The sequence below is a fragment of the Haliotis asinina genome, chromosome 2, assembly GCF_037392515.1.
Source record: "Haliotis asinina isolate JCU_RB_2024 chromosome 2, JCU_Hal_asi_v2, whole genome shotgun sequence".
Classification (NCBI taxonomy): domain Eukaryota; kingdom Metazoa; phylum Mollusca; class Gastropoda; order Lepetellida; family Haliotidae; genus Haliotis; species Haliotis asinina.
Window position 1 is genome coordinate 93,800,135 of NC_090281.1, and position 144,179 is coordinate 93,944,313.

General features: G+C 39.3%; 9 protein-coding genes across 11 annotated transcripts in view; 5 read left to right on the forward strand and 4 right to left on the reverse strand.

The window, feature by feature from the left end:
• LOC137272122 (IgGFc-binding protein-like) overlaps positions 1-14,858 on the reverse strand; it is a 16,634-nt gene extending 1,776 nt beyond the window's left edge. The window contains exons 1-3 of the mRNA XM_067804479.1: positions 14,832-14,858; positions 6,832-6,865; positions 5,041-6,273 (exon numbers count right to left, since the gene is read on the reverse strand). Coding sequence (XP_067660580.1) covers positions 5,041-6,273; positions 6,832-6,865; positions 14,832-14,858 — 1,294 coding nt within the window. The remainder of the gene's footprint in view (positions 1-5,040; positions 6,274-6,831; positions 6,866-14,831) is intronic.
• A 5,810-nt stretch (positions 14,859-20,668) lies between these two features.
• On the reverse strand, positions 20,669-32,142 carry LOC137273035 (collagen alpha-2(I) chain-like). The gene is made up of 6 exons (XM_067805476.1): positions 32,042-32,142; positions 25,042-25,101; positions 22,860-23,755; positions 22,508-22,609; positions 21,958-22,080; positions 20,669-21,613 (listed from the first exon to the last, which is right to left on the reverse strand). Exons 2-6 carry the CDS (start codon positions 25,042-25,044, stop codon positions 21,415-21,417), a joined length of 1,323 nt encoding a protein of 440 aa, XP_067661577.1. The 5' UTR covers positions 25,045-25,101; positions 32,042-32,142; the 3' UTR covers positions 20,669-21,414.
• LOC137273034 (uncharacterized) lies at positions 32,105-36,797 on the forward strand. The gene is made up of 2 exons (XM_067805475.1): positions 32,105-32,202; positions 33,104-36,797. The coding sequence occupies exon 2, from the start codon at positions 33,152-33,154 to the stop codon at positions 36,794-36,796; it is 3,645 nt and encodes a 1,214-aa protein (XP_067661576.1). The 5' UTR covers positions 32,105-32,202; positions 33,104-33,151; the 3' UTR covers position 36,797.
• Positions 36,798-39,055: 2,258 nt separating this feature from the next.
• LOC137274627 (ubiquitin-conjugating enzyme E2 K-like) lies at positions 39,056-57,569 on the reverse strand. The gene is made up of 6 exons (XM_067807927.1): positions 57,404-57,569; positions 54,712-54,864; positions 52,522-52,604; positions 49,818-49,981; positions 46,757-46,821; positions 39,056-46,465 (listed from the first exon to the last, which is right to left on the reverse strand). Exons 1-6 carry the CDS (start codon positions 57,563-57,565, stop codon positions 46,385-46,387), a joined length of 708 nt encoding a protein of 235 aa, XP_067664028.1. The 5' UTR covers positions 57,566-57,569; the 3' UTR covers positions 39,056-46,384.
• Positions 57,570-59,880: 2,311 nt separating this feature from the next.
• LOC137274626 (ribose-phosphate pyrophosphokinase 1) lies at positions 59,881-87,603 on the forward strand. Of its 2 annotated transcripts, XM_067807925.1 has the most exons (8): positions 59,904-60,091; positions 63,674-63,857; positions 64,335-64,433; positions 65,556-65,680; positions 74,340-74,513; positions 74,985-75,144; positions 79,969-80,092; positions 84,030-87,603. In XM_067807925.1, exons 1-7 carry the CDS (start codon positions 59,919-59,921, stop codon positions 80,059-80,061), a joined length of 1,008 nt encoding a protein of 335 aa, XP_067664026.1. In that variant the 5' UTR covers positions 59,904-59,918; the 3' UTR covers positions 80,062-80,092; positions 84,030-87,603. The 2 variants fall into 2 exon arrangements, with proteins under 2 accessions (XP_067664027.1, XP_067664026.1); XM_067807926.1 differs by lacking the exon at positions 79,969-80,092 and having other exon boundaries at positions 59,881-60,091.
• A 486-nt stretch (positions 87,604-88,089) lies between these two features.
• LOC137274625 (integrin-linked protein kinase-like) lies at positions 88,090-108,259 on the reverse strand. 2 transcript variants are annotated; one of them, XM_067807923.1, is made up of 13 exons: positions 107,895-108,259; positions 103,224-103,389; positions 101,793-101,888; positions 101,468-101,564; positions 101,022-101,102; positions 100,733-100,818; positions 100,332-100,441; positions 99,946-100,067; positions 99,349-99,470; positions 98,833-98,895; positions 93,758-93,857; positions 93,021-93,151; positions 88,090-92,820 (listed from the first exon to the last, which is right to left on the reverse strand). In XM_067807923.1, exons 1-13 carry the CDS (start codon positions 107,981-107,983, stop codon positions 92,668-92,670), a joined length of 1,416 nt encoding a protein of 471 aa, XP_067664024.1. In that variant the 5' UTR covers positions 107,984-108,259; the 3' UTR covers positions 88,090-92,667. The 2 variants fall into 2 exon arrangements, with proteins under 2 accessions (XP_067664024.1, XP_067664025.1); XM_067807924.1 differs by lacking the exon at positions 98,833-98,895.
• Positions 108,260-108,456: 197 nt separating this feature from the next.
• Positions 108,457-117,120, forward strand: LOC137274621 (ribosomal RNA-processing protein 8-like). The gene is made up of 7 exons (XM_067807917.1): positions 108,457-108,625; positions 110,622-110,769; positions 111,210-112,657; positions 113,646-113,778; positions 113,953-114,059; positions 114,295-114,391; positions 114,914-117,120. The coding sequence occupies exons 2-7, from the start codon at positions 110,674-110,676 to the stop codon at positions 115,025-115,027; spliced, it is 1,995 nt and encodes a 664-aa protein (XP_067664018.1). The 5' UTR covers positions 108,457-108,625; positions 110,622-110,673; the 3' UTR covers positions 115,028-117,120.
• A 4,527-nt stretch (positions 117,121-121,647) lies between these two features.
• On the forward strand, positions 121,648-122,458 carry LOC137273036 (uncharacterized). Its single transcript, XM_067805477.1, has 2 exons — positions 121,648-121,711; positions 122,184-122,458. Exons 1-2 carry the CDS (start codon positions 121,648-121,650, stop codon positions 122,456-122,458), a joined length of 339 nt encoding a protein of 112 aa, XP_067661578.1.
• Positions 122,459-123,572: 1,114 nt separating this feature from the next.
• Positions 123,573-142,559, forward strand: LOC137274622 (electron transfer flavoprotein-ubiquinone oxidoreductase, mitochondrial-like). Its single transcript, XM_067807918.1, has 14 exons — positions 123,573-123,628; positions 125,485-125,598; positions 127,291-127,443; positions 127,658-127,734; positions 127,974-128,055; positions 136,099-136,217; positions 136,405-136,482; positions 136,831-137,043; positions 137,338-137,412; positions 137,716-137,859; positions 138,421-138,589; positions 139,006-139,188; positions 139,643-139,864; positions 141,143-142,559. The coding sequence occupies exons 1-14, from the start codon at positions 123,589-123,591 to the stop codon at positions 141,304-141,306; spliced, it is 1,833 nt and encodes a 610-aa protein (XP_067664019.1). The 5' UTR covers positions 123,573-123,588; the 3' UTR covers positions 141,307-142,559.
• The last annotated feature ends 1,620 nt before the right edge of the window (positions 142,560-144,179 follow it).

A 144,179-nucleotide genomic window follows, 5' to 3' on the forward strand; every position in this document is an offset into this window, starting at 1 on the left:
CGTCATAGACTTAAGATAGTCGCAGCGCTAAGATGACGTTATGCAATCGGGTCCTGGTGACAACATTGGGGGACTTGTTGCTGTAGAAGTATTGTCAGTTAGCAGCATGTTCTGCAACCAGGCCGTTGAGTCACTGGCTGGATATTACAAGGTACCACACGGAAAGGCCGTTGTGCATATTCACGGTTGAGGAACAAAGTTTAAAATGCTTTGTATGTTGGTTATCCACACAGCAATGATATAGTTATATGACGCCGGGTTTTTATAGCATGGCCAGAAATTATTGAGAATTGTAGGAATATGTTTAATAGGATTTCTAGTATAAACAACCTTCACCAGCTATCAAGGTTTCATTCAAAAGAGGCAACTCCGTTAATCCTTTTTTATTAGATTTTGAAGAGTTATCCCCCTTTTGTACCTTCTCTCAGACGACATTTTCAGTGATATTCAGTATGGATGATTCTGAGAAGAGGAAGTTGAGTATTATAACAAGGACATCAGATGACCTAAGGTGATTTCAAGTAGAACAGGCATCCCTTTGTCCACTGTTTATCGTGTTTCGAAAAATATTGCAAATGCATATGGCACTGAGCACCATGGAGACGCACGTAGGCCCAGAATAAAATATTATTTCTAATTTCTAATTTCTAAAATAAACGAAAGAGCTAAACTTAACGTTGGATATGATTGACAAAGGAACTGTGGCTGCCTGTGAGGAGACAATTAGAACTGTGCTCCATACAATGAGTTGGCAGAAAGGTCGAGAATCACCGATCACGAAACCTAAAGAAAAGGAGCGAAGATTTAACTGGTGCTCACAATGTGCTTTTCTCAGTCGAAAGTTCTGTGTGTCTGTTTCCCAATACACTGAAATTCAGGACCCCATAAACTGGAAAACTGTTGCATCAGCGCCCAAAGCACAGTCCGCAATTTAACATGTAGGGTAGCATATTTGTGTTAGGGACAACGCCCCTCTGTGTACTTGACTGGAATATGAACAGTGAGCGGTGTAGTGATATTCTCGAGGGACATTTACTTCCATCTGCTCACGCGTTCTACAGAAATCTTTGGATTTTCCAGCAGGACAGCCACCCAAAACATCGAAACAGAGCAATAACAGGCCTGATTTCGGACCAAAAATATGACATTATTAGATTGGCCAAGCTATAGCCCTGACATACATCAAATAGAAAGTGTTTGAGGACTTATGAAGGATAGTGTCAATAAGACAAATCTGACAAATATTGCTGAATTGAAAGAAGAAGTGGACCAATGATACTTGAGACAGCATGGACCACGACTTTGTAACTTCTTTGTTCAGTAGTATGCCCCGCCGCATTGAAGCCTGCATTGATGACCATGGTGACTTCACAAAATACTAACTGTGCACCTGTCTTTGAATCCGGTGAATCACATTTAATATGTGAGTAGCGAGTGAAAAAAACTAATGGATTTACAATATGTAAATTTTCAACAAATACTGGTCTATAACAGTCGAAATTGTGGTCATGACCCATCACAGAACCGGATAACAAAGCGGTGCACGAGTATCCGTGGTCTGAAGACATTGATTCCCATATAAGTAAAATACGATGATCATATAAGTAAAATACGATGATCATATAAGTGAAATACGATGATCATATAAGTAAAATACGATGATCATATAAGTAAAATACGATGATCATATAAGTAAAAGTCATTATAGACATTACCGAGATTGGTCACCAAACTGACCACTGCAACGTTCTTCTGCTCAGTGTCCAACTTGACCAAACGATCCCCGCTCGCCAAACAAGCATCCCTTGCCTTTGACCAGGGCAATGCTGTAGTATGGACCTTCACACACAAATTCGGGACACTCAGAAATTGGTAACCTTCACTGACTGGACAGGTCACAGGATCTGGAAGGACCAGCGAGGCTTTGATTCAAACACTAATGTGTGATAGTCTGATATTACACGTGGAAGTATTATAATCTGTCAAGAACGCACATCAGTTTCAGAAATTGGCCTGCTCCATCCACGATTTTGCATAGTTTGCAGTGGCATGATTGTTACAATACGGACTGTTGGGTTTCAGTCACTACAAGACAACTGGACATGCACACTTTGTTACTATCACTGGCTTTATTGCGGGTATTACATTCCCTCCTGTCATTGTGATTGCACAACAGCAGAAAGCTCAGTTCAGGTTATTTGGATTTTGATGTTTAATGGCATAACATCGTATTCCTTGTATAAAGCCACATGCAGGTTTGTAGTTTCAATATGTTCGCTCAGTTACCTATTTAAGCAGGCAATCCGAGCAATAAAATTTAAGCATGTAGTACAATAAATTATAATGATAATTAAACAGGTGATATGAACAATGATGTGAAAGAAGGGAGTATGAACAATGATATGAAAGAAGGGGTATGGACAATGATTTGACAGAAGGGGGTATGAACAATGATATGAACGTAGGCGGTATGGACAATGGTTTGACAGAAGGGTTATGAACAATGATATGAAAGAAGGGGTATGGACAATGATTTGACAGAAGGGGTATGAACAATGATATGAAAGTAGGCGGTATGAACAATGATTTGACAGGAGGGGTATGAACAATGATATGAAAGTAGGCGGTATGGACAATAATTTGAGAGCAGGGGTATGAACAATGATATGAAAGAAGGGGTTATGGACAATGATTTGACAGAAGGGGAAGGCCGAGTGGGACAACTTAGGAATGGCCTCACTTGACATACAGAAGGAAGAAAGCTACAAGGCTACATATCAGTGTAAAGATCTCGAGGAGAAGAACCCAAAAAGTTCACGTGCCAGTGTGTTCACGTACTAAAAGGCTCACTAACTGGCTCTGAAAATCTTTATCAAATATATTGAGATATCTCTATGCGTCATTTATTAGAAGCCTGTATTAAATGAGTGTCACAGCGCGAAGTGTGTGCAGGTTAGCCATTATTACTACCAGTATGTGAGGAACACATCATTTTGAAGGGTTAAGTTGATTTAAAGTCAATTAGTACAAGAGAACAGACTATTTTCGCGCGCGCAGTGACTAGCGGCTGAAACCAGGAAGGAACACACCAACTTAGTGCTGCGGGGAAGGATTATCGTTACGGTCGAAGTTGGAGAACAAGAAATGTTTCTTGTGATTACAAGCATCTTGGATCTGCAGTAATAACAATACACTGGTACCACGCCTGAATATTTGCAAACCATGCAAACCAAAAGTGTAGAATTAGAAATTCTTCTTCATTGCTATAACTTGCTCGGCTTTAAAACTGAAATGTTTTAATACGTGTGTATGGAAACATAGAAAAATATATTTATTGTGACAAACAATTTCTGTCACAGACAAAACTCAATGTCTGTTTATTGACACCCGTGTGTCTGTCTGCTTGTCTGCTTGTCTGCTAATGACAATATGCAATACACAACTTCCATCACTGATGCCATGCAATTTGAAGTGAACACATATCAGGCTATACACCATAAACTACATTGATTTATGGTCCGTGCACCTTATGTCTCTGTCACATTATGTAACTACGCAAACAGGCAGGTGCAATACCTGTAGACATGACGTATTATTATGTCTGTGGGTTGCAAACAAACCGCATCCATTTTCCCCGATGACTGGATCGGACGGAAACCGGTGCAAACTGTGAGTTTCAAGTTCTGGTTTGTACTTTGACGAACGTCAGCTTCCAGCCACGCAGCTGTTCACCATCTCAGTATTTGTTGACTGGATCGAACGCAAACGCGGACAGCATGTATTTACATTACCCAACATTTCAGTATATAATATTTATGGATAACAACTTCTTCTATTGTATATGATGAGATGTGGATGAGTGAATCATCGTGCATGGAATGTTTTCAAACAGTGTAACACTGTATTTTGTACGAATCACGAGTGACTAACATATTCTTATATTCCTAACCAACGTTTGAGAAACATTAACAGTCATATGAAAGAAGGTGGTATGAACAATGATATGAAAGAAGGGGTATGAACAATGATATGAAAGAAGGCAGTATGAATAAAGATATGAAAGCAGAAGGTATGAATAACAATATGAAAGCAGGTGAAAAAATGGTATGAAAGCAGGAGATATGAACAATGATGGGTATGAACGCACAGGAAATGAACAATGATATGAAATTAGGGGGCATGGGCAATGAGCTGAAAGCAGGTAGTATCAGCAATGGATGGTATGAAACCATGGGGTATAAGCAGTGACATGCAAACGTGCGGTATTATGAGTAATGTGAAAGAAAGCGGCATGAATAATAATATGAAAGCAGGCAGCATGAACGATGTTTTTGTATGGTCGATGATATTGAAGCAGACAATGCCTTAGCTTGTCTCTTCACGTATACGCTGGTTTAACTTCGTCCTACTGCATGCTTGGCATCTATATCCTTACATTTCATATCACACACATACTTGACTACATTCCAACGTAAAACAATAACTGGATATGTCTTTGTGTATAGACCTTCTAAATGACATTCATTTTCAACATCCAAGGCTATTCCTTGAAACGGCTAAGAACACTTATCCAAGCATCACATAGTTCGTGTTCTTTCTTTAAATGAACGAGTGAACGTATTCCAGTGACGTCCAAGTGAGAAAGCTGAATGTACATGCAACACTTGAAGTGATAGGCCAGGACACCAAGGAGAAGGACTGACAAACCCAGTAACTGTGGTGGTCATCTGTGATTCGAATCCACCTGGTTTCTGGTTAGACTAATGCTTAGCCACAGAATCCGAGTAATCTTGTGAGCAACAAATAGGCATACAAAACTGAATAGAAGCCCAAGTTAGATGGGATATTCAGAATCTGAGGAAATCTAGACTTGCCTTGCTTCATTTGGGATTTTATCATTGCAGGTAAGGCTAGGCAGTGGTAGAAAAAATAAAAATCAAGGACCAGGAGAGTTTCTGGTCTGTCCTGTGAAACCCAAATAGACTAAGCAGTCAAACTATATGGTGGTAATCTCTAAAGCAATATGTGGAACCATCTTACCTAGATTTGCTCCGGCGTAGTAGCCATGAATTGCGGGATGTGGGGAGTGAAAGTCATTGTATATAATAGTGAATGGAACACTGCTAGCCACATTTACGGTGGTTCCATTTGGCACGATACCAGTGATTTGAGACATGTTACAGCACTGGCTTGTTTCGTTAACTGTTATCATCAAGTACTGTATCGAAGCTGCAAGTTCATCGATGTGGTTGCCGGGAGCCATCAAGGTGATGTATTCAGAAACCATGGTGGATGAACTTTCGACGTAGAGATTGTAAGAAGTCAGGAAACGTTCAACTGGTACCATCGGTATCATCACAGGAATTGCTAGGGATGATACAATTGTATAAGCAGCAAGGGATGACGTCACACCTAGCATGACGACTTGTACTGGCTTATTTGTCGTCAAGCACATCAGGGAATTACGTTCAGGAACATCCAAAAAGTAGCCGGCATTTAGCAGCATCTTCGTGTTGTTCGCGAATGATACCAATGTGTCATCAGATGCTGCAACAACTCTGTACAGTGATCCTCCTGTGTAACTGGGTAACGCATAATAATCTCCATAATGGTCCACCGGTAGAAGCATTGTCTCCAGAAACGGCAACGTAGAGAACAAACTGGCGAGACCAGAAACAACTGACACTGGTGCCGAACTTGTAACCGAGGTACCGGTCAAATCATGATCGCACCTCACCCCCCATACGTCAAGTCTGTTGAGGGTGAAGGACAGCGAGAGTCCAGTGGATACTTCAGCATCCATATTGACACATTTACTCGGCCTTGGAAATTTGAAGTGGACCGTGACAATGGTGGAATTATCGTACGCTGTTATCAGGATGTATGAAGCATTTCTTCCAGCGGGGTCATGCGATACGACGAGATAGTTAGTTGATGCTGAATGTTTAGGGATTGCGGTGTATCCTTGAGACACGTTAGCGTATTTATTGGTGCATCTGACGGTTATGGCAGCACTAGCAGAGACGCTGATGCCGTTAGGCTCAATGGTCAGACTATTCCAGTGCTTCGTGTATTCAGGCAAGGTGATATTTAGTCGTTTATTGGAACCAATACGGTGTGTGGTCTCATACGCATGTCCAGGTGCTGACACTGTAACTAAAGTGTCCGTCGGTCCACTGACTGTGAAGAGTATGTATGACACAGACATGTGGGGGAATTCATCCTTTTCAGCAAACACCACAGCGAATTCTGTACCCTTGAAGTCTGCACAGTCTGAAAGATGAAATTGTGGGAGTGAATATTGTTCAATATGTGATTGTTCATGGTCTTTGCTAACATTGCCTCGATCTGAGTAAGGGGGTACTATGGCCAGTTTACTCTCAACGCTTCAGAGTACTGAGATCAAACCGTTACCTACCGATGACATGGTTTGTCGTTCATGCAATTAATATTCCAGACACAGTGACTTTAAATGGTCTGTTTGTGACATGCAATGTTCTGCACAGGACATTACAGTGACAGCTATTACTGTACGTTGATGCTTAGCTTCCATTTTCTGGTGGTACAGGGGCGGTGGAGTAGCCTAGTGGTTAAAGCGTTTTCTCGTCACGCCGAGGAACAGTTCGATTTCCCACATGGGCCCATTTCTGGTGTCCCCCGTCGTGATATAGCGGGGATAATGATAAACTCCTTTGGTACCATGCTTATCTGGGGGACGTCAGCTTACTTGTCGAGATGCCAAGTCGAATGTGCGTCTCCACGTCACGTGATCACTGAGCGGAGAGTAAAATCCATTATTGGAAAACTAATTTGAGATCGGAAATACCTTACCTGCAAGAGTGGCCAAGAGGGACACTCCTAGGACCTGAGAACAAATTTTAAAAAATTAATAATCACATTGTATCATTTCACATGTCTTGAACAAGCCACTACAATCTGTTTGCAGTGAAGACTATCGATGAATTTCGCTTTAAACATAAGAAAAAATCTCAAGGAGTGCAATTACGATTGCAAATCCTCATAATTTTACCTTACCAATTGAGCATTTAAATATCAGAATTTTGTTCAACTTAGAAGAAAGCTGTGTAACAAACGATCATGGTTTCAAATCGCTATTATGGGTTTGTATTACTAGCGGGGTATGCACATTAAATGAAATACCGAGGACAAGTAGGGTTGGTCTAGTTAGCGCTAATCACGTGCATGTGTTTCTCTGTTTCAAGTGCTACGCTTACACCCGTATACAAACCAATAATGGCGATTTCAATCTATGATCGTTTGTCAACCCTTACCATGTATCTCCAGGCCTTGGAGGCCTGGGGACAAATTTCCGCTAGTATATCTTAGAAAGGAATACAAACTTTTAGCTGAAATCTTATGTATTCCTCAAGTTCTGTGAATACCTGTTTCGAACAAGTTTTCATGAACACCTGATTGCTAATCAATGTTATGTGGTTAAAGTGAAGTTCATCGGTACCTTTTCACTGCAAACAGAACCTAAAGACAGGAATATTAGGCTCCTGCGGATATTCCATCAGCTTTGATATATCAAAGTCATGGTGTTGACACAATTGTAAGTTAAAACCTGATGTTTCTTCTCTCTGGTTTCCTCTTTACCACCATAACGTTTGTGTTTCTAACGTTTATGTATCCCTTTTATGTCCCTTCACGTCCTCTTATTTTGATTCTTAATTTTAATTCTACTCTCTTAATATCTGTGGCCTCTCATACGTAGACGCATAACTGTTGTAATTCCATCATACATTAAATTACTTTGTCAAATATCAGACATTTTATTCGGGTCATTCCTAAAGACACATTGATATGTTCTCGTTACAACACTATTGGTGTTCTACAGAGGATGATCGCAACACTTGAAGTGACAGATACTCCAGACCCAGGTCAGATGAGGAAACTAAGCTTCAATATACTAGCCATATTTTATTCACGTATATGTGACAACAACAATAACTCGACAGCGGGATAAAAAGACGGGCATTCTTAATGAAGAGCATTAGAAGACTTTCCATTACTGAAGAATACGGAGTTGTTTCATTTCCATTTCCAGTTAAACATCCATCTGTCTCAAGAATGTCAAACGATACCTGTAACGCCCATGCGCGCACTCTCACTTGTATTGACGTGCGGGAGTCGTGTAATAAGACAACATTGTTATCCACACTTCCAGTGGTACCCCGAGCAGCTGAAACTACAAGTTGGTTTGTAGGAATCAACTAAATCATATAACCATGTAGTTACCCCCATATAGACCGATCCTCATATTTGGCGGAACATGGTTGTCACCCCTGCATGCAGAATATACACAATTCAGATTAGAATATAAACATTCTCTTTTGGAAGATCACAGGTATGTATGGCGATATTATGGTAGCTCTATGTTTTCTTTTTGAATAATATATTTAGAGCTATTATAATTTCGTTATATACCTCTGATTTCTCAACACAGTATGTTTATCCCTATTCTGCCAGAACCGCGTTATTAACATTTTCAAAATAACTACATACTGTATTGGAAAATCAGAGGGATGTAACGTAATCATATACCTCTGAATGACGTTAATTAACGAATCACAATACAATATTTTCTGAAGTCACGATGGAATGTGTTGTTGTCTGACGTTATAGATAGCGGTACCAAGCAACGAATGCTTGCTGTCTTCATGCTTGTGAGGCGATGAATTCAACATCACTGTTGAACATTTGCCATTGTGTGATGGAAACTGTTGGCTCATCACCAATATCATGATGTTTAATTTAAGGGAAATTGCATGAATTGCCTTTCCTCTAAACCCAGCAGCGTACCCTTGAGTGAATGGTAAATGGATTGTTCCATTATCTTAAACGTAAAAAAGATATTTCCCATTATGCAAACAGTATTTCTTGTAGGCAAACTGGGAAGTGGGCGAATTGGGACTGTAGGCAGAATGGGAGGTAACCGACCCCAACACTCAATCTTCTTGTAGTTCTATGATCTCTCCAGGGGATCACGTCCGTTATCCTGTTTTGTCCAAGGCCAGTCGCTGTTATAGCTGGATGGACTCTAGCTTAGCCTCGGCATCATTCCCGTAACATGTCAGTAGCCTAAAATGAAGATTCTCTCGGTTCATTATCCTGGCTATCATCACAGAGGTGCTGAAGGACTAACTGTACAATGTGGTGATCTCACTGATTTTATTGGCGGCATCGATTTTATACGAGAACATTTAATTTATTTTACATGCAAATTGTAGGGTAGACGCGTCAGGGACATAGTGGCTGACTGCAATTTTTGTATGATGAACGGTAGGAGTAATGAACAAAATGATTATACATATATTTCATTCCGAGGTGGACTGACAATCTGGTGAAACTCTGAAATGCGATGTAGGAGGCGGATGATGTAAATGCTAAAGCTAGATCAGATAAGCCGGTTTTAGAAGAACGTTTTGTAGTGCTTCTTAAGCATTTTAACAAGGCCTTTCAGCAAGCTAAGCGCACGCTTGATAAAGACACAGCAAAAAGGCCTTGATAAACTTTGTACAGCTTGCAGCAAGGAATTCTGGAAACGTATAAACCGCATTGGTGTTAGCGCTGAACGACGTTAGAACATTCCGATAGACGCCATCCATGACAACAGCTCAGGTTTCACTGACAATCAGTACTGGATGAATGGAGAACTGATTTAAGCAGCTTGTTAAAAAGTGGGAAGATGGAGGAGGTAACCAACACAAAACCCAGTAACGATACAAACGACTTTGTTCTATTTAATGACAGAATAAATCATATTGAGATTCGAAAACAGCCGACTCGGCCAATACAGGAAAGGCACCATGCAGGTACCGCCGACATCCCGGCGGAGCTACTGGAATCCGACTCTGTCAGTAACACATCACATAATCCGTTTAACGTGTGTTTTAGTGCTGGACGGGTGCCTAATATATAGTCCAAGGGTATCAACGCCAGTGCCGAAGTGTTCCGATATGGACCCTCGATATATAAGCTGTGCTGCAGTGTTCTCAACAGGTGGCTACAAGTATGGACTGAAACCAACAATGTGCTCCATGACTCTCAGAATGGCTTCAGAAAAAGAGATCGACCATATGCACACACGTTTTCATCAATTTTATAAACTTTAAAACAAGTCTACGTTTGTTGGTTTCATTGAGTTTAGAAGGCTATATGATTTATTGACCAGAATTTCTACAAGTGGGGCAGGAGGTAAAATGTTAAAGACTCTACAATCGCTATTCAAAGACGTTCAGTGTTGTGTGCAAGTATGGAATCCGAGAAGGGACATTGTCGCGCTGTTGCATTGTCGCGACAATGAGACAAATAGGCGAAATGTCGCATTGTCGAGCTTAGGTTAATTTTGCCTCATTTTGCTTATATTTCAGAGGGAGACAATATCCATTCCAGGATTCCATACTGCAACTGAATGGATTGAGAAGCTCCTGGTTTGCAGTGAACCGTGAGCTAAAGTATGCCTCCTGGCTCCATTGTTATTTACTCTTTTCATTGTATGATTTGATACCCAAATTCCATAGCCTCGACCTCGGTGTAAACATAGATGATGTCAGCAGAGCAGCTTTGGCATAAGCAAACGATATTGCTCTGTTAGCGGAACGTGAAGCCGATCTGAATGTACATCTAGATGTTTTGAATGATTTGTGTGGTATTAATAAATTTCAAATAAATTCAGAAACAATCAAAGATTTCACATTTTAGTTTTGATGTGGTGTTGCTGGTCGTTATGAAAATATTTTTCTTTAAAAACAGGAATATTTCAATTGCACTAATGACGTTAAGGATAAATTACATGTCATGCTTCACTGTATTTATGTAATACTTTATGTCCAGATTTTTTAAGATAAATGTGATACTGGTAAAATGTGTTACAATTTTTAGCGATCCTTTTATATGTTCTAATACATCCAAAATCTTCTTCCTTATTCTAAAAGGTATTACAGAAAAGAACTATTATATGGTTAAAACTAGTCTTTTTATCTTTTTATGTCACTCGTAATTGTATTTTGATTGCACAGTGATTCTGTGCTCTTTTATAAATGGTTTGTATGCACAATTGTATGTATATTTTCGCACTGTAGAGAAGTAAGACATTAAAAACTGTAGTCTGTCAGCATGACATATGTAGGGTGTTACATATTCAAAGTTATTCGAGTGTATTGCAGAAAGAACATTAATTCTATGTTAAGACACTGTTAGTTTCCGTTCATAACCAACTCCACGAAGTGGCGGCAGTGTTGCATCGAGATAGATAGTTACAACATTGTGTGCACAGGTGCTTGGTAAAAATCCCCGTGAACAGAAAGAATGGAAGAGTAACTCAATAAGTTTATCATTTGTAACGATCTAACATCCATTTCCCTTGACGAGGCACCTATCGGAGGCCACGCGAAAAGGAGAAAGTAGCAATGTATCGCACTATCGTGGGGAGAAGTATTTACCTACCTTATGAAATAGGATAGAATGCATTTGTGTAATCGTTTACCCTTTACTCTGGCAACACACTGCCTTGAAACTGAAGTTGACCCTTTACTCTGGTAACACACTGCCTTCAAAATGAAGTTGTGTGTTCGTCGGACTGTAAGGCTGTTGGGTTTTCAGTTAAGTTCTCAGTCGAACTCTAATACATGGCTTGTTAATTGTCATGTTGCTACCTTTGTTGCTGAAACGACATGTTTACTGGAGCGTTGGCGTTCAATATATTTGCACTAATATTGTAGCTGTACAATAACTATCAGGTTTATTAAAAAATTGACTTTGATCCTTAAACTCATTGTTATACACATTCGGGACTAAACTACTTCATTCATCTACAGACATTTCACGGGGAGTTTAGATTTCTTTGGAATGAGGAAAAATAACAAGCTAATTAAGTTCAAAGAAGGGGAAGAAAGGAACTTAGATTCACAGACTAGAAACAACATTAATACCAAAGCAGCTTAGATTAATAAACAACGTTAAGACCAATAACGGGCCTTGAAACACTTGGGTGGTCTGCAAACTCATTAGCTAAAAACACAATCTCAATGTATGTTTGCAGATACACGTGCCCCTGCGTGTGCTTGTGAGACGTTATGATAGTCCGGACTGAGGTCGGTTATGCCTTCCTGTGCCCCGCGACATTATGTTTGTTTTAAACAAGCTCTTATCATCAATTATTATCAGAACATGAATACGGTAAGAGGAACAAAATCATTTTTCACATAAAATATAATAAACTCCACCTGGAGCTTCGTGCATATCACGTCTTTGAATGGAATTGTTAGAAGATGGGAAGTACAGTATCGACGAACTCAATGGCTAACAACTTTTATTTCGTCATGCGACCTTTCAGTACAGATTACTGCACCGTTGTCCAACAACGGTAAAATACTCTGGGTCGAAACGAAACACCAATGAGTTTGTCAATAAAGAGTATTTTTAGAAGGTTAGATAGAATGATATACACAAAGCTATTTCATCCAGGCACATCTGAATAAAGAACGAAGATATATCACTTCTTTATTCTATATGAGACGTTTCGACATTGCATAGTTGCATCCGCAAGTTCTGCGCTGATGTTCATTTCCATTCTGAATATTAAACTGTGGTGGCGTGTACAGTTGATCATACAAAAACATGGTTCGGAACTATCTATTGACTCAAGCTCATGTGTGTGTCAATTCAATAATTTCTAACATAGTTTGTTTTCAAATAAAATGGAAAGATTTCACTGATAATGCTTGAACTAATGAACGGTTGTGGTTTAACCAGTATGTAATAAATACAAATGAGTCACGTGTGCATGAATGTACGTATGTGTGTAAGTAGAAAATTGGATGCAAAAAACACATACTAAAAGAAACGAACACACAAACAAACGCGACACAACAAGACCGGTAAACACATATTTGTAAACGGTGCATTCCAACCTTCAGCTGAACCGAGTCGGTCGTGTGATCGTGGTTTTCCGGGCAGTAGCCCCGTGCAGTAAATACAGTTTACACTTTTAGGTGTCCACTTTGACACAGATTTAGCAGATATGGTTGAGAAAAATTATGCATATAAATTGTCCCCAATTACGAAAGAAATGAACACCAGGCTAGCTATTCTCCAAACGCTCTTCGCCCTACGAAGTTCTTAAGCCCATTCTTAACATATTCGCTACGACCAGAGTTAAGAATTCTTAGGGCTACGAACGTTTCGAGAATAAGGGTCCTGGTCAGCTCGATCACTTACTCCCTTTGGACGAAACGTAGTGTTGAAATCACCTCTGCTTCCTAAATTAAATCACCTATTTGCAACACTCCAAAATCCTCCAGACCATGTTTTAGATAAACTTCAAAAGCTATGTTTTAGATTTATATGGACAGGAAACCCCAAATAAAAAAGAGACAATTGCTGCCCAAAAGCTTGGATGGGTAAGAAAATTATTACAGAAATCATATGAGTGGGATTACCTTTTTCTTAGACAGATAACAGATGAAATTTAACTATGGTCTGCAGATAGTAATTATATTAAAAATGTTGTTAATCCAACCTTAACCTTAATGATGACATATTGATAGATAACAAACCTATTCTGTATAAATACTGGTATAGCAAGGGAGTTGTATTCGTATCCGACATGCTGACAGCAGAAGGGAAATTTCTATCCCTTGATGACTTTATGGATCTATACAAACTGAAACCTAATTTCCTGACCTATGAAAGGGTCAAACACGCAATTACTACTTACATGTTAAAGGCAAATATTTCACATTTCACCACCCTGAGCACTAAACCGACACACCCTTTTAGTCTAAACTAAAATTCAGTGAAAACGGTAGCAAATATATCTATGAAACACTCCTGTGCTCTAACTTCAAAACAGAATAGTATAATAAAAACTGGGACAGATTGAATCTGGTTACAATACAAAATTATTCATAATATTCTACTTACAAAACAGCTTTTGTTTAAGATCAAGTATATAGACTCTCCCATTTGTAGTTTTTCTGTAACTATAAAATTGAATCAATTACCCATCTCTTTTGGGACCGTGAAATTGTTCAAACTATCTGGAAAAACCTCCAGTCATGGCTCTTACTGTCTTGAATATTCCGTTGTATCTCACAAAACAGAATGTCTGGCTTGGGATCCAAGGGAAGAATATAACCCAATAAATGCCATAATACCTCTTGTGAAGCAAGTTATCCCAAAACACAGTAGAAATTCAACTGTACCCTTTATCAGTCATGTGGAAAGGGAGATAATCAAGCATTTTGACATTACAAAATATGTTTATTCCTCTTCTTAAGAACATTTGGGATACACAATATGATCAATTTGAAGGTTAAGGTTTTGGTGTAATCTGGAAGGGAAAAAATAATCGATCATTTTGAACACGAGTACATTTTGAACTACCTCAACGCTGAAAACATAAAATCGGTTAGTTTCACCGTATCTTCAGATTCTCTTGTATAACTGAGCTGAATCCTTTCGTTTATTTTTTCATTGAATTCAGTTCTCAACAGTAAATAAAAATGGTGTCAAAATCTAAGTCCGATGGACATAGTCGTATCGTGGTCTTTTCATAAAGTTCTTATCAGTCATGTGTGTGTGGCGTTTTTTTTTAAGATGTGGAACATCTACCCAAACCTTCAAATCAGATTGATCAGAGTTACCGGGATACAGTGGCGTTAGTTAATGTTCAGTGTGTCATATTTCCCTCCTTACTTATCAATAGTGGAAGAAATATGAATATATATAAAGAAAGACTATCCCTGCCGGTATCAAGAAATCAATGTGCCTTATCTGCCTAAAATAGAGAATATATACGTACTTACCATAACAAGAAACCTGTCCTCCGTCATTGCGAGGCCAGCCACCGTCTGATGATCAAACATTAACAAGGCACTTATGGTTTATCACTGACAACCAAAGATCCATAATCGATTGTGTTAAGCGTCTGTTTGAACCACGAAGATGTTGTCTAATGTTCCCATAAGGGTTCACTGCATCTGCTCTGAGGTTTCCACAATCACAACTCAAATCAATAAATATATTTTCGTTTTCTCTGTACTTTGTCGAACTGTGAACAAAATCAATAACAGCATGGTTTTTCGTGGCTTATTTGTTTTGGGGCTACATGAGCGAGCTATTTGTCCATCAGTTCATGAAGTGTGCCGTTCCCAAGAAACAGACGGAAACCGAGTCGATTCAAAACTAAGTACCTAATTTAACACAGAAATGGTTCAGTGAAAAACAACCGCAAAGAAAAATAATACGGTTGACAAGTGTAACATACAAATATCTGGTTTTACAAATCAATCAAATATATTGTGAAATAGTGAAAATGCAATGCACAATAGCGAATGAGTATAGTTTTACACCGCCGTTTCTAGCAATAGTTCAGTTACGGCGGGCAATACCAGAAACGGGCTTCACACATTGTACCATTTGAATCGAACCCGCGTCTTCAGCATGATGGGCGGACGCTTTCATAAAAAAATATAGACATCAAGTTGAATTGTTCGTAGAGAAAAGCAGAGATCGCTCAAACAAGCTGCCTCTCGTGGGTACGGAAACAAATTGTATTATTTACGATTGCAGTGCCAATTATTTCTTCGAAGCTTTCTGTGGGCGGTGGGGTAGCCTAGTGGTTAAAGCGTTCGCTCGTCACGCCGACGACCCGGGTTCGATTCCAAAGATGGGTACTATTTGTGAAGCCCATTTTCTTGTGTCCCCTGCCGTGATATTGCTGGAATATTGCTAAAAGCGGCATAAAACTAAACTCACCCAAAACTTCGAAGCTATCTAATTTATGGGAGAGTCAAAACAATTCAATGTTTCATCCAGTTTGAGATTAGAGATTTTGTTGCCTCGATTATTATGCTTACAGTTATGCTAGAAACTTAAAAAAAAACAATATTAGAAGAATGACCACTTATTGCACAAATATAACTAACAAACAACCACATATGCCAGGTCTAAAAACTACTTCAATTTCATACTTACAATTTATGGCTAGATTTTCTAAATTCAGCATTTGTGCCGCCTTTGTGGTAATGACACTTTGATTTAAAGTTGAAACGTAAGAATAAGCTTCATGAAAAATTCTGGTCAGAACCTTTCTCCTGATGCAATAGACCAATCATACAAACCAAAGTAGTTTACATGAAGACATAGCAGAAACTGATTGTCCTTTTCTATAGAATGACCCATTAGCATATATAATGTTATCTCAGGACAGATTGTCTGCTTAGACAGTACAATCTACAATAAACCAGAGAATGTAAGATTAAAGAGCAAATTAAACAAAAAGAGTAGTGTTATCATATGTTGACTAAAAACGTCTAGGAGAATAAAGAAGCCGTCCATCGTATGTCAACTAAACAAAAAGAGTAGTGTTATCATATGTTGACTAAAAACGTCTAGGAGAATAAAGAAGCCGTCCATCGTATGTCAACTAAACAAAAAGAGTAGTGTTATCATATGTTGACTAAAAACGTCTAGGAGAATAAAGAAGCCGTCCATCGTATGTCAACTAAACAAAAAGAGTAGTGTTATCATATGTTGACTAAAAACGTCTAGGAGAATAAAGAAGCCGCCCATCGTATGTCAACTAAACAAAAAGAGTAGTGTTATCATATGTTGACTAAAAACGTCTAGGAGAATAAAGAAGCCGTCCATCGTATGTCAACTAAACAAAAAGAGTAGTGTTATCATATGTTGACTAAAAACGTCTAGGAGAATAAAGAAGCCGTCCATCGTATGTCAACTAAACAAAAAGAGTAGTGTTATCATATGTTGACTAAAAACGTCTAGGAGAATAAAGAAGCCGTCCATCGTATGTCAACTAAACAAAAAGGGACAAGTCACTAAAACAATTTTAACCCATCATGATCATTGGGGCACGGTTATTGAAAAAGAAAAGGGTATTCATTCTCTGAGTCATTGTGGCTTTCGAGGCGATTCATTGCACCAATTTTTGTACGTGAAATGTGGCTTTAGCGGCAGTTGGCATTTTGCACTATGGCAACACTAAATGTAATGTAGGATTCAATTACATCGACGTTATTGATATAATAGAAGCTGTACTAACGATACGGGGAGTGGGGGAGGGGGGTTACACCCGCAGGCGGTGGGACGACCTTGTGGTGAAAAGTTCGTCCCACAACCACTGGCATCGATATAACGCAAGATGATAATGGCGTGCGGCATTTTATACTCTTATAACCAATGGTAAATCACCATACTATGCGGGACTAATCTAAATCTGTGTTCTGTAGGATTCTAGACCACATTTGAGACCAGAAGCATCTTCACATAGCAACCATCACGCCTCTGCTTATAAGCATTACATTCATCGCAACGAACTGTTATGAAAACTGTCATTGACAGTTCATCGAAATAAGGTAACTGCATGCCAGTTTGACAAGCAGCTACACTGCCATATAACAGTATCTGACTCCAGACTAATAATGACTCATGACACAATAACAAGCAAAATACACAGACTCTTAACTCGGTAAGAACATAGCAACACGGAAAACTGTGCTCAGTTGATCGATAACCAAGTGACTTTGTCTTTGAATCTGCTCAATCACAAGAGGAATATAAAACCACCTGATTCACCTATTGACTCTATCACAAGAGGAATATAAAACAACTTGATTCACCATTTATAGTTGGAAGTGACTTGCAGAGTTTCTGTTGTATCATGATATGGATTTTCGATATAAAATTGCTTTGTACATCTGTAATGACTGCATTACTACTTCTTCAGTTTTTGCACTTCACCACTGGTTCCTTTGAGTGATTGAACGAATTTGATTTTTTTTTAAGATTTAAATGATTGGTATGTTGTTTAACGCCGCATTCAACAATATCCCAGCTATATGGCGGCGGTCTGTAAATAATCGAGTCTGGACCAGTTAATCCAGTGACCAACAGCATGAATGTCAGTATACGCAGCTGGGATACGATGACATGTGTCCACTATGTCAGGGGGCCTGACCACCCGATCCCTTCAGTCGCTTCTTACGAGTCCTGAGTTACTGAGGACCAATTCTATCCCGGATCTTCACGGGTAAGCTTTTTGGGGAAATTGGCAATCGTCATGGATGGAGTTCAAAAGTATACACCTCTTATGCAATGTACTGCTGGATTTCAAAATATTGTGAACAATTCTCAGTTTCATTCATGGGAACTTGCACCTACCCAAAACGTTAGCGAACCGACGTTTCGACTGTCATTGCACCACTATAGGCAGAATGGTGTCCCAGCTCCTCTGCTCACTTGCTTCACAGTCAAACTGTAGCGCAAATAGGTTTGCACATAAATGACTAGTCTTTCTTTAAGTGCGCTTCGTAGACAAAGACTGGTCATTTCTGTTTTTGCTGCGCAGTCCTACTTGCGCTACAGTTTGCACGTGCTTGGATGTGTAGCCAGTTGAAGTTGATAGCTCTGTAACTTTATAGTTGTTGGTAGCATTGAAATGTTCAACTATTCAACCTTTACGCCCTTTGATATACTGCGGACGTGTTTTTTATCACAAGTCCATTTGTAGTCAGGTTTCCCGTCTGTGGCGGTTGCAGAACCTTGGACACTAATACTGAACCTGCGGTCCATGAAAAGTATGACCTTGAAAGAATTTTCAGCTCCCCATCCTAGTACTTAAATGGAGTGCAAGTTTACACCATTCAGCAATATTCTGGAAATGATATGCTGTTGCTGCACCCATGTCACAAAACTTGCAGTATCGAATGAAAATGATGATGGTTTGTTGAACAACTTTAATGTGTTGTTGACAAAAATCATAACAAACTTGGTGTGTTTTTCTAATTTACTTTGGCGTTAGTTTGAGTCATTTACGATTATTTGCTTCTGAGTTCGATTGCAAATTTACTGGGGAGATGTTGACTCAAATGGGGTGTAATTGCGATTTGAAACTATTATCGGTTGTTAAACAACTTTTCTCTTAAGTTTTTGAAATTCTAATATTTAAAAGTTCAGTTAGCAAGGTAAAATTATGAGGGGGTGCAATCTGAATTTCACTTTATTAGATTTTCTTATTTTGTTTAATGTTAAACTCGTCGGTACGCTTTCCAAACATACTATGACTGATCGACACTGCGCATGCTGGCGGCTTCTGTTTCCGCTTCTTAAAAACTCTGCCTCGGAACAGCGGGCGAGAAGGACTGTCGCTTGGTAAAGTTTTGTGTTGTGCAAAAAATGTTCTTCGAAGAAAAAATAGTTATCTGAATTAGCTAAATCAAGGTAAAAATAATTCAGATCTTAGCAACATGCATCATTAATATGAGAAATGTATTCTTTCCGTGTTACGTTTTATTCATGCTGTATATCATGGTATAGAAGACAGAGCTCCTATAGCAGGAAGGAACGTCGACAGTTTGATGCCTAGTCGCGTCACCCCAGAAGGCGATATACTAATGTACTTGTTACTGGTGTTAAGGGATTGCAGGCTTGCAGTCTTCATAATATGTGAGCGGGTATAGTTTTACACCGCTTCTAGAAATATGCCAATAATATCTTAGACGGGGACACATGAAATGGGCATCAGACATTATACAACTGGGAATTGAACCGGGGTCTTCGGTTTAACGAGCACAGCCACTAGGCTACCCCCACCGCCCCCTCCATATTGTGTATATGAGTGGGGTGTTAATGAAACTAAGGAATGCTGTCTCAGTGGGCTGTAACTGAAGTAAGGTGCTGAACTTACCACGAAACATCGAGATTGGAGAATGAGGCAGAATCGAATCTAACTACTGATGTACCATTCATTCTACAGCGCTGATAATAATACTTAAACTAGAGTTAAAAACGTTTTATATATCAGCTTACAAGAAGGGTGTCAGTCATATTGTGGGTTGTCCATCTCTGTACTTGATGTATATTACAATGTTGCTGTCTACATAAACAAAACATTGACTACTGTGAGTAAATTGTTTAATTCAGACCAGTGGGATAACTCTGTGGGAAAAGCGTTCGCTCGTTCCAGCATAGGCACAGTATTCTAAGACGATTTCTTGTGTACCTTGCATTCACTGGCATAAAAACACACTGATTTATTTTGTAAAAGATTACAATATCAGTCAGTTTTCAGTCGCTGTCTATAAATTATATAATGTATTGTTTATTCTCATAGTATATGTTCCTGCACGGTGTTCCTATATAAATGTTTATATTTGTTGGGGTTACAAATGTTTGTTAAATTCAGCGCGTGATACAGCGTGATACCAGCTAAATGCAAACTATACAATACTGCAAGTCAAATCTGTAACTAACGATATCGTCTTATACATACCATATCACAATTTTCACCTAGAAGCATGGCCTACAAGTGCACCCTGACAATATTGCCTAGAAGTGAGGGAGTAAGGTTTTACAACGCTTTGAGCACTATTCCAGCAACACCACGGCGGGGACACCAGAAATGGGCTTCACGCATAATAGCCATAAGGGGAATCGAACACGGGTCTCGGTGTGAGGAACCAATGCCTTAACCACTAGGCTAAAGACTGAGATTGACGATATGAAACTGCACAATGACTGTCCACACACCATGAAGGGATGGCCTCCAACTGGTGCAGAAAGATCAATCAATATGACAGTCCTTCGCTAAACAACTTACAAAAACATAAAAAGAACACAGAAATCCATATAAAAAGTTTATTTGCCATTCATTGAAAACAGAGTCACGTGGACAGAACATGAAAGGAACCGGCCAAGTAGAAGCTGCAGCCTCCACCTTCTAGTCACGAGATGCACGGGTCTGCGTGCATACAAATATACACTGGTATGTACATAGTGATATATGTACCTGATTCGGAAGCTCCATAGCTACCATTCTAGCGCTGTATGCAGGGTGCTGATATTGACATTGATCGCCCGAAGAACCATACATGTGGGTCCACATGATCGGTGGCGTTGGCTTCAGATGGAGGGCACACTTCATGAGAATGAACTTCAGACATTGTACCCATTGGATTCGAACCGAGATCTTCAACTTGATGAGTGAACCACCAAGATATCCCAGCGCCCCTGCACAATTAGAACACAGATACGGTGCCTGCGTATCTCATTGTTTATAATAATGTTCGCTACCAATGAAACGTGTATCAATTTGATTGTTTCGCAGTTATGACTTTATTATACCACTTTCTACCATATACCGGGCGAGCAAAACTACTTCTATTATAAACACTTCTAATATATTCTCTCTCAATCCACTACTAAACTAAAAACTGGGGTGCACCTATGTAGACGGGTATCAGTGTCCAACATATCAATGCGCCGATCTTGGAAAGTTCTGCATCATGTTGATATTCGTGATGTTTGATAGTAATATGATATGAAACTGTCATTTCAGTCGTTTAGATGCGAGAATCCTTTGGTCGGTGGCTATTTCTTGTAGCCATAGCAAGGGATGTTGCGACAGGAACAGTGGGTTGGGACGATGATCCGTTCTCTGGTAATCTGGTTCTGGACCGGGAGATTCTCGCAGAACGCCCACACCGATATGAAGTTGTAGTTCCTGATACAGGCGTTCTGTCGGTTTCCGTCGTACTGTTCCTCTTCACAGTTGTGACATTTCTCGGTTCTGTGGCAGTAAAAACACAGTTTTAATGAGTGAATCTGGTTTCAAAACATTTTCTTTCAACTGTTCTACAAAATCCAGACGAAGACACCAATAGGCTATGTCGACGCCCAAAATGTTAATTTGGTCTTACTGGTGATCTTATTCCATTCTTTTTCTAACATGTATTTCATTTTTACATAAAATTCACACTAAAATGATTGCACAAACTTTACATGCGAGGATCCGGCAGGCCCATGTTGTTAACACTGTAAGACCGTTAAGTGAGCGACAGACCCCGACCTGGCCCGAGATGAACCGGAAGTTCCCGAGAGCCCATGGAAATTGACTCGTGTAAAGATACTCACAGGCACTGTGAGAAGGTGACGTTCTCTTGCACGTTTTGGATTACCCAGCAGCGTCCACCGTATCGGCTGAAACTCCACAGACGCCGGGCGAAGGAGGGACACGTGTTAATGGAGAAGGCCACTCTGAAATCAGGATGATAATAATCATATCTATAATGTACAAACAGCTGAAAGTACAGTATGTCTAGGTAGAGTACATGCGTACTTGGAGTGAAGAACTGGTATTTATCAATATAAATATTCGACTGATACAAATGAAATTTATACTTTAATAGTCAAGCTTCATAACAAAGCATAAGACTTGGTGGAAAACAACGCGTTATTTAATGCACAGAAAGGAGTTTGGTTCCGTTGGTGTAAGATTCTAGCAGCGCTGTGCAACAAACAAGAAGTTGTTATCCATGACGTCGTGTAGTTTGTTATTCACTCAACAACTTTTAGAATGAACATCAAACAAATGTCTCACATACGATAAACACCGCTGTGATGGCACGGACTCAAAAAAAAAATTAAATATCAGTTACTGGTTACCACGTACGTATATACTTACACAGGGTCAAAGGGTTCCTCCGGTGCTCCGGGCAGGATTGTAGTCATCAGAAAACAGGTGGCCAGGTCTTGTCGAGCGGTCAACTCAGCGGTGATGTTGTTTCTGAAGCATGAAGCATATGGGCATAAAGTTGGGATTTTTGCTTGTATATTTAACGCCTTCGAGAAAATATTTTTCAACTGCCGAAAGAAAATAGTCTTTTGGGGGTTCCACGGCAAACTTTCATCCAGCTTGTGCAGCAAAACCATCTGGTCACATCCTACCACACCGATCGAATGCAAGTTATCAATTCTAACACTGACGGTTTACATTAGAAGTGTTGATTGCACGAGTTCCATATTTTGTTACTTACGTTGGGTATCCGGATGGGTTGTCGGACAAACTGAGGTTGGCGGAGAAGTCGATCTGACGGGGACAGTTGAATACTGAGAAGGACGATCCTCCGTAAGTACGGCCAATGTTAAAGTTATGACGCAGACCTGTACTTGGATGAATCGTACCAGTTTGACCGGGGTGGATGGGACCAGTTTGACCGGAGTGGATGGGACCAGTTTGACCAGGATGGATGGGACCAGTTTGACCAGGGTGGATGGGACCAGTTTGACCGGGGTGGATGGGACCAGTTTGACCGGGGTGTATTGGACCAGTTTGACCAGGGTGGATGGGACCAGTTTGACCAGGGTGGATGGGACCAGGGTGGATGGGACCAGTTTGACCAGGATGGATGGGACCAGTTTGACCGGGGTGGATGGGACCAGTTTGACCAGGATGGATGGGACCAGTTTGACCAGGATGGATGGGACCAGTTTGACCGGGGTGGATGGGACCAGTTTGACCAGGATGGATGGAACCAGTTTGACCAGGATGGATGGGACCAAATTGACCAGGATGGATGGGACCAGATTGACCGGGGTGGATTGGACCACCCTGGCTTGGAAATATTGGTGAACTATGGCCGGAATAGAATTGACCTTGTCCCGGCTGACCATAAGGAATGATGTTGTTGGTGTTGTGCTGGTTGAAGAAATAACTTGGGTGACTTTTCCCGAAAGTTGTTTCAGGAACACCCCCGAGGAAGACATGAAGGCCACTCTTGTAATATCCCTCGTTTGGGTGAAACGGACTGCTGGGGAGCTGTGGCCCCGTTGGGATGCCGGCACTGATGACACTGCCGATGACAGTGCCGTCATCTGCCCGACCCTCGGGCACGAGGGATAAGATCAGCACGAGGGTAGACACAAAAAGCACCTGCAATAATCGGAATAAACGTAGCTGTAATACTCGCTATATCGTTATACGAATATGCAATATGAAAACATAAACTATGATTCAGTGGTTGCTTTTCGTGCGTTGTTTCTTACTATAAAGAGATTTGAATTTCCTCCTCTTAATACTGCCACGGTGTTGCAGTATGGCGTTAGATGGTGAACGCTGACATGTAGTTTGAGTGATCGTAATATGCCTTAGAAAGTGAATTCTTTGTCTCTCTTGGAGTCAGTGTTTGATGGTTAATATTTCTGAAGATCATGTAAACAAATCGCATCTCAACATTCTTTTACAGAGACTTGATAAACACCTATTTCAATCGAATATTATGCATTTATACCATAAGCCATCAACAATATGGAGGTACATATTTACGTAGTTCATGTACTCCATGCAGATGCAAGTTTCATACCCAGCAGACATTATTAATTCCATCGGTAAACCAGTTTGCGCTCGAGTTACAATCTACAGCCCTTTGAAGTATACAACTTTTTCTCTGATATGCTATAGTGTTAATAGTAACATACTCGTCCCGTTAAACCAGATGTCTATTTACGGCAGTAGGGGCATATTGTGAACAAACGTCACTGAGTAAGTAGGCTTATTACACGTGTTCAATATAGGGCAGACATAAGATTTACAAAATCTCAGGAGCCATGCTACCGAAAACATTCAACGTTATGTCTAGTCTCTGTATTTTAATTAAAGCATTGGGGAATTTTTGTACTGAATTAGAAGAGGATTACAAATGAAAGAACACAACAGTAAATGCCGAGACGGTAAATTAGTACGCGTAATGAGCTATAAAGATACACTTGTTGTTTCTTTGCCGTGACTGGAATGGTAGAGGCGATGTTGTCCTTATGTTATACCATGCATGAACGTAAAAGCATAGTTAGTTCTCTCCTACCACTGTACCTCACTTTCATTATTGCAAAATATTTAAACGTGTATGCCTGCGTAATTATATTCAGCATAAATCAGTTATTGACATGAACTGAATTTCAACTAGAATCGCAGCTTCAAAATAGCTATGAATATTAATGAGGGATTTTGAAATATTTTTGAATGTGTATCGTCATAAGTTTAACTTAACGAGCAATATGTTAGCGTAGAGGAAATCAGTACCATATAAGCCTTATGGCCACTGATTCCAAATACGAAAAGCAAAATAATCATGATTGTTCGAAATTTGTGATTTGTATTATTTTAGCTTAACGGTAAAGATATGAACTAAGAATCAACATGTCAAAAAGAAAGCTACTTACCATCTTTCTGTCCCGATTCAGGAGGAGTATTTCGGATGTCTGACTTCGGCTTTATTTCACCTGTATTTATACAGAAACGCGTTGGGAATGAATTTCTATAATTGCAGTTAATCCATCAATTTCCAATGTTTACAACACATTGTTATCAGTTAACAGAACTATCTATCAACTTCTGACGAAACAAAACTGTCGGACCTACTCATTTAAGGACAGTTATTTCGACATATCAGGAGTCCAGTTACAAACACAGCGGAAGAACTCAATGCGTCTTAAAAGTCACTTCCGTAAAGATAACCGAAGTCATTGCTTTAATAGGTGCGGAATGTTCCACCGTCCTCTGCAATTAAGTCCATTAGGTCAGAGGGAGACCAGTTCAACTGCAATTAGGTGTACGAGAGGTGTAGTTCGGTGTCCCATTGCCCTCTAAATCCCTCAATTTCCCGGACGTTTATTATTGTATTGTAGGGGCCCTGCAAGGCGGTGCTCTTGCTCCAATTGTATTTAGAGTCAATGGGTATGTTTACACAATGCCCGGTTAATTATACAGTCCCTTCTAATGAGATTCTATTAACTGATATCAAGTTTGTAATTGCGACACATGAGAAACGTAGAACTAGATGGGGCTGAAGATGTGCATTTTTTCGGCTTGGAACAGAAATACTTTCAAAGGACAAATATTTTAATGAACTACGCAAAGTGAATATTTTTGTGCCAGATATACATTTCACTATATTTTCGTGTGTGTTTTTCTGGATATTTGGAACTCCAAATTGTCCAAACACAGAATAATATCCGTAAGCTTGTGGAAAGTGTAATAGATCTTTTAGCAAGACATTTATCAAAATGAATACAATATCAAATAGAATGAAATGTGGAGTGCAGTATTTTCTTACTGAAACTAGGGAGACTATATGTTGTAGATTATCCCTGCTAAAAGAACTCCCATGTTTGGAGAACACAAGAAGAAAACTGTAACCCGTCACTCAAGTGATGTCATTTCTTTATTTCACTAAACCGAGTTAAAGCATTGATAATTCGCTAATTAAGAACTGTTTAACATTCACATTGATAAAAAATATTTCTAACAGTCAGCTTGGTCTGGTTGATTGTCATGCAATTGATATCGAAATCCTGAAAAATGCTGATTCCGCGAAAAGTGAGTTTCATTTATCCCCTCACTGCGGATTTTAGTTGTTATCACACAATACACTGTAAAAGTCTTGCTGTAAAATAAACGGTAACAATGTGTGGAACAGCAACGGTAGATAAATGTTACCACAGTTGAATGATGCAATACCGTTATTGTCATCACACCTAAGGACCGCCACTAACTTTTAACTAACAGTGTGGTTAACTCGCAAACGGCGTTCATGGCTAATACTGCTTTTATGATGCCAGTTCAGCAAAGAGTGTGGCTGGACTTCCATATAAGTAAAACTACTCTCAGTGCAATTCGTTCCACTTCTCTACAGTAGAAAAGTGTAACGAATAGCACTGAGACGAAGTTTACGTAAACTGGCCAGAACCCTTCTCTTGATTCAGGGATAGTTTGTACATAAATATGAGATGTATGTAATGAGAATGCTTCTAACTATCTGTGTATTGATATATGTTTTTGTCGTTGTCATAGTAAGAAAGAAAAAGAAGCCAGAATTCCCGATCATTACAGATGTCGTTCTGCGTGATTCTGCCTCAGCCATGGTGTCACGCCACACAGAAACTTGTCAGTTTCATATAAACACATCGCATTCCTGTATTGTATCTATTTTGAATTTCCTATTTTGAGCTATGATGCTCTTTCCATGCAAATTATGTCTGAAAATCTGAGAAAATGCGAGTACAATATGAAAAATCTGCAATTATATATTTTCTTTGTTTACATTTCAAACAGGTGTTGTCTTTCGAGCACAACATTCGTTCCAACCGCTAAATATCATTCGTTTCAATTCATTGAGACACTAGAAGACAAAGACCAGTTGTAATTAGATTGTAAAATGTATTACCCTTTTAGTGATGCATTTGTCGCCGCGGAATATGACATATAACGTGATTTTCTAAACACTATCCTGGTATGGCGGAAAGTGCACCTCGCGTTTGTGTGAGTATATTTATGAAAACACAGGAACACGATTCCAGGTTTATCGGTAACGTTTCAGAATTATTAGTGACTTTATGAAAAACTGATAATTAATATGACAATTAATATGCTAGTTTGGAAAGTCAATACACCGAGTAATTATCCGATATTGATTTCACAAGTCCGTCTGGCATCTCTTCCCATAGATGGATTTTAATTATATTTTACCAATCATTTCAACAGTAGGCCTAAATTTCTTTACCATCCTTCGATTTTTTGTATTGAAGCAAACCATCTTTTAAATATGCCATATAAATTGACAAAAACTTTATAAGATAAGAATTGATGTGTAGGAAAATAAACAAAAGATTAGTATGTATCTTTTCCTGGTGTGAGTGATGTGCAGGCCTACTTCATAGTCCCTTTGATTAAATGTTATATATAAGAATATCGAAACCTTCTTGTCACACAGAACACAACAATATGTTTTGTCACATTACAAGATAATGTTTGGAATTTTTAACTTATTTCATAACAATATCTGAATGCTAATGCTATACACTGACCGGTCCACATTGGGAATAAAATGGCACAATAGTATTTCTCTGCCGAATCGCTGCACCCTTCTAGAATACACCCATCAAATGTTTTCCCGTCCTAGAAGACACTGAAAAGAACTAGCTATGTATTTTCTGCAGTCACTTGTGAATTGAACTAAACGGAGGTTTATTTCATTAATGAGATTATGTTCATCTATAAATTAGACGCAGCTTCATGTTTTCAGTAGATGCGTCTGTGGAGGCGTTCACATAATGACGATATTGCACAGTATTATTCATGAGACTCCTGTCAACAGCATGGTCTGATAATAGATCGAGTTGTTTCAGCAGTGCTCGTCCGGATGCGTATAGTAAGACTGCAGTTTGATTTACTTGCACTTGCTCGTAACATATTGAGTTTCTAGTGGCACTGAATGTATATTTCAGGTAAAAAAACCAATGGTATTAATTTAACAACATCTGTATTGTTTGATTTGACAATGTGTGGTCATACTTTACAATTTTTCACAGACCTGGTAAATAATTAACAGATGATACTGATAGCATCTTCACGACTTGGTCACATAGTGAGCGATAGGTCTTGTGAGAATTCAAAAATTCACGAAGACTGTAGCCCTCTTAGCATAACTCCTGTGTGTAACGTTTATAAAGTTTCTATCCAAGGGAAACATGCTTCTATCATTAATACTATTTTCGTGGATTCATCATATTGTATCTATAGACGTTATAGTTTCTGATTGAATCATTGATCAATCCGTCTTTTCTATCATCGGAATATTAATTGCCACACGCAGAGTTAATATCATATGTCTTGGAAATATATATAGATACATGTATACGTTCTGCTCCAATACAAAACGTTCGTAGCGCTTCGACATTGATATGATAAACTATAGATTTGGCCTCAACCATTAAGTGGATCACATTCTCATCATCGGTAGAGAAATTACGACTTCTCTTTCTCCTTTGGATGCATGAGACATCCATTTCTGATAAACCGAAAATAAATAAACAAACAAACAAACAACCCTGTTATACTTTGACGACGACGTTAGATAACGGTATGTCTAACCATGTTTTGAACAACGCATATTTAACGTTCGGGATAGCTATTAATACAGGATACTGGGATTTAACCAGCCGCTAGGAGTTAACCGGAGGTCGGGTTAACCGAGTATTGAACAATCGGGCCCTGAATGAATTCATGACATTTACGCGACGCTATTGTTTATCCACAAAGCATTGAGGGATACTCTCACCCATGCCGCGTGGGATGAAATTCAGAATTCACCGTATTTGTCACGGGATCAACCGTAACTTTACTGGTATTCTAATGGTTGCTAAACTTTCAGCGGAACAATTTACGATAAAGCATCATGGTGTAGACACCACTGGTCATCCAAGTAATGAAAAGGGGGAACTCCAGGAGTACTGACTACAACTCGTCACTACCCATCTCTTTCCGTTACCTACAAGAAGACTTGCCGGAATGACACGAGTAGTTACGAATGTGCTGACAACATAGCGCATTGAGCATTTCGACCACATTTTGAAAACAAATCTTCTCTCTAAGACACGACTTGTCCCTTCGATCGATTTTTAAAACCAAACAGTCTTCCAACTACTACTCGCCTTCCCCTAGAATCTCCTAGACAAGAGGTTTTGTCCTACAATCGGATATTCATGGGAAGAAATAGCCATGCTTTATATGATGCTTGACGTCAACCATTCGGTGTCCTCTCATTCTGCCTACATCTCATTCAGACAGCTACAGCAAGAAACAACACTAGTCATGGTCTGTTGGTCACAACTGTGTAGGCAGAATGAGAAAGTGATACATACTGCTTGACCCTACCCTACTGCTGGATGTCTTTACTTACTGACTGTTTTCTTATTTTTACCTATCAGTTAAAATCATTGAATAGACTGGTTTCTCTTTAATCCACCTTTAGTCCCTTTGTTCTTCTGGTTAATCAGTTTTCTCTATAAAGTGTCTTTATAATGTTATGACCAGACTGGTTTCTCTCTTGTCCACCTTTTATCCCTTTGTTGTGTTTCCCCTCAAACATGAAATATTCATAAAGACCCTGGCTGATGTGTGCATAGAAGATCAGTGGGCTGAGACCAGTGACGGAAGTCAATTCCTCGCGATAGACCATGGTGTCGACGACAGAATCCTAGGGTTCTCCATAGAAGACATAATGGAGACTATGCAGAGCGCTGGTACCCTATTCATAGATGGTACATTCTATTCCTGTTCCAGCCTTTGGAACCAGCTATATGCTGTTCACTGTCTCTCAGGTTCCACCATGTTCCCCCTTGCGTTTCCCTAATGCCTTATAGACAAAGAGTTACCTATATCAGGCTCTTCCAGCAATTGAAGGATGTTGTCCATACTGTAACAGGTGAAGATGTAGATCCAACTACCATCTAAACTGACTTTGAGCTTCCCGCCATTCAAGCACATGAGACTATCTTCCCCAACTCTCATCTACGAGGATGCCTGTTTCACCACAGTCAGTGTATATTGCGCAAGATCTAAACCATAGGTTTGATTCAATAGTACAGAGAGGAGCCCACCGTCCAAACTGTAGTCCGGAGAGCTGTCTGTTTGCCACTGCTCCCTCTGGATCAGGTTCAGGATGCCTGGGTGAAACCCTCGATGAAAGACCCGACATAAACCCTCATACAGGACTTCTGCGACTCCGTCAAGAATACCTGTGTGGACGACGATGCCTTCTTCCACATGTCCATGTGGAACCAACATGATAATGCACCAATAATCCCCGCACCAATAATCACTTGGAGGGCTGGCACTCTAGATCGAACAGGCCCCCTGACAAGTCACACCCAAACCTGTTCCAGTTTATCAGCACGTTGAAGGACATTGAATCAACAAACAGAAAGAAGAAAATTCAACTGGATCGTGATGGTAAATCGAATGGCAGAAAGCGAGTTTATCGTGAACTTGATTCTCGTTTGCAGAGATTAAAGGAGGCCCTTCACCAAGGTCGAAGGACAAAGCTGCAGTTTTTAGATGCCTCCGGCCATCTTTTCAAATTGAAATTGTATACTGATGATGGTGTTATCACAATTATAATAGTGATAATAGTGACAGGCAAACATGAGAAAAATGTGTTATGTCTGTTATACAAATGTCTCTCTATCGTATTTATCACGTTATCTACTATAAATACAATATGGGCAATGCCATTTCTAAATTAAGGGAGGCCTGATTTTTCTCATTCTGCCTACACTTTTATTATGTCTGAGGGCAGAATGAGACGTACGCAGAATGAAAGTAAACCAACCGTTCTGAGGATCGGGTGTGTCTAGCGTCTGATCTGCATTCACTGCATGGTTTGTCGGTAATAACAGCGATTTGAATCTATGATCGTTTGTTAAACAACCTTTTTCCTAAGGTGAATAAAATTCTGGAAATTTCATGTTCGATTGGCAAGGCAAACTTATGTGGATTCGCAATCTGAATTTCGTACTTTATTTGATTTACCTTCTTGTTTGAAGTGAAATTAGTCTGTATGTTATCACTACATGCTTGCCATATAAGACGACTATGCTTGCCATATAAGGCGACTATGCTTGTCGTAGGAGGCGACTAACGGGATCGAGTGGTCAGACTCGCTGACTTGGTTGACACATGTCATCGGTTCCCAGCTGTGCAGATCGATGCTCATGTTGTTGATCACTGGATTGTCTGGCCCAGGCTCGATTATTTACAGACCTTAACCTTACCTCCCACTCTTTAACACTACACAAAGGTTACCTAAGTCTAAGGTAACCTTAGTGAAGGGGTAAAGACTGGGAATCAAGTTTAACCTTAGCAAAGGTTGCTTTGTGAAAGGAGCCCCTGGTATTTGTGATGTATTTCGGATCACCTCGGCGACTTTCTATTCCTTATGGAGTCTCTGGTTCATCTCTCTAAAGTTGTGTGATTTTGTTTCCATAGCGATGACAACCATCATCGTAAAAACAAAATTACTTCCAACCATATCACTCTCAAAAGAGCCACTAAATTCATAAACTTGCTTCTCATACGACAATCACATATTGCTCTGTGTAACAAAACCAGACGCACGAATTATAACTTGGCTATGTCTCTGATATTCATAATGGGATACATTTCTGTTTTCAAGAATAAACTGCACTGCGGGAGACTTGACTACTTGAGTTGATTGGTTGCTCTATCGTGAAAGAAACCTTCCATTCAATAATAGACAAAAACACAGACAACGACATCGAGTATGTTAACAGAACCATCAAGTTATTGTGGCTCTTCTAAACCACGAAACAGCTTTAGAAGTGTCCGCTTCCGAGGTTTGGTGTAAACTGGTACTACGTCTACCTGTCAAGTGCGCCTGTCACGCCGTTCTGGTAAATCTCGTGCTGCACGGTGGTTTGTCAGGTGTTGAGTTGTGTCGTGCGGACTTGTACAGAAACAAGTACAATGTTGAGTTGGCGAGATCACCTCGAGTGAATTTCTGTACGTATGGTGACGCCAGAAATGTGAGTTACGTTTCCCCCAAAATTAACCTACTTGACAGTTATAAATTACCGTAGACGTGTCATTTTGCATCAGAAAAGGGAACGCCCAACCATGTACACTGGACTCACAAATAATTTAACTACCCAAAAAGAACACAACACTATAGTTACATACCACACACAGAGTTACATACTTCGATAGGTACTACACGATATGGCTGAGATACTGCCGATGTGACGATAAATATTAACTTAATTAAGATACGTACTATGTATCTTAGCTATGGGGTGGCCAAACAGTTAAAGTGTCTGCTGTGAAGCAGAAGACCAGGTTCCATTCCAAACATGGACACACCGTGTTAGTCACATTTCTGGTATGCCAATACCTGCTGTGGTAATGGATTGTTGTTTAAAGGTGCCTTAAACCATATCCACTCAAACTGTTTCTATCATGTCAGGGTCTGATCTGAGATTGAAATCCTTGATCAGTGGATCCAGGCAGTGCTAAGGGATGCAACTCTGCACAACAATTTTCTCTGCCTTAAGAACACATTTCATTTGTCATATGCCTGTCATACCCAGTTCTAATATGCACCCCAAATGGGTTTAATGATAACATCAGTCAGTCACTCACTCACATCAGTGCACAATATGCATGCAGCTGCTTGGTGGAATGTATAAAATGTTCAGTTACAACAGTATTTGTACAAAACTCACAAACCATTTGTCATTATATAGGCTAAAAGTGGCCTAAAACCCAACTCACTCACTAACATTGTTATTATGTGGTTCAGCATACATGTTGCCCCACTAATTTATTGTGGCATAATAGTTTATTCATTACACTGTTCTATTTTTTTTTAAATTATTCACATATTTTCATACCTTGTAACTGATTAGTTGGTTTTTTTCATATTTTCAGAAACTGCATTGCAAGGTGATCATAATCATAATTGCCCAAAGCTCAAAGATGGCCAGTCACTCAGCTAAGCATACTTCAGCCAGTCTGAAAAAAGCACGAAAGAATTACAGAAAGCAAATCACACTGAACAAACGAACTGTTACATGTCATAAATGCAAGGCTCATCTGAGAACAGAAAAGGCCTTCATTAAGCATATTAAGGAATGTTCAGGGTCACAGAAACCGGAGTCTGTGATTTGCCACCTTTGTGGAAAGGGTTTTCCAGACCGAGCTGGAATTGAAAAGCACCTGCAAGCTCACACTAAGACCCCATGCTGTTTCTGCACCATGTGCAAAAAAACATTTGCTGAGTTTGAAGACCTTGAATCTCATATCAGTGTCTGCAATGTGCTCAGATTAAGAAGAAAGCAAGTGAGGAAAGCGTTCATCAGAAAGCATCAAATTTTTAAAAGGTTAGAACAGATAGAAGTTCTTTCAGAAAATGAGACATCAAGTGAAATCATTGTTTCACCTAGTAAAACTGAGGATATTGTTGGACATGTACAAAATAAGGACAGTGAGAATGTGCATGGGAACAACACCATCAACATGAAACAGTTGGACAAAAACAACACCGTTGACATGAGTAATCATCAGTTGGACAAGAACAACCATCAGTTAAAAGGAAACATGACCATCAGCATGGACAAGACCAACACTGTCAGCATCAAAGACCATTTGTATGAGAACATTGACACAAATGGCCATCAGCTGGATGAAATGGAAAAGAAGCCACATGACATTGAGGGTACTGATCTAGATTTTTTGTGTGAGAATTGTGGACTTCAGTTTGATGGATGTCTAAGTTTGACAGAACACTACCAAGTTCACAGCAACCAAAAATTACCAAATCAGTATGACCACAGAAATATGGTAGAGTTTGATGACAGCCTGTTCCTAGGCAATGAAGAACTCCACAAAGTCTCTACATTGAAATCAGGGCCAGTTTCTTATGTTAATGACATAATGTATTATTTGGATGAAGGATATGATATACCTACTGTGTTAAGGAACACTACTTCACCAGGAATTGGATTGTTGCAAGGACACAGTGACCAAGGTCACATGGAGATGGGTGGACCTGAGCTGATTACAGAGAATCTATGCCCAAAGGAGGGGGCTAATTGTTTCAGGCCAGCATATGGTAAATGGCAGAAGGCATTTGAGGTGTCCGAAGTTTATGCTCTGGATTGTGCATATAATGAATATGGAGGATGGAAGTTCACAAAGATAAAGGCTGATGGCAAGCCAAAAGCCAAAACCTCTGACATGGCTGTAACTTGGAATGGTGACAATGGTTTGACATCCATTTGTGACCCAAAAACACAAGATACAATCACCTCTGACCTAAGTGCATTTCATCAAGTAATCCCCAGTTCCAGTGTGTGTGGACAGGCTTTGACCAATCCAAATATATATTGTCAAACTGTTTCAGGCAGTGGATGTGATACACTGACATTTGATCCCAAAGGATATGATCAGACCTTCCCTGATTCAAAAGAAAATGTTGCCACAATCCAGCAGCAAGAAGGCTATAATCAAACAATCCCAAGTTCTAAAGTATATGTTGCCGCTATGCCAGATTCTATATGGTATGGAAGTATTTTCATTGATCCTGCAGGATATGAAAACAACCTCTCTGATTCCAAAGAATATGGATATACAGGATATGATAATACAGTCACAGGTACCAACAAAATTGTTGACACCAACCAAGATTCTAATGGAAATGTGTCTACTTCACACAAAGGATATGACATGTTGGATACCACAGGAGATGAGAGTCGTGTCAAATATATCAACGGAATTGTTGAAACCAACCAAGATTCTAATGGGAATGTGTCTACCCAACACAACAATGGATATGACATGTTGGATATCACAGGATATGATAATCTAGCCAAAGGTATCAACGGAATTGTTGAAACCAACCAAGATTCTAATGGGAATGTGTCTACCCAACACAACAATGGATATGACATGTTGGATATCACAGGATATGATAATCTAGCCAAAGGTATCAACGGAATTGTTGAAACCAACCAAGATTCTAATGGGAATGTGTCTACCCCACACAACAAAGGATATGACATGTTGGATATCACAGGAAATGACAATCTAGCCAAAGGTACCAATGGAATTGTGGAGTCTAACCGAGATGCTAATGGAAATGTATCTGTCCAGCACAACAAAGGATATGACATGTTGGATACTAGTGAATATGACAATGTTGTCATAGGTACCAATCAAACTGTTGATATCCCAGATTCTGATGGAAATGTTGTGACATTACCAGATAACAGCGAATATGTTAATCATGATGCAGAACTGCTCATCACTTGGAACTCTGACCCATTATCTGCCAGTTCACATGGTGTCGTTAAGGGCAGTGTGAGTAGTGGATCATTTGATTCAGATACAATTAGGTTTTCAAATGATGCACTGCCCTTTGACATGTATATTAATGATTTTAAACCAGTTCAGGCATGCACCTTTGAGAATGTTTTTGAAAAGTTTGTTTCTGACAGAAATTCCAATCACTGTATTGATAGTGATGAGAGCACGGATACAATATTTGTGTGCAAGTATTGTAGAGAATGGTTTGTAACAGATCCCGACCTTAAAAACCACTTGTTGCAACACTGTGACACTGCATGTTTCAGCAGTGCTGGTGAGAAGCTTGCCGACACCAGTTTTAACAGCACTGGTATGGAACATGTTCATTCACATTTAGGCGTTACGGGTAAAAGTGTTGTTGACCCTGGTATAAATATATTGGAATCTTTAGACACAAATGTAGATACATTTCAACCCTCTCAGTTTGAAGAATTTTGGATTCATGATTCATCTACTCTGGATCTGACTGAGCAATTAGAACATCCTGCTCGGGAGAATCCAACAGAAACAGAGCAGATACAGCCAATGGATTTGCATACTCACTTGAACACAGTAGAACAGAGCATTGATGGTCAGAGTCAGCTGAAGGGTGATCAGATCTCTTATTTGGACTCCTTGCGCAACATACAAATCACGTGCCATCAATGCAGCAAAGCTTTCCCTGAGGATCACCTTTTCTGCCACCACCCATGCTTCACCAATGAAAACAAAGACTTGGATGATTGTGGGATTTGTCATCGCAAGTTTTCTTCATATGAAAGTGTTCTAACCCACATGAGAGCCCACCATGAGCTGGCAAACACCACCAACTGTGCCCAATATCCAAAGACCTATCAGAGCAAGCATGTGGTGGATCTCCACTGTGAGGTCCATACCTTGGAACACATAGAATGTCATATCTGTGGGAAGCTTGTGAACCCTGCTCAGTTGAAATACCATGTGAAGCTTCATAACAGGGATGTTGGGCAACAGAGGTCCCTGCAGTGTGTTGTGTGTGAACAGAGCCTACCAGACATGACCTCCCTCGCCTCCCATCAGTACTCCGAACATAGCATGCATGACGATTCCATCACTGATATTATATCATGCTACAGATGCCCCCACTGTAAGGAAGAGATGCAGCACAAGCCTTTGTTCATAGCTCATGTAGCGAGCCACACTGGTGTCTTCCCTTTTGAGTGTAGCTTGTGCTTGGAAGGTTTCTTCTACAAGACGTTGCTGAATATGCATTCCAATAAATACCATTCTGTCCCTTGAACCATGTTTGTTGTTATTTTGAATATTTATTACAGTGCACTCTGTCCAACTCAGACTCTTTCTCAGATTGCTATATGTACTGGACTAAACTTACATTCCCAATGTAATTCTTCTTTATTGGAAATTTCTTTGTCAGTGTAGTCTCAGACTTTTTAGTCACCTCCAAGCCGATCCAAATTACAGTGGACTGTACCTGGAAATGGAATGGAGTAAGAATATTCTTATTTGCAAATGGGTTCGTTATAGGGACTTAACTGTTCACATACAAATGTAACAAAGTTGTGAAAGAATGAAGTAATGCATGAATAAACCTTGTTCTTTTTGCATCCTGTTATGGATAAAACAATGCTTGTGAAGTTAAAGTTGGAATGAAAATCCATGAAACTGTAAACCTGAAGTGAACTAATGTAAGCTGTTGTTAAAATAGAAGATTTCTGACATTCAGGGAGGAAGAAATGTTTTTCTGAGAATTTGTCCTTACATTATATGTATATTGAACAGCAAAAGAGCTGCAGCTTCCTGAAAAAATGAAATTTCTTAAAATTAAGTGTTCATGTTTGTGTCTTCTGTTTAATAACTTGACAAAAAAACATTTACATTTCTTTTGCTGTTGGGTGTGGGTCTGTGTGTCTGTCTGTGTGTATTTGATTACTGCAAAGTCCGGTTCACAGTAGTAAAGCCAGTCTATCATGTATCTGTTGTCTTATTCAGTAAAGACTGATAAGTTACAGTTCAGTTGATGTTTGAGCTGGTTATCACTCACAGTATTCAAATCAATAATCATGGCTGAGTAACTGATCAATAATCAGTTGTAATGGTTAACTTCACTACACATCTCCTGTGGGCAATAACAGGAAACTATCTGAATTCTTTAATTTGAAACTGGTGCCACATTGCTATATTCCTCAAAAGTAATAGGCAAGCAGACAATGGACTGACATCACAAATGCAATTTAATTTCTATTGAGACACACAGGTGGGTATGTTGTTTTGAATTGCAGACTTTTTTACAAGTCAGGAAATTTCTTTTGGTCTTGTTTTAAAGACCAATAATATGAGACATCCTTTCTGAAGTTTAATTTTATGTATTTTTATGACATGAGTGAAATCGATTTCGGTCCTGTTTATGTACATTGAACAGCAAAAGAAATGCAACTGTTTTTTTAACAGAAGATATAAACATGAATGCTTACTTTTATGAGATTTCATTTCTCGTAACATGCATTTCTTTTGCTGCTCAGTATATGTTATGTCTTCTGAGTACTTCCGTATTGGAAAGGTTTTGTGGTCAGTCATAATGTCGTTGATCTTCAGCATATCAAGTTGCTTCAGTTTGAATGAGAAGCTCTGAGTGAGTAATTAATTGTTATTTATTTATATTTATGTATAACTAATACATAAAGTATATAATCCTGCAGAAGTCAGTGGCACTCCTACAAACACTGTGTTCAATCAGGAAGTGATAACATGATGGCTACCAATACAGAAATTATAAGTATGGACAGTAAACAGAGGTAGTTATGTTTCAAGCATTTAACTGCAGGCCGATTGTTTTAACATGTTTTTGCCAAGAAAGTAGTGTTATTTGAAAGTGAAAACATGTATTCAAAACTCTTTGAAAGCGTTATAGTTTTGGGTCTTGTAACCTTAATGAAACAATGTCTAGACCAGACAAGCATGACACTAAAACTGACTGCTAACGCTGATCAAGCCTATAGAAGGGACAAGGGCATAGATCATTTCATTTTGCATCTCAAGGCTCCCCACGCATGGACTATGTACACTGAATACAAATATCCTCAGAATTACAGACACTACATAAAGTTGGCTGGTATAAAGAACCCAGCCAATTTTCAATAGATTATGACACAGTAAGACATAACTACTGACACATACATTTGAAACTGGTCAAAAACTGTTAAATCCAAATCTTTCACTCTTCTGACAAGTGAATTAAAAGAAATGTGCCTCTGTTCACCCAGCAGGTGATGGGTACCTGGTAGGATGGGGTGAATGTTCACCTTATTGTTCCTTACAGGCAACTGGGGATGTATAATTCTCAAGAAAACAGTCCACACTGATCCTATGAGGAAATCCAAAATGACGTGGTCATCAACTTTGTTAAAACCAATGTATGGTGCAGGCAAACTGAAGATCAGAACATGTTTACAGAACATATTTGAGGTTCTAATCCATGGTCACAAGATCCTGTCAGCTGGCAGCAACCACATACAACAAACAATGAAATCCACAAAAGGCTGCAAAGGATCAAATTTTATTGAAAAACATATTTTGCAATATTTTACATAATGATGAAGGTTATCAGAAGCAAATAAAACATATACACTTACAGTGTATCACAAGATAAGGCTTGTGTGTCTCCCAGAAACAGTAATCAAAATATTGTCTTTATACTTAATAATTACATTCATATAACTCAGAGCTAGCAATATCCTTTGAAACACAGAATATCTACATGAAATATTTACAAGCAAGTTCTATTTCAGTTAAGTGCAGTTCAAATAACAAAATCCAACATCCATGAAACTCTTGATGCTTATTCCCCTGAAGACTTTACAAAGTCCAGAAATCTTCTACTTCTGTTTTGTGTTAAGGTCTGAAACCTTGTTTTTCTGTGTTGTGCAGGATATATTTAGGATCTTCAAACTGTTTTGTGGAGTGAGGTTTGATCCCTTAGAAGAGAAACTGATTCTTAAAGTAGGGAAAGTACCTTGAGTCTTTCACTGAGAGGTATGCTACTCAAAAGAAATTAAAGAAGAGTTGAATAGTTCATATGAAAACAGTATATCCTCTGGCTTTGGGCATTTCAACACACTGCATGGGTTTGGATTCCTTCACTTGTTTTGAGCAGTATAGACTAGAAAATTGTAAGATGATGAGTACGGTAAAACTATGTTAAACTGAATGAATGGGTACAATTTAAAATCTGTAGTGGATGATAAGCAAACAAAAACGACAGGGTATTTAGGAAATCTTGTTGGATAACATGTTTGTTAGATGTACCACATACAAGAGAAAAGACAAATTTGTCAAGACAAATATCTCACTTGACAATGAAAGCAAAAATTCTATTTATAACCTATGCTTTCTGTTTTCGTTGGCTAATATTCAGTGTGTCATAAATTAACAAGAAGTTCTCTCAGTTACACATTAAACATTTGGTGCCAGCAAAATAGCAGTATATTTTCAGATATAGATTTATCACTACAGAAAAAAAAAACACACAAGTTATCCACAGACCTGCAGAGTGATGATGTTTACCACAAACACATGATAACTTATCCCTAACTACAGATCTCAAGTGACATCTCATTTTAGCACAGCCATAAGCTCAGACATGAAGATTCACGACTGGAGTCATATGTTGCATGATCATATCCACATGATGCAAAACATAGACCCTGTGCTTTCGGCAACAGTTGCACACGCTTTTCATGTCCTCCATCTGTGGATTCAAGAATATGCCACCTGTGCCAATATAAGCCAATATGCCACCTGTGCCAATATAAGCCAATATGCCACCTGTGCCAATATAAGCCAATATGCCACGTGTGTATTTGGTTGTTCTTTCAAGCAGGCCTGGTGACAGTCATGTTTCATCATGAAGTTGCAAGAGCTGTAATTCAATACTACAACACAGTTCTGTTCTATGTTGTTTTATGAAAAGAGTTTCTGCTAAAAATGTTTCACAGAAAATGTCTGGCCATGACATAGCCAGAGGGTATAGTTAATTATGTGCTATCATTATATGCATATACATACACAATCTTGTTACCTTGGTGATATACTCCAAATAAGTAATAGGTAAATTATATTTTAACGCTACAACATACAATAGCACTATCAACTTGGAAACTGCTCAGATAAATATAAGTCAAAAATATTACAATTTAAATTTACATAAAATGAATAAGTTAAACCTACAGTTAATCAACTTGGCACGTTTGTTCCTAGCAAAACAATGTACAATATACTGACACTTAGACTGAACATCAGGTTTACAGTACCTATTTAGCACCCTGCACAATCAAATATCCCTGTGATCCAATAACAAACCTGTAACTCAATGTTGATAATGTAGGTTGCCTGAAATGAGTTTGGAATACACCGTTGTCCCCAAAACCATTTTCGAAGGAGAATCATAGTGATGACACCATTCTTAACCCTGCTGTCTGATAACCACTTACCAAGGACAATCATACAGAAAAACAAGAACAAAGGAACCTACATTGTGTATGAGGATATAAATACATGTATATATTAGTTGTATTTTCTGGAATGACTTCCAGTAGAGCTTTATGAGTAAAAATGGCCATTATGTGGGTAAATGATTTTGTGTTGGGCAATAGTCAGTGTATTTCCCATTCAAAGCATATTTGTGCTGAAAAATCAGTTCTTTTTTCAACTTGTGCTACTTTAATAATAACACTTTAGCTTAAATACTTCAGCTGAGAATTTCCTTGATTATATTACCCGCTTATACTGTTTATTCATAAGAACTTTGTGGAAGTGATATATGATATTTATAGTGTATACTGAACGGAGAGATTGAGGGAACAGACCAGTTAATCATAATCTAATTCTAACCCAAAGTGTACAGGTTTTGTATAGTGGAGGGAGTGAGTGAGTATGGTTCTAAGCCGCTTTTAGCAATATTCCAGCTATATCACTGCATGGGATACCAAAGAATAAGGGAACACTGCTGCATGGTCAGATAGCACACGTTTTCCTGCATGAGAATCAGATTTGAGTGCGTGGGTTTTTCATCTAACTTGAACAATGTTTCAGTGGTCAGAGCTTTAGGTGGAAAGAAAGCCTGAAGTGATGCAGTTCTTCAGTGTTTACCACTTTTGTGAAACCAAGGAATGGGACTCACAAATCACTGAAACATAACCAGAGTGTACCTGTGATTCAAACTCATGATCATTACTCATTGTCTGAGCCAGCCAGTAGCGGATCAGTCTCACACCTTTAGTTAGAGGGCAGTATTGTGAGTGTTCCCTAAATCCTTCATGATATAATATCAGCAATATTCCAGCAGTGAGATAGCAGGGAAACCAGTAATTAGCTTCAAACTTTGTAACCATGTACAAACTTTGGACTGTTGAAATAAGCAAGCGCTTTAAACACTAGGCTACCCCATTGCCCTGATTCTTTCATCTTGCAGCAATAAATATGCTCTGGCCATGATAGATTTGCTTCAGTCCTCTGGATAATCGGGTGTTCCTCAACTACTTTTGATATACATAACATGGCGCTGACAACCATAAATTGGCTGGTTGTTCAGTAAGTGCTTGAGTGGTTTCCAGATGTCCAATATTATATACAGGTACAAAAACACACAGTTCCACAGAATAAGCTTATCTTATCTATCTCTCTTTGTTATGTTTGATGCTACACATTTCCAGCCTTATGACAGCAGTCTGTAAATAACTGACTATGGACCAGACAAGCCAGTGATTGATATCATGGGCACAAACCAATGCAATAAGGATAATATCAGCTGCATCAACAACTCACATTGCCCCCTACTTCTCAAAAACGAAAAAACTAAATCTCATCTTTCAAGGACTAGCCATCTTGCTATTTGGGAAATATCTGAAAAATAATAAATCAAAATACACTGATGAAATGCTACTGATACCATGAAGGTAGGAAAGCAATATCAAGAACAATAATATTTGCTAAACGAGAAAAAGATGATGAGTTTTGAAATTCACAATGACCATATAAGGTAATCTGTTAGTACAACAGTAACACATGAGTTTCTATAGAAATTAATAGATTTAGATGGGATCTGGTTTTCTACCAACACCTGACTATGGAGTACTGGTGAGCTGAAACACAGAAAAACACTGCGACACCAACAAACAGCAGTTACGATTGATGTCTGCAGACTTAGTAAAGGGTCATGCTGGAAATAATCACATATCCAATGTATTTTCTCCATGCAAATTAACATAAACATCCTAAACCCATTCACACCAAAATATATTTCCCACAAGACCACACCCATACCTCTCCAACTTGGCAAAGGAAATGTCAAGCTTCATTTAGTAACTTAAGTGACATGTCTTCCTGATACGGTTCAAAATTAAGTCGTGGAGAACGACCACCTCAGCACTTGAATGATTGTAACCAGCTGAATATAACATTTGCTTATGTCAGTCATAATGGTAGGTAACTTTATGGAGCTGAACACTTGGTATTTTCTAAACACATGTATTATAGTCTTGATAAACAAAGACATTTGGAAAGAAAATGTACAGGAACCCATTAACAGGTATTCTACCTCTGAACTTGTCCTGTCCTTTACAAGATGTGTATTTCTTTTCAGTATACAACCCAGGAAAGTACTCCCAATGATCCTCATCTTATAGGTATGAAGAAATATCAGCATGTTTTGAGGTACCTGTAAAACAAACATTCTTGATGAAGTACCATCATTTCCTTCCTATATAATGTTCCCATGGTCACTAATGCATCTGAATTTCTGCAAAAAACACTTCATGTTCTGGGCTTTGGTAAGGACAATTCATTTTGTCATGTATTTCACAAGTAACTTTAAATGAATTGCATCCTGAAAAACAAACTCTGTAAACATTTAAGGAAACTTGTCAGCTTTGACATATATTCAAGTAACAGTCACTGATCAGAAATTCCCTGATTTGACGGACATTTCCTCATGTCCAATGCATTGAAAACTTCTGCAACTCTTTGCAATAATTTATGGTTCACAGATAGACAACTAGAGCTAAAAGAGATGACCAGAAATTAAGGTGAAAGGTATATTTATTTCTTACTGTTCAACTTATTAGTTTCAAATTTCAAAAGCAATAACAAATTACATTAAAAAATGACCGACCTTTTCTGCAGGAAAAACAATGTTGAAGGAGATACTTTAAACTGAATCACACCTTACAGTACTATACAGTATTATTAATTAAAAAAAACAAACTATCTGAATTTCACGCCAAATAAAAAAAATAAATTAATAAATGAAAACGTCCAAGTACTTCCAATTATTTATTTGTAAAATATTTGCATTTGTAAACCAAAAAATCTTAACAGATGGCCTTTAGGGATATGTCTTCACTGTAACAGAATATACTCATGGAAATAAAAAGAGGACACCTGAAAGTACAAATGTTCCCTTATTCTTTTTCTAGATTTCTTCACAAGCTTTGCATTGCACTGTGGGTGAAAGTCTGGAACAGGAAAAAGGAAAACTTATACTGTCATGTGTTCACTTGTTCATTTCCATCAGCATACAATTTGTTGTGACGGATTAACGTCAATTAAATTTTGATTATAAACTAAGAATCATATTGTTTAAAGATGTCTAACTTCAGTGCATCAAGAATCCATCAATAGATTTACAGTAGAGATATTTGTTCCCAGTAATATGTGCATACCTGGTAGAAAAAGTTGTAGAATATCGCATACCAAGTGTGTCAACATTGGATTTACCAGTTAAAATTAGCTTGAAGTATCATAAGGTATCATATGGAAAATGCTGATGAGTTTCGCATTTAGTTTTTTTTAGACATAACAAAACATACTTAAATCCAAACAAGCCAAGTTTCCAAGAAACAAGATCCCAAACATTTAGAATCTGAAAACTGCTGCATCCTAAAATGCATGCCCGAATGCACCATCAAGTGGGAAAACAATATTGTGAAACACCTGTACGTTAACCATACCATCAATCGACCAATACAGGTGCGGAATATGTGCAGTTGATGAACTTGGAACATCACACAATTTATGTACAAGTATTTATATGGGTCTTCTTCTGTGTTATCTCAAACCTGGCCTATTCATCAGTGCACCATTGCAACCATCCGTGTGATTAGTATACCTACATGAAGAGCTGATGAAACTCTCAGCACCATCTCAGTTACATGGCTTTTCAACTTCATACGCGAGGAGAGGCCAGAGAGATCCAAATCCCGCATACTTACCACTTGGATAAGCCTGATGGGTATTGTGCTGAAGATCATGATTAGGCCAAAGCTGGAATTACAATCCCATCTTGTCGAAGGGACATAACTATGAAAGCTTAGGCTGATACTGTTTGGTTATATAATCGGTAGAAGTAATACATGGTGGTCAGGCTTGTCTACTTAAAACTGAACCCAGTCTTCTGAAATATTAATCACAAATGTTTTGAGAGTCTAGCCATACAGAGAGATAACTCCAAGATGATGCCTCAGACACTATACCCATGTGGGATCTGAACCCTGGTAGCCAGTACCATAAGCAAGGGCAGTTGATCTTCCTAAACACTTCTTATTAGCTCATGAGGAAGACTAATTCATGTATTAGGGAATTAATAAGTTTTAATACACGAATTAGTCAATTTTCTGTACTGCTTGCCACAATATGCAGTAATATGTGATGCCATCTAAATGATGCTTTGTCCTTTTACTCTTCTTTCCTGTTCAGTTCTGCAGTTGATATAGATCTATGTGTACATACCCACTCAGCCATCATTTTATACTGATTTTTATACTGAATTTTATACTGACTGTTTAGTGCCAGAGGTCAATATTTTAAAAATGACATCCTACACTCTGAGGAACTTCTTTCCACAGAAAAAAACACTCATGAACAAGACTATGGACAAATCAACCAACTTTGATACAAATATCACTCTCTCACCGACACCTTCCAGAGGCACAAAGAGACTATATACTCCCATGATTCAATCATCAGAAATATTTGTCCAATTCCCAAACTATAGTATTCATAGTAAATCTTCAATCCATCAACACAAAATGTCAAACATGTGAAACACACAGGACATCAACAACACTTCAAGGCCTTGTAAACACTACGTCCTTCATCCCTGTGGCCATATACAGCTGCATTGCGATATGACAGTGGTGTATCTAAATATACCTCATGAGGCCTTGCATGCCCCATGTAAGTCACATGATCCCTGTATTTTGCATGAATTCTCTTCAGAAGCTACCATTGTCTGATATTGAAGATATGTAGAATATATCTATGCACGTCGTTGGTACATGGTGCTCAGGGGAAAATTTCAATATGGGTAATATAACTGTAGCTACTACTGGTCCGAACACACTACAACCAGAAATTGATTTCATTTGTTTAATCAAACATAATGACCACATTGTAAAGCAGCAATTCCCAGGTTCTGACAGACCATAGTGAATACAATGGACTGAAGTATCAACAATGACATTTAGTGTGTAACGAGGAAAAGGCATGGCCTCCTTGCATGATATGACAAATACCCTTTTCACATGTCATCTAGGCACCACCCTTATTGGTACAAGAGAAACCAACTTTAAAGCCAGCATTGAATAATCATATTTTTAAGCCAGGCATTCACTGTCTCATGAGATCTCATAACGTAGCCAATTCATTCTATAAACTTTGTTACATTCAAGGATTCCTTTTCCTGTTGGGCTATTAGCATATAATCACACTCCACTTTGAACACCAATACTCTCTAAGACCCTTCACTTTGTCCCAGTCTTTCAACCAAAGTATGTGTAATATATGCATGGTGATATAATTACTAAAAACACTGTATTAGGACTGCTGGTCTATGAGATACTCTGTCGCCCTTTCAACATCCCAGTTCCTTGTTGATAAAGCTTGTCTCGCTTCTCCCTGAAATAGGCAATGTTTACATCAGGTATATCATCACAACATACAGCATTGTTTTGCAGGAAAGGAAATTACACATAGGCAGTGATCACAAAAAAAAAATCAACCCAGTCAGATAATGATTCATAACAGAATAGTGACATCTTCCACAAGTTATTTAGATCCCGCTTTTCGTCCTCTTTTAATGCAAGATAAAAGGGACGTATTTTTCAATAAATCCCCTTGGAGTAGGGTTTCAAGTGGCAGGACATCATAATAAATGAAGTTTAATAGCAACAACTTAAAAGTACTAACCTCTGCAAATCCCATGTTGACAATCTTGATAACCTTTTTTTCTAATTCTTCTTCTCTTTTTGGTCCTGCAAAGTATAATCACACATAATACAGACCGCTCATTATCAGGTAAACAAACTTCAACACTTAATGGGGTGAAATAAAGGTAAAACACAGTGTTTATGTTCATTTCACTGAACAAGCATGTGTGTGCCTGGCTGCTGGTACTGGTTTTATGGCATTACCTTGTCACTGTTAGATACAGATACAGTGTAAGGACTGAGCAAGCCAGTCCTTTCACATACTCTATTAATTTTAGGTACTCAGTATCATCTCCTAGTTTTAATGCATGTTCAAGTGAGGAGTCCAGAAGATAAAAAATTAAAAATCCAGTGCAGATTGACAATATTTCTTAAAGGGGCACTGATGCGGAGCGAATAATAATTCTCGCCAGCGGTCTAATTACGAAACCAAGCAGCAAATTGGTCTGCACCCGCTCCCTCGACCGTGACGGACAAAGGGACTGGGCTCCTGTCCACATTAGCAGTCGGATGCCCATCATATGCCATTATTTAAAATATCTATGGTATTCTTTATCTGATTATGCCATAAAAGGCGACTCAGCTTGTCGTAAGAGGCGACTAACGGGATCGGGTGGTCAAGCTCGTTGACTTGGTTGACACATGTCATCGGTTCCCAATTGCGCAGATCGATGCTCATGTTGTTGATGACTGGATTGTCTGGTCCAGACTCGATTATTTACAGACTGCCACCATATAGCTGGAATATTGCTGAGTGCGGCGTAAAACTAAACTCACTCACTCACCCTTATCTGATTGTAACAAAATATCCCAGCAGTGTAGTTTTTTTCTGATGCTTGGATGGTAAAGTGACCGATCCAATTTGATCCTATTTCTGTGTTTTTTACTTCGATATTTACCTCGATATGTTATGTGAAAATATGATGTCTACAGGCACGTAGCAAGCCATTTGTTTCAGTCTGAGAGATTGCAAAGCTTTATATTTAGATAGTTTTGAGTGTTGGCCCTGCTGTCATAGCAAGAATCATACATAAATTTTGGTAGCTATGGTAGCTACCCTGGTTTATTATCTATGATAATAAAAACACACAGTTGATTTATTTGAATTCGTAAACTAAAAACAATGACTTTGCCATTGGTACAGAAATCTGAAAATTTTCTTTTGAAAAACAAACCTGATTACACCTATTTACCCAAGTACACAGCAAAAATGCCTGTATGTATTTCTTATGTAACGACGTTCCGTTGGTATCCTCAAAACTGTTTCAGCCCATAAGTGTTTTCAGGCTGCATGCGAAACAGAGATTACATCTTACTTGCTGAAACTCGTGTTTGATGGTGTAAACCTACACATGTTATTTGTCACCATTCTCTTGATGGTCAGTTAAAGAATTTATATCAGGTATAATTAGTGGTAACACCACTCAGGTTACTCAACAAAGCTTCCCATTTGGCATTTCTCCTGTCTGAAGTATATACTCAACATTACTAATTAAGGTCTGTAGTGGCAAATGGATTGTATGTTATGTAATATATGCATGTAGCTGATGCAAGACTTTTATCCTCTACAGCGGATTTGTCAAAAGGCAGTGTGTGTAGATGTACTAATCTGTAGTGACTACACCCTGTCGTAAAGTGCGAGAGTAAAAACAAGAATTAACCACCATTGCATTGATTGATTGCTCATTATTGGTTAACTAAATTACTTACATAATACAATAAGTTGCCAGGTGTGCTATCTTAGGTGACCAATGAGAGGTTTATCAGGTTTTCACCAATGTAAAAAGACGTGAAACGATGTGTTATTTTTGCACAAATTAGACTGTTGTAAGACTGTTATTATTGTAGACTGTTATTTACCAGCCGCAGATGAATAGAATATTTTTCTTTTATGTGGACATTGATGGATACATTCCTGAACAAGATAGTAGCCTGACATTGTTGCTATAACATTAGTCTGTTTTAAATTCATCATTTGCATTTTGTTTAATTTATAAATGCTATAATTTGTTGTATTTTTCAGCAGAATCTATATGACAGAAAACACACACTAGATCGTGTATGTGTGTGGAATAGGATCCAAACTGGCAGTCTAAACAATGTTTAAATGTTACAGTCATGTTAGAAATTAACAATAAGTATAAGCAGACCATGTGTTCTTTCATTAATTTTCAAAATCATACAAATATGACAATAAACTAATTAGGGTTATGACACAAAATATAAAGACGAACACTGGCTTCGTTATTTTCCCATCCTAATAGTTTTTTACCATTTCTACCACTTGCAGATGATTAACCTTCAAAGTGTTTCATTTGTTTTCATAATGCATTTGTAATGAAGTAAAAATGACTTCACCTTAGCTGATCTGTCTATAATTAAACTCAAAACTGCGCATACGGGCTGTGCTGCAGAGGTCACAAACCAATCACAAACTCTAGGATATCATCCGCGTACTCACAGGAGAAAACAATAACAAAAGGAACAACCAGTCCATGGAAATTGCTCCACATCAGTGCCCCTTTAAGCACTGTGGCGATAGCCACCTTGTCAAAACATCAAACTTATTCCCTTAAGCTTCAAAGCAAAGTACTCTCTGCTGTGTAACACAACAGATGTTAAGTAACTGCTTCTGGACCAGTCACAATACATTTTGCATGTAGAATTGTAAACTGTTGTTGTTATATCAATATGTTTAATGTTATTCTTGTTTTGAGTGAGAGAGATAAGGGGAAATAACACCTCCACAACACATAACTTCACTTCAATACAAAAAGCTGAAAGGGCAGATAACTCCTCATGGCATGGTGTTAATGTGTCTTTATGGGACAAGTTGAGTAAGCGCACAATATTTTCCATCATGACATGTTAATACAGAAACAGAAATCTTTGCACCAGTCCTGTGATCACTGGTCATTGTCTGTATGCCCTATACTAATGTGATCTACCATTCTTTAGCATGTTATATTTATTAAAACTCTACACATTAGTTTCTGTTGCTGAGTAATGTATTGACCAAACACAATGAAAATACACTGCACCTCCAGCATACACTGATGTCCAGTGCCTCGCTGTCCTGGCAAATATATCCGGCACTTCCTTGTATTGCTGGGCTACCACTGCATCTTGAGGATCATCTGGTTCTGCAGCTGCCAGCAGCGCTTGTAACGACAACAGTACTGTCCGTAACGTCATGGCAGCAGCCCTGAAAGTACACAAAAGTCACATTATGTTCCAAGGTATCAGGCACAAATCTATCTACCTTAACTGTTTTGAATGCTCAGAAAGTCCAGTAAAGCTACGTAATGCGCGATCTTTTTTTTTTGTGAGGGGCGATAACTCTCTTTTTGAAATGATACAAGCGACGGTCCAACAGCTCACTTCTCACGTCTGGTTCCGGACTCAAATTGCTACATGTAAAGACAGAACCCAGCAAACGCGTTGCTGGGGTCACATTGATTGAAAAAATGATTGTTTACGAAGACTAGCCAATAACTTTGATTTTTAGTTATATTTTTACAAATTTAACTGATAATTAATTATTAAAGTGCACATGCATCATCATAAAAAAAAAAGAAATACAAAATTCTACAGTGCAGCTTCAATTTAAAAGGGGAAAAGATTCTGACTTTTTTTACATATTTATGTTACAATTTGAAAATTCAATTTATTTTATCAAAACATGAAGAGAAGGCTCTAATAAATGCAATATCAGCTTTTTCTTGACTATTATAATAATCTGATTGTTGTGAAGACAAGCTGTATGTAGACACAACAATAAAATGTAAACCTTTGTTGCTTCAACACTTAACAATGCCATTTATTATACTAGAGATTGAAATTTATAATCAGTATGAATATATGTATTTCTTTTTAGTTATGCAATAAGAGACAGAATTTGGAAAGTAACCTTGAATATGTACTTATCCTAGCAGTACTACTTCTGTGTCTGAAATGTTATATTTAATAAATGAATATTTTAATATTATTCCCTCTTAGTAAAAATAAAAGAAAAAAAAAAACTTAAGAAAAAATACAAAACATTTTAATCTATTCCCAAAATTCAGGATAATTAAAATGCTGTAGAAATTTGCAATGTCTTAAGCATTATTTATCCATTTTGTGATTTAATATTTCGTGCATCACAAACAGTTAAACACATAAAAACGTAGACTTTAGTTATGCCCATGTATATCCTATTTTAAAATAGCATGGCTACATGTAGGTGATGATTGACATAATTCGTCCGTTACTGTTATCTTACAATTACGTGACCGTTGTTTCTCACTTCTCTCTCTGACTGCTAAAAATTTGTGTTGTCAAAATTCTCAATCCCATGTTGTATGACCCGATGAAATTTATGTAACATGACTTTCAGTGTTTCTCATTTCACGCACCCCATCAGCTCCTCACTGCAGTGAGTTACATGAATGTAGCCACATCGACTGTAATACTAAAGTGATTTGCGGACATATACAATGAAAATGCACCGCGGTTTTAAATGCGTGGTACTGCGACATCTAGTGCCAAACTTAAATTACCGATTGCGAAACATCAACAAACCGTCAAAACATGACGATCAGCTGATTCCACCGTCCAGCTTCGAACTGCTATTTCTCAATACATTCTAGAAATATAAGCAGTCATGACTATCCCAGGTGTTTCATAGAAAATTGGAATAAATACTTCAGGACATGATACTTGCTAGATCATCTTAAAAGGAAAAAGATATACGGTTCATGCAACAGCGGGAACGTTTCCGGTGAAGGTGAAGGTTTATACTGGTTAACTGTCTCTAAGTGCAATAGTAACACGTATGGCTCACATCACGTATACAACATGCGCTGTCAGTTTAAGGTTGGACCATCCGGATCAGCGCACCCGGCGGATTGGTGAAGGGAAGATAATTTCAAAAAGATCGCCCATTGGTTAATACAAACATATTTTGAAAGAATTTTCAAGACTAAAACTTTTTCAAAGACACACAAATAGCTGAATACACGCTTGTATCAGACTTAGTTCATTTTTATAACAACCAGTGTGAATGTTTGCTGTTGGAAAATAGCCTTGTTTGGACCTAACAATCATGTGACTGATATAAGCAATGAACCACATCATTACTGTTCACTGACACATCAGCCTGACCACACGATTAATTTACTAATCCTCTACCAGAAAGCAGGACAACCAAATCAATTATGTGAGTGGAAGTCGTTTTGTCACAAACAGCAATGTTTCAGCTGTTATATTCCAGTGGAGAACGACGTACTGGGGACCCTTCTGACAGATAGCTTACAGGCTGTTTGCTTGAGAACCTTTCTCTTGAATACAGTAAACGGTCTACAACGAACATGCTAATAATGAACATATGAATATAACAAAATATTTTGGTTATCAGTTATTAACAAATTAAAATACTGATCTCTTTGAGTTCATCATGACCATGGTTTACTGAATGACATCATATCTTTGCAGGGTATTTAGAAGTAGAATGCATAAAAATGCCAGATTTATGAATGTCAACTTGCTCGTTGTGAAACAGCACGATGTGTGATGAAGGAGATGTTGAAGGAACAAGCATAAACTCTGAAACGTTGTCTTACTCCCAATAACGAAGTTGATATCAATAAATCTTGCTTTTCTTAAACACCATATCGGTAAATATTTACACCAAAATGAGGAACTACGGATGGTGCTTACATGTTTATTGCAGCAATACATAACCTGAAGATGCTACCAACTTACCACTGATCCTTCAATATATCCAAGCATATTGCACCTGTGACTGAGCTGATGTTTGGATGCCATATCTTGGTGACAAACTTCACCTGTATGTGTAAAGAAAGCTTATCTATCATCCAGCCTTTGCTAGTTGAAAGGGTCATGGTGAAAATCACTGTTGACACTGTAAATCTGATGAAACAATAAGATAATAGTTACTTCAGTACATCTTATGTTTCACAAGTAGGAAGCAGTGCGTTAAAATTGTAAGATTTTTTTATAAAAATATGAATGTTGATATGGTTGACAATGAAGGTGAGAAAAGCAAGTTTTTGTCCTTTTCCTGACAGACTGGTCTGCTGGCTCTACTATGCAGTTTTGAACTGGTAAGTTTCCTGGTTAGACTGCATACACATTTAGTGACAATGAAACAGGAAATTCAATGCTACTGGTTGTTTGACATTGTCTGGAAATAGAAACAAATTTCCTCCTTATGTTCCATGTTTGCTGATGAACAGCTACAATCGTGTTATGAAACTACTTTGAGTGTATGTCACTTGCAGTTTTCGCAGAACTTAAACTTGTTTAATGTGTGCAAAACTTTCCTTATTTACTAGAATCATTTGTCAGCACTGCTTTTGTAACCTTCCATAAGGAAGTAACTCCATCCATCATCACGACTGGGACAACTCAACATTTACTGAAGAGCTGGTCACAAGAAATGTGATTTCTTGTTTTACCAAAGCCCTGATCAATACTGTTTACACATCAACATATGATTCTAAAGTACCTATGGCTGGGAACAGTGATAACACTGTTTTCTTCTTCTTTCATCAGATAAGCAAAGTAGAAATAGAATATATACATACTGATACCAACTGAGTTTAAGTTTAAGCTGCTTTTAGCACTATTCCATCCATATCACAGCTGGGGACACCAGAAACAGGCCTTACACTTTGTACTCTGTCGGAAATCAAACCCAGGTCCTCACCATGACGATTGGACGCTTTTATAACAACCTGGCTACCCATCTCTGCCAATACTTGTACTGTGTATCCTATGTGCATCATGAATCATATCAAAGTTAACATATGGTGGTACAGGAGAGTCATTGTGCATCATGTTACCTATATTTACTGTGTATACACTGTGATCATAATGATAAGCTTGTTGAGAACTGTGGGCCAACTTCATGGTACCAGAGATGAAGAGGGAATCAGGTACTGGGACAGTCATAACTAACGTCTGGGTCGGGAGGTAACCATGTAGGGCAAGTACCCTCAGGAAGACCTGTACCTATGTTTAGTCATCCCCTGTTTGCCATGGGAACATTGTTTCAATGAAACAAAATCACTCTGACTCCATGGCTACACTACAAGTCACCAAAGTCACCATTTCTTTCTGATCAAGCTGACTGTCTGAGCAATTGTTCTGACGTTCATATGTGTGAATAAACATCAAGTTTCAGTCAACTTCATTTGAAAAAACAGATTGATTCTCCACATGGTAAAGAAAAGATATGCACAAAAATATTGTATCACATAAAGCCAAAGGAAAAGACAACACTCAAAAGTCAGAAAAAAGATTAATGTGAAATATATACACACAAAAGGTCTCTTCCCTGCAATTAATTAATGGCACCAATTTTCAAACTTGGTCTCTGGCAACTTCATTAGTTTGTGAGGATACTAGTCAGCATTCAGACACTTCTTGATTGTACATAAAGACTAGGGCTGTAAGGATTCAGTCACATATTTGATGAATCAAACTGTAACCCTTCATGAATTCAATTCTTCATTCCTGGTCACCAGAACTGAATATTAATGAATATTTACAAGTTTTTTAAGGGAGCATGCTTTACTTGAACCATTATGTCCTTTATACAAACAGAGCCATGCAGTGATGGAGTAGGTAATAGCTTTGCAGCAGCACATGTGATGTTAGTTCACAATGACTGCACATGGTACTGTGGACTATGACTAATACATACCAAATCTGAGTGCCATCAGATCAACATCTTGAAACATCAGTTTTCTTATAAAGCAGGAAGAGTTGTTAGTATAAACGTTCAAACCTTGAGGGGTTCTTACATTTGGCTTCTGTAATATTTTTACACAGTGATTGTCAACCTCAAACATGTTTAACAAAAAAAACCATAATGACACCTGGGCCCTATGCTGAACCTTGGCCTATAAAAATTAAGAAAATACACACCTTGGGAGGGTTGAATGGATAGGTTTCTGGTACTTTGATGTCCAGTTTGAATGTGCCCCCTTCATATGGTGTGTCAGGAGGTCCTGCTATCTCGCCTCTCAGGTCATTGTACTGGTCATCAACAAGTTCCACCTTGATGTCACACTTGGCAATCTGAAGAAATACAAGTGATGCATCTTGATGACCTTTGCTGAACAACCCAAACAAGTATCAGTTAAGGTTTCTAAATACTTCTCCCAAACGATGCTTAGCAATGAAAAATGACCATCACTTTGTTACAGTCAGGTAATATCAGTTCATAATCCTCAATATCAACTTTTTTTTCCCAGCAAAAACAAAGAATTCGTGACTAAGATCAAAATTGTAATTGTCCCCATGGCAACAAGCGCATAAAACTACTACATGCAACATGATTGGTCACTCAAAGAAACGGACTAATTGGAATCTGAATCTGTCTTTCAAAATGCATCAGATAATGTAAATCACGAAATTTTTGCGTCATGATATTCTTGCGAGCAGCGACCAACAGACATTTTTACGTCACAATATTTTTGCGACTTGCCTAATTCTCAAAAAATTGCTTAGCTGGACAGTTTCAAAGCTTACTTGCATCTGAAAGTTTTATCTGAAGTAAATCCTATCACATGTTAAAGTTTGCCGCTAATCTTCAACACCATTCAGAGGAGTATGTCCGCATGTATACAATCAGTGATGTTTTCCTAAAAACAGCACATGCTGCATAGGCCCGATAAGCTCAAAACAGTTCAAAAGGATTAAATGAAATGGAATGACTCTAATAAATTGGCACTGATGAAGGACCAGTTTAGTCAGTGTCAGCAAAGCTGTTGATCTCCATTTAAGTGTCATGAAACCTGGATGGTCTTGGCCTTTCAAATTGTCTCTAGGAAATGTGTGTTGCGTGGTTGGTGCCTGTCTTGACTACTGATTGAGTGACTTTTGTTCAGGTATCCATTGTTTGACATGTGACACGCGAGTATGAGTAATGCTAGTAATTAGTCATTCTTCGCGTTGTTGTCTTTGCTTAATTCATGCATTGTCTAGATCTGTTGTTAATTATATGAACTGGTGAATAATAAAGCGAAGATAGGACAGGTTGTTTGCTGATAATTCATTGCAATCTACCAGCAAATTGCGTCATGATATTTTTGAGAGCTCAAGTCATTCGCAATTTTACAAAAATGTCATGCTCGTAAAAATTTAATGATTTACAGTATTCTCATAACACTGAATTGTAGGCTTCGCACTGTCATGTGAAATAGCTTGCAACAGAGAGAGATGTCCAGAGTTTGATACTCAAAACAGCAGCTTGCATCATCGGGGGAATGCAGATAATTTTGCTACAGCAAAACTAAGCTTGTGTTCTGTGCTTTGCTTATACTTGAGTTATAATTGAGTCGCTTAAAAAAATACTCGTAATGCATTTCAGATTTACAGTTAATGTTGTTCAAGCGAACCAACACGACTCGCCAATATTCTTAAAGTGCGCCATATGAACTTTCAATGTGTGAATGGTGCATGGCCTAGAATGAACACTGCTTACTGTCCATTAGTAAGATGAGGGGATTCTAAAATGCAAGTAGTCATGGTCATTTATTGAACATCAATAGAAACATACCACTGTATGTACTGATACATCAAAGTTCAGAAAGTTCAGAAAAGCAGTATCATCACTGTTTTAGAGCTGGCAAGGCAAGTTCATTGTCTCTGTCTATGACCTGGGTTTCTTTTACAAAGTGACGCTGGCAATCCCTACCTCAGTTGTCACCATCCCAAACAACATATTTTGGGGTATAGTGTAACTCCTGGATTCAAGATTAGTCTGATATTACAAATGCTGTAGTGACAAAATAGCACTGTGCCCAGGCAGTTTCAGCACTTGTAAACATCACAAGAACCTTACTTCCATGGCTTATTTCTGGAACAATAGTAGATTGACATCCAAAATAATTTCATTTATTAATTCAAATTTAGTAACAATGCCCCATGGCCTATGGCATTTCGCTCTTGAAAAATTGCTGATGCCCACAGAGTTCTATCGTATGAGCCTATTGTTCTGTAAATCTGTTAATATTTCCATCAGACACATTTGATGGTGCTAAAGAACACAAATACTGTCTATCACAGGATTTCAGATAGGACTTACTCTAACTACAATGTGACACTTTGTCCCATATAGACACTGAGTGTTCCCAACCCAAGGACTGAATTGAAGCTGAACTAATACTGAACAGGTCAAACAGGATGCCATGTTAAAAGTATATGGCAACTAATGAATAGCAAACCAAGGCACCACACTACTATGTAAACTTGATTTCAGGCTTAAATGCTTTTCAGTCGGTGAGTAAATCAAAAACATAACAGGAGCGTGAAATATATCTTGATTTAGGTAATTGTTACATAAGTATGTGGTGGACAATAATCTGCTCCTTGGAATCCATCCAGCTTACTATATCATCTGAAGGCATTGGTTGGTCAGTTTTCAGTAAGGAGATGGGCACATGATAACAGAGAGTGACATAGTACATTTGGTGAAGTCTGCACTATTTTGAGCGAGGAAGAATCACAATAGTACCATAACCAGAGCTGACGGAATCTGTGATTTTACGTTCGCCAACTCATGACGAGTTCTCATTTCATTTTCGGTCATTTACAACACATGAAAAATAAATACCTCATCACTTTTGATAACTTCTTTGAATTCCCTCTTTATTCTGTTAATGGCGATCGGGACGGTAGCCATTATAAAAATGGACAATAGTTTTTTGTTTGGCTTGTTTCTGAAGACAACACTGTATTCCAACTCTAAATGTAACTTCCGGTTAACCCCGAACATGCGCATACCCATGGCTACCAAAAACCTATGTCGTTACCTTTTTCCATTGACTATTAATTGTTTATGTATCATACGGGAAATTGATAAGGCATATTAATTTGTATTTTCTTTGTTTTCTTCGCGACCCGAAAGCTGAAGTGTGAAATGACTTCCCTGAAAACGAGAATATGCATTGTTACAAAAGACAAACCACAGAATATCTGAAATGTGAATCTGTTACTTACAGTTTCACAAACTGTCTCACAAACTGTCGCGTTTCTTATAATATGTACATGATGTTTTATGTTTGCGTGTAGGTTGATACAACATGCACGATAGTCGTCACCTAAAGACGCTTCACGATTCGACTGTGCCTTTCTGATAACCTTTGGAATTAGCCCTTAAGATATTCACTGGTGTCTTGTGAAGAATATAAGGTCATCATTCAATTAAACATATATGCTAAAGTTAAGAAATACGGTTTTGCTATTTCCTTCGACAGAATAAATCGACAAAAAAGGTTTAATAATTTCGTCACACGGTGTTTTGAAAGGGTGTTCGGGACTGTGCCTCAGGAAATACGGAATTTACAAGGGTCTTACAGTCTCGTACACCCTTTCAAAACACCGTGTATCTAATAATATTATGGAGGTAGCTACATGAATGGTCTCATTATCCTGAAGGGTAGTAAGTTGCTAATGATGGCATTTTCGCAGTGATGTATACTATCAAAAAAATGGATAGACGTGAAATCTGTTGCGAAAATGTGGTTGGTTTTTTTTTTGTATAACTCGTCCACAAATAGACTTCATTGGTGCAAGGAATTTTGCACCAGCTTAGAAGGAGGTAGTGTCTATACAACCAGGGAGCCTTTATAGAGGTAGTAGAGTATCCCTGATACAACCAGGTGGATAACGGAGATAACGGAGACACTGAGAGCGATGGTGACAATGTAGCACGACCCAGACATCGGGTTTCCTGGCTCTCAGACTAATCTCTGTCAGCCCGTTCCATACAGTATGACCAGGTATCCCCTGAAGTCAAGTCGATCTTGGGCTGCAGTGGTAACTCGAGGTCTGCTTGTACGGGGACGGTCATTTGTTATACCTGTATGATTGCAAAGAGCTGCAAGGCATGATATCGCATGGACCGCTTCGTCTGTATGTTGCATATGTGCAACCGGACAATCAGTGCAACATACACAGCCAACAATGTTTCTGGACTTCGTAGAGTATCAGCGCAAACCATCAGAATCGCCTACGACACGATGGGACACGACCATATACATGCAGCACCTGTTCTGAGGCATCGTCATCGTCGTGCACGTCTGCAATGGTGCTGAAACGTTCGACCGTGGACCTTAGTGCACTGGAGGAGTATCTGGTTTAGTGATGAGCCGCGGTTCTTGCTGTACATATCGCCATGATGGTAGGATGCGTGTCTACCGACGGAGAAATGACCGCTTCACTCGACACTATAGTCGTAAAGTTGATAGATACGGCGATGGAACTGTGATGTTGGCAGGCATATCCTTGAATGGGAGGACTGCTGTACGCTACCGTGATGAAATCCCCCAACGTCACCTTAATCCCAACATTGACGTCAGAAAAGAGATTTTCCTGCAAGACAACACCAGAGTGCATACTGCACGTGTTACCATGGACTATCTTACCAACAACAATGTGAATGTGCTGCCCTGACCATCCAAATCGGGTGGGGAGTTGGGGGGTGCCACAGTGCCCGCGGCTAGTAAAAATCCAGTCAGTGGACTGGCTTGTGAATTTTCATGTGCTACACATTTAACATATGCAAGATTATGACCGGATGTTCATCATATTAGCAGCTTCATGTTGAAACATGTACTATGCCAATAATATCTTATGTTCAGCAATATTTGTAGTCTCGTGCTTAGTTGTAGGGGGTTGGGGATGGTGGTTCAGGCATAGTTAACAAAGTTTGGAAACCATTTCGCACAGTGGGTACTTCTATTAGCGCAGATCGATGCTCATGCTGTTTATCACTAGGTTGTCTGGTCGACACTCGATTATATACAGACCGCCGTCATAAACTGGAACATTGCTGAGTGTGGTGTGAATCTAAACTCACGCCCTAACGTGCTGCGGCCTTAATGATCAGTGACTTTATGATCTGTTAAAACTGTCCCCGATATATAAGACCGTGCTTTGTTCCAACTTGTTTATGCTGACATTTTATTACGAAAGTAAAATTTGTTAAAGGTTCCGAGTGTCTTAAAAGGATAAAGAGCGTGCATGTGTCGATATATTGGCGTAAAGCAGTGCGTGTTTGGAATCTGATTCCATATCCTAAATCCATTCCAACTTTTCAACTGAAACTTCATCTGCCGCGAACCTTCATGCAACAAATTAGACCGCAGTCTTCGGGTCCTCTGAAGGATATAGGAAGGATGCCAAATATCAAGGTGTTTAGCGGTACCTCACACCCTGATTTGGCTCAGAAAATATGTGACAGGCTTGGCATTGAGCGTGGCAAGGTCGTCACGAAGAAATTCAGCAATGGAGAGTGTTGGTAAGCACATGGTGTTGGGCATTGTTTAGATTGAGTCTTGTCACATGTGTTTTCACAGCATATTCACTGAAATCAACACTGACCATTAACGTCATGTCATTTACCCTTGTCTTTTCACAATGTGGTTCAATGTAACACATTCTAGGTTTAAAATCAATAATTTCGTTACGTATGGAACAGATCATTGGTCAGTTCGATCAGTTCTGCTGTTGAAAAACGTTTCATTATTTGGGGCCCATTTAGGGTTTTGTTGTTAAACATGTTTGCCTTCAACTTGAAACTGTTGCAGTTGTTATGTAACGATATTTCTGCATAGTGTTCATTATAATCAGATCAAATGTTATTTCAAATGACTGGAAATGGAATGTATCTAATTTTCATCATGTTGACATAAAGTCTCATGATCATACATAAGATAAATATTTGTTTTCATATATAAGGAATATATGTATTGAAGTTGCCTCTGGCAGGAAATGAAGGTATTTTTTGATTCACTGACTTAGTAAAAGCACTTGTTTAGATCTACGAATTTAGTGAAAGCATTTGCTTAGATCTACTGATATAGTGTACTTTTACCATGGTGTAACATGTTTCCAGGGTAATAGGGCAAAAGATGATCATGGACATTATTGCGTATCAGTAGATTATCAAAACTGTAATTCCGTCAATAAATATCACCTCATCCTTTTTGAATAATTTATTGTTATGCTCTGTCGTCCGGTTATTTCCAATGCAACACTCATTTTGTGTCTTGTCCGTAAGCACGAGTGATAGAAGTGACGTACCATGTTTTCGTGATACTCGCTATTTCGCGGGGTAACGCCCTAGTATGGAAGCGCATGTGATTCAATCTTCTCCACAGAAATCAGTAAATACAACGTATCATTGGTTCAGGCATTTTGTCACTGATGAGAAATTACTGGAGTATCGTCTTTATAACAAAATTGCATACCATCAAAATGACACTGAGTGAGTCGTGTCAGCTTGCTGAACTTCTTTTTTAATTTTGTTAATTGGTTATCATCACACTTGACAATCCGTTTGAAGTCGGTAATCGGCTAACTACAAAGCACTTCCGCCTCAGGCAGTCCCGCTTGACCGAGTTAATTAGCGATGTTTCCATAGTAAATTACCTTGAAAGGCAGAGATGTCAGTCCGAAATCCGAGTTACATGAAGTCTGAATTAGTTAGCCTATATGTAATGATAACTTAGTTAACTTCTGCTGGGACGAACAATTTGGTCCGAATTATATAGAAAACTGAGTTACTTAGGGTCCGAGTAAGACAGCTTCCACTGTACCTATCAAGAGTAGTCATCTAAGACTTTATCAGTTGATGCTTGGCTCTTCAGCATATGTTGTCGATAATGGGATTTTGCTTTTTCTTTTGAACTACCTATGATCAAAAGTTATGGTTTGGCAGAGAATATTTTTATTCCAGTTACAACAGGTGAAGGGAAAGAGCTTACAGGTTACCATTACATTACCAGGATTACTGCTTCAGGGTGGCAGATAAGGGCCGTATTGTACGGATAATGATATGTGCATTATGATAGGAAAAAGCCAGCCACACCACATCAGTGTTGTACCATTTTTACAGAATCATTTACAGACACATTTATCTGAAAAAATTTTGTTTTGTCATTTATTGTCCTGTTTACACAAGATTAGCAATGTTGTGGTGTACTATGAAAAGAAACACAAGATTACTGACTCAACATTAATTCCATTCAGTGCCCTAAGTGTACTCTACATTTTTTCAAGTACTCTTCTATTGACAAAATAAGGAGTATGTACTCTTGCTGTTGAAAAGTTATCTGGAGCCCTGCTGCTTTCAATACAATGTTACAGTCTTACATAGAATGTTTAGTTAAAATCATACCTCATTTAAGAAAATTGAAACATTATACTCTTCTCCAATTACCTTCATAATCATTCAATAGATAGTTTTGAGATGTTGTAAGGGTTCCATTGCTTATTCAAAAGGTGCAAAGAGTTTGTGATAGATGCTGTATTTTTGTAAAGAAGAATCATTATAAACAATTGTTCAGCTGAATTTGAGAGGCTCTGTGTGGGGTGTTGGTGAGCCTTGCTCACATTTTATGACATTTTATGGCTTGTTGATCATGGTTCAGGCTTGATGTGATGTATGCATTTCTGCGAAGACTGGTACTGTCTGAGAAGAACAGAGGACATTTCTTTGTGGTCTGCCACCAGAGGGCTGCTACAGGGGCTGCTGATGAATAAATGAAATTCAGTTGTTGTGGAGAGAAGTTCCTGCATCACTTCACTCAGGGGATTACTAAAGTGACAATACATCTGCACTAATCAGTGATCTTCAGTGAGAACTGAAAATATAAGAATTACGAAAACCTTGAACGTATTGAGAACGTGGCAAACAAGTCTTGGGTCGATCAGTGTTGGTTTACAGCTTGACCTTCTCCCCTTCTGACATGGTTAAACATAGATTGATAACCTACTTGTCTAGGTAATAGAGCCCACATTATGTAATATTTATGTCCTCTTTAAACATGACTGGCCACACATCACTGAACACAGTAAACACAGAGAGTGATGACTTACGAAAGTTACATAATGGTTTTGATGTTGACATGAGACATGAGCATTTGGAAATTGTCATGGCTTTTAGCATTTGTATGATGTTTAAATGCCTGTCCATTGGATATGTATCAAGACTTCCTAAGTAAAAAATGATATAAAGCATGGATTGTGAAATATTTCATTCAGACATTTATTTGGGCCTTCTGAGAGCAGGAAGAGTCCAAGCTGCAGCAAGTGACTTTATTTGTGCCAAGATTAGAATCAGAAGTTACCAATTCATCTTATGTAGAATAACTTTTGCAGATCTTCAAGGGTCTTAACATCATTTTCAATACTTTTCAGTACGTTTCACATTTTCAGTTATGTGTATTTGTGTTTTTTGTATTTTGTCAGCTGATCTCACATGACCCAAAATATATTTTACCAGAGCCCTTCTGTGATTTTTGTAGTTTTTTTTTTAATCAAAAGTGATTTGTGTGTCACCGAAAAATTGGAGCAAGATAATGATTCCTTTCCCAAATTCTCTTCCAAAAGCACTTACTTTGGAAACTTGCTGAAGTACTTATAATTGTATTCACTGTTTCAAAAGAGTCAAATTTTGAATAAGCACTTTATTGTATTATCAAGCAAGTTTTAGAATTCCTTGTCTGAGAGCTTCTTGTGAATTCTCAAAATGGACCCATTTGTTCTAGATCACAACCTGTAATTTAGTGAAAGCTGTCATTTTAAACTGTCACATTATGGTTCATTCACTAACTTGTATAACTTGTAATTTTCTTTAAATAAAACTGTATTGAAGGTGACCTGATGAATAGTCATTGAACAATGTGGAATCTAATCATGATTTTTTCAAACCACTTTAAATCCATGCAAGCATTAAACTCTGGTAAACACTAGACTTACAGGTGAAATATCATCACCTTTGTCATTTACATCCAGATCTGTCCCTTCAATCGCAATCATTTGACCATGTTTTGATTTTGTCCTACTGCAAATGAGAGTGCTTTTCACCTGTCGGCAGTGTTGAGATCGGGGAGTCTGTGCGTGGAGAAGATGTGTATATCATCCAGACGGGGTGCTCCGAGGTGAACGACATGTTGATGGAGCTGCTCATCATGATCAATGCCTGCAAGATTGCATCAGCATGTCGCGTCACCGCTGTTATACCCTGCTTCCCCTATGCACGACAGGACAAGAAAGACAAGGTACTTCTAACTCGGCCTGTTACAGGTCATTGGCGTATTTGTTGAATCAAACACTAGGAATGCAAGAATTTAATTCGATACTCATAATCACATGACATTCATGATTTATTGTAAGGACTGGTTTACTTGAATTAGGACTTATTTGTCAAAGTGTAATATGCAAAATGGATGAGTATCAAGCCCGGTAGAGTGAAAGTCAACACATTACATCAAGGTGGTCAGTGGTCACTGTTGTGAAAAATAAACTGTTAACATAGTGAAAAATGGTGATTATGTTTGTTTCTTCTTCATTGACTATCATAATATCATAATACACCAGCTGCTATGTGGAAGAGCTGACCATGAGGTTGACTTTGACATCTGGACGATGAAGATGCTGCCATATATCTGTCCTTTGCTGGGTGTGTATTAAAAACAAACTGACAAACAAACATACGTAAAGGGTTCCTGCTTTATCAAGGTTGTCACATGTTCCAGAGTCGTGCTCCTATATCTGCCAAGTTGGTGGCCAATATGCTGTCTACAGCCGGCGCAGATCACATCATCACCATGGATCTTCACGCCTCACAAATTCAGGTCAGTCATTATGATATTGACGTACTTTACACGTTTCTGTCGGTTATTATTTTTCCATATTTGCGTAATATCAAGACATCATATGATGTTTTTGTATGCATATACCTTCAAATCCAGATGAGTGGAATTGCTGTTGACCATGTAGTAAGGTTGACTTACTGATGTATTTGAGGTATGCCTATAAGGGTTAGGACAAAAGATGATTGAATATTGAACAAATTATTTTTTTATCATATCAAAATATAGCACAGAAATACATTAGGTGACAGTGATAATGAAAACAAATAGTATAGAAATATGAATACATTTCAATACTAGTGCTTTGAAATACAAAATACATGTACCTCTTAAAATCTGTGAACAAAATTCATCAACAAACGACGGATATACATAGCACCATCTTGAACCTTTTTGAAATGAAAAAGGTGAACTCTCTTCTGGAAAAGGTCTGACATTAATGTTTATTTGTGTTAATTACTCTTAGGTTTATCCACCTTTAGCATCTTCATCATCAGACGAGTCGTTGTTGTGACAGGTCCTGGGACTTAGCAATGACTTGAGCTTCTATATAAAGTAACTGATTTAATTTCATGTGTTAATTCTTACATTTCTGTAAAATCACTAATCTGCTATTTTAACTCGCCCATTAATGGCGAACGGTGTAAGCTGTGCTGGTTTGTTGATGGGATCCATTATCTACTCCAGTTAACTGCTCGTTGACTGACTTCGGCTTATGTATACAGGGTGGCTGTTGTTTGAAGGACCTAAATTTCCTTCTCGAGTCATCATGTGTATTTATGAATTCGTGTAACTGGAAATCAAATGATGACAACTATGACAGGGAATGGAGTTATGCATATATTCAGAAAACCAGCATTCGACTCATCAGGATTTGACTGTATGTTCAAATATGTTGCAGTTGTTATTGTCACACAAGTTTTTGCCAGTAAATGGAAACATTCTTAAATCCTGCAGTCAAAATTTTGCATTATCTGTCATTTATTTGGAGCATCAAAAATGGCTGTTGATCACTTTGATATTTCTTATATTTATAGTCACATTTGCCAACAGTCAGACTCAATTTTACATCTCCTGATTACATGTTTCCACATCTTGTGGCAGGGTTTCTTTGACATTCCTGTCGACAACCTCTATGCAGAACCGGCCGTCTTAAAGTGGATTCGTGACAACATCACTGACTGGAGGAATTGCTGCATTGTCTCCCCAGATGCTGGTGGTGCCAAGAGGTCAGTTTCAAACGTCCAAAACACTTTTCCATTGGTGTTTTGAAAAAATAAGTACTTCAAAACTGTATTTTTCCTTATCCTTACTCATGCTAATTGCTTATCTCCTCTTCCCTGGCGAAGGTAGTAGAATGCCTGAAATCCATTGAGGTTCCCTTCTAAAAATAAGCAGACATAAAATACACTCACCCATGTGTAGCCTCCCCTTTCCCGCGCATTGGCCATGTGACTGGCCATGCTCTTCACTCTCTCCTGATCGCCCGACGAGGGCAGCTGGAGTTACCTGGAGTCTCCACTACGGTGATAAGTTTTTCAATTATTTCGGTCCTTTAACTATTGTACTTTAACAACTGTTGTATGCGGTATTTGGTTTATGCATATGTATCACAATTGGTTATTCGTGATTATTGTGCTTTGATACAGCACATATTTTGTCAACCAAGACTTTGTCACAGTTGATGAAATCATGTTTACAGTGTAAATTACGGCTGTCAGCAGTTGACCTGCTTTTAGTTTCGACAGCGTGTAAGCCCTTATGTTCTTCCACTATTTGCTGTGAATTTTACAGAAATGTATCTATTTCAGAATTTATTGTATAAATTGATTCTTTTCGCAGGTGTGCGAGGGACAGGCAATGTCGACTTTCATTAGTCATGTCTAATCGGATGATTTAGCTTCTGTAACCGTTTTTGATTTCATTCCAGTTACCAGTCAGGCGTGTCCCCAGGGTCCAGTGAGTTGTCCCCTACACCACAGAAGAGGACTTCATTTGGAGCGAGGCCGTCACAGCCTAAGAAGCCTAGATCACCATCATCATCGAAGACAAACTTGTCTGCAACGAAGAAGTTTGACAAAAAAGTTCTGTGGGGGCGAGTTCGTCCCTCTACAGCAATGACATATCTACAGTCTTCTACTACGTAGACAGTTGCTCCTAGATCGGCCACGACTACATCATCACTGCTCAGGATCGTCAGACAATGCAGACTTAGTCAGCAATCATCCTCGGTCATCACAGCAGACATCTCTATGAGTCAGCCATGACTGCACTCAACACAGCCATTTGACACAGACACCTACATGCAATATGAGCTTGGAGGTCATTTTGAAGAACAATGAAGACTACAGTCTTCAACTACGTTGACTGCTGCTCCGTGTGAGCAGTCAACTAGATCTGCACTCACTACAGAGGATGAAGAGGAGGCGTATGCACACATGCTCAGGAATATCGTCACCATCGTCCTTATCATCCACCTACGTCAAGTGAGTGCACCCGCTTGGGTGAGTGCACTCACAGGTCAACTCGTCAATGCAGAGGATCTTCATCAGTCTCCCCAGCTCCAGTCTGGAGAGAGAGATCCACCTATGTTGAGTGAGTGCACTTGCAGGAGTGAGGATTCGTGCTTGTGAGTGCATTTGCACCAGTGAGGAGTCACGCTCGCGTGAGTGCACTTGCACCAGTGAGGATTCCCACTCGCGTGAGTGCACTGGCGGGTTCACTCGTCAATGCAGAAGGTCTTCGTCACTCTTCCCAGTTCATCGAAGGCGCTATCATCAATCATCACCCCCTTTAGCCGGGGATCTTAGAGGAGGGATCGTCAACACAGGATGAATGTTTCACACTCATGGAGGGATGAAGATAGACATTACCAAGTGTCATCATCGGAGGCAGCCCTATTTTCCGACTCTGAAGTTACATCATGGATCACAAATGGATTTGACTTAGCTTCACCATCCAAGGACTCTAATGAAGCTAATACTTACACGATGAAGGATGATGACATTGATACACTTACGTTCCCTCCAGTACCTCTGATATCTACGATTCCTGAGATATTATCTACGGCGTTTAAGTCAACAACCAAGTTTCCACAACATCATGTACAGTCATTCAACGTTCGTCGCTTCCCTCTTCATCATATAGAGCCCTTCGTCAGAGCACCAGACATCTATGAAGCTTATAAAATCATCAGTCCCGCCTGCATCAAATCTTACAAGGTAAACGACAAGAGACTTGCTCAGCTCGACACAACTACGACTCACACTTTTTTGAGATTAGAGCCATCAACGAGACTCTCATCGCAAAGTTCAGCAAACCTGCCAATGAGGAAAAGAGAATGATCCTGTCAGCATTCGTCACTCAGATGAGGGATCAGCAGTTCATGTCGAAACACCTCGCCTCAACTAGTGTGGGTTTGAATCTACTTCGTTGACAAGATTAATTAGGTTGCAAGCATGGTCACCCAAGACTCCAGAGACGTCATGATGATCAAGTCCATCGACACCTTGACAACGGTGCTCAAGCAGACAAGTGAGCGTTACACTAACAAGTCCAAGTTCTCCGGAGTCCAGAGAGAGGAGGTAAACATTGAAGATTAGGCTTTGAACAACTGGAGTTTTCTACCTTCAGCCGTTCCCATACAACCGTCTCAAGTGGAAGAGGATCTTCTTCGAGACTATTACAAGATACCACTGCAAACTACACCTTCGATCGCAAGAGATGACGGTATTATTTTCGGGGAAAGAATTCCGAAACATCTACCTTGAAGACAGTCTGTCTACATCAGCTTCAAGCAGCGGAAGTTTTTTCACGCGCTTTACTCATCTAGACATGTGCTCGGCAAACAGCACGGTTACGGACAAGCCTGAGTGTTAGAAAGGTTATCACCGTTTGAACAAGATTTCACAATGATCAGTTGACTGCTACACCGGTGATGTCACGTCTGCAACCTGATTGGTCCCCGAGAGACAACGCCATGCCGCTGATGTCATGTCTTCAATATGATTGGTCCCCGAGAGACAACGCCCTGCCCAGAATGTGATGTTATTGTCCCAGTGTCAGGAAGTCGTCTATGTTAAACTTTCACACTTGCAACGATGGAAAGATGTCGATTACACACTAGATCAGCAGTCTACAGCGTCATTTGATTCTTCAGACAGCATAGAGATCTTCTAACAGCAGATCCAGCATTGCCTATCAGGAGATCTGCAGCAGTGAATGACAGTTTCTGATTGGACAGGCAGCCAGCTATAAATAGACTTCCTTTGCGTGTCAACTCACTCATAATGAGCAGGGTTGAAGATCTGAAGACGAAAAATGACGTATCCTCATGGCATAGAAGCTTCACTATCAGACTACTAACTCAGGTCGAATGACTTATGATTCTAAATTCCTTGGGATTGGATTCATCACTGCGTTGAAATACATTGCTGTCCCAGAGGTTTGGGGGGTCAAAGGTCAAGCCGATGTTAGAACAAGTTCTACTCTCTCCGTTACCACTACAACAGTGACGATGTCTACTCGGTCTGCTCACGTCAGCTCAGGACATGACCAGACAAAGGCCCCTACAGCTACGTCTATGACAGCAATTCCCGAGTCACGGTTTCAAGTCATGACTGGTTTATGATGCTGGACATCTGAGATAATACCCGCTTTGGTGGACTTGCCAGTCGAAGGCCTGCGGAAAAACTTATAAGTTACAGTCGGCATTCAACAACCATCTCTTGGTAGACACATCTCTCGAAGGATGGGGTGCCCATCTAAACAACGAGGTTGCAGCAGGAATCTGAAAGAAGGAAGATTGCTCTTCCCATCAACCAGTTGGAGATGAAAGTAGTGATACATGTTATCCATCACTGGTCTACAACACTGAGAGACAAGCTACTGATGATCCACACAAACAACTCACCAATGGCTTTCTACATAAACAAGCAAGGGTCAATGAGATCGAATTTTCTACTAAACCTAATATTTCAACTTTTCGACATGGTCGACAGTCTGATTCCAAATAAAAGCATGTCACATACCAAGAGTCTGCAACATCATGGCAGACATCTTAACTTGTCCTTTTTGTCCATCACCAACAGAGTGGATGCTGTTTCAATTCTGTAAGCAATTAGCATGAGTCAGGATAAGGAAAAATTGATATTTTACACTTATCCTGACTCATGACAAAAGCCCTCCCAGTTGCCCTGCACAGGCATACTGAATTTCTATATTCGCATTTCAGGCGATATACAAGGAGAGAGTGAAGAGCATGGCAGATCAAATGACCAATGCGCAGGAAAGGGGAGGCTGAGTGTATTTTACGTCCGCTTATTTTTAGAAGGGAGCTTCAAGGGATTTCACTACCTTCGCTAGGGAAGAGGAGATAAGTAATTAGAATGAGTCAGGATAAGTATAAAATATCAATTTTATTCAGAAAATTACATAATTTACGAAACAGACAGTGATGTCACTGTGGAGAAAACAGACATGGGAACTATGTTCATTATCCATGCTAAAATGTTCTCCCCTCCAACTGCCTGTACTAATGTCAATTCAAACAATAAAATTGTGATCAATAATCAGCTTAAAGAATCTCATGTACAGTCCGTTTGATTCCATTTGAGACCGATGAATCACTCATTAACGCAAAATCTAATGATTGCAACAAAACCAAATTTTGCACGTGTGAAATTGACACGTGTGATTTGCTCGGCAAACCATACTTTCGTGATTGCAGTACCTGAAACAAGGAGATTATCACACAACGCTAAGTCAGTTATTTGCAAAATATTTAATTTTTTTAAAAATGAAGGTGAAAGGGATAGGCCTCAATATGCTTTGGTTAAGTATCGTTTATGAACTGCACGTGCTGTTGCAATGACGGAAGGGAAGTTAAAAACTATCTTGAAAAACTACCAATTCAACCTGCACGGACACAACTGAGAGAACCATCTCAAAAGCCACACGATGTGAGAAAGTCGATTCATTTGAACAGCAGCTGGTTAGAAAAGCCATTAAGTCTCTATATAAACAAAATATCAGAAAAAGCATATGGAGACAAATCATTCTTTGGTCATTTCAAAATATCAGTTATGGAAGTTGCTTTACAAATTTGGTTTCTGTTACAAAAAGTAGGCTCAGAAAATAGATGTGCACTGTGCGAGAGGTCTGATATTGTTCGACTAAGAAACCAGTACTTATGCCCAATTCGAAAGAAACATACAGAGGGTTACGAGCCTGTATATATGGATGAAACATTGGTAAGTGCTTCCCATACCACAGGGACACAGTGGTTCGCTAGCTCCTCTTCAGAGTCTTGTGCCAGAAAATTACCACTTGGCAAGGGAGAGCAACTGATTGTGTTCCATGCTGGTTGCAAGAGTTGGGGATTCCTACCTAGCTACTCCCTAGTCTTCAAGGCAAATTCTAAAGACAACCGAGACTATCATACCGAAATGAACGGGATGGTTTTATTAGAATGGGTACAAAATCAATTGGTACCAGCACTGTCCCCCAAAAGTCTGATTGTCATTGATAACGCTCCATATCCTGGCGTTCGAGCACCTAATACCAGAGACCATATAACATTATATGGTCTCTGCTAATACAAAGACCCCAACATCTAACAGTAAGAAGGGGGGCATGATAGAATGGTTGCAAAACAAAGCAATGTTGTATCCAGAAAAAGCAACCAAACCTGTTCTGTATGACATCATAAAGTCAAATAAAACCACACCTGTCTTTAAGGTTGATGAGTACCTTACATAACATGGTCTGTCAGTTTTGTGATTGCCACCCTATCATTGCGATGTAAACCCAATAGAACTCATTTGGGGTATCATGAAACCGGATGTTGGCAGGCAAAATGTAACATTCAATTTCGGGATGTACAGACGATTGTTCAACAGTCAATAGACACCATCATGCAGGAAACATGGCAAAAGTGCGTTGAGAATGAAGAAGAAAGACATTATTGGGAACAAAGTGGACTGGACCATGCCACCATCAAGCCAGACGTCATCAGGGTAGACTCTGACAACAGCGACCCAGATTCGGACAACAGCGTCTTCTGAAAGTGGCAATGCTGACTCCCATTGAACATCTCAAGTGGTAACCACAACACATGCTTGTTGATTACCTGGCTGTTCTTCCCCTTCCTTCCCCCCTCCCCCGTACAAAATAGCGAAAGGTGACATGAAAATGATGATCGTTTCTTTTTTTATTCGAGTGTCCCAAATTATGAGACACATCATCAGAGTTGGTCTGTGGATTTCATGTGGCTGTGCAAAATTTGGTTTTGTTGCAATTATTACATTTTGTGTTAGTGAGCAACTGATCGGTCTCAAATGGAATCGTAACTGGTATTTAATTTGCAGTTGTTACAATGCTACAATGCCTTGGACACCAAACATGTAATACTAGACTCACAGATATACAGCTCAATTAACATGCCATGACAGATGACCTGTTGCAACTCAGGACAGGACAGGATATTTATATAGCGTACATATCCATGCAACTAGTTCATGCTCAGGTATGGTACAGGCTCTGGCACTTTTTTTCCATCAATCATAGGATGCCAATCTCTATTTCACATCATATTATCAATCTCAACTCACCAGAGATTATACAACTTGTGTAGCCACTAGGCGCACTGAGTTATTTAGTGTTTCTCATCCTTGCGAGGTAGCCAAGTCACAGAAGAATAAAGATGATGAATGACAATTATGGATATATGGATGCACAATTTCTTTTGTTCTGTAGTGGCAACGTTTCAACATAGATAGTAATGGCATCAAGCAAGTGATACATGAGTAGCAAATTATATATACATGAGTTGTGTTTACAGTTGATAGGGAAATACTTGTTTGTACAAGAAATGAGGTTGATATACAACACTTGTGTAAGAGATGAATAGGTTTATAGGAAGCCAGTATGATGACATACAAGGGCAAATTAGAGCTTGTGCAACTTACGGGAAGCCAGGTGAACTGTTTTTACAATGGGTGGGGTTGATGTACATGGTTGAATTGAAACAATTTACACAAGAAACTTTTTTGATTACTTTATCAAGTGATGGCAGGCATTGGGAATGTTTTATCCTTCATCTCTGTTGAGATGATTATTGTATCCAAAATAATTGTCATTCTTCATCAGCTCAACTTCTGAAAATGCCCAACAAAGAAGTCTACACATTCAAAGCTTGGTGGACTGGGACACATAGTCACAGTACTTGGACCATGTTTACTGCACGTTGATGCACCCGCAGCTAGTTGTTTGCACGTATTTATGTGTCCACCATCTGGTCAACGGATTTATGGATTCTTTTAAGTGCAGGGGGCTGAGTACTGTACACTTGAGTTTATGACAACACCGAAAGATTCTGCACACAAAGCTGACTCCAAGGATTTTACACCCGGTCACAGGTGAGGTCGATCCCAACAGCTCAAGCTTGCTGGGTCCCTGGTCTGGCGCTTTAACCAGCCTGCCTACCATGTAACATAAAGTACGAGGGGAAGTCAATAAGTTCATAGAAGTGGGTGCTGATATATCCTTGGTGATGTTGTCATTGGTGTCATTATTGAGTTGATTCATCTGTGACTCTGTATACTGATACCCAACCTTCCTCGAGCATTTACTTGAGAGTTAGAGCCTTTAAAAGACGATTACCCTGCACAAATCATGGAAACCTCCAAAACTGAGTTTCGTGCAGTTATCAAGTTTCTCACTAAAGAAGGTGTGAATGCAACCGAAATCCACAAACGCATGATCAATGTGTATGGCGAGGAAGCCCCTCAATATTCCACTGTGGCAAAATGGTCAGCTGAGTTTAAGCGAGGTCGCAGCTCCTTGGAAGATGACCCACGGTCAGGAAGACCTTCTGAAGCCATTACAGAAGATACAATTGCCCGGATCCAACGCTTAATTATGTCCGATCGGAGAATAAAGGTGGACGAGATAGCTTCAGAGTGTGGCATTTCACATGGAAGTGTTTGCACAGTGATCCATGAACACCTGCACATGTCCAAGGTATCCGCAAGATGGGTCCCTCGTAACCTAAATGCACATGATCGTCACCAGAGAGTTGAATCCAGTCGTGAGCTGTTGGACATCTACAACGCTGATCCTGATAACTTTCATGCTCGTCTGGTTACTGGGGATGAAACCTGGATTCATCACTGGGATCCCGAAACCAAACAAGAATCCATGCAGTGGAAGCACAAGCATTCTCCTGCACCCAAGAAGTTCAAAACACAACCTTCTGCTGGCAAGATCATGGCAACCGTTTTCTGGGATTCAAAGGGTGTGATTCTCATAGACTATAAACCACCTAAAACTACGATCTCAGGGGCTTACTATGCTGACTTGTTGAAAAGATTGAGAGCGGCCATCAAAGAGAAGAGGCGTGGAAAGTTGACAGCTGGAGTCATGCTTCTCCACGACAATGCACCAGTCCACAAGAGCCGTGTTGCACAAGCTTCTCTTCAACAATGTGGCTTCGAACAACTAAACCATCCCCCATACAGTCCAGATCTGGCCCCCAGCGACTACTATCTGTTTCGCAATTTGAAATCTCACTTGCGTGGAACAAGATTTGCCAATGATGATGACCTCAAGGCAACAACAGAGGCGTGGCTGAGGGACCAATCTGAAGACTTCTATTTCAAGGGCATAGACAGTCTCAAAGACAAATGGGCAAAATGCATCGAGGTTCAGGGAGACTATATTGAAAAATAAAACCAATATCACAACCATTGTGTTCTGTTTTATATCGAGTTCTATGAACATATTGACTTCCCCTCGTAATTGTGTCCTTATCATTTTTCAGCAGTATACATAAAAGGTCAATATATGTAACAAAGTGGCTTACTTTCAGTTTCCAGTGCTGTGTTTCAGGGTTACGTCTATTGCTGACCGTCTGAATGTGGACTTTGCCTTGATCCATAAGGAAAGGAAGAAGGCCAATGAGGTAGCCTCAATGGTGCTGGTGGGAGACGTGAAGGACAGGATCGCCATACTGGTGGATGATATGGCTGACACATGTGGAACTGTTTGTCATGCTGCTGAAAAGTGAGTATTTGCTCTGTGGTATGATTGCTTGGATGTTGGTAGGACTATATCCTGAAAGGACTGCATCCAGTGCTTTAGCTGTTGGGATGAAGATATTATGGTGTATAGGGTCATTACCTGCATAGTTTAGATACGGTTGTAGTTTTCACTAGTTGACTGGCTGTCGTCACACAATGTGTCTTTTGAGAGACTTTAATGACACTATAGTTTATTATTATGCGAGTGAAGCAATTCTGGTGGAAACAACTAAAACTCTTCTACCCTGCCTTAGTAAATACAACCAGGTGGTGACCTCGTTCAGTGAGGATAGTGTCATGGTTAGTGTAGGGGCTGTAGGTCTGCTAGTGGTGAAAGCTTGTGCTCATCATGCTGAAGACTCAGCTTTGATTCCCCACATTGAGACCTATTTCTGGTGTCCCATGTTGTGATGTTGCTGTAATATTGGTTATGACCAGCCCTTACTTCTTTCAGACTATTGGAAGCTGGTGCAGTAAAAGTATTTGCCATATGTACACACGGTATATTCTCTGGCCCCGCCATCTCTCGCATCAACAACTCCATGTTCGAAGCAGTTGTTGTCACCAACTCTGTCCCCCAGGAGGAGAGGATGAAGATGGCCCAGAAAATAAAGGTATGTTACCATGGAGATAAGGTATGGTGAGGAAATCAATGAGTTGCCATGGAGATCAAATGGGTGGTCAGGAGAGATTATAAAGTGCAGCTTTTTCATAGTGTATGGACATGAACTGTAATGGGTAAGAATTAAATAACTGAGCAAATGTCTGGCTACAACCCACTTAACAGTATTTTATTTCCCTTAGTTTTGACACAACTGATATGCAAAGGCTTTTTAAAGGTGTTAGGACACAGCTATACTGCCTGCATAAGGAAAAACTTGTCTGTATAACAGTTTCATATAAGAGTAGTGTTTATTCAAAATGTAGTTAGGGCTACATAACTTTGCATGTTACTGCGTAAAATTAAACAATGAACTGTTTTTTTCCCCAGTGTTTGTGTTTTTCTTATTTTGATAATATGTTTTTACAGACAATGTAATTATGAGTTTAATATGTGAAACGTCAGTGAAAGTAACCTGAGCCTGTAACGAGTGTTTCACCACAATAGGAGTGCTGTATAAACACTGAGTGTGGTAGCAAGAATTAGATACAGAGTAAACTGAGGTTGTATTGAATAAAAGTTTTGCACAAAACTCTTTTTTTCTAAATGACATTAGATGTTTTGGTGACTTTCCACCTGCTATGAAATGGCCTTATTTCCTGACATTTTTAGCAACATCTAAAGCTAGACTTTGGGTTGGTGTTTTGGCCTAGATAGTACAAATGTGTGAAGAGCAAATGAAATGAACTTTGTATCAACAATTAAGCCTTACTAGTCAAAAAAAGGAACAAATCTTTCCATTGGTGATTGAATAATTCAGGATCGCATGTAATACTGATGTTTGCTGTACAGTATGGGTATTGGTATGAAGTATTGGTCGTTGCAAAATAGTATTCGTAAGGAGAACAAGTCTGGCAAGACTTGAAGATTGTAGCCTAATGTTGGTCCAGCCAACTTGTAACCTAGTCAGTGACAGGAGTGAGGTTTCTTGCAGACTCTAGGAGACCCTTAACCCAGACAGAACTCTAGATCAGCTTGATGTAGAGCTGTTGCAATGCACTGAGGTCTGGGTGGGAGGGAAAATAATGTGCTTCATTGACTGTGGGACAGACTGCCTGAAAGTATAGTAATCTTGATATCTGATGCTCCCAATGGGCTTGAATGGGTCTTTATCTGAAATCTGATGCTTTAACCTACTGTGGTGTTGAGGATCCTCACTTTATTTTGCCAGACTGCTATTATCAGAGCTAAAGAAGTCCAGAGTTTAAAGTTGTTTTTGAGTTCTGGGCAATAACAATCAGCCTTGGTACCTCATTTTACTGTGTGTCCTACATTTGTACCCAACACATTGGGGTTGGCTCTGTTCAAGAATGACTCGGAATGAGCCCTGTTGTAGCACTAACTGCAGTATCACTCTGACCCAAACTGACTAGTAGCTGTAGCTGATGACCTTGTGGAAGTTTGGGCAAGGTTAACTGTACCATGCTTGTTGGAGGTGCTCAATGCCAGCTGGCACATTTTGTTGTACACTGTTTGACCCTTGTCTGTGTGATGGAGCACTTGTTTGTCTGGTTGGTCATATACACCTAGCTTGTCGCTTGAAGGTCTGGGGTAGAATAGGCCTTCAGCAGTCCATGCTTCAGCTTGCCATAAAAGGTGACTAACAGGATCAGGTGGTCAGACTCGTTGACTTTGGTGACACATGCCACCGGTTCCCAATTCCGCAGATAGATGTACATACTGTCGATAGCTAGATTCAGACTCGATTATTTACAGACTGTAGCCATATAGCTGAAATATTGCTGAGTGTGGTGTAAAACTCACTCACTCACTCCTTGAATAATGCTGAGGGGTGAAGTAACATGTGTCGGTTATTGCTGTCACTGGGGCGATGGTTTGCCTGCTCGTTACCTGGAGTGTATTAGCAGGCTATTGTGATGTTGTCTTTTCATTCTTGGAATGCCTGTCACATCTACATGTCCAGTGTCCTCTACAAACCTTTATCAGTCTCCGCCTCCATCTGCACCCCCCATCCCCACCCCTCATTTGTCGCAACCCTCCCCACCCTTTGTGTATCTCACCCCTCAACAGACTCCACCCTTAAACCCCACCCTTCAATAACCTCCACCATCCATTCCCACCCCTCAACAGTCTCTGCCACCATTTCTTTTCCAGCAGTTTCAACCCTCCTGCTTCACCCCCTAACAGGTTCCACCCTGCATCTCCATCCCTAAACAGTTTCCAGCCTTTATCACCACCCCTTAACTGCCTCCACCTTTCATCCCCACCCCTCAACAACCTCAACCTATGAACACCATCATTCAACAGTCTCCACTCTCAATCCCCACCACTATACAGCCTCTATCCTTCATCCCTGACCCTCAGGTCTTTCCCTTGCCCTCATGTTTACATTTTTAACCCAAACCAAGGGAATGTCATATATCTGTCATATGATTGAAGGAAAAGACTACAAATTTATCGAAATCAGTTACATAAACATAAATCTATCAATGATGGACAATCAGATGATCAAGTAATGAAGCAACTTAACAGTAACCGAGGCGGTAGTAAAACCTATGTTGTGACAGTAGGCCTAACTATAAATAGATAATTTGAACACCAAAATCTTTGTCGGCTCCATAGCTGAGAAGTAGAGGGTCTGATTCATGATCTGACAGATGCAGTTCTTATCCAGAGAGGGAAAACATTGGCACCTTCATTTTGATCTTTGACGACAATTTTAAGTTGATTTCAAGCACTTGAATGTTGATGTTGAAAGGCTTCACTTCGTGAAAATTTTTCAGGGCCAAGTTTGGAGTATTGTATAGAATGTCCCAGGGATATTGTATATGACCCTGAAAGGAGGTTTACCTGAGAAAAAAATGACACAAATATTACATCTGAGTTTTTATTGTGGGATGTAATTTAGAAAATGGCAATTACTGGTAGGAATGAAAGAAAATATTATTGCAGAATAATCCTTAAAATGTGCTTTTTTCCCGCTTGGTTTATTTTACTTTTTTAAACCTTTCTTTTGTATTAAGATATTTCATTCTCTTCAGTCTTGATCTGTACCTGTTTACAACAATACAGTTTGTTGCTAGACAAATCAGTTTATAGTAAAACACTAGGTGTTCCAGCTTCCAACAGTATTGTTCAAAAAAAAGGAAAAGGGTGAACACTTTGAACTTAACCAAGAAAGTATAGTATTCTTATGCAACTTATGCTTGAGACAGAACGATTCCTTTTGCTGTGCTTTGGCACATTTTATGTATGGACTGGGTTTTTTAGTAAGGTTGGTAGAGTAACTACATTTCACAAATAATTTTTCTTCTTTACAATGTCTTACAATATTTTTAGCTTTGTGAAACTCAATGAATAAGGCTTGGCCTCAACAATCCTGTGTCATTCAGATGTCTACACAATCAGGTCGAGGGTCTTCCTGATGACTGATAGCCGTCATAGCGGCCATGTCGACACATTGTGTAAAACAACACGATTGTGTTAAAAATAATAGTGAAAATAGGGGAATGAGGTGGTAGTACAGATGGGAAAGTCAAAGGTAGCATGGTAATAAGTGTGTTTTATATAATGTATTGTTATTGCCCCTATTATTTTCTCTCTCTTCTCCTTCCCTCTCCCTCTACTCCTTCCTCCCCCCATCCACACACACACACCTAATTTAAGCATAATTACTCAAATGATACACCTTACCACAAATTATTTCTGCAAAATAATGTCACAGAGAGCAAATTGTTAATCTGTTGACAAAATACATTCTACAGCACACAACACTACACTGATCAATCAAAGCCATGCTTTCAATGTGCATAGTGTTAAAATATCCATTACTCTGTTTTACAAGGTGTCAGATTGGGTGTAATGTTGTCATGTGACTGGGAAGGAATATAGCATTACACTGACATTTTATGGGGAGCCTAAACCAAGAACTCTCTTTCTGATGAGTGTTGTAATGTTAGAGCTTTCAACACTAGTTCCATACGTGTCTTGAGCGCAACAACAATCTCAAACTTCAAAGTCGGAATTGTGGTACTGTCAGGTCTTGTCCTCATCAAGTTACACTATACATCCCACTGATAACTTTGCTTCAAATATGGAGGGCATCTGCGTACAACTTGCTGCAAAATGGAAAACAATCTCGTTTTTATTTCTAACCTCTGTCTACAGAGTTCATTAATGTGATAGTTATTGCACAAACAAGAAGGGATATGTATGATATACAACTTTTCCTCACTCATCACGGGATCGGGTGGTCAGGCTGGCTGACTTGGTTGACACATGTCATCGGTTCCCAATTGCGCAGATCGATGCTCATGTTGTTGATCACTGGATGGTCTGGTCCAGACTCGATTATTTACAGACCGCCGCCATATAGCTGTAATATTGTTGAGTGCGGCGTAAAACTAAACTCACTCACTCACTCACTCCTCACTCGTCACCTCTTTTCAATAATGAATATGTAGTGTTGCCATTTCTTGATTACATATTTAAAATCAATTTAATCATACAATTATGTATACTGAACAATTATGTCAGATTGACCAAAAATACTGTTTTCTTAAACACTTATTCCATATCAATTTCAGTGTGCAGTATTTTAAACTCCTATTTCGTATCAGTGCGCTATTTTCTCAGCTATTTATTTTAAATCTGTTATTACATGCTGTTTGCTTGATAATTCCAAATTGAATTAAACTACTGTCGTGTCAAAATATGGTTGGTTCCATGGTGACTTGTTTTATGCGCGTTTTTGGGATTTGTGTTGGCCATGTGTATGTTGTAGAGCCTTCACCTCCCTCTTTCTCTTCTGCTTCAGCTGATTGACATTTCTTCCATTCTCGCTGAGGCTGTGCGAAGGACTCATAACGGAGAATCTGTCTCTTTCCTCTTTTCCCACGTCCCCTTGTAACCACGGGAACTTCCCATTTTAGTTTTGTCATGTGGGTGGTATTCCATCTTCGATACTCTTATAATCCTTTCTTTTACCACCCAGCCAAGTTTGCAACCTTCTTTACGCCATTTTCTTGACCCCTTATTTTATTCTCATGGACCCAACTTTTGCATATATTCTCTAATAAGTTCATTATGTACTGCCTTTTTGTGTGATCATAATTCTCCTATATTGTGTGCATGATGCATTACCTTACAAAATCATACGTATTAACTTGGATTGAATATGTATTCAAAACTTATCTGCCAATGATATCAGTCATATATATATGAAACAAGCCTGAAATAATTTAAATAAGTGACTAATTGATTGGTATGCTTATGTGAGATGTATATTTAACACGGACCTGTGTTTAAGCAATATTGTGTATTTTTTGTAAAATGTATAACACAATTAAAGAAAGCTAAAAGTATCTAGTGCCTGTTAAGTAATACATACCAATAATTTTTGTACAGGACTGGTTCATGTAGAATGTGTGCATAAGTGATTTATTCCAAAGCTAGTGTATATTTCTGTATTTGCACATATTGAAACTGTTATGCTACATTAACATAACTCTCTCCACTTACTGACATTCTCGTGTGGCTCCTTCCCCCTCTCATCTTCTCAGCTAATGTGAACAGTTTGACATGATAATTCTCAGTATTACATGTTCATAATTAACTATGGAATATTTATATTGTTAATAATTACCAAATAATCAGGATACAAATAAGAACTGAACTTGATTGAATGCCACTTTGTCATTTTGCTAAAAGTTTTTTTCATTTTCATAGCTTCTTCTTTATTTTAAACTTTGCCACTTTTACTTTCATCCACACAAATGCAACTCACAAGATCAATGTGTAAAAGTAAGTTGATGTTTTTTACAAATATGTTTGCTGAAATGTGGAGGAATATAAGACACTAATTTAATTAATTTTTTGTGAGGTAAATGTACAAGGTTTCAAGGGATATGGCTCGTGTCACCTAGTTTCTAACCACTTATGTATCATGAAACAGCACCAAACTAGACAAGATTTAATCTATTTAACACCTTATCATGTAATATCTGGGTCTTAGTTATTTCCGAGAACTTGACAATGTTTCTTTGATGAAATGTAAAGTTTGTCTTGGATACTGTACAGTAAGCATTCAAGTCATAAGAGTAAAGAGTGAAAAAAAGTAGATGCCCCTTTTGATTACCTATGTATGTATTTCCATGTAAGAATGAATATTTATTTTCCGCATTGCTGTGGAATTACAGTTCCAATAATGGTAACAGTGGTAGTATACAAGAAAAATCTGTCTCTTCAGAGTTACCATCTTCCACTAAAGTAAGTCTTCAAAAGTAAATAACATTGGTTCTTCCTGTATTTTCCTGTAAATGAAAAGCAGAAAATGATACAGCATTTTCTACATTAAGCTATATTTCTATATTTAGGGCAGTGGGGTAGCCACATGGTTAAAGCATTTGATTCTCACACTGAAGACCCAGGTTCACTTCCCCACACTGGTACAATGTTTGAAGCCCATTTCAGGGGTCTCCTCTGTGATACTGCTGAGATATTGCTAAAAGTGACATAAAACTCAACTGAACTCACTAACTCTATATTTAGCTATGAAAGCTGTGTAAAATTACTAATTACAGAATGAGTTTGTATTAATTCCGGTGAGATACATCTAAGAACTTGTGTACATTCAATGACTTTATTGAGGACTTAAGAATACTCAAGGATAACTGATTGGCAACACTCCCACATTAATGTCATGTTTCTATTTGATCACAAATACTTTTGAACAAGTTACCTAATTTTCGTTTTACCTTTAATGTTGGAATCACTGAAAACACCTTATAAAATCCTCTTTATAACCGACAATGTAATTATTGTGAACAATAGGCACAACTAAGTGGTCTGATGGTACAACACTATTCTATTAGTTATATTAGTAATGAATATTTTAGTGCTTACCACTGTGTTTTAACAGGTAAACCTAAGCAGGCATCAGTCCCTTTTCACCTAAACCTTACCTGAAGGGCACAAATATGCATTTCATGGGTTCATTACCGAAACGTTGACCGTCTACAGCGTGTCAAAACAAAATGGCAAGGAAGGAGCTGGCAGTCTCCATGCATCACTGACTGGTTACAGTGGAATTAAGTTGTTGTTACATTTACATGGGTAGTGCAGGAAATAGAAACATGAAAGAAGCAGATTGAGAATATTGTCATTTATTATGTTCTAAAGCACTAAAGTGAAAATGGAATTATAAAATTTACACAGTATCAGTAAATTTAATGTACACATTTTATCAAAATTATATTTTGTCATTTATGAACAGTAAAGCACTAAACTGTAAATGGAATTATAATATTTAAACTCTGCCATTAGGATAAAGATAACAAATAATACTCGATCTGCACAGGACTAATCATGGACACTTTATTTTAACTTTTATTTAACTTTAATGAATGCAATATCGCATCAGTAAATTGCATGAGAGCGAGGTCACAAGTAGCCAGATGGTGCTTCAGCTGCAGGAGATGAGACTCAATGTGGTGGTACTTGGCCTTTTTGGGTGGGAACCTCTGACCTGCCTTGTACTGCACCATCCATATTTCATTCAATTTCTTCTTGTCAAGAAAACCATTTGCCATCTCAGAAATGTAGAAAATGGTTAAACTGTGCATTTGCCATGATGGAAGCGATGTTTGAGATATAAACGTCATGCTGCCTTAAATGTGTGATATCATTGGATTATCTAGTGGCCTTGACTGAACACACAAACGAAGTGACATTGAGTGACCTTACCAAAATAATAATATTCAAGTAGGTGAACAGGTCTCATACTAAACTTGATGATCACTTTTTGCACCTGAATTCAACTTTGGAGAACTCCCAGACTTTGACCCCTTGAAACAACAACACTAAAACAACATATCACATGAAAGGATTTTTACCCTCAACCCTAGGGTCGACATTTCAGTAAGACCCCATTTCATGCACTGACTCAATAATCACACCTATTAATGAACCACTCACTGCCAATTAACACAAATTTTATCACAAGTGCAGGATTAATACAGCATTCTGAATATAAACTTTAAAATAAAGTATTATTATGCTGACAAGATTATAAATACTATACCTTAACAATCTACTTACCAAAGTCATATTTACAAGATGTTAACAGTTTAACACTATTACCTTGTTTCATATGGTATCGTTTACTTTGTTTACTCAGAACATGCAATTGTTGGAAAGCTAGCCTACCTGGCTTTGACATTAACTGTTTGGCACTGTGGGCTGAGTTTCTGTCCTGGCCTATTCCCTTTTCAGCTGTTTGATCTTGCTGTTTGATCCTGTGCTCTAGAAGACTGGGTTATGACTGTCATTGCCTTGCAGATTGTTCCAGCACTCAAGTAGTCTCAGCATGGCTTTCTATCTCCCACCTTACATTTTAAAAATGCTTTACTTCTTCTTCAATACTTTGACCATGATATATAACAATTTTTGTCTCTAAGATACTGCATTTTTACGTGTGATATAATAGTTCTACCATGGTTCAGTATTGCAGATTAGACATGTGTTTAATGAAAATATCATGTTTTTGCTTGTTCTTATTTCTGCAAGATTTCCAGCTGAGCACATGGCGAGGGTTTATTCTTTCACACTTATCAGAAATAGTATTGTTGTTATTTTCTTTCGTCCACACATTACAAGGATTGTGCTGTATGCCATGGAAATAACAGTCATGAATGTAAAGCTCTTTTAACATCATTACTGAGAATTCACAAATTAGACGAGGTCATCAAGTTTATGTTCCAGTTCATGATGGCTTGTGCTACATGGATTTAGAAGGGCTAATATGGCTTTGTGTATTTGGGCTTGAACCTGTAACAGTTCCACTGTGCCACCATCACATTTTGTTTATTTTCTTTGCAGTGTATTGATATATCCATGATATTAGCAGAGGCCATTAGAAGAACACACAATGGGGAGTCTGTGTCCTATCTCTTCAGCAACGTTCCCATGTAAGAAGAAATTGATTGTCTCAGTGCTCCTATGAATCATCCTAAAGTCGACTCTTCAACATTTGAATTTTGAGGAACCAAACAAATCCAAGAATGATCTGCACCTTGGTCCACTTGCATGAAGCCAGGCGGGGACATGGTTTGTTGTTAAGAATGAAATAAGTATCAGCCTGAAATGAAAGAAAAGGGCAAAGGGTACAAAATGTTGTTTGGTTCAGACTGTTTTATATCATGTACTAAGTGTCCCCAAAATGTCATTAGTATCAGTTTATTTGCCATATGGTGACACTATCACAGGTGGTGGTCATCCCAAACATGGACAGGTATTACAAGATGGATCCATCATTGCATGTGTCCTGGCATGTGTCAGATGTATGTAGACTCTGTGATAATATTCTTGAATTTGGAATGTGTGAAATTGGACTATTTGGAAATGGTCAAAGTTGCCGCTGTTAAGAGTTACATGTCACTCCATGCATATTCTGATCATTGTGTCTCAACAGGATAACATGACCTGGGGTTTGTAATATACACCCATGGGGAGCAAGTTAGAAACAAATTTATTTCTCTGGAAAATTCTGTTATTCTCAGTGAATCACATAGTATTTCATACATTGAATATTTGTGATTTAGTTGTAGGTACAAGTACAGTACAATAAAGTGGGTATGCACACAAATGACCTTCACCTTTGACACAGGCTTGCTTATAGTACTTCTGCTTCCGTTACCCAACTCTCTCTTGAGCTGAAGAAATATACTTGTTTAAATCTCACATTTTTCTATGAGTCATCATCCATATTGACTTACAGATTTGAGATACTTTGTAACCGCTTCAGTATGGTAGACATATGAAAATAAACACATATTGACAGTGTACATAAAGGCCATGTTGCTGTGACAACCTGAAACACAAGTATTTGTTTTGGCATAAGGTTGATAGACATGATTCCTCAGCTCCAGCAACTTACTGCAAGCTTCCTTGTACCAGTGTTCGCAGTACAACAAAATATATCCCCAGTGCATCTTGTTTATTGCAATAAATGCTTTCTTGTACCACCACAGCACAACAAAATATATCCCCAGTGCATCGTGTTTGTGTTTGTGTTTGTTGGGAAAAGGTAAACATTCATCAGTTCGCAGGAAGTGTTACAACTGAGAGGATTTGACAAATAAATAGGATGTCCACTGCAACCATAATTCATTGTAGACACAAGCATACATTCAACTGACATATATATATCAGTTAATGATATCACAGTTTAATGTATACTGTGTCTACGACGAAATATGGTTGTAGTGGACTTCCTATTTGTTTGTCAATATCCACACTGATCTCAGCCATTTTCATCCAGTTCGAATTATTCATGACAAGAAGAGACAAAATGTTTCAGGTGTCAGGTCACCTTGACCTGATTGATTGCCTGTCATCCCATTCCAACAGCTGGGATCGTTATTCACAATATTGATAACTTGATTATCTTCTTCATATGTGTTACCAACAGGCTCCCTGGTGCTGAGCTTGGCAGTGAGGCTGGTTGGTCAGGGCTCTTGTCATCATACCTCATAGTGTTGGATAGGTTCAAACATTTAATTCTGCTGCCCAAATGTTGCTTACAATTACCCCTTCAAGCATCTAGAATATTAGTAACTGGGCCTCCTTTCACAAGGGGCTCAGGTGAATATAAGTCATCTTGGTAACCTTAGTTCATTGTTGAAGAATGGGAGTTAAGGTTAACATTACTTAAGGTTGCTTCATGAAAGGAGGCCTGGGCGATACGTGGTGAACACAAAAAGAAAAGTTAACGTTTGTGCTCCATCTTCACTAATAATTATCCTTAACATTCATGATTCCTTACTCTTTGTACCCGTCAGCAAAAATATTTATACAGTATATTCATGTTATATTACAAATGGATAAGATCTGTAGTCAAAAGAAGCATTGACCTGTGCATGGACATGTGGCTGGTGTTGGTTACTTGGGCGAAACAGCATGAAGGAATCAAGTGCATTGATTCATACATGTATGGACCCATTCACACCTTTCAGATTATACCTTAAATTAAATTTATGAAAAATTAATTCTGCGTGTAACATGATCTTGAATTCATGCATTATTATATTGACTCAAACTTGATGGCCCTGCTGTAGAATGGCTGGAATATCATTAAACATGGTGTTGGTGTACAGGTTTGAGCAGCCATTAGAGAAGCAGTTTCTGGGTGTAGTGTTTGAAACAAAGAGTTTTGTGTCATAGCCTCAGGTAGAGGAAGGTTCTTTCATTCAAATATTTAATCAGATAGGAAACAATTCCTTAAATTCTAACACAGTTCATTGATAAAACCTTTTGGTAAAACCAAGTACACATTTTGTCTAATGGGTGATTGTGAATATGAGGTTGTGTGTGAATAACTTTATGCTAAAAGCATATGCTGATCATACAAACACTTTGGCTATTGTTTCCCACCATAGTACTTAATGAGAAGCCCAGTTCTGGTGTCCTTTGCAGTCAGAGTATTGAAATATTTCTAAAAGCAGCCCGAACACAGCTCCCTCATTCATTAATGTTGTATATTTAGGTATATGCCCCACGGTATATGTTGATTGATGCAACACGAGTGACGTACAATCCGGTACAGGAAGTCCCCACTAGTTTGCTCAGATGTTTAGTCGGTTCTGTTCTTGCCATGTGTTTGTGATGTTTCGCATGTTACACTTTGTAGTATCGGATCATGAGACATCAGAAATATGTGTTCCTGTTTTTCTTGTGTCTTACCCATGCTAGTGTTACCATTTTGTCAATAATTAATGAATATGGTATATATCAAAAGAAAGAAAAACACATTACTTTTTTACCTAGACTCGAACACAAGATTTACATGACTTTAAAAATTGCACTTGATTTCATATTTCGTGAAGGTTTGTTTGGAGCGTGAGTGTAAGCATTTAATCCCATACCATTGTCATATTGAATGTATCATACCTGTCTCTCTCATGTACTACTTTCTTACGAGTACCTACTTTTCTGGAACATTGAATTTTGATTATCTGTTCTCTGAGTTATCAGTTTATTGTATCTGTAATGTGAAGAAGTTTCACACTCCCATATATCCATTAAATGTTGAAAATGGATTTCTCATATTTTCATAAAAATGGAACTCAAACACAAGTTTTGACCTTGCCTAAACTGCCGATGGTGTCAAATTAATTTTAGAAAAAAGGAGGGTTCAAGGTAACTGTTGATGTGACATTTCAAATGTTTGTGTCTCTCATTAGTCAGAGAACCCATCAGCATAAATATCATGAGGGTTTCGTTTTATTAAATATTGTACTTTCTGATTAACAAGATACTGAATCTTTTTCCTTCAGAAACTTCCATTTCATTTTCTTTGAATACTCAAGAGCTGTTTTCTCTTTGTCATCATCCTGTCTTACCTTGTATCATCATTTGCCTCATTGATCCTTGTATTAAAATATGTGAAACCCCTCATGCTGTTTCTCTGGTTTTTGACAAGTAGTGTTGACGTGTTCTGTGTTCATAACTTGTCCTATTGATCAATTTTGACATTGCCACCTCTCTACACAGACCCATGGACCATCCTGTGGGGTCTTCCTCAATTCGTGGGAGAGATCACCATTTGAAGATGTTAATGTCCTGAGTTTTAATGTCCCATCAACACTGTCACTGATCAACGTTTCTGTTGATGAGTTAACAATGATACAAAGGTACTTATCAAATTTCTAGAACCGTTCAAGTAAGGAATTGTCCAGTAAAACTGTCCAGTAAATCTTTGTGTCCTGTCAAGATGAATAAGCTCATTTTTATGCAGCTTTTAGCAATATTTCAGCAATATCACAGCTGGGGAAACCTGACATACCCATGTAGATAACTGAACCTGGGCCTTCTGAGCGACAAGCAAATGCCTTAACTTCAACCTACCCGATCTTGCCAAGGTCACAACAAAGCACTGGAATATAGTTGAACGTGTTTATTATGTTTACACATACACAGTACATACAGACACTGGCAGTGATAAGCTGCAAGAATATGACTTCTTGTTGGCACCATCTCTGGAACAACCCTCACCTAGTTACCTGCTCAAATCTTTCCTATTCTTCCCTTAATTAGGATCAACAATATCAAACAGTGTGTTATTTCAATTACTCTAAATTCAAATGATCTAAATGCTGTTCAAAAAGAACAGAAACAATCTTTGAAATATGTTATTTTCTTTTCTCCACAAATGTGTTTTCAGAGGTGATGGGTAACGGCTCTTTTGATAAACTGGAACCTGTGCCTGAGAATCCTGTTATTTAAACATTTAAACTAACCATGTGATTTAAAACCACTTTAAACAGTATTTCAGCGGCAGCTTGTTGTTCAGACATGGTACTGACATCTTTGACAGAAGATCATAGAATGACCACAGTAACGGGCCTCAAACCAGGCTAAGCGAGACTTGCTCCGGAGAGGTGTTTCGTACTACAAAAATGCATGACCAGAATTACATGCATACATCCAGCCTGGAGACACCTATGAGGTCTTCTACTATGGCTTTGTAAAATATGGTGAGTGCTTACAGATTGTACAAAGATGTCACAATTTTGGAGATTTTCTAAGCCCAATCTGTTCAAAGTGTTTATGTGGTATCATGTAAATACACCAAACTAAACTATGAAATTTGTTACAATGGAAGACAGCTGAATAATCAAGAATAAACTTTTGGCTACAGTAAAACTTTGTGAAGTTACGGAATCACAAAAAATATATCCACAAGGATGGAAATTTTCCTCAGATCCAAAGATTTCCACCAACTATTTCAAATTGATCAATTCAAACACCCCATTTGAAATTGAATTTTCAGCTGAATGTAGATTTTCCTGCTGCCATCCCTGAATTCCGTATTTTGAAACAGATCAGATGAGAACCGAATCTACATTCTGTCAAGATCCATCGTCTCCCATTATCAAGTAACACTTAATGTTGCTCTAGCAACATCACCTCAGGGAACTAGGTCCCTCTGTAAAATTGTAAAATCAGCTTTGGTGTAAGAGGCACAAGCTGAAATCACATGGCCGTTCATGTTTACTCAACTTTTGCTGTTATACTGCATAATAAGCGGACGTAACTGATGCCTCTATTTTAAATGTGTGGGATTATTTGTCTTGCTACCAATCTACAATGCCTGTTTGGACGAACGGTTTTGTACGATCATCAGATGAAATGAAAACACACAACTGAATAAATAACAAAGAATACTGTTAACAAGCATGTTAACAGGTCATAATTCAAAGCTGAATATATCTTCAAATAATACCTAGCTATGAAAAGCAACATAATATGGATGAATCCTGACTGAGTGTCCTAGCATGATGTATAATGACATGTCTATCATAACCAGTAGAAATAGCACCAAGAGTTGGACATGATGACATGGTTAAGAGCACTGCGTTGGAGAAACTATTCGGAAATATCCTGATGCAGGGGAAGATTACACAATAACAATTTGGATGGACTGTTATTTGGATATTTGACTTCAGTAATCAAAGAGATCATTGATAAATAACATATCAGTCAAAGAATTGTAAGCAAGAGAGGTTAAAATTGTAATATGTTCGAAGATTAACTTTACCAAATAACTTTTAGAAATACAATGTAAATAAGCCCACTTTATCTGCCATCCATACAAACACCCTACATACTGGGTTACTACATCACTAGTCAGAAGGCAATGAATTCAATACTATAATTTCTTCATAAATTTTAAGTTGCAGTGATTTGAGGAGAGAGTTTTACTGATATCTGAAACATTCTGACATAAACAGGTAAGGTATTGATGCTAAAGAACTTGTCAGCCAACCTCATTGAACAATCCAGCTTCCAACAATATTTTCTACAAATGTTTGATCACAGAATCACATCTGTCAAACAATATACAAATGTACAGAGTACGACAATCTTCCTGCATCTAACGGTTGAATCAACCATATGTACACAAACATTGTTAATATTTCCCTGATAAGAACAAGGAAATTCTTGTCTATTTTCTTTTCATTGAACACATAAGCAGATATGTCCAATCTTATAAGACCAGAGTATATTTATATATATTTTTTAACAATAAGAAAAAAAATTAATAAAAAATCACTTTCCCCGCTCAAAAGATATAATCCTAATGTTTTTATTGGCCAAAAATGGAAACCTACCAGAAAACTTCCCGGAGATTGTTTGTTTCCCCATATACACTTAAAATATTCCCAAAAGTAAATTCTAAGATGCTTCGGTGAAAGATCAAAGGCGCCGACAATACTTTATCAGACGATAATGTGCACTTTTCACATTACATCACAATGTGTTGACGTCAATGCGCCATTCCAGTCTGCCCCCTCGTAATCAAACTTTTCTGCATTACGTCACCATGTAACAGACGTCATGATGGATGCCAGCTGCAATCGCCTCGTACAGCCTTCCACTGCTTCGTCGCATCCCATTTCTTGGTTTGCAGTTGCATCACACAGATAACATCAGTGTGCAAACATTACGTTTATGTTTGCTGGACCCGTGAAGGTCCCGGGGTAGAATAGGCCTTCAGCAACCCATGCTTGCCATAAAAGGTGACTATGCTTGTCGTAAGAGGCGACTAACGGGATCGGGTGGTCAGACTAGCTGACTTGGTTGACACATGTCATCGGTTCCCCATTGCGCAGATCGATGCTCATGTTGTTGATCACTGGATTGTCTGGTCCAGACTCGATTATTTACAGACCGTCGCCATATAGCTGGAATATTGCTGAGTGCGACGTAAAACTAAACTCACCCACCCACCACCTATGTTTGCTGACAGATAAAATGTCTCATAGTTCGACTCAAAATCTTACAGAGACACGGTAATGTTGGCAATGTTTACATTCCCACAATGCAATTGTGCAATGTTGCTTGACTTATCAGCTTCCTCTGAATGTACTGATCTAAACTTTCGTTGGTAGTAGAAATGAGGCGGTCATATTGCCTTGTACGGTTTAAGAGAATCACGGATGTAATTAAAATGACCTAGAGAAGATACTTAACCCGAACACAAACCATCACCAAACTGTTCATCATTTGTTTTTCTAGTAACCTTTGTCTTAACATAGGGGGCTGACACGTCAAAAGAACAGCACGTCAGTTAGTCCTGTGCGAGGATTCTTAATTTAGGTTACAGACACCATCCTTTTGTATTCTGCCATAGATTAATCGAAATTAGGCTTAGAAGTTATTGAATACAGCATCTTAGAAAAAGAAATGCAGTTCGTTCTACCACCATGTATAGAGTAATAAAGCACACTTTCGCCCTGAACTATTATAATGTTAAAGCACTCGGACGTGTCTGAGTGCTTTAATGTTATAATAGTTCAGGGCGAAAGTGTGCTTTATTACACTATACATGGTGGTAGAATGAACTGTATTTCTTAAATACTTCTAGCATTTAAAAATAATATTACTTTGACCGGTGATGTTTTTTTTCCATCCTGACTTCAGGTTTTCGGAGGACAAAAATCCATAAATATGACATAAAACCGGTCTGGTCTAATTAGGAAAGTAGAGAAAAAAAACATTCAAGCAATCATGGCACCATTCTTACAAATGAAACAGTAGGCACACAATGGTACATGTAGCCTGTTTGACTGACGCCACAACAACATGGAGTCCAATTGCATTTGCCTTGAAAGCACTTCTATACACTCTGTAAGAAGTCAGAATCTTCTGTCTTAGAATTATTTAGGATGCAACCCTAGATATATGCTTAAAAGTTAGAGAAATATGAATAGTATGTGAGACATCCCAGAATACCATGGCAACAAGCCATGTGACCCTGAGGGTATTATTTGGAACACAGTCAGGTAAAATCTCCCTGACAAAAGAGGATAGTGTTAGAAAAGCTAAAGATGAGTAAGGTGATCAATTACCCCTGGCCAGGATAATAACTGGTAAATGAACAACACAATGTAGGAGTTGGATCCAACATGGCAGCCACTGACACCGAAACAGGCCAAGATAGACAGTTTGGTGTAGACGATAATAACAACATGGTAGTGGCTGACAGAGAATTTTCATATTGTAGTGCAAATTGATCTGGAACATTTACTAGCCTGAATAGAAAAACACCTCAATATGAAATTTTGTTAGTCCTGAGAATAGGATTAAACAGACTCAGCCTAGATAGCTAGTTTGTGTACCATTCTGGCCATAGAACAATAGCCATGTTGCCAGATGATTCATAAATATGGAGGCCAAGAGGTGAAGAATCAGGATGGCTACTAGAAGAAGGATATTTATACCTGATGGAGACAGTCATGATTGCCAAACACACAGCTATAACATCTTACAAAAAGATCTTGGTCACCATTAACTAGAGGATGAGAACAACCACCTGTAGGTCATATCCAACCCTCCTGGCCAGAGAATATCATGGACAAGCTTCTGAAATTCATTCAATGAGGCATTTGGACTTTTTAACATGCAGACTGCTTTCCATGACTGACACTGCTTTCTATCTATGGTGGACGCTGACCTAGCTGCTCTGCTTCATCTTCTCTAGGATGGGGATGACCATATCATAGCGAGGCCGTTTGCCTGCCTCCTCGTTCATGCAGATCTTGATGAGGCGAGACATGTGACTGGAGATTCCTGGTGGGATCTTGATGCGCAGGCCTTCTAGTGCTACCTGGAAACACATAGCCATTGCAATACACTCTCAGTACAAATGACATACTACAGATGTACATCTTAGATCAAGGACACATACTTAAGAGTGGGGCCAAGGTCAATTGCATGTGTGGTCAAGGCTGCTTTTGAAAGTGAGAGGTCAAGGTCACTTCTGCTGATGTGAAGCCAAGTCATTTATATGAATGCAGGGTCACCCACCTTCATGCCAATTTCCATTGGAGTGAGGTCAGCAAACGGAACCTCCCGGGTTTCCAACTCCCACAACAAGATAGCAAAGCTCCACATGTCTGCAGCTTTCAGGTTAATCTCCCCAGGCTTCTTCAGCATAGCTGTGTATTGAGACAATATATGGTGTACTGATATAATTTGTTTTCTGACACAATATGGTGTTTTTTGATACCATGTGTACTTTCCGTGTTTATGCTCCTCAGAAATAGGAACTTTAACAAAGATTAGACAACATGTCAAACTGTCTACCAAACATTTACCTGTGATTAGTAGTAACATGTCCAACAATCACTGCAATGACAATCTATTTCTTTTTCACAAATAGTTTGTGTTATACTGGTCAGTTTTGTTTATCTCACCAGCACACAAAGTGTGTCTGTTTGCAGGTGCCAGTTTACACACATCTGCCAGGTAGGACTGATCACTCTCAACAAGTGTAATGGTATTCTGCATCTGAACAAGTTTGTCTGGTCCAACTGTTGCTAGTACAATGCCACACTCAGCAATATTTCCGTTTTGTGATGTCTGCCTGAAAATAGTTAAGTCCAGACCAGCAAATCCATAGCTTGATATGATACACATCATATGCAAGCAAGTCACCAAGTCTCACTGTCTGGTCCTTGTGATCACCAAACACTAGGGTTAACTGGGAGATTTCCCAATCCCAGATTTCATGTTCTGAACAACTGATCATGTTGTCCACCTACCTTCAGGGGCCATCCATGCTGGGTTGTATTCCTTGCCTCGCTCATGGAAGGTAAACCGATAGTCAGCCATGTTGATGCGGGCTGTCAGGTCTTCATCAATCTGATTATATCAAGGGAAGAGATGATATCACAATTGGACAACTGAAGGATAGCCTTAGAATGAGCATAACATCATGCCAAACATCTGAGTCTCTCAAACAGAAACAAATCTACAATCTAGGGATGAAAATGCCAATCATAGATCAATCATATTTACCTGACAACTGAGAAATACATTATTAGGTAAAGTTACAAGTTATGAGTGATGCTCCTCTTCCAACAACGAATTGAGTGAATGTTTGGCTTTCCCCCTCTTAACAATATATTTTATTCATATCACAGAATGTCAACATGTTGTGGAATGACATCCTGTAGCAATGCATGTCTCCAACATTCACCACTGTGGGAAAACACATGTACACCACTTTTGTGCTGGCAAACACAAGGTCAGGTTGAAATGATAATCCAACTCATGATTACAGGTTTCAAGTATACCTAAAGCCAAGCAGCTCTGTTCAGTAACTCATGCAGTAGGCGTCCCAGAGACCACCTCAACATTGGGGAATTTATGATTGCCATGTCACATTTCCTCATAACTGACAATCATGATTTTCTTTTTCCCTTGTTCAAACCAAACATTACCTCTCTGTATTTGGCATGTACTTTATGGTCATTCTAAAGTCAGATATTTTTCTTTCTTACTGAGTGCAGTGTTAACAACAAACAAACCAAACGCATATTGTTATGAAAGCTAATTATCATGATAAATAACAAACCATAATTCAAAATAAACTCCATGCCACCTTTACTAGAGGCCCTGAATATAAAGGAAATCAGGAAGTTGGAAATCAGGATTCTCATACAGAAGAGTGTGAGACTGAATATTGCTTAACGCCACATCATCAATGTTGCAGCTAATTGTGTCAGTCATACAGAACACCACACTATGTTGTTATATCATGTGGTGGCACTGGTTCTTTAATGATAGACTTTTAATAATAAAATAATTTTAATAAAATATAATTCATACCATTGTAAGTAACACATCAAATCACAAAACCATTCCAGTTGTGTTACCATGGATATGTAGAAATTCTACTATCTGTATCAATCAAAAGTTGGTTCATTCTTCACAACGGCCAACTTAACCACACAAACAATATTTACAATCTTTAGTGCACAAATAAAATGAGTGAATATTGACATTGATGGATCCCTGGTCAGCCACAGAAGACAAAATTTGCGAGAAAACATTTGAATTAATGTACAGAAGACTTTCAAAATAACACAAAGAATCAGCACCATCTATAGTTCAAGCAGCAGTTAAGGGGAGACAATCTGTGGCCTTGTTTAGCATTGGTTACATGTCGGCCATCAGCTGACACAAGGATACTGCCGTATCATGTTGACAGCTAACCAAGATGGAAAAGGTTAAAGAACATACAGTATTTCTATACAGTCGTTTTAGATCTGAAGTTTTCAAATGCCTGAAAACACATCAAAAAGACTGTTGAAATCAGAGTTTAGTCAACTACAATCATCTTTGTCTACAGAATCAAATTTCATATCCTAACCGGACGAAACAGTTGACCCTCCTTTGGGATAAAATGCCACATCCTGTAAGCTTAAAACACCCTAAAATACACATCCACAAAGTTACGGATACTGTGCATGTGTCTAATTGAAGGACCGTCACCATTTCCATGTTAGGACACCACTTGGTGGTAATGTACAGTCATTCAAAATGATAGCATAGACACTAAAATGCTTCATGAATTTTTGGCACTTGCATATTTGAATCAGTTGGGAAACACCAAGTATATTTTAACTATCACAGTATCTGCCTCTTAACAGGTAATGTCACATGTAATCCAATTTTTCTTTTCTCTGAGATCCTATATTTTAACATGGACCTCAAAACAATGAATGAAAGAAAGAAACAATGAAAGGTAAATTCCCACACTGAGACAGTTATCAGTTATCCATTCAGACCTAAGCATGCTTGAACAGCAGAGGTGACAGGCTGATTCAGTAACGTCATACAAAATTCTATTGTCAAAACAGAGGCCCCAAACCACACTTTCTTCATGTATGAGGGCGTGGCTGTCCCTGGTTCCATAGTACATGCACAAGCATACATGGAGGACTAGTCGCAATTCATGGAGGTTATCTAGCTACCTGCCAGTTCCACTACCCAGAAAAGCTGTGAGTGGATGTCAGTACATATTGCTATTCTTGATGACCTTCCGAGTGAGTGGACCACTTTTAGCAATATTTCACCAATATCACAGTGGTCACCAGAAATGGGCTTCACACACAGTGCTCATGTCTGGAATCAAAATCCAGTCTTTGGAATGATGAGCGTCCACTTTAACCACATGGCTACATCTGCCCCAATGATGTCCAGAGCACTGACAAAAAATTTCACTTCTGGTTTTAAGAAACTCCCACTTTGCACCCAAGGCACTTCTTACATCAATTATGGTACTGACAACTGCATTTCTGGGCTGTGGAACTCACAGCTAGCACTTCAGCTATATATACTGTCCAATTCCCATCAAACTTTGGATGTGTCTACACAATTGTGTAGCATGTGTGACTTCTACAGCTGAAAATAAAGATACTGTTACATCAGTATGGCAAGAATATACTGCATGAATATTGAAGTCAGATGTCCAGAGGCCCAACTTCCATCAATATCTATGCATTAACTCTCTACAGTGTGTCCCTCATCCCAGTAAATATCAGAATACATTGGAAAATGAATGAATGAAAATGACTGAAAAGAATCAGTTTAATAGAATATAAATAACAGATATTGAGCTAGATTTAACAGAAAGTCAAGTGATGGCACTTAGGAGATATGTCTTTGTCTATTTTGTGTTTACACTTGGGAAAAAATAATTTAGTAATCACAAAAATCTAGCCAAGCATACACCTAGCATTACCATATCTTTAAACTGTTTGATCATTTCAGCATATTTGCTTGTGTGCTGAGGACATTTTCAGGAAATGATAAAATGTCTAATTCTGTATCGTTTCAATATATGCATTGTATATGAATGACATATATGTGAGGCTTGTGTCTAAATCTACTTTCTGGTCAATTAATGTTGAGGTGTACATGTGCATGCATCTGTTGGTAAAACAACTTGTCTTCTCTCAGCCGTCCAGTGAGGACATAAATATGATAGATTGTAAACATAATAAATAGCATTCGCTATGTCTGTGGTCAGAAAAAAGTAATCAGTGTTACTGACAAACCAGGACATTGTGGGAAATGTATCAGATCAAGATTTTCATGCTCAAACACAGAATTAGCTTAAAACACATTCACAAAACAAACAGAAACTACCTATACTTACAGCCCTTCAACCAACAAAAAGTCATTCATAAACAAAACACAAGCTTGTCTCCTAACAAAGAAATTGTGTCCAGATGTCAAATTGAGTTTCAGGAATGAATCATAGTGGGTGCTTTTATCCGAGAGGCACAGAATAGCTCAATGATGATACGTGTGAGAAATGTGGTGTTTGTTTCAATCCAAAACACTTACTATGAATGTCACTGAAAGAGGTAGTTAATAAAACTGGTGTGATGATTCATCTGATTTTGACTGTTCTGTTATACCAAAACTATATTGTGATATTGTCTATCAGTACTCTGTGATACAAGAACATGTAAAGATGGCATAAAAATGGTGAAAAAAGTAGATGAGTAACTCTTTGTAAGAAAGTAATTTGTAATGAGTCACTCAAATTCTTAACCTAATCAGGTTTTAATTGATGTAAAAGATATAATTAACTTTGATTGAGTGTTTTCAAATCTCATTAAACCTTTGTTTATTGTATCTTGTATCACAGCCCATGAAAGTGATCAAGGCTTACTTGTATTAAAGCAGTCTGTGTGCTAAACCCCTCTCAGTGGCAAAGTGAGGTGGGTTAAAGGTCAATCTCACTAAACACAGGCTCAAAATTATTTGTTACTCTGCTATGCTGAGTCTAACAAACCCTAGTACAAGGTTGTATCAGATAACCTTTGAGCGACATATGACTGTCCAATCAAATGCGAAACAGTATAGCAGTGTAATGAAAAATACTGAGCCTGTGTTTACTTCGACTGGTGTAAAGGCCTATTTGTAGTTTTCCAGGTAAATGATTGTTAGTAGGCTGTGATGTTTGTACCACTTTGATGAAATCCACGGTCACACATGTAGTGCTGACAAACCTACAAACACAGTAGGACTCAAACCATGGTTCCTGGCTGCCCAAAGGGAAACAACCCTTTGGATTACTCCATGTTAGACATCCTGGTCAGCTGTAGATGTGACAACTTCCACACCATACTCTAGCCCACACAGTGTTTGACTGCTCTCTGGAAGCAGGCCATGTGTCACTACAACCCATCGTTAAGCCCTGGGTAATGATTTATGATTGGCTCCTACAGATATGTTTGTTTCTAGTGCCCACAGTGCCCTCTGTAACCATAGTAACTTTTGATGCAACCATCTGTGAGATAATGTGCTCACTTATACAGTATTTCAGTTTCAGGTGAACCAACCAAACTTCATAACATAGTAGTGATTTCTAGAAAGAATTGATAATCATGGAATATATAAACATGAAAAATAACTAAACTGTTTGGTGGATGGCTGAGGGTTAATTTTCTTTTCCTGCTGGCTGTTTTCATATCAAATTCTTTACAAACTCACTGACATAGAAAATTTGTCATTTGATTCCAGATTTGTAAAAGTTTTCGACAGCATATTACATAAAATATGTGATCAGCGATACATGCTTATGGTAAGTATAACCAATACAATCCTCAGTGACAAAATTATTTTGCCATGTCCACAAGAAACTAACACATCTTGTATTTGAGCCAACTATCTGATCACCAAAGAGTGCAAATATGGTATATAAATATCATGTAATACCGTGCGGAAATACATAACCATCCACTCCAAGGCATCTCAGTGTTAGTGTTAAACAACATATGCTACAGAAATGCACAGGCGTTTCTTCTGAAGTCTTTACCCCATTTATTTCGCTGGCATATTTGGGATCATCAACATTAATTTTAGCCAAGTCCTCGTCGATCTAAAATTGAAAATCCATTAGCTGTAGTGTGGCAAAAGCAAGGTTGAAGCAAGAAACAATGAAACAAAAGTGAAAGTGAAAACAGTGACTCAACAAAACATCGTAAACAAATAATCGACACAAGTATATACGTTATATATTATAACACACAGGGCTTCACCACAATCATATCACAATTAATTCCTTAAATACCAACATACATTACTGTTGCACATGATGGAAAATAAAAGTAGAAGATTCCATGATACTGTAAGCAATGAAAGGTTAATTCATTCATATGATAACCTGGACAGAGAATATAATCCCCAAGAACTGTCGGATGTCTGTCAATCCAATCTAACATTAATTTTTGAGAAAAGACATTCCTGTCTCATTCGCCACTGCTGTCAGTGAGAACAATTCTATATCCTCAGCTGCCAAATGAAATTTGTTTTAAAACTGACATCACCCTACCATGATGTGTTTGCTGGTCAGCAGGAAGTTGGGGATCATTGGTTCCATGGAGTGCAGGAACTCCATACCGCGGGCGATGTCAATCGCGAACCGCAAAGCTTGGTTCTGGTCCACCACAATTCCTGCAATCAGAAAACATGACCATACAGTGCTGTATCCTGTCTCTTTCCTGCATATCCCAACATCTAAGTCTGTCGTGAATATCTTTCACACTGAACCAACTTCGCTTTTTCTGTGTAGGAATGTATAGTCATTTTTGCAAAACATAAACAGAACAAAAATATGTAAAATCATAATCTTTTTCACAACAGATTTGTCAGTTTTTCTGATCTGAGCTACCAGGTAGGTGATTTTACCAGAATGTGATCAATGCATTGAGATAAAGGTGATTAGCATCAGATCACCTCCAGTACATGCTTACAGTGTGTGACATATGCAGGTATAAATTTTTGTACACATCTTCATGTATACTCTGGATGAATAACCTGACATCAGACTACACCAGTGCTATGTCAGTGTGAAATCTTGCACTTATCAATGTACAGCCTGGATGTATCGCTCACATTAGTTCTAAAACTGCTACACAGTCGGACTGACCTGACTCCCCATGTAGTGTGTTGAACAGGGAGCCGAAGGGCATGAACTGACTAATCACCACAAGGTTGGGGGGCTGGTTGCAACATGCCAACACTGGTAGCACGTTCGGGTTATTGAAGATTCTGTAGAAAAAACAAGAAGCAAATGTGCAGTGTTTTCTATGGAGGAAATATTACATATATAATTACCATCAAATTAAATTTGGAACCCAAAGTTTTACATGTAACAAATCAACAAAGTTCACAGTGGCATTGAGTTAGGTTCCTATAGTATACTCATGACAGAATTGAACACTGTGGCAGTAGTGAACTCCTGCAATACTTTTTTAGCCAACACAGATATCAAAGAGACAGCTGTTGCTTCTCTTCAGACAGATCAACACTCACCTAAGACGAGGGAACTCTTCCTGGAAGTCACGTGAGTTTCGAAGGGTACAGTCTACAAGGTTGAGAATCTTGGCAACAATGTCGTTATCTTGCCATCTACCACGCCATGTCTGAAGAAAATTATCAAATCTTCAAGCAACTCATTGCCAAAAAATATCCCATGACATAAATGGGACAAGAGAGTGTTAGATTAAATATCCCAGCAAAAAAACATTCTCCCAAATAAAATAAATGTTGTCTTAAAAATCAACACACCACTCATAATCAAATGTACTGTATTTAAAACATACCTGTTCAAAGAAATGTTCTTCCCACACTAACATGCGATTTAACTAGAATATGTATCAAAGAAGAGATTAGCCCAGCTTAATCACTCCGTCAACTCCCACATCACGACTTACCTCCCCTGAATGAGTGGAGGCAACATGGCCGACCAGCTGCAACTGGGCAATGTCTATACCTGGGTGACGGGACAGGAGTGCATCACCTGAGGATGGAGACAGCATAGATCATTGTCAGTTGTCCAGTCACATAGATGTTCACAATGACCTTCTTACTGCAAATGGCAGTGCATTCTCAATTTTCATACACTAATATTGGACTCAAATATTACACTTTATCTGTAATGTCTAAGCTGGAATGTCCTAGTGGTGTCTCTGATTACACTCCATTTGTATTGGAAACACTTACGACTTCTTGTCTTGTAGCCTAGCCAGCTCCTGTCCTTGAAGGGGATTTTACTTAGGTCCTGTCCCAGAGCCAGCGCTCGATCTGAAGAATAAGTTCCACAATAAAAGAAGACAAATATTGGCTGCACTGGTCTGATAGAAGACAGCTTTACAGATTTTATAGTAAAATTGTTTGATATAACACACTTGTCATACTGATCTCTGTTAACACTTCAACATACCTAATTCTTATAGTCATCAGATAAATCTAATTGTGACACAAAATTATTTCCCTGAAACACCTGTCAGCATGATTCATGTATAACATGTGCCCTTTCATTCTCATGTACATAAACCCATTGAGCTTGTAAAATCCCTCCCTCCCATAACACTATCACCCTTCACAGTTCCTTTGCCATAACCAGGGAAAAGTTCAAACTGTTTGTTTCTTGTCAATCAGAAACCTACCTTTCAGCATCTTTGTCAGAAATGGCTTTGCTTTATCAAGTGGAACTTCATCATATTTGTTGGCAATGCTGACCAGAGCTCCATTGTTGACAAGATCCTGCCAGAAGAACACACATTTGTTGATTATGGTTGCATTAACTGGAATGCTCTACAGGAAGATGTGAAAAGATTACTTTCCATAGTTTTATGGGCAGCAAGGCATGGTGATGCAATTTCACTGGAACAATATCGTCTGTTTACATCTGTTTGAGACAGTATAACATATTTTTCACTGACATGGTGTTACTGTGAGATAAGCGTTTCAGTTACTACTAGTTTCACTAACCTCAGCAATCTGGTCAAATCCCCAGAAGCAGGCATAATGCAGTGGTGTGTTTCCATGTTCATTGATAGCATTGATGTTGGCTTTGTTGTGAAGGAGCTGAAACATACACAGTTCTATATCGTTCTTCCCAACTTCTAAAATGCCACTCGAAGAAGTCACAGTGAGTGAGTCAGTTAGCAGTTGTCACTTCTAGCATTACCCCAGGTGAGATAACATGAGGTTTATTAGCTTCAAGATGATGACACTAAGAAAGCAATTTCCTGGCCTATGCTGGTTTTACAGTGCATACCAACTGAGACAACATGCTTCAGTAAAACATGAATACCCAGCTTAGACACTGTATATCATCTTTCACCCTATAAATGCTGAACATCTGGTACAGTAGCAGCATGTGCTGTCATTTACAGTTTTAACTCGTGTTTTTGCGCTAAGATCAAAGCTGCTTTTAGCAGTGTTTCAATTACAACTTACATCAACTAACATGGGAGGAAAACCCCTCCTCTGTTTTTTACCACCGTAGTGAAACCCATGAGAATTGGTCTGGTGCTTAACAACCTAGAAACAGAATTCATGGCAAACTGGCATCCATTAGCCAGTTGATACACATTTCTAGCATGCCCAAGGGATGTAACTCTGATGTACTGACGGCCACAAGAGAGTGAGTGAGTAAATGTGGGTGAGTGTGTGGGTGTGTGGGTTTTCTTAGCTATATTCCAGCAATATCATGGCTGGGGGACACCAGAAATCGGTTTCACATATTGTACCAATGTAGGGAATCAAAGGCGTGATGAGCAAACACTTTCACCACTAGGCTACCCAACTGCCCTACAACAATGACAACTGATGAAAGACGACAGAAATGCTGGATGATCTCAACCCTAAGTCAAATCACCATCATAAGAGAGGAAACACTGACTGGTTATGCTCTGGTGCCATGAACATTTGTGGATGGAACCAGATACATCTTTCACACACTGGGTAATTATGAAAAATATTTATACGATTGGCTTTTTTTTAAGTTTTCATGGCCCTTGATTCAGTGAGTGAGTGAGTGAGTTTAGTTTTACGCCGCACTCAGCAATATTACAGCTATATGGCGGTGGTCTGTAAATAATCGAGTCTGGACCAGACAATCCAGTGATCAACAACATGAGCATCGATCTGTGCAATTGGGAACCGATGACATGCGTCAACCAAGTCAGCGAGCCTGACCACCCGATCCCGTTAGTCGCCTCTTACGACAAGCTGAGTCGCCTTTTATGGCAAGCACGGGTTGCTGAAGGCCTATTCTACCCCGTGACCTTCATGGGTCCCCTTGATTCAGACTAAACTAGATAAAAGTGATGTATCGTGTGTACTTTATACCAGTGCACAGTTGATCTTGTGCTCTGAATGTTGTGAAACTGTCTGGTGAGTATCTCCCTCACTTACCATGACGACAACATCTCGATGCCCATGTCCTGCTGCTAGATGTAGCGCTGTGTCATCACCCATGTTGGTAGCATTGATCCTAGCACCTCGTTGTATCAGCATGTCAACAATGTTTGTACGTCCTTCTCGTGCTGCCCAGTGCAACAAACTGAACCGATGGTCATCTCTGAAACATTGTACATTGTGGCTTACAAGTTATACTACCACTAGTGCTGGGAATAGTTGTGAAAATCAAAACGGCTGATTGTATCATCTCTAGTAATCTATCTTCAAAACTGATCAGCTGGTGTAATTGTATTGCCCTTTTGTGTTTACATGGTTGGTAACGTTACATTATCTCAACAAAAAACACACACAAAGACTCACTGCAGCACTTGATTTGCCAAAAGGTGAATAACCTCCGGGCTTAGAGTGGGGACATAATTGTTTGCATTCAGTTATTGACTTACATCCCTCAGGCACACAAGAAACCTATTATCGTGAGTTAAAATCCTGGTTCAGCCTGATGATGATTTTAGGTTTATCAATACCATTACCACTCCTGTGCTTGTCGGTTTCATCAAAGTTGTAAAAAATCTAAGATAGATATTACTTTGGGTTTGCCTAAACTACCTTGCCGTTATATAACTGAAAGAAACACATCGAAAATTGTTCCTTCCAGAAATTGAGGGGTAACTTTCTGCTGCTGACATTTTCTGTACCTGTACTCTTGACAGTCAGTGACTTAGGAGATAAACATCATGTGTTGGCCAATTTCCGGGTGTTGCTCATTTGTGACGTCATTCTAACTTTACGTCACAATATGACCTGAATAACGTCACCACTGTTGATGACACAAGAAAACAATTGTTTACATGTCAATACGCAGTGAATAGTCTTGCAGTTTCCGGGAATCTAATACCATTTGATCATGTTTTTCAACCAATCAGATTACAGAACACAGTGACTTTTGGTTTACAATGTTGATTAAAGTTACCGTCTGGGGTTAAAGCAACACGAATGAAGCCAGTGTCTTCTACTTTTTCTTTAAGTAAAGTAAGCCTATCCAAAATTACCCTATTAAGTAGTATATCTTGCAGACAAATACTTAAGCAGGTTTGGAACAGGTTGAGGCTATTCACTGCATATTGCTAAAAATTAGGTTTGGATTTAAAATTTAAATAGTACCATACCAACATCAGGTTAATGGTACTTTGAAAGTGTGCAAGCTGAAGGAACATTATAGATGTTTCTTGAATGTACTTCAGTTTGAAGAAATATGCCCATATATAGGTTTCAAAACTTAAAGGTCACATGCAACGTAAAATACAACTTTGCAGATTCTGGTACCTTTCGGTGTGCACTTACCGAAACAAATCATAAAAAATGCCAATTCAACCTATAAAGTTGAAAAAAACGCGATGAAAAAAAAGCCCGCGAAATCGGAGTTCAAACGTTTCACTAAATTCCCCCCAGCGCTGGGGGGAAAACTGGTTTCAACAACTGTGCTGCGCTGCGTCCATAACGCATGCGCGGTGAATAGGTTCGCGGAGCTTGAAACAGTATTCATGCCCAGCGTCTGAGGTCGTGAGCAGTAGTCTAGACTTGGTTGTGTACAAAAACAAGTAAATAATCTACTCGTTACGTAAAACAACTTGTTAATTGTGGTAAGCAGTCTCTGTCACAGAGAAAGCTCAGTGTCTGGTTTATTCACACCTATGTGTCTGTCTGCCTGTCTGCTAAAGACAACATGCAATACACAGCTTCAATCACTGACCACGTGCAATTTGAACTTAACACCTATTTTGATTTATGACTCGTGCACCGGAGTCCCGTGTCTGCCACATTATGTAATTAGGCAAGTGTGATACACATGACATGTTTTTATGTCTGTGTGTTGCAAACAAACTACATTCATTTTTTTCGGATGACTGGATCTGACGGAAACTTGTGCAAACTCTTGTCAGATTCAAGTCCTGCTTTGTACTTGGACGAATGACAGATTCCAGCCACGCAGTAGTTTACCATCTCTACTGACATGATTTTTATTGGATCGAGCGCAAATTCAGAGAACATGTATTTTCTAAACCCAAAATCTCTATATACATTCTTCATGGATAACGACTTCTTTTCGTGTATATGATTTGGCTTGACAACAGTATATGAATCCATACTGAAACGACTGAAACGACGCATCAAGTACACAAAAAGAAGTTATTATCCATAAAGAATCTTACTTTCTTGTGACTGGCTATACTTCGAAAATGCCCATCAAACAGATCATCTTTCTGTACACACAATGAACCCTCAGCATGTCAGCAAATGGAACAGCCAATCGGAAGCCGTCGTTACACTTGAGTGCATATCCACCCGCTATGACTGGGTTCGGTCTCCCGAGGGCTTCGTTTCGAGGGACGTAAGCCCAAGTACAAAATATTGCACTTTTGAATCGCGATTGTACGCTTATAATTTTGTTTATTTGTTTTTTTAAAAGCAGCAATGTATATTATATGTCATGAATAAGTGATAAATGTGTTTTAATTATGTTTGATTTTTTGGTTGCATGTGACCTTTAAAATCTACCTTGTGTTTTGTGTTTTTGTGTCCCACTGACAGTTAATATTGCAATATACTAGTAGCGCTATGAGCATACACATAGTGTACTGAGTTGGTACCATATAAAAGGGACTCATTATTATTGTTATTTTTATCAAAACATTTCTGCAAATTGATCAAAGTGATCGACTTCACAGTGTGAAGGTATGTCCCTTCTAATCTTCAACTCTTGTCAGTCTCTCTGTACCACTCTGCACTGTGTATCATACAGGTCATATTGATTCATGCTCAAAAATGATGCATGATCATTTTTTAAAAAAGTAATATTTATGTTTTGTGATAAATTTATGTAATGACTACCTGGGCTAGCTGGAACACACTGTCAGCTAATCCTTGCATGCCTAAGGGGTGCAACTCTGAATCCTATCACTCATCACGATATGGCTGAAATATTGCCGATGTGACGTTAAATATTAACTCACTCACTCACTCACTGTATCCTATGATATCCTAATGGAACACACAAGTCTCTTACTTACTGATAAGTAGTCTGGATTACGTCAAGTACTTTACCAATCTTCTAATGAACAATGTTGTACCAACTGAGAAATATACTGAACAGCAAGTGAAACCAGATGTTTCGAAAATTGAAATCTCAGGAAAGTAAGCATTCACGTTTATGTCTTCTGTTTGAAAACTTGACAAAAAAAACAGAGGTGCGTTTCTTTTGCTGTTCAGTATACATATGCCTAAAGTGTTTGCGGGACTTAGTTGACTATACTCTTGATACTTGTTAATATTACTGACAGGTATTTTCTTGCTTCTAAATGTTGTGAATGAACAGCATCTTTCTGATGCCTCCAGAAGTTGTCAGAAGATATGTTTCAAGGCTTTTGAGTCATTAAGAATGAGGACTATGATTTATGGATATACAACCTCTTTTATTCAGTGAGTGCAATGTTTTGACATAGGTACTAATGTCAAGCAAATGGTACAGGGTATTATAATGTATGGAGTGAATATATACATGAATTGTTGTTGCAATAAACAACATACATTAGTATCTATGCCATCATAGTGCTCATTCTTCATCCACTCAACTCTAGAATACCTATCAAAGTTGTTGAGTAATTAAATAGATGAGGAATAAAATGCTCATCTTTTAAGACAATTACAAAGATGTTTGGTGTGCTCTTTGAAGAATTTTACTTCCTGTGTCATTTCTAACATGTTTGTTCGCAGTGATTGTGTCAAAACCAAACTCTAACTTATATGGATCATTAACAAATTTGGTAAAGATTTATGGTCCTAATAACCTCAATAAACATTTCATCACATAAAACTTTGATGTGTAGTTCAGACTGAAACAGTTCATGCAAGTGCTAATGTGATGCTTCCATATCTGGATTAACCTTTGACACATCTGGTAAACTGCTCTCCTCAACAGATTGCCATACAGTGATGGGTACTGTTAAAAGGCCATAGTATTACCCCAAACAACTATAAGTGACTTCTACTGATCATGTTATTCATTATGCTCATATGCTACAAGCCATTTATTTGACACCATACATACACAACTAAGCATAATTTCAAATCCTAATTTAATCCTGAATAGTTCAGTAATTTTCATACATAATTAAATAACAGAAATTCACCTGTGGCAATAACAACAGGATAAAGATAGGTGATGTATGGACTGTACATGTGTTCAGCATCACATGTGTATGTGCACAGTGTGGGAGTAATATTCCAGATGTAACACGCAGTTGTGTATATTTATATAACCCAAAACATCAATGTATCAACAACCTGCTTGTTAAGGGATCAGTAAGTCGGTGAGTAACAGGGATGGACTGCTGCCTCTATCTCCTTTTTGGTTTCTACAGCTGAGCCAATCAGAATCCGTTTTTAGCTCATTTCAACAACTTGATGCTATAAATAGAACAGGTGCTCCACTTATATCTACTAAAACAGACTATTAATAAAGTTTCATGTTGTTGTGGTATATGCCAGCTAATGGACTGACATTTACGTGCGAAGTATATTATACATGATTTCGTGTTATATATTTCAACGACAAACAAATTATCATTTATGATTCATGGAAATGCGTTTGATGAGACCAACCCTTACCCTTGATTCAGATCGTTCTCTGTGTTGTCCAGCCATACTCGTACATGGAAGGCATTGCCTTCGCGCACTTGAGTGAAAATATCATCCATGACTGGTTTTGTGGGTAAATAAAGTTTCTGAAATAAATAACACCAAAGCTTGACCTCCTTCGAAACTTGGACGCGGTTTCCGCAATAAGCGGGTATGTCCTCACGAATTGTAAAAGTATTAGGTGTTATTTAAAGCTAACACAGATACTAGTTTGTAAATCCTTCCCTTGGATAATATTTTACGTTTCCAAATTATCCATGTCTTTGGTAGATCACAAGAAACTCGAAATCATCAAATTGTTGACATTCTTTCAGGCTTGAAGGCTTTCCGATAGTAACGAGTGCAAAAATGGATAAACGGGTGTAATTAAACGTTCACTTGGTTGTGTCAAAATGGGTTATCGAGTCTATGATTGACATGGCGAAGTTGTGCTTCCGTTTTTAAGTAGGTGAGAACCGTAATCCGGAATGAGATCTGAAACCCGAATACGTCGTGTTTCGATTTCCATGCTAAAGATATATATAAGGGAGACAATCGGTGAGTAATTAAATATCGTAAACATTGGTACGTGCAGATGTGAAAGCATGTGCTTGTGGACTTCACAATATAACGGTGCAATTGGACAGAATTTGATCAGTGAAATGCAGACATGTGATGATTTGAGAGGGAATTTGTTTTTTTAATCTTCAGATTCTACTGGCGTATGTATTTACGTTACAACATATCTTGTAATTTGCGACATCGCAACATGCTTTTGAATTTAGGGTAGTCCAGCATATAATTAGACGACTTCGCACTATACCAAGGTTTATTCATATGAACTAAATTTAGGGATGCTGTGAATGATTAGAGAAACAACACTCCAGTTACAAAATATCATTTTAAGCGTTATTCTCGCACACAGTCAATAAACAGAATGAATGCTAAACTGATCCTGGGGCGTATGAAATTGCATCACAGGGAGAGACAAATTTACTTGCCAAGGACCATAATTTCGACTGGTTTGCCCAGCTTTCTATGATGCGTATGAGCCCGTTCATTGGTGTATTCGCCAGCTTTAGTAAACCTACACAACTCTAAGGTTTGTATGTGTTCCCCAACCCCATCTCTAAGGATCTTAAAGGCTGCCATATCCTAAACCCAAACCCAAAGGATCATAAAGTGATTTTTTCACTCTAAAGATGCATCAGCTCCCTAAGGATCAGAACCTAAGGATGGTTATACGACAAAATGTTATTTATGTTAACTTCTTTATTATTTTCCTGGGATAGCCCAGAAACGTGAAAATAACAAAGAAGTTGACATCCATAACATTTTGTCGTATATTAGAATACCGACTTCTAAATGCCTCTCAAGAACCTAAGGATGGTTGGCAGGCAGGTAAAGAGACCAGAGCAATTACCAAACTATAGTGAGACAGGGCTGGAGACAGGGCGCTGACTCAAAAATGCAATAATTGCCCCACAGTGAGCAGAAAGGGCTGCGAACGGTAACATGCACTCTAGCCTAGATGAACTTTGACTTTTGACAGATCCATCAAGCAAGGGAGTAGTGATTAGTCAGTCAACGTATTGTCGGTTAAGTCTTATGATGGATGTGTTTGGAACTCAAACTGACCCCTCTGAAGCTGTTTTTGTCACTGCATATTTCCAAATGTAATGCGTTCACGTCAGACCTGGATTTATCACCCAAAGTTTAGATGAAATAATTTACACCAGACCTTAAAAATACTAACAGCAAACCACTGGGGTGGTTGGGTAGTCAATTGGTTAAGGCATGTAATGCCAAACACCTGGTTCGAGTACCCATATGAGCACAATGTGTCAAGCCCATTTCTGGAGTCCCCCTTCAATATTGCTGGAATAATGCTGACAGCGGCATAAAACTAAACTTGCTCATCACATCTTGACAACCTGTACTTTATTTAGCTGACCAAGACTTGTAATACTTGTTGTAAAGCCCTAGCTGAGAACCTGTTGAGTTGTTGAGTCATTGATGCTATGTGGCATAAGGTGATTTCACAGGATAATGAAAATGGTGCTGGCTAAATGGCTGAAAGCTGAATGTTTTTTCTCTTCAGCAAAAGTTGAAACAAACTTTGGCTGCCATGTCTTTTAAAGGCCCTGTTATGCAATTCATACCATAAATTGTGATCAAATTTCTTGAATTTGGTTAGCATTGTCAACTCTGCTTTTAAACAGATTCACTTCAAGTATTTATTTTTTGATAATGGGCGATGGCTGTAACAACATTCAAACAGTTTACGACAGTCTGACTAGGTTTGTGACTTGGAGTGAGCTCCCATGAATTTCCTTTGGTCTGTGAAGGACAACCACATGCAGTTCACTGTGATGTTTAGATCAGATTCTGTCTGTCCATCCCAGTGGCTTCATGGACTTGTCCGACTTACAATGAGTTCTTTACCAACCAGCTAATAAACATTGTGTCATCAGAAAACTTCTGTTGTATTATGTATCAGATGCTGCAGGGGCATCATCATTTTCTTGTAACAAAATATTTGTCCGTCAGTCAGTTCATGAGTAATATTGGAACACTGTTGTATAGGTCTGACAGATTTTGCTTTATGATAAATATTCTAAGTAAGATCACACACTTGGTCCAGTATTGACAGATGTCCAGGATGGTCTGGTTCTTCACAGACTCCGCTGTAGTGAAGCCCTCTGCTTTTTTGTGTAGGTCTGCCAACTGATGTGTGCTCACAGAACTGAATGGAGAACAGAGTACAGAGATGTTTGACACAGAGGACTGGAATGTTGATGGAGAGGCAGTCCATCTTGCTTCTTCTCTGTTTGATCCTGTCACACCAACACATCCAAGAAGGAAGGTCAGTGACTTCAAAAAAGTTGTTTCAAAGGCATTTAGAAGTTGGAGGAATCAAACTAAAAGTGCTTTATGGTTCAACTTCTTTATTATACAAGGTCACAACGTTTCAAGACAGATTCTAGTCTCTTCTACACCTCTCAGGTGAAGAAGAGACTAGAATCTGTCTCGCAGCGTTGTGACCTGTTGAACCATAAAGCACTTTTAGTTTGACTTAAAAAAGAATTGCAATAAACATCAAAGTTAACTGACTATCTCAAAGAGCCCAGGACATCTGCTAGTGCTTCAGATAAGTTACTACCTTATGAATAGTTAGTCACATAACTTGGTGGTTGAAATATTCACAAATGAATTCCTAGCATTGGTAGAGTGTTCAAAGGCCATTCCCCCTTTTTCCAGCCATCTGCTCTGAGCAGCCATATTTGATTGATCTTATAATTTCAGAAAAAAAAGTCCAGGCATTCTGATCCAAATTTGACAGACACCAGTGACAAGAAATCCCCTGTGAAGAAGAGACAGGCTGACGAAAGCAATTTGAATATGAAAAAGAAGAAGAACAGAAGAAGTGATACGAAAAGTACAGAAGTTGCACCAGGTGAAGTAGAATCTGGAAAACAAAATCTTTGTGTTTCAGGGAGCAAAAAGAAGAAAATATTGCAATCTCCAATAAAAGGTGCAGCTGTTAGCAGTGAAGAATACATTACAAAGAAGAAGAAGAAGAAACAGAATGTGTCTACTTCACAGGAAAATGTTCCAAAATCTCATCAATCTGATAAATCCCAACCTGACAAGCAAAAGAAATTGAAAAGGAAAAAAATAAGCAGAGAAATAGAAAAAGATGATGAGTCACCATTTAAGAAGTTGAAGGTTCAAGAAATGCATGGACAGGATGAACGTAGAGCTGAAGAAGATAACCTTATGACAAGGAAGGAGAGGAGACACAAGCATAAAAAGAAGACAAGTAAGAAAAACAAATACAAACATTTAGCTGATGCTAGAAAAAACTCTAACGGGACTGATGGAAGCACAGGCAGTATACCTGCAGTTTCCCAAGACTCAGTTGTTAAGGGTCAGTTTGTTTTGTTAAGGAAAAACACTGGTGATAGTGGGGAAACTTTGCCAAACAGTGAACAATTTTTAGATAAAAAGAAGAAAAAGGAAAGCAAGAAGAGTGTCACAAATTCTGATCGTCCATGTCTGGAAGAAAAAAATAGTGTGAAGGAAAATGTTTCAGTATTAAAAAATAAACGTGGGACTGATTTTGATACAAAGAAGCCAAAGATTAATTCAAAATCTGAGAGTGATGTTTCGTTGAAGGTTACTAAGTTTAAAACTCCCAAGAAGCACACTTTTGATTTGGAGAAATTGAAAGAAATGATATCTGCCAACGAGAAACAGAATGTAAAGAAAACAAGTTCTGGTAATGGACAAAAGGAAAAGAAAAAATCACTTGACTACATAGGCAAACCTGTGAAAAAGAAGAAAAGTATTATGGAAAGTATTTCAAATGACAGGGGTGACACAGCAAACCATCCATTGAAAGTAAAATCTCCAACAAAACGGAAGTTTGATGTGAATAAATTGAAAGAAATTATGTCCTCTGAGAAGAAAAAGATGGACACTCTGAAGCAGGACCTTGAGAAGAAGGAAAGGAAGAGAGACAGTAACCAAGGGAAGTCTTTAACAGACAGGATGCATGAACGTTTGGCAGCTGCAAGATTCCGTTATCTCAACGAGCAGTTGTACACCACAACAGGCAATGAGGCAGCGCAGCTGTTTGCTGATGACGAGGAGGCCTTCCATGTGTATCATGAGGGTTATAGTTCACAGGTCAGCAAGTGGCCAATCGATCCACTGGACATCATCATCAAAGAGATCAACATCAGGCATAGGTAAGGCCCAATATTATTAGTTTGTATATTGTCAAACGACTTGGGATAGTCTAGTAATGATCACTGAAGCCCACATACTATTAGAGTAGGTGGGTATGGTTTTATATTTTGGCAATATTTTGGTAATTTCATGGGGCTGGTAGAAACAGCATGAACCCATACTCTCTTGCTTCATCAAATTGAGTATTGAGTAATGGAAAAAAGTTCTTGCTAATAAATGATACATATGCATTTCGTCATAAATATCGCACCACCCATTTTTTTCACTAACTGGATCTTCAGCCTCATAAAAATGGTGCTTAGAAAAGCACATTTAACTGTTTATATGGCCTGACGTGAGTGTTCAGTCAGAAAAGTGACAACACAAGACTGATTTTGAGCACTAGTTTAGGGTTTAACTTTAATAAATTAAAGCTCACTAAAATCAACATAAAATAACGTGGCGTACAAGAACATGATCTTCCCTGTCATTGTTTTTTGTGGGACATCTAGACCTTGGCACATCCTTCACTTTATTGGAAGCAGTATTAGCCTGCTGAAGACATGTGATTCATGTTCAGTTGTGCTCCAGTAGCATGAAATGACATACCATCCTGGTGCATACCAAATATTTACCATCTACGGTTGAAAGGCACTGGACCCTTGGGAATTTCTGGTCAAATCAAGGCTTAATTCATGCCTGTTCACAAGCATGCACATGCAGTTCGGGATGGGGTATGTTCACGATACTATTTATTCACAGATGGTGCGGTACATTAAATATGTACTTGCAGGATAAGAAAATGAAAATTATGTTTTCTAATTTGACTTCAAAATGTGTGGTGCAGTACTATGATGTTCTTTGATATTGATATCCACAATCTAGAAAAGACTAACACAAGATACAATCTGAATCAGTTCTTGACATTGATACCTATTACTAAGACAAGTCAGACCACCAAAGACACTATCCTGACGCATAATTATGTGGGACTTGCTATTTTTTCAGAACCCCTAAGACTGTCATTGCAGATATGGGATGTGGAAGTGCACGGCTGGCCCAGAGTATCTCTGGGGTCAAAGTTCATTCCTTTGACCTTGTCTCTGTCAACGAAAGAGTCACTGCATGTGATATGTCAAAGGTATGTGTTTTTATGTGGTATCATGTATATTTCATGTATTTAATATTTTGTAAAGTGAGCATAAAAGTCTTTTCAAATCCTGTGTTGTTTATGAAGGTGCTCCTAAATACTAGATGTATGGATGTTGTGGTGTTCTCTCTGTCACTGTTGGTTCTAACTGTGTTCTTTATGCAGGTGCCCCTAGATACAGGATGCGTGGATGTAGTGGTGTTCTGTCTGTCATTGATGGGCACTAATCTTACAGATTATCTTCTTGAAGCCAACAGGATTCTAAAAAAAGGGTGAGTCTCACCAAGGTACACATAGATAAAAGAAAAGATTGAAACATATAAATCGTGTTATAAAACTTTCAGTTTTTCTTTGATGTTCAGCTAATAATTTTGTTGGGATAAAGTGTGTATCTCATCCCAAATAAGATTATTACAGACTGCCATGATGTAGCTCGAGTACAGCTGAATGGGGAGTCAAACAATATTCACTCACTTCTCTAAATATTGTTCATTTTGTTTTCTTCAGGGGTGTAATGATGATTGCTGAGGTTGAGAGTCGTTTTCAGAAAGTTGGTGCCTTCATATCCAAAGTTGAAAAACTTGGATTTGAAATTGTCAGCAAGGTAGGAAGAAGAATGTACTGAACTCCAGATGCCATAATGTCTTGTTTATGATGGTTGTATAAGATTATCAGATGAAATTCATGTCCACAGCTGAGTTAGCCATTCAATCAACTCCTGTGAGGCAGGGAGCCCAAGTTGGCAGTAGTCAGATGAATCAAAGTCTAGGGCCCCTCTGGGTTGTAGTTGTTTTCGGTAATGTTTATCATCAACTTAAATCACAGCTTAAAGGATCTGCTGTTTGTCCACCAGATTTGCCTGTATGGTCCTTGGTGTGGCTGCAGTGCAGTCAGTAGAACGTGTATACATGCAGAGATTGCTTCAATTCTGACTCTATTCTTAAAGTAGCGTTAAACCCCATTTCGTTTCTGACTCCTCTGCCATGTAATGTTGGCACATGAGTGTTACATCACAAATGCTTCATCATCAAGATTTCTTCAATGGTTTGTTCCAAAGAAATGCTTGATTTTAGTACTTGTCATTGATGACATTTTGACATGTATTGTAAACCTAATGATGTTTCAGGACACATCCAACAAGATGTTTTGCATGTTCCACTTCAAGAAGGTACATGATATGAAAGAAACACCTCTGAACTTATGCATTGAACTGGACCCATGTATCTACAAGAAACGATGATAACGATGTGGATAAATGTGGCGTCAAGAAGCGATAACCTCGATCCTGATACCTTCAAGAAGTAATGAACTAGATACTTTTACGTTCAAGAAGTGATGATCTTGATCCTTATACCTTCAAGACACAATGACCTTGATGTCCAGACATAACTGAGAAAACCTTAGTGCAATCAGATACAAACATTAAGATTAAAATATTTAACAGTGTTGCAGTATGGAGCATGAAGTGGAATTATCATTTTCATGGTTTACACAGTGTTAAGTTTCAATAGTGTGAAAAAGAATGTACAGTCACACATGACGCATTGTTTGTCATATTTTTCTTTCATATTCCAAGGGTCAGATTTTCTCTATTCACAATTTTTTAATAATAATAAGAACAGATACATGTGACTTCAGGAATTGTATCTCTTTAGACCATGCCGACAGATTTTTGAGTTCTAAATATGGCAAATGTCCCTATCACATCTACAAACATCATGTTTTGTTTTATCAGATTTGTGTTACATAGTTTGCGTAAGGACATATGTTTTGCAAGTTTTCTGGAATTTTGGTCATTTCATTGTCTGAACTAAATTTATCAGTGTGTCATTGGTAGAATTATTCTGGGGTTTATAAATCCCATCACCTGACGCCTGGTACAAGTCAGTTTTCGTTTCGGGCAATCAAATAATGGTATCTTACTTGTCTGTGTTAATTTCCACTTATGGTTTCAAACTGCAAATATCTGCTCATAATGCATCTGCTACATTTTGCAATCATAATAATTTAGGGCTATCATATCTTTGAAATTGATCACTCTTCGATAATTAGTCCAGTAAACATTAACATCAAACGTTGTGTCATAAAATCAGGGAAAGTGGAAAATTAGCCAAGCCAAGTTACTTTACTAAAGTCATTGTTAATAAAAATTTTGAACCCCTGTCATTATTTGTCAGTGACAGGTTGTCATTTTGCCATTATTTGTTGCATACCTACTGGTATTCCAGCTGTTTTTGGGTTATCATATGTTAATCATAAGTCAATGTCAGTTAATATTGCTAATTTTGATCTTCATACATTATGTACAGTTTTCCAATGTGTGTCATTGAGCAAGAATGCATGTTATAATATAATTTGCTTTTTTCCTGTGCTACATGCTGGAGCTTCATGGACCAGGAAACCAGAGACTTATATTATGAACAATGTCTCTGTGGAACTATTCATTCAGCTTCTGACCATTATGTTTGTTTGGGTTCTTGAGCAAGGCGCTGAATGTGCCACTTGAAAGACTTTTAACTATTTGACAGAAACTTCAGAGTCTGGGCTAGTTGAGTGAATGACACCACTTGGGTGAGATGACTTGCAATAAACCAAGGCTGTGGGGTAGTCTATCATTTAAAGCATTTGCTTGTCAACTCCGAGACTGGGGTACATTGAAATGCTGCAATGTTGCTAAAAGCAACCTATTACCATACTCACTCACTCAAGGTTCGGAACATGAGAACCATGGCTTCCTTCCACAAAGCACTAAGTTGATTGTAAGTCGCTAAGGTAACCTTAGTGCAATGTTAATGAATGGGAGTTAAGGTTAACCTTAGTAAAGGTTATTTTGTGAAAGGAGTCCTTGATCCACAAAGCTGTCTCTGGTGACAAGCACAGAACAGTTCCCACAAGTCCCCACTAGTCATAAGCAGGAAACTGAAGAAAGTTTATCTTTCCAAATGATTGCTTTTGCACATATGTTCCTGGATCTGAAATATTTTCATGCCACTTACCTTAATCTGAAAAGATTTTAAAATATATTAAGACCAAACACTACCACAGAATCAGACATCAGTCCTCTCTCTGGGACAAAGCTTTCACTGAATGATGTCATTTATCCACATGAATGGCCTGGCCATGTGTACATCAGACATGTATCTTAGATAAAGAGATGAAACTCATTAGTAACAGTGTTTATTAACAAAGTGACACATAACTGTTGTGTTGTGATATATTCTCTGTACAAGGTTGTTAATAGAGAAGTATATGACACACTAAGTATTATAAATACTGAAACTTTATGACACATGTCTGGAAATGCATTATTCAATAAATCGAATTTCTGACATAGAACTTTTTACTACAGTTGTAGTATATTGATCTGACTTAGTGGCGTAATACTGTTCTGTGCATCCAGGTAGGAGGACAATAGAGGGTAGAGGGATTGTCATCCTCCTCAGAAGGGTGTGGAGGCGGAAGTATCAGGTCATCGAGGAGGAAGGGAACCTGTCCCTGGTCCGTATTCACCCATCTGGTGAAAGGGTCATCACTAATGCCCTTATAAGGCCCTTGAAGAATGCAAAGAATTGAAATCAACGACAGTTTCATCAAAAGCAAGTGATATTCTCGTTCTTTGTGTGTATTCGATCTCACTGTCACGTTTGCCTTTTATCTGTCTGATCTAGTGGTCAGAAATGTCAAAAACAAGAATGTACAGAAAGGCGCTTGTCCAATATGCGACGTCTTTTAAGTTATGTTATAAAATCATACATTTGAGTTCTTTAGCCAAAGACCTTAATTGTCGGTATACAAAATGTACAACAATTAATCTCGCAAGTATATCCTTTCATCGAAACGGTCACACGCACGCACGCGCGCGCTCTGTTACAGTGGTACTCACCTAGAGATTTCATAAATTTCTGTATTTCTTGGGTCGTCATGGCGAGAAAAGTCATAAGAATCATCCTGACCTATAAAGTTCTGAAGAAAGAAAAACTACCCATAATGGTATGTATACATATACTAGGCATCCCTAGTAAAGGGTCAAGTGATATATAACACATGCGAAGAAGGGTTTCTCGTAAACACTAGCACTAAGATTGTCACCATAATGTTTAATGCATTGGCAAATGTGACACATCGTGACTTACAGGCAAAAACTTACAGGCAACATCATTTGTATAGACCCCCAAAGAAGCAAAAAAGATAATGGCTAAAATGAAGCGCTCGTTCATGCAGTACCCTCCTCGGATATCCAAGACACAGGTGCACTTTGTTCTCATACTCCTTATCAAGTTGAGAAACAAAGTTTGCGGAATAGCATTCCATTCATCTACTATAGCTCTGCGGAGTCCTGGGAGGTGACGTGTGTACATACATCGACCAAGTTAATCCCAGGCATGCTCAATTGGTGTCCTCCCATCACGCCGACAGGCAGTTGGCAGACGTCTTCGAACAACATTTACGCTACAGTGAACAGATAAACTGAATCTGCTTTCATCTGCAGATGAAGAGTGGTGGACGAACTTCGTTAAGGAATCTGTTACGTAGCGCCGTGTTAATCATGTGCCTACTATTTCGGACTTTTGTGACTGGGGGAAGACCCGTACATATTCCACAGACCCATTGGCTTGAAATCTCTGCCACACTAGCAGTTTGACTCAAATTAAAGCGGACAGCAAAGCTTTTGTTTGACCAGAAAGCCTGTAGCATTATCCCCTGTCAGCAAGTTTTTAAAAAGCCTCATTTCAAAGTGGTACCTGAACAGTGAACAACAGGGAAAAAGCATCCATTTATGTGTATCGTCCTCCATTTTCCATGGATAGAGCGACTAGCAAGTGCAAATAATTGACATTAAGTTGCAGGTGGATTTCCATACTAACAATTTGAAATTTTAAAAACCTGTGTAGCAATGTATCGGACATAAAAGAACGGCCTGATGTGTTCTAATACTGTTAAGACAGCTTGTAAAACATTCAGTATATTAGTTTAAACAAAAAAACTAAGATTTTATAACCTTTAAGAAATATTGATATGAATAGTTTGACCCTTCATTAATAACGTCAAGTATATTTCTCAGCTTTGAGAAAAAAAGGACATTGTCGTGCTCATAAAGTAAACTAGCTCTAGTAGATCAATAATCATCACCAGTGTTACATTATTCCATAACACAGGTCAACAATAATATGTTGTATTCACAATGAAAATAAGCAAAGATAGAAAGAATATGTATGTCCAACACCATCTGAACTGAACACACGACAACAGATGGTGTTCGCAGCTCACCTCCTCCAGGTTATCAGGTTCATATTTCCCGCACTGGTGAAATTGTATGTCGGACTGCATGTACACTTTCAGCTGACGTCATAATCAACGTCACGTGTCTTATCAGCTAGTCGTCATTTAATAACTTTTACGGAGTGAATGAGAAACACGTTCGTGCATTGTCATTTCATTTTATTTTATTCAAGTTTTGATTTTATTGATGTTTATTTCAACCTTTATTTTCTCTTAATAATCAGAGGGAAATATTGTATTCATAGTTGGTCGCTACGGACCCCGCGAGACCTTATTTATATGTGACCTCTAACATCCATTCCACTGGTCAGCTCACCTGATAAAATGAGGTCCTTTGTATTTCGATATCCACAACTTCAGAGTGCAAACACGGATGTAAGAACAATTCGTGACAACTATCCAAAGAAGTGTTTCCCCACCGTGTCATGTTTTGCAAATTTGATGCCAGGAATTAACATAACGGGTATCAAGGTACGGTGACAGAGGCTGGAGTACCCGGGTTGACAATTTGGACCCGTCCCAGCTATGATTTCTGCAACGATCAGTGGTAACTCTGAGTTCCACTTGGCGATTTACCAGCGCTTCAATCCTCTGCTGCCATTGGCAGTTACTTAGAGTTCCGCAACAGAGACAAAAATGCCTATAAATCTTCCTGGGCATTTTCTCTCAGTAGCACAGCCCCGTTTGCGCTACAATTTGCCTGTTTGCAACAACATTCTCTGCTGCCACATGACAATATGGTTCAACAGCCATGTCTTAAAGAAATAGTCTTTTAATTGCCAATAATGGCACCTTTGCGGCTGAGTGTTTACATTGGAGTTTGTGAAGACGTTTCACTTTACAATTTTGCATGCGTTTAGAGAATTAAATATTAATTGCTATATGTAACACAATGTTACACCAAATGCCAAACCAAATTCAGACTTCCCCTTCGTTTTTTCGTGGATCATACGGATGTAGGTGCATGAAATAGCTTCTATATATAGCGTCTTACTGTTGTGTAATATATAAAATTTACGATATCGTGGTTCCCAGAACCATAAAAAATCAATAGGAAAACATGTCTGTATTTCCCACTGGCCGACCTACTGTAAATTGACCGCCGATCCGATAATAACGACAAGTGTAAATTCACAAAAAGCAGTAGAATAGGCCTTCAGCAACCCATGCTTGCCATAAAAGGCGACTCAGCTTGTCGTAAGAGGCGACTAACGGGATCGGGTGGTCAGGCTCGCTGACTTGGTTGGCACATGTCATCGGTTCCCAATTGCACAGATCGATGCTCATGTTGCTGATCACTGGATTGTCTGGTCCAGACTCGTTTACTTACAGACCGCCGCCATATAGCTGGAATATTGTTGAGTGCGGCGTAAAACTAAACTCACTCACTCACTCACTCACAAAAAGCAGCGCAAGGTTTTAACGATCTTCTTTCTTACATTTTATTTACTTGTTTTTCATGCAATAAAGAACAAAAGCCTATTGATTGACCATGGTATCTTGCTTTAGTAATGTAACAACATAGGGCCATATTTTGTTTCATCTTCTTGTTTTAATGTAGATATGAACAAATTTGGAATTTCATATTTTAAGTTTATTTTTGGGAGTAAACCGACCAACAGATCGACCCAACTTGATACAGATCACGGTGGGTACGTGAAACACAGAAAGATAGCTGTCCGTAGATCTTTACCTTCATGTCTGACGTCACAATGCCGCGGTGAAGACAAGGGGCTACGTTGAATCACGTGCCGAACATTATGACGTCACAACAATTAGACCTGCTGAAGGTATACTTATTGTCAGACAAAGCACACCGAAGCGGGAAATTTGAACCAGATAACCTGGAGAAGGTGAGTTATGGGTACTGTGTTGTTTGAGTCTGTTGGTTTAACTGTTTCCCTGTACCTTGCCATTTTCTTGCTATGTTTCTTGATGAAATCAGAATATAATGATATTGATACTGCCAGCAAAGTTACTGGAGTGTCTTTTCGTGTATATTCCGTTTGTTTATGAGCGCCAGACTGTCAATTGGCAACTAGAATTAGAATTGAAATGTTTTATCTCACCATTTTGATCTACTTCCATCTGGACGTCGCTTTCGATTACCTTCACTTAAAACAAACAAAACACTCCTTCATAACATCTAGCATTCACATTATTAATTCATCAAATGTTTGGGAACAGTCATCATGCATGCGACAACCACTAATTTAGCCTCTGTACCTTTGTATTAATTATCATCTGCATTCATTTGTGCTTGTAATTATTGCGTATATATATATATTTGATTTTGTATATATTCATCATGAGGCCGTCTTTGATACAAAAAGATTTTCCTCCGGGATAATAAAGTTATATCTTACCTTATCGTATCTTATTTTTGACTCATTCAGATTTTACAGGGATTGTATCTGTGTAACAAAATACATTGCTATTACTAATTATTACAGATGAGTGGCTTGATAAAATTGAAAGAGGACCCGTCCATTTATTTTCATGGGGGCAATTAATTCTGTCCGGGGAACTAATAGCATTCAACATCTCCGCTTTTTATTTTTCACAGAACCTTTGGCCAAGATGATATTTATGACCTTTCTCGCCATGGCAGTTTATGAAATCAAGAAATTCAGGAAATCGTTTGGTAAGAACAATTCTTTAAGTCGTTGTATTCACGGATGTTTCGGGAGCGAATAAGTGAGTGGGTGAAGTGGGGTGAATGGTATGTTAGCTTGTATATGTAACACGTTTTATAGATAACTACTTCTTTTTTCCCGTGTTATTCATAAAACGTGTGATGTATTCATGTTCATCCAGCTTCTAAATGCCTTTCAAAAACTTTAGTATGCTAGTTGTATCAGAGCGAGTCGATTTGATGTGGGGGACATTCTAAAGTGATGAACGTCTTAGACGCTTCAATGATATTGACGAACGGTGGGTGAATTGGGTTCGAACCCAAGAACACATAGATTTCTGGCGACTACCACTGATAGAGTGAAACTCCAGCAAAATCTGAGAATAAAATAGCTTACTCAGAATAAGTTTGAATCTTGACATGTTTATGCCGTAAACGTTTCCTTTAATTGGGCTGATGTTAATAGAGTGTGTTTATTCAGAGCCCCCAAACGGCCCCGAGGATGATCCTTTCGTCAGATGGGTGGATGTGGACCCCGGACAAGCCCCAGATATGCCCTACCTCCTGGACGACCTGATTCCCCCTCCTCCCCACCCCAACAACTTCCACAACGACGGCGAGAACCACGGTCCGTCTGTCGCCTATTGCCCTCCCGTCTGGATGTACAGAACAGAGTATTACGCAAGCGAAGCAGACAAATATGAGAAGAACTTCGGGAAAAAGTTTCCAGCCGGCAAGGCTTATGTTTCAACCTAAACAATGGGTCATCCCCGACAAACCAGCGAAAGAGACATTATTTTGTGTGATGCGGTTTTGTCGGATTTAGATCTCAGTATAAACGTGAATACAAACACTGTACTGCATATGTATGTATGTATGTATGTGTGTGTGTGTGTGTGTGTGTGTGTGTGTGTGTGTGTGTGTGTGTGTGTGTGTGTGCTTGCGCGTGTGTGTGCTTGCGTGCGTGGATGCACGCGCGTAATATCCAGATGCAGTATATCAGTTCATGCGTGTGTGAGTGTATGTATGAGTGTACGCGCGTGAGCGTGACATAGATTCCTGTTTCACAAATATGTGACAAACTTTATTCTGTGATATGGAAAATGATACTTCCTCCCACTGACTCATATGTAGGGGTTACGTATATCTTGTTGTCAGTTTCTGTCATTTATGCCTCGATCTTAGGATACTATGTATATATATTTTTAATAAACGTATGTTACAAGTTACTGTAGTTTTGTGTGTCAATAACGATTACACGAGTTCTGTGGCAAAGATAAATTACGTGAATGTATACTAGGCATCTTAGAGCACGAATTATCCGCATTCAAGTATAGGGATGCATTAATTAGCGGCGACATGATCTGTTAATTGTATAACAATTTTTACAGTTTGCACACTTAAAATTTGTTACATTTTCTACATATGACATTCGTCACATTCATCACGTATAATATTTGTTACACTTGACCGTTTTATTAATGATATTTCGTATTCAAGGACAATTATGTAAATGCAAATTTTATGTAAATGTATATCCTGATTTGGCAAGCAACCAAAATGAACTAGAACGTAAACAGTAGTTGGTTTCAATAGTTGAACAGAAGGTCAAATGCATAATATCATTACCATTAATACATTAGTCGGAAAGGTCTTATTTAATCAGGCTGAAGTTATGAAACGTATTGGTCCAAGGGAGGAAACTCTGTCTGTTTACGACATACAACATTGCAATATCGTCCTATTTGTAGTCTTGATTTTACCCTGAATATCCTCACAATCGTTTTCGAAAGTGTTCCTGCATATGTATTGTGATACCTTAGAAGGAATTATCTTTTTCGTTCCGGGTATATATCAACAAGTCGTCATCTCATCTTGAAATAACAATGGCGGCCTACACAAGCTCCAGACGTGTATTGGCAGCAGGTAAAAAAAAACTTTCGGACTATCAGTGATGCATGTGATGCATGTGGCTTGAATATGTTAAATACTGACAGACAAAATATTTTCTATTTAAAACACGCCTTTTGTAATTAACTTTGTCATGAAAATGACGTGTTTGCTCTTATGAATTCTTCAAGCAACTGGCCGTGTTTTGCTGTGTGAATGGCGGTCAAAGTCCAATGACAGTGACAAGTAGACGTGACAGAATACAGCGTCTTGATTTCATGAGGGAAAGTTATTCTCGCCTCTTTCTATGTACTTTAAATCAATTCTGTATAGTTTGAAAATCCACATGCTCATTTGTGACGGAAAACTGCATTCATATCACATTTGAACTTTTAGTTTCATGAAACTATAAGTCAAGACACAAAAACGTGTAATGAACTTATAGGAGAAACTCAATACATCTAGTTTGAAAAACTTGGAGTAGTGCACTTTACCGGGCGCAATTTTTCCTATTTTCTTTCGGATGGATATACTCAAACCAAAGGTAAACCAACCCTAACCTTTACTCACTAACCCTAAGGATCTAGAAGGGGGTGCCCAAGGGCTAAGGATCTAGAAGGGTCGTTGCCCAAGGGCTAAGGATCTAGAAGTGGGGTGCCCAAGTGCTAAGGATACAGCAGCGCGTTCATTTGCAAGCGCTCAGTAGTCCCCAGGTAGCGCGCCCGGTAAACTGCACTCTAGCCGAAAAACCCTTGATAGCACCATTATCACTTTGTGGAAGGGGCCAGTGCTCTGTGCTGTTCTAAAGGTCCTTAGGTTTGTTAACCACTTGCTAGTCAAACAACCCATTCCAATTCCAGAGTTAGGGTTAGGGTTAGGCCCTTGTAAAGTGCTCTGGTCCTATTTTCCTTATAATATAGCAGGGATTTACCTTGAGTTTGAGGGTCCTTGGGATTGCATGCTTATGAAGTTCAGGTTTCCTGGACAACAAAATGAGGGTCCCAGACCCTTTAGTATTATTATTAATACTGTTATTGTATTGTGTTTTATGATCAACCCATTTTTTGTTACAGTAATGAAATTGCAGATGATACCGTAACCCAGGTCGCAGCAAAGTCAGTGATTACATATTACTGTACTGGGATTTTTACAGAAGTATCTGGACCCCTTTGGATGCGCTGATACATATTGTTGCGTCCACAGTCAATATTTATGCTTACAGGACACAGAAATTCGCGTCCTGTAAATCACTGATATATGTTTTGTACCTAACATGGATTAATTCTTTGACAACAGAGACACAAAATGGGCTTAACTTTAATAGCTGAAGATCTTCCTGTACTAATTTCTTGATCTTCTGAACAAAGCATATTGTGAATAGTGATGTTTCAAAATGTCTGTGCTGTCGTTTTGATAAACATGATTGTGATTAAGAAATGATATGAACTGATGATAGGTGTCATAACTTGAACGTTAGATAGTGATAGCTGAGTGAGTCAGAAAACAACAACACAACTTGCTTTCAGCCTCTCATCACTTGTATGAAACAAACCACCGTACTTGTTTGCATGTTTCAAACTTTACACAACAGTTCCTTTCATTTGAATGTTTTGAAAGTTTGCTTCAAACTGCTTCTGCATATAACATACACTTACACTTTCACAGTACAGATTCTAATACTCTTTTGGGTTGAGTCGCTTCCGAGATTCGAACCCACACCCTCAGAGTCAGGCATCTATCACTAGCACACAAAGTCAGCCACCTAACTAGCTGAGCCACCTCAGCATCCAGCATTCTGTATTGGTGCTAATGTGCATGCCATATTTTGTTGAATGCAGACAAACAGCACATTCTTGTTGTATTGTGTGACAGGTATTGTATGTCCTTTTCAGCTCGTTTCCTACGTCAGTGCTTGTACCAGAGTCATGCCTACTCCTCCCAGACCACACCTCGTATCACCACCCACTACACCATCCATCCTCGGGACAAGGATCCACGGTGGAAAGGTCAGCCATATTCTTGATGCCAGGTTCTCAATGTCATGATTGTAGGTAGCACTACCGCAACAGGTGTTATAGGATGTTATAGGATGTTATAGGATGACACCTATACGTGCCGTTCAGAGGCGGGTCATACCTAGCCTTGCCTCCCTACTATAGGAACAAACATGCCATAGGTGTTTATGTCAGCTTGTACATGAAGGATGCCAGATGTGTAGTTGTTCCTTGTACAAGGCTAAGGAAATATATGATATGTTTCTTGCACTTTGACACAGCACATAAAGTCCTGGGACCTAGATTTTCAAAGCTCTGTAAGTCCTAAGATAGTCATAAATTAATGCAAATGTATGGCATTTATGACTAGAGTTGTGACGATACGCTCATGCCACGATACGATACATATCACGATACTGGTAGTCCGATACATACAATACGATACGTATCACGATAATTTGTCCTTGTATATAGAAAAATAAAAGTACTGGAAATAATGTGCTGTTATGTTATCATTTCAGGGAAGGTATTCTTCTCCCAAGAAAAATAAAACACGTCATCATGAAAGACATTTTATGAAAAATGTTTGGCATGTGTCAGTAAATTAGTGTTTTCCCAAAAAATGGAACAGCAGGGATCAACATTGGCACAACTGGCTTTTTTTTCTCAGATAACAAAATAAATTTGTGAAAATTATCTCAGTCGGAGCATGTCCATGACAATATTTTCCACAAAAATCTAAATAGAGGGGGAGACAGTGTTTTCGTAGACTGCTAAGTATGCAAGTATCGTGTTGAATCGATACAGGACAACCGTATCGATGTATTGTATCGCTCGGTTCGTGAATCGCGATAACTTGCGTATCGATTAATCGTCACAACTCTATTTATGACTATCTTAGCGTTAAGAGAGCTTTGAAAGTCAATCCCTGCATGCCAGAGGAATACCATGTCTGGTTGAAATGACCAATTTATAATATAATGCCAGCTGATTTACATTGTTTTCATTAGCAATCACAAGTTGGAAAACATTTACTATGCCTCAACTTATTTGCATCTTTGCATATACAGTATGTCACATTAGCATGTTTATATTTTGCCAACTTTAGCATGTTTCTATCCTGGTCAATCAATAACAGCAATCACAATTTGGAAAACATCAACTGTACTTGTTTGCATGTTTGCATATACAGTATGTCACATTAGCATGTTTATATTTTGCCAACTTTAGCATGTTTCTATCCTGGTCAATCAATAACAGCAATCACAAGTTGGAAAACATCAACTGTACTTGTTTGCATGTTTGCATATACAGTATGTCACATTAGTATGTTTATATTTTGCCCACTTTAGCATTTTTAGTTTATTGTTTCTATCCTGGTCAATCAAATTCTAGTGGATTCTTAATCACAGCTGTCTGATATGAGCACTTGTCATGCCTCTTAACTACTGAAAGCTCGTTATACTTTCCATGCTGCTGATGACTTGCTAAAATGATGTCACATGGTCTCACAGAATCATTTGTCAGTATGACCTCCAGGCATGGATTGGTCTTCATGCTGTCAGCCACTTGCTTCCTTCACCAAGAATTGATTATTTATCACCTCCATTACTCTGCTGGAATATGTCTATCAGCAGCATAGAGCTATTTCACTATTTCTTATTTCACAAACACACTGACATTTCCCTCAATTTTCCTCTGAAGATGTGGACATGGAACGTTTCTCTGATGAAGCTGATGTTGTGATCGTGGGTGGAGGGCCATCAGGGTTGTCAGCTGCATGTCGCCTCAAACAGATGGCCAATGAGCAGGGGAAGGAACTCCGTGTGTGTTTGGTGGAGAAGGCAGCAGAAATTGGTTTGTCAGATAGTTTGTTTGTCTAAATTTATGTCACCCCCAGTCACAAATTATGAACAGTCCCTTTCAGCTAAGCCTTTTATACCATTAAAAGACAGATCAGATTCTAAGAAAATATTTTTGCTAAATATATCGTTGTCACAATCAGTACTGGAATTCATCCTAGTGTCAGGCATGTACAAAAAAAATCATTAAGTTATCAATAAACTTTCAGGTGGGCACATATTGTCTGGTGCCTGTGTGGAACCCCATGCCATCAGTGAACTGTTCCCAGATTACGTTGAGAGAGGGGTGAGTTAACATCTGCTTTCAGAGAATTTACCCCAATGCTATCAGATCTGTTCCCAAATCCTTGATCATGATCAGTCACTGCATGGTCTACTTTTCATTAACTTAACTTTCCTTTCCGTACAAAGCTGAATAATATGATTGATGCATGTGTCAGTTCATCCAGTCATTTCAAGACACAGTGTATAATATTATGTAGTGCATGTTTTCTTGTTATGGCACCACTCTTATGTCAATTTCAGGCTCCCTTCCACACACCTGTTAAAGAAGACTCATTTGCATTCCTCACAGAGAAGGGGCGCATCCCTATTCCAGTATTACCAGGTAGTGATATGTCCTCAACTATGCACTCTTTGTCTCATCAAACACGTTATGTTTGTTTGTTTTTCCTTATCCTGACTCATGCTTAATTGCTTACTCTACTCTTCCTGGCAAAGGTAATGGAACACCAGAAATCCCTTGAAGTTCCCTTCTAAGAGAAGCGGATATAAAATCACACTCACCAATGTATTACCTCCCTTTCCCTCTACATGGTCAACTGACCGCCATCATATTTCACTCTCTCCCTATGGCGATAAGTTTTTCATTCTTTTGGTTTTTCTAACTAAATTTGTGTTGTATGCGGTTTTTGATTTGTATATGTTTATTATTATTATATAAATTTTTAACTTACCATACCACAGGTCTTATGCATATTACCTCAAGCTTCGCTAGAAGAGATCAGACAGTCGTTGATTCGCCATTCCCTGGATGGCTACCTCATGTAATCTACGAATGTAGTCACGGAAGTGACGTGATCTCCTCACTCGCGTGAGAGCGCAGAATCCAAAATTCACTTTTACCTCAAGCGGTCGTCTGTTTCGGACGTGTTTGGTTCGCTTAGTTTACCTACTTTGTGGTTCAATAAATTTGTTTCCTCACGGGTAGGTATGGTTTGTATCCCTTAGGTGTGCGTGTTAAGGTAAGTAATCATTTAACTGCACTTACTTTACTTTCGTGCCACGTTGCGATGTAAGCAGGCAGCCATTTTGGTTGTTTGGCCTTCGCTGTCACGAGCTTATGGGCGTGCCTACTTTACAGTGGGGGTGCGTTGGTGCTGCATTTCTGGTATAGGGGTGTTTTTTCTACCTCCTAGCATTGGTTTCAACGCATTGTTATGTTTGTTTGTTGCACTTAACTGTGTATGTCTCCCCAGTTTTGCACTATCTGCTAGGGGCAGGAATCGGCGAATATCCTCACCCTTGGTGCCCGGTTTGTGTGTCTCTAGCCTGCTCTTTTGACGGACACTGCCAGTACTGCGAGGCGTTTTTGGTGGCGGATTTCAAGACTTTTATTGCGGCTAACAGGAAGTTATTTTTTTACAGCGGAAGAGAAGGTTGTCATCTCCAGCGTCGTCGTTGGGATCTCTGCCGGACGACCCTGACTTACAACCGCCTTCAGCGCCTGTGCCGACGCCTGGGATGGGGCGTTCGTCTGTGATGCCTGTACGTTTGTCCCCGGAACCACCTCACACGGATTCCATCGTGGATCTGTTTTCATCCAGATGCCTTGTCTCATCCGGAAGTCCAGAGGTTCCTGCGCTCTCTCCTGACGCCCGGTGCTGCTGCGATGCCAGCGTCTCGACATCTCGACACCAGCCCCTTTGCTTACGCCAGCCACAGCTGTTTAGGACCAGGCATCTTAGTTGATACACACAGCGTGGCTGGCTGAGTCAGGAAGGCAGAGAGAGACAAGGCAGTGCGGTTGGACTGTACATTCCTGAGCCCTGATCTAGGCCGCACATGCTATATAAAACCTGCACGTGTGTTGCGGGTATTCCCTTTAGGCACTAATATACAATGGAATTTGGTCAAGGTTGTCACATACATCACTGCTATCTACTATTGTTTAAGAAATGTATGGATGTATTGGATTTATTCAGGCAGAAAGCTGACATTCCGTACATTTTCAAAACATTATAATAAGAAGAATCTGTTCATTTTCGAATCGCTTTAAGAGGTCTTTGTAGAGATTTTCCTGCAATTCAGTATATATGCACATTGAGTGTGTCATCTAATTCTACCAATACAGTCATGCAGTCATATTCAAGCAGGGTATTTGGCCTCAAAATTATAAGGAATTTGGACTCACTGTTTTGAAACTGATAAATCCATCCACTGCAGTTAATAACACACTTTCGGCACAGTAATTCCAGTTTTTTAAAAGTGATTTTCACATATTCTTTCCATTTTGAGTACAAATTCCAACGAAAATAACACTTAAACTTGCTCCATATAGAATACACAAAATGCAGCTTCAAACCTTCTCGGAAGTGCTACTAGAATGTTCAACAACCAGCGTACTCTGTCTGCCACACTGTATGAATGAAACCTATGTTTGCGATAGATGCATGTGAAAACAAACCCTGCTTGAATAAACTGTGTTAATTTCATCTGAAAGATGGTAATTGAGGCTTTACGACAGCATAAACAGTTTCCTGTAGAAAACCCAGATAAGATAATTGTGACACTTCAACTAAACATACTTTTCAGTTTTACAGGATTCCAGACTGGGTTTGTTTATTGTGACCTCCCTTGTCAAGATTTCTACAGACAGTCATTAATCTTCATTTATGGTTTGCCACAAAGTAAAGTGTTAAGATAACACCAATTATGTTCATACAAACAATGTTAGAGTGGAGAAATAGTGTGAGTTAGGCTTCAGATGGAAAGGGTTACTAACATGGCCGCCATCTGTAAATGATGATGCCAGCCATAGCAACAGTTAGTACATGCATGCGCAAGCCATGACTGATTACTCTCCTCGCTCTCAGCAGAAGGCAGACTAAAGAGCCTGCCTGGGCCAGATATAAACAGCTGTGCAGCGCCTGTGCTTGCGCCAGTGCCTATGCCTATGCCTACGCCAGCGCCTATGTCTACGCCAGCGCCAGAGGCTGTGCTTGCGCTAGTGCCTATGCCAGCGCCTATGTCTACGCCAGCGCCAGCGCCAGCGCCTGTGCTTGCGCCAGTGCCTATGCCTATGCCTACGCCAGCGCCTATGTCTACGCCAGCACCAGAGGCTGTGCTTGCGCTAGTGCCTATGCCTACGCCAGCGCCTATGCCGACTCCGGACCCTATGCCAGCGCCAGCGCCTGCGCCTTACCGTATACCCAGGGTGTTGCATACGTTGTCCAGGGAAGAGGTTTTACAACGACAGTTGGATGAAGGGCGCGCTCGGCGCTTGGAGGCAGAGCGCTCTCGGCGCAGATCGCGCTCCAGGTTCCCTGGGAGTCGGCGATCCTGTACCCTCCACAGTAGTCTTTGTCGGCACTCTCGGTCCCCGCGACGCCCTTTGAATGAGGACTCTCGCTTTACTACCAGGTGAAGATGTTGCTTGCGCTCCCAGTCCATGTCACCTCGACGCTCCTCTAGAACTCGGCGTTTGCGGTCGCTGGAACCACCTTGGATCCCGTCCAAGGAATCTGCTGCTCATGCATCGACTTCGTCTCCTACACTGCGGCGTGATTCGAATTCCGTTTCCTGGGAGGACCTGGAAGAACAGGTTTTTGGCCCGGACTTCGACGAGGAGGCAGGAGGCGACGGCGATGGTGAGGGCACTTAACTACCCTTATCAGTCGTCTTCGAGTGGATTGCTGACAGGTTACCATACTGCCCTTCACCTTCGGCTGATTCCAGCAACCCTGCAGCACTTCATTTATCGCGGGAGATACTCATCCCGCCTGATCCTATGGTGGCGGACGCCGTGGCTGTATTAGATGCGGTCTTTGAAAAATTGTCATCTAATCCGAATTTCAAAGCGTGTAAATCCAAGAAGTCAGATTACAAGATACACAGCCTGGTTTTCGCGGACAGCGTGGCTGTCTTGGTTGAATCTATGTAGCGGTTATTACAGAGCTCTCTCTTACAGATTGCAGGATTCTAAGCGGGTGACCATTGAGACTGAACTCAAGCGGATGCTTAAGCCGTTGTCTGCGCTGGTGTCAGCTACCTCGGCAGCAGCGATGGACTTGTCTGAAGACAACGCCTCGAGGATTGATCACCGTACCAGATATTCCTATGCTGGTAGGCGTGAGACTGGGTGTACTTTGGAGGGACTGGCTGCATCCTCGAAGATCCTTACGTTACAATTTGTCTACATCTACTTCAAGCGGAGAAAGTTTTCTTTCACGTGCTCTACGCATTTTGTCACGAAGACTTTTCGAGACAACTACAAAGTGCTACGCCTAACTACACCTCTTATTACAAGAGAGGGCAGTATTTATCTTCGGGGAAAATTCCAACACATATACTTGGAAAGTAATTTGTCTACGTCGGTTTCAAGCGGTGGAAGGGTTTTCGCTTTACTCATTTAGACACGTGCTCGCCAAACAGCACGGTTACTGTTAAGCCTACAGGCTAGCAGGGTATCACCGTTTACAAGATTTCATGGTGATCAGTTACCTGCTACACCGGTGACGTCACGTCTACATTTTGATTGGTCCCCGAGAGACAACGCCCTGCGAAGGATCCAAGGGACGTTACATCTACGATCTGATTGGTCATCGAGGGACAACGCCCTGCGCAGAATGTGTTGTTATTATTCTAGTGTAAGGAAGTTGTCTGCAGTGACTTAGTCATTTCCGATGGAAAGATGTCGTTTACACTCTAGACTAGCAGTCTATAGCGGCACTGGATTTCTCTAGTCGGCATAGAGATCCTCTAACAGTAGTCTCAACGCTGCCTATCAGGAGGCGTGCAGCGATGTATGGCAGTTTCTGATCGGACAGCCAGCCAGCTATAAATAGACTTCCTTGAAATGTCAACACATTCACAATGAACAGTGTGGATATTCTGAAGTCGAAGAATGACGCATCTTTACGGCATACAAGATTATCTTGAGAGGGGTGGACTTCATTATCAGGCTGTTAAGTCAGCTTGGATGACTAACTAACTCCGCAGGATTTGATTCATCACATCGCCGTCCCAGGTTCGGGGGTTGAAGTTCAAGGCGATGTTAAAAGCAAGCTCTACTCTGTCCGTTATCACTATGTCAGTGATAATGTCTACTCGATTTGCTCATGTCACCTTAGGATATGATCAGACGTAGACATCTACTATTACGTCTATGACAGCGTTTTCTTGATCATGATTTCAAGACAGGTTTACGACATTGGACGTCTTGACACCACACCTGTGGTAGGCTCGCTGGTCAATGTTTGCGTAGGAAGTTACATATTAGAGCCGTCATTCAACAACCATCTTTAGGTAGACACTTCTCTCCAAGGATTGAGTGCCTATCTAGTCAAGGAGGTTGCAGCAGGATTCTGGAAGAGTGGAGCTCAATCTCTTCACATCACCCAGTTGAAGATGAAAGCGGTGATGCATGTCTATCATTGGTTGACAGCACCGAGAGACAAGCTACTGATGATCCATACGGTTAACTCACTAGTAGCTTTCTAGGTAAACGAGGGTCAAGGAGGCCTTGACCTCTGCTACACCTGTCGTTTCTACCCTTCGACGTGGTCGAGTCTGATCCTCCAAAATAAAGTATCTCACATACCAGGAGCCTGCATCTTCACGGCAGACGCCTTATCTCACCCCCTACGTCTATCACCAACGGAGAATATGTTGTGTCGAGAGACGTTTCAAATAGTCGGCTTCCAGAGTGGGACCAATTGTTGTACCATCCTCACATTCGGACACTGCACCTGGTTCCGTCACGGTTTCATCTTTGCGCCTGGACCATCTGTGAAAGTCTTGAGGGCCAAGGGGTACTCATCTTAAGTGGCGAAGTTAATCGCCCGGGAGCACAGGGTTTCCACTCAGTCACTTTATGGACCTGGAGGCGTGAGCGATCGACGCAATGTCCCTGTCGTGGGAAGGTCTGGACGCTTACACGTTCCCACCACCAGCCCTTTCTCTCAGAAGTGGTCGCTAAGGTCAAGCAGACTCAGAACCTGTGACTGCTTTTGGTCGCACCTTGGTGGCCAGCCAGGCCATGGTTCCCCGACCTTTGACGGCTTGCAAGCGGAGAAATATACAAACTTCCAGAGTGGTTGCATCTACTTCGGCATCCACACAGTTGACAACTGCATCCGGATCCGCTGCGATAACATCTTCATGCATGGGTCATTTGCAGAGGGCGTCAAAGGCTAAGGGCTACTCCATGCGCGTGGCGAGCGTTATAGCTGGCGCGCATAGAGTTTCTACCCGATCCCTATATGACGACAAATGGCGCTCGTTCGAGAATTTTTGTACACAAAGATCTCAAGATCCTATGGCAGCATCCCCTCAGTTTGTGTCAAAGTTCTCTTTCTACGGAACTTTAGACATCTCAGAGGCAGTACCTTAGGCACCCATCTGTCAGCATTGAATTCTGTCCTTGCGATCAAGTCAGATAAACAGATCTCCAAGGTACCGGAACTTATTGCGCTTCTCAAAGCTTTCAAGCTGGAAGACCAGAAGGCCAAGTTTCATCCTCCAGCCTGGGATCTTAATGTCATTCTACAACATCTTAGAGGACCGCCGTATGAGCCGTTAGAGGAAGCCTCTTTTGAACACCTATCCAAGAAGACGGCTTTCCTACTAGCATTGGCGACAGCGGCTAGAGTCAGTGAGATCCATGCTCTTGACGTCACACAGATCCACTTTGAACAATCAAGGCACGGACGAGTCCATTTTGGTCTGCTCTGGGACTTTGTGGCTAAGAACCCGCTTCCCGGGCAGCCCAACAGGTTATTTTCCATCTCTCCTTTGTCTACGATCCTTGGTCATCATGACTTGGAGGAGGAACTGCTATGTCCGGTCAGAGCTCTGAGATGTTACATGAAAAGGTCAGCCTCTAGGAGACGGTCCCGCAAAAGACTATTCATCCCATTTGCGTCGACCTGCAAAGGAGAGGTAAACAGGAACACGATTGCCCTTTGGCTCAGATCGACAATCCTGGCTGCCTACGACGACAAGCTCCTGCCTCATCCGGTAGCAAATAACCCGCACGAGATCAGGGCTTTGGCGTCTACAATGGCCCTCCATCGAAATTGCACGGTAGCACAGATCATGGAGGGCTGTTTCTGGAAATCATCAACTGTCTTTGCTTCCCACTGCTTGAGGGACCTGGCAGTTGAAGATGTGGAGGGGTTACAGTCATTTGGTCCACTGGTAGTTGCTCAACAACTTACCCGACTGTCCGCCCATTAGGTAATAACGCTGTTACTTACCGTTGGTCTTAAGATTAACCTCACCCTCAGGGTGCGTCGGTTTTTCTTTGGAGTTCTATTGGGTTACTCTTTGTCCTGCTCCAGGTGTTATCCTGAGACCGTTAGCATTGGTTTCCCAAGTTCTCCTGATGCATGTGCACTGTTTGCTGAGGGATTGTCCTCCGGAGTCCACACCACCATCCATCTGTCGAAGCCATATGCATAAGACCTATGGTAAGGTAAGTTAAAAATGTGTTAAAATCTAAATATTTTAGATATTTAAAAACTTACCTTACCATAGGGCGGTGACTCCCTCCCAACGCTGGATGCTCCTCCCCACTTTGGACTCTTCGGACCTTCCGGTTGGCGGTAAAAGTGAATTTTGGATTCTGTGCTCTCACGCTCTTACGTAGCCATCCAGGGAATGGCGAATCAACGACTGTCTGATCTCTTCTAGCGAAGCTTGAGGTAATATGCATAAGACCTATGGTAAGGTAAGTATTTAAATATCTAAAATATTTAGATTTTAATAAATTTGTGCCTTTTTCTAACACATAATTCATCAACACTTACTCTCGATGTCACACATTCCAGTCAGCGATACCTTCGGCTGAAGATAAGTTCGACTGAATGTGATCCCCCCAGAATCTACAATGAATATTAGAAGAGCAGGACCATATTATTGCCGTTATAAGTTCCCGTTTGGTGGGGAAAATTATTGGACGTAATTTTGACAGCCAGCAGAATCCAGCATGGCCAGACACACCGCCGTTTCTGTTGTATTCTGTAAGCTATTAGCATGAGTCAGGATAAGGAAAAATATGTAATTTTCTGAATAAAATTGATATTTTATTCTTATTTGACTCATGACAAAAGCACAGGCAAGCTGAATTCCTATATTTGCATGTCAGGCGATATACAAGGAGAGAGTTAAAGAGCATGGCCGTCACGTGGCCTAGGGTGTGGGAAAAGGGAAGCTACACATGGGTGAGTGTATTTTACGTCCGCTTCTTTCTAGAAGGGAACTTCAAGTGATTTCACATGTTCCACTACCTACGCCAGGAAAGAGGAGAGAAGCAATTAGCATGAGTCAGGATAAGTCTAAAATATCAATTTTATTCAGAAAATTACATGTTTCTTAGTGTTGCTTATAGTGATGATGTGTAGGTGATATTACAGTGTTTTGTTTCCAGGAATGCCCATCTATAACCATGGTAACTACATTGTCCGCCTCGGTAATGTGGTCAGGTGGCTTGGAGAACAAGCAGAGGAACTAGGGGTGGAGATCTACCCAGGATATGCTGCCAGTGAGGTCAGGATAACACCTGTTGCAAACATGATGTAGCAGTTACCTCCCTTGAATTGAAATCTTAACGTGATAGAGTCGGTGTGGTTGTTGTCATATGCAGTCTTACTTTCTGGTATGATCTGATACTTCTGATGTGGTAGATTGAATGTTAGTAATTTTACCAATGCTCATGTCATGTGTTTTCATGCAGGTGCTGTTTCATGAAGATGGAAGTGTAAAGGGCATTGCAACAAATGATGTGGGCATCTACAAGGACGGATCTCCAAAAGTAAGATGGAACAGGCATGATTTTCTAATCTTAATGATACGATAATAATATAATAATAAAAAAATTTAATATTCGGCAGTTCTATTTTTTCATTTATTGTGACTTAAAAGTTGTCAATGTGTGTTGCCTAATGACTTAAAGATTATAAACTGCTACTGTGACTTTCGGTAAACTGACATACTCAATATCTGAAGTATCATATGGCTGTAATGTGTCCATGGAATTTCCATGTCCGTGAAATTCTTATGAAACTCAACTCGTACAAACATGGAAGCAAACACGTGAGTCATTGTTAGTGTTCTCTATGACTCTATGACATCAGTACAACCTGTGCTGTCTTGTGTCTAGGAAACTTTTGAACGAGGTATGGAGCTGCATGCAAAGGTGACAATGTTTGGAGAAGGTTGTCATGGCCATCTTGCAAAGCAGTTGTACAAGCATTTTGATCTTCGGAAAGACTGTCAGCCTCAGACATATGGTATCGGTTTAAAGGAATTGTGGGAAATAGATCCGGAGAAGCATCGTCCTGGTCGAGTGGAGCATACTGTAGGATGGCCTTTTGTAAGTGAAGTGGGGCAAAATGGTGTGTCAATGGCTTAACGTTTCAGTGTCTTTGGCCTTTATTTCACTAAAATCATAATTATCTGTTGAGGTTCATTTTGTAATTTCTTTAGTTTGCTACAGTGAACAAACTATTAAAAGATTAAAAGAAATATCCAGGTTAAATTTACAGATGGCATTATTGTGCTTAAACTAGGACGAAACGTGCTAAACTGGTACAGTATTGTTTGCCTGTGTCTGTATTTCTTTTTTGTTTTCTACATTTATTCATGAAGCTACTGTGCCTCTGTTCAGGACAGACACACGTACGGAGGGACATTCTTGTATCATCTGGGAGAGGGAGCACCGCTGGTTGTCGTGGGCATGGTGGTGAGTTTCTGCTGCTCTTCTGGTTCTAACAAGCATAATGTAACTTGAAAGATGGTTGATAATTCAGAGACTTATGGACTAGTCACTTTGTAGTAATGTTATTAGACCAGTGGATGATGTTAATGTAGTGGCCACAAAATTTCCGGGTCCCTTGCTGGGATTCGAACGACGGACCTTCTGATCCGAAGTCGGATGCCTGGTCCACATGACCAAAGAGGTTAACCCCGTCAGCAAGCTGGCAAGGTAAGGATGTCATCTGTGGGATGACTCCACTCCCTACTACATTAATTTCCATCTTTTTAGGTTGGCTTGGACTATGAAAACCCCTACCTGAGCCCATTCAGGGAGTTCCAGAGGTTCAAGCACCACCCCAGTGTGGAGCCTCTGTTCCGGGGAGGCAAGAGGATCTGCTATGGAGCAAGAGCTCTCAATGAAGGAGGACTGCAGGTCAGTTGGAACATATACAGTATCACTCACAGACCTTGTTGTTTTGTGCATTCTTGAATATCCAGTAATGTTTCCTTTCTATTTTGATAAATATACTCATGTCATCGATCGCTGTGTGGTAAATACAAATCCATTCCAGACATGTCCCAGACATTTTTGTGCTAAGACATTTTGTGCTAGACACTTTGGAGTGGTAACTTACACCCATTTCAAGTAATGCGATACATTCCTGCACTGCGATCTGACAAACCTTCCCTCAGGTCACCACTTGAACCATGAGGATACTTTGACCACTCAATCTAAGTGAAGTATGTAATATTTCCTTGTATCTTTTCGGATGAAGAGTTGAGGGCACTCAAACAGAGAGGATATAAAGAAAGACCACATGTCTTTTGAAATTTCTGCCTGGTACTACCTTTGGAGTGTTTTGTCAGACAGCCATGCAAAGAGGTATCATATCAGTGTAAAAGATCTGACTTAAAGAGGATTGAAAGTTGACATGCTTTCTGTAAGGGATCAATGCTAAAGATACAGCCTGTGATGCATCAATTGTTGTTATAGAGTGTTCCTAAGCTGACTTTCCCGGGGGGCTGCTTGATGGGCTGCAGCCCTGGCTTCATGAACGTGCCAAAGATCAAGGGCACTCACAATGCCATGAAGAGTGGTATGGTGGCTGCTGAATCTGTGTTCGACACAATATTTGACGAGAATCTCAACTCTCCCACTGTAGGTAGGTATCTCTGGAGACAGCTGAGTAAGACAGTATGGGCAGAATGCTGAAGGCAAGTCAGTGTCTGACACTGTTTGATGTGAATATCAACTGTTAATCACACCCCTATTGTCAGAGGCTGAATGCTAAGTTTTTAGAAGATGATGACTTTATCTGACTGGTTTTACATAAGTTCCGATGCGATAGCATGATAACTAAGTTAAAGAATTCTGTCAACACAATTTGAGGAAAAACAGTACACCTTTCTTGAAAGGATGTGATATTAGTGCTTCCAGTTCATCTGCATGGGAAATTTGATGCCCTCTATTAACTCTCCTATGACTTACTATTGCACTTTTATCCACATTTGCTGAAGTTTTTCTGTGTATCCACCATTTACTCTTCTCCAACATCTGACATGCTGTTTTTGTTGACAGGTTTAGATCCAAAGTGTTACGAGGAACGGATCCGGGACAGTTGGGTCTGGAAGGAGCTGCGCTCTGTCCGTAACGTTCGTCCGTCCTTCAACTCATTTTTCGGACTTTATGGAGGAATCCTGTACACTGGACTCTTCCACTGGATACTGAGGGGCAAGGAGCCTTGGACACTGTCACACAAAGGTAGGGTCACATGCAGAGATATTATCTTAAGATACATCTCTGTGTCTATGCAAGTTCCTGACATCAAAAGCAGTTTGTTGGATTTGGGGGCCATGTGACTGTAGGTTGAAGGGTGTGCAGAAATGTTCAGTTTGACAGTGACATATGTTACAAACTATTTGTATTTTTTTAATATTATGACAAGACCTTTTTTGTGTTCAAATGTGTTTTGGGGACGGTGTCCGATTTTGACCACCAATGGGTTTGGTCAGAATCTGTTTAACTTCAGCCGATGTGTCAAGAAGATGACATGATGTCTGTACAAACACTATGAGATCATAATATCTGTTTACCCCATCTGACTGACTTATATGGGATTTTACAACATGGAGCTGGCCTGTCAGATAGTTGAGTTTTGTTGTGATTATTCATATGAGTTTTTATTGGTAATGACTGATAACAAATCTCATCACAGGAGGGGACCATGATCAGCTGAAACCCGCAGCTGAATCAACACCCATAGACTACCCTAGACCTGATGGAGAAGTTAGCTTTGACCTTTTGACCTCAGTGGCCTTGACCGGCACCAATCATGACCATGACCAGCCAGCCCATCTCACACTCAAGGATGATTCAGTCCCAGTCAACCGAAATCTGGCCCTGTTTGATGGCCCAGAACAACGATTCTGTCCAGCAGGTAACAATATATCATTACTGAGATCTAGTTGTACCTTGTCATATCTGTATTTGTACCTGAAATGTATATTCATTGGGAACACTAACTGTGTTATCTAACAAAAGCCATGATGTTGTGATTGGGCTGAAGAACTGACTTCATATTTACATTCTTTATGGACAGAGAAAACTGTTTTCAAATTTTTAGCTCTAAACACAAGGACACTTCCTTGTCAAGTCCAACAATGCCAAGTGTTATCACTGCACAGACAACTTACACTACAGAAGATAGCTGTACAAAGTCAGTGATAGCCTGTTCTTTATCAGCCAGTCAGGAAATAGTTGTTTCCAAAAGCTTAGGTCAGGATAGGAAAGGATATGTGTCTTCCTGAAACAAACAGATAAGCATGAAAACATTCCTGCAGTGACTGAGGTTTGACATTATCCTATGACTCAAATGAATGTCTGGCTTCAGTGCAGGCATGTTTGCTGTTTTGCATGAGTTATGGACATGGTAGAAGAACAAAGACGTTCAACCTATGTCACTTTCACTTAGCTCATCATGCACCAAACCCTCAACCAGAAGACATTGACATTGGATATAACATTCAGCATACATTGACAAATAGGTTCAACCATTCCAAGAATCTTCAGCAAAAAGATTTATGTCACTGTTATGGGCCTTGTTTGACACTGTTTACATAGTGCACATGTCATACACTGGAAATACCTGTGGATCATCATTAGAAGAGCAGTCTACTGTCCAGTTTTTGAAAACTGATACAGAGAAGACATGGTTTACAGAGTTATGTCCCCTGTATCTATCCTCTGTGGAAGCACCACTACAACAATAATATAGTCATGGTCGCAGCAGATAATGTATTCAACATATTGAAAATATGAAATAATTACTCTACTGATTTAGGTTTAGAATCCCATAACAAAAATGAAGTTATATGAGTTTGAGTGATGTGAAGATGGACCCAATGTTAGTATCAGATGGTAGATAGATAGTTGTGTGCCAGAAAATATGCTCTGGTACTTTTCTAGTACCCCATGGGGCAGTGGTGTAGCCTAGTGGTTAAAACATTGGCCTGTCATGCTTGAGACCTGGGTTTGATTCCCTACATGGATACAGTGTGTGAAGCCCATTCCTGGTGTCCTCTGCAGGAATACTGGTACAAAAGCGTAAAACCATACTCATTCACTCAATCAGATACCCTACACAAGATTGGACTTTTCATCATTTGAGTTTATGTATTGTTGTCATTAATTAATGTTTGCCGTCTCTTGTCTCCAGGTGTGTATGAGTATGTGGAGACAGAAGATGGCTCTGGCAGGAGGCTGCAGATCAATGCTCAGAACTGCATCCACTGCAAGACTTGTGACATCAAGGACCCCTCTCAGAATATCAACTGGGTGTGTCCTCAGGGAGGGGAGGGGCCTGCCTACAATGGCATGTAGACTCTGGACCTCATCCCTATGTGACACACCTCGCACAGCTTCATGTTCGGGATCTTGACAGTAACAGCCAGACTCTGTTACCGCTAGGCTTGTCATAATTCTCCAATATTGTCACAGCGAAAGATTCAATATGTGATGTACCTACACATGCCGCCATTCAGATTCTGCATCAATTTAAGAAAAAATAATATTTTTCAAGTTTTCCAGTATTTACTAGGCAAGACCATTTCATATGGTATGCTCTATTTGGGTGAGACCAGTCAAACATGTTATCTGTGTAGCAAACCAGTTGCTTGACAGAAACACTCTGCTTTCCATCAGGCTGCATGGAACGTAAAAGGTTTCATGCTGAAACAGTGCAGATCATGAGGTAGGCATGTCATGTCACTCCTAGATGAAGCTGGTAAATGATCTCAGGGAATCGCTGAATCTTATACTGGTGTTTTCAAACACGTTACCTTTTACCACATGGGTACTGATATTTCAGTATTACTCTTACAAAAAACAGCTAAATGAAGTCCTTCATATGAGTTAGGTTTAAGACAACACAATCTATGAAGTAGGACTAGAGCTGTTGATGAAGGTAACGGGGAACCTGTTCCACAAAGTACTTGTCTTGCGTTTGGTATGACTGAGTTCAACTGTGAGTTTGAAAATCTTATCATTACATTCACTTTGTCTAACTGGGATGACCCTTCACTACCACATCATCACTGCATTTGTTCTTGCAGTTCTGTGATATCCAGTACTATGAGTTATTCATTCATTTCTTGATTTATTGAATGTTAGTACTGTTGATTTAACTTTGCCAAAACTTGATAATTGGGGAATGTTCAGAGATCCTGAAATCTCATATCTGCAGTTCAAGATTGCAGTGTTATGGCCATGGCACAAACCCTTTACTTGTAAATATCAAACTCTGCACATGAATGGATATGTGAGGTTAAGCAATTCATCTCTCCGCATTTCCATATGGCTGAGAATAAGGCCAGCTATTATGTGACTGTGTCTTAGAGACTCTGAAGCAGGATTAGCTGTACTTACCAATATAGAAGTTTCATCATGGTTTGAAGTAGACTGAATGTGTGAATTGAAACCTTTTTGGATGGTGAGCCAGAGTTTGTGATTTAATTTAAATGCAGACATTGACCAGATGTTGTTGATGATAACTGATATAATCAACTGAAAATGTCCATTGTTTTGTTTGCATTTACTATGTACATCATTATGTAATATATTTATTTGTAAAGAAAGTTGTGTTGAGTCATTTATGAATATATTTCGAGTTACGTTTTTGAGAGGGGTGAGGTTTGAAACCATCACTGTTATTATGGCATCTGTAGAATCTTTTAGTCATTGGTCTGAGGAGTCTTGTTTTAGTTGTTGGGTTTTGCTTGTTTACTGAAAAACACAGACACAATGGCAGTACTGTAGCAGCTTAGGTATATTTTGTAAGCAGCGGACTGTAACCTGTCCTCTGAAATCCCATTCCCAATAGACTTAGTAGTGCTTTGTTTTCTGATGTAATCTCTGACTATGGTAAATAAACATGTAAAACACAACCATGGTATAATGACACTGATAGTACAAGTATGAATGTAATAGCTAGTGTACAGTGGTAGTATTGATGTGAACGGGAGTGTTCACCTGTCAAGCACACTACATGGTAAGCATTGTTACCTTTATCGGACCACTGCAAGCATCATCCTAATGTGTCTTTGCTGATAACAGAAAATGTGTCAACATTCAGAAGTGCAAACATCTTGGTTCTCACTCTTCCTCTTGCTCATCCACAGTTTTCCCCTGTGCTTTGCAGATGTTTGTGTGACTGCTGTGATATATTTATGCTACGAATAGTTGATAAAAGTGGTCTAATTTGCAGGCACTTACAGAGTAGAGACCTTTAATCAAAAGTAATGATAGTTTGTTTTATTTTCTATCCACTCTTGGAAACAACCCTACCTATAAATAAATAATGACCATTCATGTGTGGATGGCAGTCATTTAAACTGCAGCAGTTTGCTGTATGGAGAGCTAGCACGTCCATAGCCATGGTTTCATATTTACCAGTACCTAACGCATGTAGCATCATCTCTTCTGGCATACACACCTAACTGAATGTGGTGCTCAGGGTGGCTGACACAACTCGCTCACTCACACAACCATGAGGCACCTTCCCGCAACAAACAAGTGATTGTTTGGGCTTTAAACTCTATTTTTTCAGCATTCCGTGTATATAACTCAGGATGAAGTCCTGTAGTCAGGTTGAAGGCAGCTAATGTTATTCATACACTATCAAAAAAAATAAGGGAACTCAGGAAGTGAATGCTGTGGTCGATGGGGAAAGATATCATTTGGAAAATCAAAAAGTGTAATTTCATGCCAGGTGGACAACAGTTGGGGTTGCAATGAGGCATGGATGACACCATGACAGGATCGTCTCATTACATTCATGACCCTACGCAATGACATTAGTAGAGAATTCCATACACTCACTGGGCGACGTATTTCACACTCAACCGTTTAAAACCAACCCTGTCCGAAAGCAAGACGGCCTTTCAAGGGAGTGAACCTTACAGCTCACCATAGGTGCCAAACATTGGAATGGGCTTGGCAGCATCAGGGACCGGCTTTGCGCCATTGGTGTTACCCAGTGTCCTCAGATGGGTCATGGTTTTGCCTTAGTTCATATGAATAAACTCGTATTCCAGCCAACACCTTGGTATAGTGCAAAGTCGTCTAGTTATATGCTGGACTAGGTTTTGCCTCAGATTCACAGATGGCAGAAAATGATGTCGGTGCCGTAGCGTTGAGTGTTATGCCAGAGCAGCAATTATTGACTTTGTTGGATATGGGGGTGGTAGTGTCATGGT

Excerpts from the sequence above, each read along its gene's own strand:
- LOC137273035 (XM_067805476.1), bottom strand. Across the intron at positions 22,610-22,859 it reads AACCCATCCGGATACCCAAC|AAACAACATCACCGCTGAGT; the intron begins GTAAGTAACAAA and ends TTCATGCTTCAG. Across the intron at positions 21,614-21,957 it reads GTCACCTTCTCACAGTGCCT|AACCGAGAAATGTCACAACT; the intron begins GTGAGTATCTTT and ends TTACTGCCACAG.
- LOC137273034 (XM_067805475.1), top strand. The coding sequence starts at position 33,152 with ATGGCCAGTCACTCAGCTAAGCATACTTCAGCCAGTCTGAAAAAAGCA.
- LOC137274627 (XM_067807927.1), bottom strand. The coding sequence starts at position 57,565 with ATGTTCGGGGTTAACCGGAAGTTACATTTAGAGTTGGAATACAGTGTT. Across the intron at positions 54,865-57,403 it reads AAGTTATCAAAAGTGATGAG|ATTGCCAAGTGTGACATCAA; the intron begins GTATTTATTTTT and ends GTATTTCTTCAG. Across the intron at positions 46,466-46,756 it reads TCAACATGGGATTTGCAGAG|GGAGAAGCGAGACAAGCTTT; the intron begins GTTAGTACTTTT and ends TGCCTATTTCAG.
- LOC137274626 (XM_067807926.1), top strand. The coding sequence starts at position 59,919 with ATGCAACAAATTAGACCGCAGTCTTCGGGTCCTCTGAAGGATATAGGA. Across the intron at positions 63,858-64,334 it reads GACAGGACAAGAAAGACAAG|AGTCGTGCTCCTATATCTGC; the intron begins GTACTTCTAACT and ends CACATGTTCCAG. Across the intron at positions 75,145-84,029 it reads AGATGGCCCAGAAAATAAAG|TGTATTGATATATCCATGAT; the intron begins GTATGTTACCAT and ends TTTTCTTTGCAG.
- LOC137274625 (XM_067807923.1), bottom strand. The coding sequence starts at position 107,983 with ATGGATGATATTTTCACTCAAGTGCGCGAAGGCAATGCCTTCCATGTA. Across the intron at positions 100,442-100,732 it reads CCTCCACTCATTCAGGGGAG|ACATGGCGTGGTAGATGGCA; the intron begins GTAAGTCGTGAT and ends AATTTTCTTCAG. Across the intron at positions 93,858-98,832 it reads ATGCCAGCGAAATAAATGGG|ATTGATGAAGACCTGACAGC; the intron begins GTAAAGACTTCA and ends TGATATAATCAG.
- LOC137274621 (XM_067807917.1), top strand. The coding sequence starts at position 110,674 with ATGTTTGACACAGAGGACTGGAATGTTGATGGAGAGGCAGTCCATCTT. Across the intron at positions 113,779-113,952 it reads CTGCATGTGATATGTCAAAG|GTGCCCCTAGATACAGGATG; the intron begins GTATGTGTTTTT and ends TTCTTTATGCAG. Across the intron at positions 114,060-114,294 it reads AACAGGATTCTAAAAAAAGG|GGGTGTAATGATGATTGCTG; the intron begins GTGAGTCTCACC and ends TGTTTTCTTCAG.
- LOC137273036 (XM_067805477.1), top strand. The coding sequence starts at position 121,648 with ATGATATTTATGACCTTTCTCGCCATGGCAGTTTATGAAATCAAGAAA. Across the intron at positions 121,712-122,183 it reads GAAATTCAGGAAATCGTTTG|AGCCCCCAAACGGCCCCGAG; the intron begins GTAAGAACAATT and ends GTGTTTATTCAG.
- LOC137274622 (XM_067807918.1), top strand. The coding sequence starts at position 123,589 with ATGGCGGCCTACACAAGCTCCAGACGTGTATTGGCAGCAG. Across the intron at positions 125,599-127,290 it reads CAAGGATCCACGGTGGAAAG|ATGTGGACATGGAACGTTTC; the intron begins GTCAGCCATATT and ends TTTCCTCTGAAG. Across the intron at positions 136,218-136,404 it reads CAGGATATGCTGCCAGTGAG|GTGCTGTTTCATGAAGATGG; the intron begins GTCAGGATAACA and ends GTTTTCATGCAG.